Genomic DNA, 144,179 nt, shown 5'->3' with positions numbered 1-144,179 from the left:
GAAAGATTAACCCATTTGCTAACTCATCACTTACTTCTCTCTAACATTTTATTGTTCACAAGCACCCTTATTCTTTGCAAATACGTTCCATACATCCACATACTTTTCAGGCACCACACAGTCAATCAAGATCCACATATCTGTATGTGTGGCTTGTTGAGTACTTTCCATCCACATCATTTTCCCATACCATTTCTTAGGACATTTTTCCATATTGGGCAGTTTTGCCACAATTGCTCTTATCACTAGGCTTCCATGGGACATAAACTTGAGCCATATTAGCTACATATTGATCTCCCACTACCCCTCCTGGCAGGGCTACTTCCCTTAGGGGCATCTGCTCTAGTGGCTTTTCTTTTAATAGAGACCTAAGCAACTCTCTTGATTCTCTTTTTCTTTCTGGAGTATGCAGTACCCCCAGAGTTTTCTGTTTTGCTGCCTTTTGCCTTGTAGTTACTGGGCTATACTTTTGACTTATCTGTCTTAGGGGGCTATGTGATTGATCTACCTTTGTGAATTTTGCTAAAGCATTTGGCCTTGATGGAGTGTACTGCCAAATTTGTCCATCTTTATCAAATATTACCCCCTCACTTCTATCTAATGAAGATCCCAAACTACTCCTCCGCTGAGAAGTCCATTGGGCTCCCTCTAGCCTTCGATTCCTTTCCTCCTGTGAGAAGCTGGAAACTGCTTGCTGCTGCTGGGGGTAACCTGAAAAGGCGGGTGGGGAGCACTTTGTTCTCCCGTGTCTTCTTCCCTTTCCTCTACAGGATCAACTTCACCTATAGGGGCAGACGCTGCTCTAGATGCTACTTCTAAATCCCTTCTTGCAAACTCATACGGGGATGCCCAAGCATTGGGAAGCTCCTCTTCATCTTCCAGATGCAGAGCAGTTTTTTCAGTACACATCTTATAAGGGTCGGGACTCTTCTTCCCAAGCAGCCAAACATTCAATCCCCCCACAATCAGACATTTTGAAGAGTAAATTAAATAACACATCAATTGTTGGGGTATCAAGAGAACCCTCAGGAGGCCACCATTTCGACGGGTCCTTTTTGTATTCCCTTTTTGTAATTTTACACCACTTTACATGATGCTTTAAAGCATCCGGCTCTCCACTTACTATCATCTTGATGATAGGAGCGCTTGGATGCAACTTTGATACACTTAACCCTGTTTTCTTTGCTATTTTTAATAATTTCTTTGCCCTTTCTTTTGTTAACCCAAAAGTATTCATTACCGGTAAAATATTTTTTTCAAGCAAATTTCCCATTTTCTTTATGTCTTTCCTCTTACTCCTTTCAGAAATGACAATAGTTTAGAGCTCCAGGACTGAGAGCTCTACTTTTTACTTCTTACGGCTGTGTACCAGCAGCCCAGTACATATATTGAGATATCTCACTTCGTTCTACTCTCAGAAGGACGTCTCCTTTCTGAGTGGTAATAGGCTAGTCTCTCTCAACTCCCTATTCCAGAGAACATACAGCAGGTCATTCACCCATTTGTGGCTATCCGCTGAAGGCAAACCTATCCGCCTTAGGACCACAAACGTTTCTCAAAAAATCACACAAAAAATTCAACATTCACCACCTTCTATTCACTCATAGAAATTGTGGCACCTGCATTTTACACACCCCTTAACACAACTATATACATTGTCATTTCTGAGAGTAAAAAGGAGGACAAGTACTTTTGCATGCTTCAGCTATAATTGGTACCATTATTTTTCTCAGTAATCATACACAGACAGAATGCATTGAAATCAAAAAGGAACGTGTTACCTTCTGTATTCCACAAGCCCCACCCGGCTCCTCAAAACCGCACAGAAAGACAGTACTTTATAATAATGAGAAATACAATTTTTCTCACCTGAGGCCTCTTTGTTGTCCCTCCTGTTGCGGGTTGAGAGCCGGTGGTGGGGATGCAGATAAGAAGAACGTCAGGGTCACCAAATGTTATGTACAGCCTTGAAATAAAGGACATCTACGAAGTAGCATTCGTCTCAATGTATATTTACTCAGAAAATCTCCGTACAGAGGACCACACCTTCCAAGGGGTTGTTGTGGTTGTGGTGGAGAATACAACTTGTAACAGCGTTTTTATAAGAAAATGATAACATTACAGTTTATGTGTGGGAAAGAGTCAAAATAGAAAAATACATAATACATTCCAGGATAATCTATTTCATATTTCACATGGTCATTTTGGCCATAACACAATAACAACTTTAAAGGTCATTCTGACTTTATCTTATAAACAGGGACTTTCCATAAAAACATTTGAACATCATTTCTGGGAATAATATGCTTTATCATTTTACTGGAACATTTCATGTGAAGCAAAATAACAAGTCACAAAAGTGAATAACAAGATATGTGTTGCAATATTAAGAAATACCCAAGAAGAATTAAAAAACATTATATAAAGAAATACATTCTTATATTGAAGGGGAACTCTGGGTTATATACAGATATGTGTTACATATGTCTTCATATCTTGACAACACCAATCTGTACCTGGGGGAGTGGGAACAACTTTTCTTGTGTGACACAGATGTACAACCCCTGACAAAGCCAATTTTGAGCTGGAATCGTTACATTGACGATATTCTAATCGTGTGGGCTGATGTAATTATTTTTTGCCCCTTCCTTGACGGTTTAACTTCAGGTGGATGGGAAGAATGAGGTTCTCTACTATTCTGTTCTATTTTTCATTTTCCATGATATACTCCACTGGTAATTACAAAACAAATGAATAATGATATAGCGCTCTATTCAAAACAAACATAATATATAAAAAAGTTAATAAACAAAAATATAGTGAATGGCTTCAAAATACGATATCCTCAGATATGGTGATCACATCCAAAGGCAATGAGATATACAGGCATCAAATGACAATCGGCTACAGATGGAAAGAACGAATGAAGACCACTCCTGTGCTCCTTCTGATGTCACCAGGTCCCAAAAAACGCCCGATGTTTCGCCACCAACGTGCGTCCTCCTAGTGGCGAAACGTCGGGCGTCTTTTGGGACCTGGTGACATCAGAAGGAGCACAGGAGTGGTCTTCATTCGTTCTTTCCATCTGTAGTCGATTGTCATTTGATGCCTGTATATCTCATCTTAAATGTGAGTTCAACTACGGTTTTAGAGAATAAAAAGATTATTGGTTTATCAGTATACCTGCGCAATGAGGCCACTTTGTTTTATGTTTTCTATGGTTTTTGGGAGGATTGTTGGTCTGGAGATTTAAGCAGTTCCTGGGAAGTGAAGTGCCTACTAAACAGAAATAGGAATCCTCTTTTCCCATTGGACGACTCCCATTGAGATGATTGCGCTTCTGTAGACGAAGGGAAATCAGCATAGAAAACTGCCTCCCCCTTGGTGATTTACTACATGCGTTTTTATCTGTACATCTATGGTAAGAGTCAGTGTTTTTGGGTGTTGGTGACGGTTCCCCTCCTCCTCTGCGTATGAAATGGATTACGACTATTCCTTCTTCTGCCTTTGGATGTGATCACCATATCTGAGGATATCGTATTTTGAAGCCATTCACTATATTTTTGTTTATTAACTTTTTTATATATTATGTTTGTTTTGAATAGAGCGCTATATCATTGTCCATATATCTTTATATATTGTTTCCAGCAATATTTGTGTTAGCAGCTATTTTTGTTTTATATAGATTGATTTTGCTTTTTAGCGCAACACATTTTTTCACTTTACAAAACAAATGAATGCTGTTGTTGTTTTTTTTGTTGTTGTTTTTACTACTGCGTTGCAGAATTGATTGTGCTTCTTTTCATTTTTGCTCTGTACTGGTTCTGGTGGGTCCTGCATGACACTATAATATAATATAGTATATTATAGTATATTATATAGATGTGTACGGTCTCTTATTTTCCTGATCATTGATGAATTCCACCCGGCGCACCCTGGGGCCGCATGCCCGTACACATGTGTGTTGTGGGCTTTGACAGCCCCTCTGCATGTTCATGGCATGTCCATTGTCAGTGCGCATTTAGTGCAGGATGTCGCTCCCTCTCCCTCTTGGTTTTTGGGGGTCTGCGCTTCTCTGCACGGGGGGGGGGGGGGCTTTTTTCTGCTCTGTCTTCACCTGACATTGTTAGCCATCTATATCTTTTATTTGTTTTGTTTTTTTGCGATTATTAGCAAACTGTGCTTTCACAGATTCTGTTATATGCCGTTGCTCTAATTTGCAGCGCAGTAGTTTTAGTGCGTATAAAAATATAAATGTGGCTGCGCTACCTACCCCCCTCAATCTGACCCACTGATGTTGTCACTATTTATGGACCATGTGAAAAATGAAAAATAAATTAAATAATTTCAATTAATTAAGTGATACTTAAAAATATCAAATTCATAAACCTCAATACATCTTAAATAAATTCATAAACAATCATAAATAAATACCTACAAGTGAATAAATAATTATTAAATATATAAAAATATAATAAATAAATACAGTGATTGATTATAAATATATAATAAATAAATACAGTGATTAATTAATTATGAATAAAGTAATACATCCCAGTGACGAATTAATTGAATAAGTGAAAAATAAAAAATAGAAGCAAAAAACAATGTACATAAATAAGTGAACCAATAAACCCAAACCCAACAAAAAAAGTCCAACAGAGTCCTTACAGTGAGAGGGATATCTCTTTAACCACCTCGATACAGTGCGCTTACACCCCCTTCCTGACCAGACCAATTTTCAGCTTTCAGCGCTCTCACAGTTTGAATGACAATTACTCAGTCATACAACACTGTACCCATATGGAACTTGCGTCCTTTTTTCCACACAAATAGAGCTTTCTTTTAGTGGTATTTAATCACTAGTGGGTTTTTTATTTTTTGTACTATAAATAAAATAAAACGTAAATTTTGTGAAAAAAATGCCTTTTTCTTTGTTTCTGTCATACATTTTTGCTAATTAGTAATTTTTCTTCAGACATTTTGGCCAAAATTTATACTGCTACATATCTTTGGTAAAAATAACCCACATTAGTATATATTATTTGGTCTTTGTGAAAGTTATAGAGTCTACAAACTATGGTGCCAATCGCTGAAAATTGATCACATCTGATCAGGCCTTCAGTACATCAGGTGTATCTAATTTCTTGAGACACTAACAAGTCAGGAAAGTACAAATACCCCCCAAATGACCCCTTTTTACAAAGTAGACATTCCAAGGTATTAAGTAAGTAGCATGGTGAGTTTTTTTAAGTTGTAATTTTTTTCCCACAATTCTTTGCAAAATGAAGATTTGTTTTATTATAATTTTTTTTACAAAATTGTCATATTATCAGGTTATTTTTCACACACATCATATGCATACAACAAATTACACCCCAAAATACATTCTGCTACTCTTCCCGAGTACGGCGATACCACATGTGTGAGACTTTTACACAGCCTGGCCACATACAGAGCACCAACATTGATGTAGTACCTTCAGACGTTCTACGAGCAAAAATGACGCATCTCATTTCTCAACCACCTATTACACCTTTGAAGGCCCTGGAGTACCAGGACAATGGAATTTCCCATAAAATAACCCCATTTTGGAAAGCAAACACCCCAGCGTATAATTTGTGAGGCATAATGAGTCTTTTGAACAGTTCATTTTTTTCCAGAAGTTTTTGGAATATGTGGAAAAAAATGAAAACGCATTTTTTTTTTACACAAAATTGTCAATTTATAAGATATTTCTAACACATAGCATGTATATAGCAAAAATTACAACCCAAACACATTCTGCTACTCCTCCCGAGTATGGTGATACCACATGTGTAGGACTTTTACACAGCCTGGCCACATAGAGAGGCCGAACATTGAAGTAGTACGTTCAGGCATTCTAGGAGCATAAAGGACACATCTCATTTCATTCCTACCTATCACACTTTTGAAGGTCCTGGACCACCAGGACAGTGAAATTACCTACAAAATGACCCCATTTTGGAAAGCAAACACCCTAACGTATATTCTATGAAACATGGGCTGCAAATAGGTACTCAGGTACTCTGATGGCCTGGAGATAGGTACTCGGGTACTCTGATGGCCTGGTGACAGGTACTCGGGTACTCTGATGGCCTGGTGACAGGTACTCGGGTACTCTGATGGCCTGGTGACAGGTACTCGGGTACTCTGATGGCCTGGTGACAGGTACTCGGGTACTCTGATGGCCTGGTGACAGGTACTCGGGTACTCTGATGGCCTGGTGACAGGTACTCTGATGGCTTGGTGACTGGTATTTGGGTACTCTGAAGGGCAGTGACAGGTACTCATATCGACTGTGACAGGTACTCGGGTACTAAGATGAACTGTGACAGGTACTCGGATGAACTGTGACAGGTACTCAGGCACTCAGATGAACTGTCACAGGTACTCAGGCACTCAGATGAACTGTGACAGGTACTCAGGTACTCAGATGAACTGTGACAGGTACTCGGGTACTCAGATGAACTGTGACAGGTACTCGGGTACTCAGATGGACTGGGACAGGTACTCGGGTACTCATATGGACTGGGACAGGTACTCGGGTACTCAGATGGGCTGTGACAGGTACTCGGGTACTCTGATGGGCTGTGACAGGTACCCGGGTACTCGGATGAACCGTGACAGGTACTCGAGTACTTTGATGGGCTGTGACAGCTACTTGGGTACTCGGATGAACCGTGACAGCTACTCGGGTACTTTGATGGCCTGGTGACAGGTACTCAGGTACTCTGATGGCCTGGTGACAGGTACTCTGATGGCTTGGTGACTGGTATTTGGGTACTCTGAAGGGCAGTGACAGGTACTCATATCGACTGTGACAGGTACTCGGGTACTAAGATGAACTGTGACAGGTACTCAGATGAACTGTGACAGGTACTCAGGTACTCAGATGAACTGTGACAGGTACTCAGGTACTCAGATGAACTGTGACAGGTACTCGGGTACTCAGATGGACTGGGACAGGTACTCGGGTACTCTGATGGGCTGTGACAGGTACCCGGGTACTCGGATGAACCGGGACAGGTACTCGAGTACTTTGATGGGCTGTGACAGCTACTCGGGTACTCGGATGAACCGTGACAGCTACTCGGGTACTTTGATGGGCTATGACAGGTACTCGGGTACTCTGATGGACCGTGACAGATACTCGGGTACTCTGATGGGCTGTGACAGGTACCCGGGTACTCGGATGAACCGTGACAGCTACTTGAGTACTTTGATGGGCTGTGACAGCTACTCGGGTACTCTGATGAACCATGACAGGTACTCGGGTACTTTGATGGGCTGTGACAGGTACTCAGGTACTCTGATGGACCGTGACAGATACTCGGGTATTGGGGGGGGGAGCAATCAGTGTGCTTGATGTGTACTGTAGGCGGTAACGAGATGTTACTACAATCTCCTCCTCACACACGATCCGTGTGTGAGGAGGAGCACCCGGTAACATCTTGTTACCGCGGTTTGTTTACATTTTAGTGATCGGCTGTGAAAGGATCATAGCCGATCACGTGGGTAAACAGCCGGCCAATGGCTGTTTACCAGCGTCGGTGACGAGCAGTGTTCCCGGGGAACACGCCGCCACCGACGTGCGCACAGGGTGTGACCATCTGTGATCGGCCGTGACTTCATCACGGCCGATAATGTGGTAAACAGCCATAACCAATGGCTGTTCACCCCCTTCGGTGGCGAGCGGTGTCTCCGTGACACGCCGCCACCAAAGAAAAAGGGATGCGCGCGCACGATCGCGCGCATTCCCTGTTTAAACGGGAGGCCGTCATATGACAGCCTCCTGCCACAATAGGTGCGCCGCCTGGCCGTCATTTGATGGCCGGCGGTCAGCAACCAGTTAAGAGGATGCCATCAATCGTGCGGTCCACCTTCACCAAGCCAAAAACTCTGAATCATCAATAAGAATGCATGCTTACCAGATTGGGGCATGTAAATGCTCACTAAATATATAAGATCACCCGAACCGCGCCAATTCTGACCCAAGCTTATTGCAGAGCTTATTCCAGAGGGATCACAGAGGTTTTCATATAGGCAGGTAATAGTTTAGATGGTGACTCGAAAAACACAAATAAAAAAGCCTCCCATATCATAAAACAGGTGGACAATTTTCATTTATATAAACGAAATATACTCACAAACATATATCAGTAAAACAGCATGTATGCCGGCCGGCATGTGAGTGCCCGTTCGCTCAGAGGGTCAATGTAATTGCGTCAGCACGTCTAGACCACCCGACGCGCATTTCGTCATACGGTGACGTCGTCTGGGGCGGTTGTTTTAGTGTTGCTATGGCAGCGTTATGTTAATACAAGTCTCTGAGCGTTAGGGAGTAAATGCGCTCACTTCTTTATGTTGTGATGATGTCATTACATTTTGGCACACAGTGCGCATGCGTGTGTGCCACTATTTCTTATTTAAGCCGTTCAGCTGTCAATTTTTGTTTGTGATAGAACATTTATTGGCTTTACAAAATGGTCATTGTGGATCGAGCATGTGACCCCTGTTTGGGTTTCATTGATGTTCGGGGCCTGGGGAGACTTTGTACTAACATCATAATCATCTGTGGTCGTGTGGGGCCTCATACAGAACCATTTTTACTGTTAATGTAAGTTCTTTTGTCTTTGCATCCTTGGTTTATATTCCTTTCCATGAAATACGGTGATAATATTTGGAAAATGTATACAATAATTAATCAAACACTAATGGAATATGTGTTTTTTTAAATTAGAGATTGGGCTTGTTATATGTCTATAAATCCCTGAAGAAGGACAGAAAGCCTGAAATGATCGTTGAGTTGGACCTATAACCCATCTTTTTTATATGTAAGTCCTTGTACACACGGTCGGACATTCCGACAACAAAATCTATTGGATTTTTTCTGATGGATTTTGTCCGAAACTGGTGTTGCATACACACGGTCGGACAAAGTTGTCGGAAAATCCGATTGTACGGAAAGTGATGAAGTTCATTTGTTGCGACGGGACTACGTTGCGGCTAGTAGCCAATAGCTTTGGTCTCGTAATTTGATCTTAGCATGCGTAGCACTTTGTCCGATCGGAATTCTCTACAAACGATCGGACAAAGTCCGATCGGACCATCCTGTCGGAAAATTTAATATCCAGCTCTCAAACTTTGTTGGTTGGACATTCCGACGGAAAAAGTCTGATGGAGCCCACACACGATCGGATTATCCAACAACACGGTCCGATCGGACATTTTCCGTCGGAATTTCAATGTACAAGGGCTTACACTAGATCTGTTTTGTATGCTGTGTGATATATTTATATCATTTTTGTAATATTCAATAAAATGTATATAATTTTTTGAAAAAATTTGTGCTCTCAGTCACTTTTAAAGTCCCGCTCCTTAGGGGGATTGTCCTTTTCTTCTTTTGTATAATATAATTGGGATGTGGCGCCTGATAACACTTTCGCCTTCTGTGAATAGTGGGGTTCTTTTTTCTCAAGCATTGGTGAGGGTAGGTAAGGTGTTAGGTAGGACATGTTTCCAGAACTAATATGATGATGAGATGGCCATATATATTGAAGTTTTGTGGAAGAAACGCTAAAATGTAGAGGCTGTCTTGATCTGATGAGTTTTGAATAAAGAAAGAAAAAAAAAGGTACATTTGGGTGTCCTTATCGAGTTTGTAACATTTATTTTCTCTTTGTATTGTGTTTATGTCTTTGCAAAACATATTTTTTGAGCAAGTTTTTTTTTAACTTTGGTTTATTTATTTTTTTTGGTGGGAGACATTTTCCCCTGAAATATTTTTCTTGACGCCAACATGGCAGCATACTAGTAATACAGCATACTAGAGCTCCGCTTCTTGACTACTCCCTCAGGACCAGTGAATAGCATAAATGAAGACCTGGTTAGCCACCACCCTATCTTCCTTTTTTCCTCATACCTCCAAACACCAGTGATGAAATAAGGAATTTTATGTCCCCCACCCTGCCACATAGCAGTAACCGACTGGGTTCAAGCCTCTCCCAGTGTGTAGTCTCAGTGCTTGGGCTGCTAACATCACGCTAATAAACCTGAGAGACCCTCGACTATTTGGTCTTGATGGGTCCCTGCAGCGTTTCCTCTTTAGGAACGAAATCTGCCTATCTTTCACAGCGCATTGGGTGACTCTTCTGGCAGCTGGGAAGGATGCAGGACAAGATGCAGTAGTGTTGGAGGTTGTTCCGCCATCATGCCTCCAAAATGCTACTACTGGTTGTGACGCACGTCTCTTCTCCACCCCTCCCCTTCTTCTTCCTCTATGGCCTCTTCCTGTGGTTTGTCCTTGGAACCAGCGGTGCTCCGTAGGCGCTCAAGGGGCTACGCAAATACGCAGGCAAAAAGATGCCATGCGGTGCTTGGGGGAAGGCAGCCACACTGGGGCAGAGATGCTGTCAGCTCTGCAGGGGCAGACTGAGCGGCGGTTGACGACATGCCAGCTTAAGCCAGGAATGGTGGTTTGCGACAATGGCACCAACCTCCTCTCCGCCCTCCGACAGGGACAACTGACCCATGTGCCCTGTGTGGCTCACATCCTTAACTTAGTGGTGCACCGGTTGTTGGGCAGTTACCCCGGCTTACAGGATGTCCTGAGGCAGGCCAGGAAAGTCTGTGTGCATTTCCGCTGGTCATATAATGCCAGTGCTCGGGTGGCTGAGCTCCAAAAGAAATTGAACCTGCCCAAGAACTGCCTAATCTGTGACATGCCCACCAGGTGGAACTCAATGTTGGCCATGCTGCAGTGGGTGCACACGCAGCAGAGGGCCATCAATGAGTACCTGTGTGACTACAGCACCAGGACAGGCTCAGGGGAGCTTGTTTTTTTCCCCACGCCAGTGGGCCATGATCAGGGATGCATGCACTGTCCTGTCACCATTTGAGGAGGCCACAAGAATGGTGAGCAGTGACATTGCATGCATCAGTGACACTGTACCCCTTGTCCACCTGTTGGAGCACATGCTGCGTGGAATAATGGACAGGGCACTTGAGGCATAACAGAGGCAGGAAGAGGAGGACTTCCTTACCTATCAAGGCCCCCTTTATCCAGACAGTGTTCCTGCTGGCCCGCCGATCACACAGGAAGAGGACGAGGAGGAGGAGGATTGTGTCAGCATGGAGGTGGAGCCTGGCACACAGCATCAGCAGCAGTCTTTAAGGTATTATTTTCAGTCCCAAGAAACCCATGGACGTGTACGTGGCTGGGAGGAGGTGGCTGCGGATCATGTCACCCTTAGTGACCAAGAGGACTCCGGACCGAATGCCTCAGCTAACATACGCTGCATGGCCTCCCTGATCCTGCAAAGCCTGCGGAAGGATCCTCGTATTCGTCGGATCAAGGAGAGGGATTATTACTGGCTGGCAACTCTCCTTCCACGTTACAAGGGTAAGGTTGAAACATCTTCGGGAGGCCTTGCAGAAATTTCTGTGAATCGTGTTCCCAGAACCTGGGAGGTTACAAACTCCTGGTCCTGGACAACGTGTTGCTGAGGCTTCGGTCAGTCACAGAAGGAGCGGTGGAGAAGGTGGCCGTCTGACCAATGCGTTCAAACAATTTTTTAGTCTGCAGCCCCAAGGTATGATCGGTTCCAGCAACCATCGCCAGTGTCTGATTTACATGGTGCAAGAATACCTAGGGGCAAGGTCAGACTTAGACACCTTTCCCACCGAAAATCATCTGGGTAAATGGGTCTTGAGGATGGCTCACTGGCCAGAGCTTGCACAGTATGCAATTGAGCTACTGGCCTGTTCTGCATCCAGCGTTCTTTCGGGAACGCACATTCAGTGCTGCTGGAGGCTTTGTAACTGATCAAAGGGTGCGCCTGTCCACCGACTCGGTTGATCGACTGACCTACATAATCAGTCTTGGATAACCACCAGCTACCAAGCACTCGATGCTGATGTAACCAAATATTTTTTTTTTAAATGTCAGATCCCTTCAAGACTGCTTATGCTGATGCTGAGTGCCTATCCTGTTATGCTGAGTGACTATCATCTTCCTCCTTGATGATCATGCTGCTAGCTTGTAAGAACATTTTTGTTTCTGGGCACTGCCACCAGTGGCTAAGGCCCAATTTTTCAGCCCCTGTTTAACAGGGGTGTGTATTTACAATTTTTGATGCAATATTTTGCAGGAGGGTTCATTGCTGCGCTCAACTACAATATCTGTGAGGGGTTGCAGTGTTGTGGCACCAGCACCAGTGCCCAAGGCCCAATTTTTCTGCCCCTGTTTAACAGGTGTGCGTAATTACAATTTTTAAATCTAATATTTCACAGCAGGGCTCATTCCTGCGCTCAACATAATCTGTGAGGGGTTATAGTGTTGTGGCACCAGTGCCTAAAGCCCAATTTTTCTGCTCCTGTTTAACAGGGGCATGTAATACAATTTTTGCTGTAATATTTTGCAGCAGGGCTTGTTCCTGCACTCAACTAGAGTATCTGTGAGGGATTGCAGTGTTGTGGCACCAGCACCAGTGCCTAAAGCCCACATTTTTCTGACCCTGTTCAACAGTGGCATGTAATTACAATTATTGATATATTATACAGCAGGGCCCGTTCCAGCGCCCACCAAGAGTAACTGTGAGGGCCTACAGTGTTATGACAACACCACCACATCACCACCAAAGGCCAATTTTTCTGACCCTGTTTAAAAGAGGCTTGTACTTACAATTCTTGATATAATATTTCACAGCAGGGCCCGTTCCAGTGCCCACCAAGAGTAACTGTGAGGACATACAGTGTTGTGGCAATAGCACCACCACCATCAAAGGCCCAATTTTTCTACCACCGTTCAACAATGGCATGTAATTACAATTTTTGATATAATAGTTCACAGCAGGGCGTTCCAGCACCCACCAAGAGTAATTGATGGCTTACAGTATTGTGGCAACACCAACACCTTAGGTCCAAATTTCTGCAGAGTAAATAGGGCAGGCCCCTACTTTCAAACATCCAACTTACAAACGACTCCTACTTGCAAACGGAAGGAGAAAACAGGAAGTGAGATGAAATCTACCCCTAGGAAGGGAAATTCTCTCCTGTAAGAGTTGATATGGGAAAAACATGTCTCCTCTCCACTGATGCTTTATCACCAATCCTGGTTTCACAAAAAAAAAAACGAATTTTCAAAAAACATTTGTCATTGGGACAGAAAGTGAGGTGAAATCTTCTGAAGTCACGTGACAGTGACGTAACATGTAGGACAAGCATACGGACACCGGAAGTGATGTTCCTGCACGAGCACGCAGGTTGTCTTGTATACTGTGCGTTTTTATGTATGAAATGTGAGTAGTTTGATTTTTATTTTATAAATAAATAATTTACACCATAGTAGGCTCTATTCCTCTTCTATGAATGTTAAAAGTAGCCCCCGTGACTTACTACGAGAAGGAAAGGAAACGTTCTGGATACAAAGCCTTCTGAATAGGAGTCAGTTCACCTTAGGGGTCCTCATTCCGTCACTCCCTACATGCTGTTTGCCTTACAGCAGTAAGGTAATTACTCTGTAAGTCTGTGGGTGCTGTGAACACCGAATGATCACCAGTGTTTTGAATCACACTGCCACCTGATTGCTGTGATCACCATTTGCACCTTGCACCTTGCACTTTGAACTGTGATTAACCAACTGTTCACCTGTGTTTGCATGGACTTTATTTTTATATTCAATATTTTTTCCTGAATTGTTTTGGGACGAGTAGTGTTTATATCAGTTTACATTGCTGAGGACTGGTACACAATCACGTGTTTACATGTGAGTTCATACTGGTCCACATATGTTTTGCATGGGGTATTTGCGTATACACTAATATATTTGAAATATTTATTAGCACATTGGCACTTTATATTTGATTAGCACATTGAAGCATATACTGGTTATTTATGTCATAAATTGAATACACTATAATTTATTTGATTTATTATTATCACTCTACTCTAGTGCAGCACCAAACTTTTTTCACTTTTACCTTTTTTGAGCTATGTTTGACTCAAACGTTGTGTGCAGCACCTATTGATTATAAAATTTCTCCAGAATAGCGCAGGAGCTCTTTTCATATAATTCTTAAATCTTCTGAAGAGGTGCACAGACAGCAAAACAAATGTTACAGTTGTGATAACCCTTCCCTATGTTTTCCAAAAAGCTTAAAAATAGATTTTTTGACTAGAGCTACACTTTAAAAATGTACCAGTTCAAAATTACAAACAGATTCTACATAACAACAAACCTACAGTCCCTTGTCTTTGTCTGCTGTTCAGAGTATATAGGGCCTGGGGGCCTCGCACCTTTCCTTTTTTTAATTTGAGTGCAGGGTTCCCCTTAATATCCATACAAGACTCAAAGGGCCTGGTAATGGGGGGGGGGGGGTACCCATGCTGTTTTTCTCACTGATTTTCATCCATATTGCCGGGACCAGACATTACATTAAAGCCGCAAGCAGTTTTAAATGACTTTTATTCCTTTAAAGATGTTTTGCGCAAGGACGGGAAACACACGCCACTTTGCAGGCATACTATAGACAGTATTAGACATCCCCCAGGTACAATATTTAAAGGAATATTTCACTTTTATTTTTTCACTTTAAGCATCATTAAAATCACTGCTCCCGAAAAAACTTCAGTTTTTAAAACTTTTTTGATTTGATCTTGCGTTGATACATGTCGCCTGGGACAGGACCTGGGTCCCCAAACCCTTTTTAGGACAATAACTTGCATATTACTAAAACAGAAAAAACTGCGCTAAACCAAAAGAAATATATCAGAAAAAAAGCAGCACACACTCAAACAAAGTTCAAAAATTCAGGAGCAAAAAGAAAGTGTAGCGCTAATTACTGCAAACAATATATCAAATAAAAAACAAAAATTGCAGCGGTAAATAATGTGAGATACTAGTGACAATACACACCAGACAAATATCAAAAAAAAAAAAAATTGTCATAAAATATCTGTGAGAGTAAACTCACTGAAAACAGTGAGCCACAACAATAGTAGTGAAACTAATAAATATTAATAAAAAGCAAATGAATATCAAATCCAAAATGCATAACATTAAATTATAAAAAATAATCTGTGCAGTTCATAGAAAATCACAGAGAATGGGAAAATGCTATGCACATAAAAAAATCCTCATGAGAGGTCAAGACACTTCAACATCAATGAATCCGTCCTTCATGTAACCCCATCCAATTCTTATACGGGGGACTTCAAATATATGCGGTAGTATGGAAATGTGATACTTGACGTCCAAATTCCACCAATAGCAAACTTCTAAGAAGATAGCGGGTGCACTTATCATAGAACAATAATGGGTACTCTTACCCTAAGTTGTGGACCCATACACTATAATGGTGGGTCAATCGTGCATCAGGCTGGGTTCACACCGCTGCGGGGGGAGAACCGGATGTGATTCGCACAGCAAATCACATCCGATCTCCGTAGCGCTGCGAGTTCAGCCATACAGATAGTATGGCTGAACTCGCAGCGCTCCCGCAGCAAACTCGCACGGGACCCTTTTTTGGGTCCGCAACGGAATCGGATCGCATGGGGGTTCACACCATGCGATCCGATTCCTGTGCGAGTCGGCAGATCGCACTGCGATATGCCGACGGATCTGGGGGTGTCATTAACATAACATTGACACCCCCAGCCGTCCGCATAGGGCAGTGTGAACTGCCGGCGGGAGGTATGCGATGCGGGAAAACGCCGCGGATTCGCGGCGTTCCCGCATCGCAGCAATGTGAACCTAGCCTTAAAGTGAATCCACCGCAAATGGTCCTCCAAGATGAACAATCAAACTCCCGGCTCTCGATCGAGATATCCAGTGCAGGTTGTCTGTGTTGGGTACATAGCCTGTCGGGCAGATATACCACGCTTTTTATCGATTATTCTGCCTATGCATAATTTCTCTTGATGGCTTGTACCTTCATGAAATATGTTTTTTATAATTTAACATTTTTAAACATTTTTTTTTTTTACTGGAGGGATCTACTCTATGTGGAGGAATTTTTTTCAATTTTTTCTCATTATACCTACCTTCATGATTGCACTTTCGGAGAGTTTGAGACAGACAACTTGCATTGGATATCTCGATCGAGATCCGGGAGTTCGATTGTTCATCTTGGAGGACCATTACGATGTGTGGGTGCACAACTTAGGGTAAGTGTATCCATTATTGTTCTATGATAAGTGCACCTGCTATCTTCTTAGAAGTTTGCTATTGGTGGAATTTGGACATCAACCACTTAACAACCGGCCCGATTAACGGCTACAGGGTGGTTGTTTAACTCTGAGAGTCTGTTAATTAACGGCCTCCCAGAATTCCGCTCTTGCACGCCCCCGGGGCACGCATTCGAGAGCATCCGTGACCACCGGGTCCACAGGACCCGGCGCATCACGGATCACGGTAAACGGCCGCTCATCGCGGCTGTGTACCACTTGATCGCTCTGTCAAATGACTTGTAAACAGACCGGCGTCATGTTATGACGCGGGTTCCTCCCTCCCTCCCCTCTCTGTACCGATCGGTACAGCGGAGGGGGAAGAGATTGTGTCAGCAGCGCTGTGTGCAGCGCATCTGCAGTGCCCACATCGCTGCTCACTGAAATGTAACCCCTCAATTCCCTGCCAATACGCTGCAATACCCTGCCAATTCTCTGCAATACCCAATACCCTGCCAATACTCTGCAATACCCAATACCCTGCCAATACTCTGCCATACCCTGCCAATACTCTGCAATACCCAATACCCTGCCAATACTCTGCCATACCCTGCCAATACTCTGCAATACCCAATACCCTGCCAATACTTTGCAATACCCAATACCCTGCCAATACTCTGCAATACACTACCAATACCCTGCCAATACCCTGCCAATACCCTGCCAATACTCTGCAATACCAGCCAATACTCTGCAATACCAGCCAATACTCTGCAATACCAGCCAATACTCTGCAATACGCAATACCCTGCCAATACTCTGCAATACCCTGCCAATACTCTGCAATACTCTGCCATACCCTGCCAATACTCTGCAATACCCTGCCAATAATCTGTCATACCCTGCCAATACCCTGCAATACCCAATACCCTGCCATTTTTTTATTTTTATTTTTATTTCAGGCTTCCCAGCCTAGAGGTGGGATGTGGGGTCTTATTGACCCCATATCTCACTGTAAAGAGGACCTGTCATGCCTATTCCTATTACAAGGGATGTTTACATTCCTTGTAATAGCAATAAAAGTGATCAAAAAAATGTATTTTTGGGGAAAAAAATGTCAAACTAAAATAAATAAAGTAAAATGAACAATAAAAAAGATTTTTTATTTTTTTTTAAGTGCCCCTGTCCCCATGTGCTCGCATGCAGAAGCGAACACATACGTAAGTCCTGCCCACATATGAAAACGTTATTCAAACCACACATGTGTGGTATCACTGCGAACGTTAGAGTGAGAGCATTGCCTATGGGGATTTTTAAGTAGTGACGTTTGGCGCCATTCCACAAACGTGTGCAATTTTGAAGAGTGAAATGTTAGGTATCTATTTACTCAGCGTAACTTCATCTTTCACATTATGCAAAAACATTGGGCTAACTTTACTGTTTTTTTTTTTAAGCACAAAACTGTTTTTTTTTTTTAAACGCGTTTGAAAAATTGCTGCGCAAATACCGTGCATGATAAAAATGACCACCATTGTATTCTCTAGGGTCTTTGCTAAAAATACATATATATATAATGTTTTGGGGTTCTATGTAATTTTTTAGCAAATAAATGATGATTTTTACATGTAGGGGAGAAATGTCAGAATTGGCCTGGGTGCTCCAAAAAGCCTGATGGTGCTCCCTGCATGTTGGGCCTCTGTATGTGGCCACGCTGTGTAAAAGTCTCACACATGTGGTATCGCCATACTCGGGAGTAATAGCAGAATGTGTTTTGGGGTGTAATTTGTGGTATGCATATGCTGTGTGTGAGAAATAACCTGATAATATGAAAATTTTGTGAAAAAAAAAGGAAAAAAAAACTTGATTTTGCAAAGAATTGTAGGAAAAAATGAAAAACCTCACCATGCCTCTTACTAAATACCTTGGAATGTCTTCTTTGCAAAAAGGGGTCATTTGGGGGGTATTTGTACTTTTCTGGCATGTTATCGTCTCAAGAAATGGCCGTCAGTCCTTCGGGTGTGATCAATTTTCAGATATTGGCACCATAGCTTGCGGACTCTATAACTTTCACAAAAACCAAATAATATCCACCAATTTGTATTTATTTTTACCAAAGATATGTAGTAGTATAAATTTTGGCCAACATTTATGATGAAAAATTACTAATCTGCTAAATTTTATAACAGAAACGAAGAAAAATTCATTTTTTTACAGAATTTTCGGTCATTTTTCTTTTATAGCACAAAAAATAAAAAACCCAGCGGTGATTAAATACCACCAAAAGAAAGCTCTATTTGTGTGAAAAAAAGGACAAAAATGTCATATGGGTACAGTGTTGCATGACTGAGTAATTGTCATTCAAAATGTGAGAACACTGAAAGCTGAAAATCGGTCTGGTTATTAAGAGTGTTTAAGTGCCCAGTGGTCAAGTGGTTACCGTATATACTCGAGTATAGGCCGACCCGAATATAAGCCGAGGCCCCCAATTTACCCCCAAAAAAACTGGCAAACTTATTGACTCGTGTATAAGCCGAGGGTGAGACATGCCTGTCCATCCCTGTGTGTGTGTCCGTCCCTGTGTGTCCATCCATCCCTGTGTGTCCGTCCATCCCTGTGTGTGTGTGTGTCCATCCATCCATCCATCCCTGTGTGTGTGTGTGTCCATCCATCCATCCATCCCTGTGTGTGTGTCCATCCATCCATCCATCCCTGTGTGTGTGTGTCTCCATCCATCCATCCATCCCTGTGTGTGTGTGTCTCCATCCATCCATCCATCCCTGTGTGTGTGTGTCTCCATCCATCCATCCATCCCTGTGTGTGTGTGTCTCCATCCATCCATCCCTGTGTGTGTGTGTCCATGTGTGTGTGTGTGTGTGTGTGTGTGTGTGTGTGTGTGTGTCCAGCCTACCTGTGTCCCGAGCCTGTGTCCCGAGCCTCCGTCCCGTGCCTTGCCTCCTTGCCTCCGTCCCGTGCCGTGCCTTGCCTCCTTGCCTCCGTCCCGTGTCGTGCCTTGCCTCCGTCCCGTCCCGTGCCGTGCCTTGCCTTGCCTCCATCCCGTGCCTTGCCAGGATCGCCGCTCTTCGTCGGCGCCTCGGCGGCCATTCTAAAATTCAAAAGCCGCGCCTCCGCCTTCGCCTGTGATAGGCGGAACACTGAATTTCCCAGCAGCCTGTGTTCCGCCTATCACGGACATCGTCTCATCCTCGTACTACGGACGAGGATGAGACGATGTCCGTGATAGGCGGAACACAGGCTGCTGGGAAATTCAGTGTTCCGCCTATCACAGGCGGAGGCGGAGGCGGAGGCGCGGCTTTCGAATTGTAGTATGTCCGCCGTCTGTCTGCTCGATACGCTGATCGAGCAGTCAGACGGCGATGACTCGAGTATAAGCCGAGGGGGGCACTTTCAGCCTCAAAAAAGAGGCTGAAAATCTCGGCTTATACTCGAGTATATACGGTAATATATCAAAGTACTCAAACAGTGATGATATGATAAAATGGTGAATACTGCAAAGAAAATAATAATGAATTGTCAATGTGCTCAGACAGTGACAGTGTGTAAATAACAGCAGTATATGCAATGCTTATCCCTAATCAGAAATCAGTGTATATAAACAAATATACATGCTTAACTTCCTCCCACCCGCCCTATAGCCGAATGACGGCCTTAGAGCGGGCGGGTTCCTTCGCCTGGCCGTCCCTGGATGGCCTGGTGTTTACTTCCGCAATGCGCGCCGCCGGGGGCGCGCATAGCGGAAGTATTGCATTCGCCGTGTCTCCCGAGACGTGAACGGCCAATCAAAACATATGAGATCATCTCCCATTGCAGTGTCTCTCCCTCCTCACACAGAGACAGCGTGTGAGGAGGGAGAGCGATCTGTGTGTCAGCCCCAGTGCCAGTGTCAGCCCCAGTGCCAGTGTCAGCCCCAGTGCCAGTCCCAGTGCCAGTCCCAGTGCCAGTGTCAGCCCCAGTGCCAGTGTCAGCCCCAGTGCCAGTGCCATCTGTCAGCCCAGTGCCATCTGTCAACCCCAGTGCCAGTGCCATCTGTCAGCCCAGTGCCAGTGCCATCTGTCAGCCCAGTGCCATCTGTCAGCCCAGTGCCATCTGCCAGTAGTGCCAGTGCCGCCAGTGCCACCTGCCAGCGGCAGTGCCTGCCGTCAGCCCCAGTGCCGTCAGCCCCAGTGCCGCCAGTGCCACCTGCCAGCGCCACCTGCCAGCGCTAGCGCCGCCCGTCAGCCCCAGTGCCGTCCGTCAGCCCCAGTGCCGTCCGTCAGCCCCAGTGCCGTCAGTGCCGTCAGCCCCAGTGCCGCCAGTGCCGTCAGCCCCAGTGCCACCTGCCAGTGCCACCTGCCAGTGCCACCTGCCAGCGCCAGTGCCACCTGCCAGCGCCAGTGCCATCTGTCAGCCCCAGTGCCGTCAGCCCCAGTGCCGCCAGTGTCACCTGCCAGTGCCACCTGCCAGCGCCAGTGCCATCCATCAGCCCCAGTGCCAGTGCCGCCAGTGCCACCTGCCACCACCAGTGCCGCCAGTGCCAGTGCCGCTAGTGCCACCTGCCAGTGCCACCTGCCAGTGCCATCCGTCAGCCCCAGTGCCGCCAGCCCCAGTGCCGCCAGTGCCACCTGCCAGTGCCACCTGCCAGTGCCACCTGCCAGCGCCAGTGCCACCTGCCAGCGCCAGTGCCATCCATCAGCCCCAGTGCCGTCAGCCCCAGTGCCGCCAGCCCCAGTGCCACCTGCCAGTGCCACCTGCCAGCGCCAGTGCCATCTGCCAGCCGCAGTGCCATCTGCCAGCCGCAGTGCCATCTGCCAGCCCCATTTGCCAGAGCAATTAGCCAGAGCAAATAGCCAGCACCATCTGCCAGTGCCAGCCCCAGTGCCAGCCCCATCTGCCAGCGACATCTGCCAGCCCCATCTGCCAGCCCCATCTGCCAGCCCCATCTGTCAGCCCCATCTGCCAGCCCCATCTGCCAGCCCCATCTGTCAGCCCCATCTGCCTCCAGTGCCATCTGCCTCCAGTGCCATCTGCCTCCAGTGCCATCTGTCAGTGCCACGTGTCGTCAGTGCCACGTGGGGTCACTTTGTGGGCATTTCCATTGTCCTGGTGCTCCAGGGCCTTCAAAACTGTAATAGGTGGTTGAGAAATAAGATGTGTAATTTATGCTCCTAGAACGCCTGATGGTGCTATTTCAATATTGGGCCTCTGTATGTAGCCAGGCTGTGTAAAAGTCTCACACATTTGGTATCGTTATACTCAGGAGGAGTAGTAGAACGTATTTTGGGGTGTCATTTTTGCTATGTACATGCTATGTGTTGGAAATATCTTATAAATGGACAACTTTGCGTAAAAAAAATGCGTTTTCATTTTTTTTCCACATTTTCCCAAAACTTCTGGAAAAAAAATGAACCATTCAAACGACTCATTATGCCTCATAGATTATACGTTGGGGTGTTAGCTTTCCAAAATGGGGTCACTTTGTGGGCATTTCCATTGTTCTGGTGCTCCAGGGCCTTCAAAACTGTAATAGGTGGTTGAGAAATGAAATGTGTAATTTATGCTCCTAGAACGCCTGATGGTGCTATTTCAATATTGGGCCTCTGTATGTGGCCAGGCTGTGTAAAAGTCTCACACATTTGGTATCGTAATACTCAGAAGGAGTAACAGAACGTATTTTGGGGTGTCATTTGTGGTATACACATGCCATGTGAGAGAAATAACCTATTACATTGAAAATTTTGTGAGAAATAAAAAAAATAAAAAAAAATCTTCATTTTGCAAAGAATTGTGGGAAAAAGATGACAACATCAAAAACCTCACCATGCATCTTAGTAAATACCTTGGAATGTCTACTTTTAAAAAAGGGGTCATTTGGGGGGTATTTGTACTTTCCTGACTTGTTTGGGTCGCAAGAAATGAGATAGGCCACCAGTACATCAGGTGTGATCAATTTTGTGCGATTCGCACCACAGCTTGTAGACTCTCTAACTTTCACAAAGACCAAATAATATCCACTAATTTGGGTTATTTTTACCAAAGATATGTAGCAGTATAAATTGTGGCCAAAATTTATGAAAAAAAAAATTATAATTTGCAAAATTTTATAACAGAAACAAAGAAATATGCGTTTTTTTTCAAAATTTTCGGTCTTTTTTCATTTATAGCGCAAAAAATAAAAACCCCACAGGTGATCAAATACCACCAAAAGAAAGCTATATTTGTGGGGAAAAAAAGGACACAAAATTCATTTGGGTACAGTGTTGCATGACTGAGTACTTGTCATTCAAAGTGTGAGAGCACCAAAAGCTGAAAATTGGTCTGGTCAGGAAGGGTGTTTAAGTGCCCAGTAAGCAAGTGGTTAAACTGTATAGGGAATAGCCCACGATGATATTAAAATAAAAATTCCCACACAGTAAATAGTCCAATCAAAAGATCTGTGATTCAATTGCCCAAAGTTGTGGTGATAAAATAGAAAATCCCCAGTCGATGACCTATTGTGTCGAAACGTGTTGGGCTACACTTATCTTACACTTCCCACATTGCTTTTAATCTTTTTATGTGATCACATTTTATGTCACATCTGTTTTACTTTAAGATGTGAATAAAGCTTTAGATAATTTTGACCTGCACTATTGGCATTCTTTGACTTTTTGTTATTTACACCATGAGATTGTTCTGAGCCATTCTGGAACCTTTGCTGAGACATTTCCATCACAAGATGTTTGGTGTGGATAGGTGCTACTCTCCATGATGGCCGCCTTGTAGCCTGGATTGTCTGGCTCCATCCTCCCTGGGTGCTAGTGGTTCTAACACTTCAAGCCTGTATGATACATTGCCTTATGGTACTTGTATCCAACTTATCTGGTAAGAGTGTTTTATCTCTCTATCTGATTTCCAACTGTGAAGCTACAGAGATTGATTCAAGACTCACTCTGACTACAATTTTGGGCGATTGAGTTACTGATCACTTGATTGGACTATTCATTGTGTGGGACTTTTTATTTTAATATCGTCGTGGGCTATTCCCTATACAGTTTATGCATGTATATTTGTTTATATACACTGATTTCTGATCTGGGATAAGCATTGCATGTCCCTTCCAACCTGGCCTGTGCATCAGAGATTGCTTCAAAAATGATCATACATTCATTCAATATTAGTTCCCCTTATTATTAACAGACTGCCATTTCCCCATTTGCTTGCTACCATGTTAATGCCTGCCAATTTAAACCATGTTTCTGACTTCCACGTGCATGGCCTGTTAATCGAGCATGTTTTTGCCTTCCACTTGGACTGATCTTTTGGCCATCTACACAGGGGTATCACATATGTTAAGGGCTTCAGAATAGCGTTCTGTGTAGAGAAAAACAGTTTTTTTGTTTTCTGTGCTCCTAGAACAGGGTCTGGTTGCCGGAGTCTTAAAAGCAATTTGGGTGGGAGAAGCCTCTACCCCTGTCCCCCTGGCCCTAAGCTTGACGGTCCTTCCTGCTGCCTGGACCAATACTCTGTCTGTGCTGACCATATTGCTGCCTGTAATGACCCATGACATTTTGGACCATGTTTCTTCCTGCTGCTTGGACCACTACTTTGGCTGTGTTGACCATATATTTGCCTGCTGCCTTTACTGACTTATCTCTGCCTGTACGAACTATGGACAGTATTCCTTCCTGCTGCCTGGATAATTGCTTTTGCTGTCACTGACCTCATTCCTGCCTGCTGCCTGGACCGCTGCTCTCCTCTGGACCACTGCACTTCTAAATCCACAGGTAATCTTTTGTTTTTATATATATAAAATAACAATACTCAATAAACTGAGCATAGCACAGTGTTCACAGCTATTTGCATGGTAACATTATTTCCAACAAAAACAATTGGCCCTTTCGTGGTAGGGATAGACTTCTGTAAACTGAGGAAAATATACCATACAAATCATGCCATGGTGCTGCAAAGATTGGTGGACATGGTCACGGGAGAGTGTTATAAATGAAACATAGTACATCGTGACACACCTTGACATATTTGAGCATCACCTTCCTTTGTAGCGCTCAAGATAGAGACAGAGCCGCAAGATAGGTTTTAGTCCATGATGGGGATTTAAAATATACTCTATTTTACATGCTTCATTTTATTTAGTCTGTTTCTTGTATTGTCTTTTAAATCTGAATGCCAGATTGGCAGTAGTAGACATGCAATATGTGCCTGGATGAAATACGGTACAGGTAGGCTGTATAGAGTTACATGTGTAGGTTGTTTTCAATGGCTGGTTCAACAATCCTATTGTAATGCAGAAACTCAAAGACTTGTGGATTGTATTGCTATCACATTTCTCAGAGTTGTACCAGTACAGATCATAAGAACCACAGAGCCATATACAGTGTCTTGAAAAAGTATTCATACCCCCTGACATTTTCCACATTTTGTCATGTTACACCCAGACGTAAATGTATTTTATTGGGATTTTATGTGATAGGCTAGCACAAAGTGGCACATAATTGGGGAGTGGAAGGAAAATGATAAATGGTTTTCAATTTTTTTTACAAGTAAATATGTGAAAAGTGTAAAGTGCTTTTGTATTCAGCCCTCTTTATTCTGATACCCCTAACTAAAATCTAGTGGAATCAATTGCATAGCAACACATGGCTGTCCACCTAAACTGACAGGCCGGCAATTAGATAGAGTAGCAGCCAAGAGGTCTATGGTAACTCTGGAGGAGCTGTGGAGATCCACAGCTCAGGAGGGAGAATCTGCCCACAGAACATTTATGGAGGAGTAGCAAGAAGAAAACCATTGTTCAAAGAAAGCCATAAGAAGACCCATTTACAGTTTGCAAGAAGTCATGTGGGGGACACAGCAAACATGGAAGAAGGTGCTCTGGTCAGAGGAGACCAAAATTTTACTTTTTGGTCTAAAAGAAAAACGCTATGTGTTGCGGAAAGCTAAGGCCGCGTACACACGGGCGGATTGTCTGTCCAACTTAGTCCGCTGAAACGTGTTTCAGCGGACAATCCGCTCGTGTGTGGGCTTCAGCTGACTTTTTCAGCGGACTGTCTGACGAACAAAGTCTTACGGAATTTCCGTAATTTTGTCCGTCCAAACTTGGTTTTGTCCATCCAAACTTGGTTTCAGCGGACAGTCCGCTCGTGTGTAGGCAAGTTGGACGGACTAAGTATGGCACATGCTCAGAAAGGATTTACACGGCCGAAGGTTGCATTGCAGTGTATTGGACGTCGTTTTTCTAGTCCCGTCGTACGTGCTGTACAGGTCATTGCGCACGCTTTCAGCGGACTGTCTGTTCATCGTGTGTGGTCAAGTCCGTTCATTCAAAATTTGAACGGACTGTCTGTCGGATTGTCTGACGAACTTAGTTGGGCAGACAATCCGCCCGTGTGTACGCGGCCTAACACTGCACATCACCCTTTAGCGGGTAAATGGGTTTAGTTATCAAACATTTAGTGGTGGAAACATGTTGTAGGGTTGATTTTCTTCAGCAGGGACAGGGAAGCTGGTCAGAGTTGATGGGAAGATGGATGGAGCCAAATACAGCGCAATCTTATAAGAAATCCTGTTAGAGTCTGCAAAAAACTTTAGACTGGGGAGGAGGGTCACCTTCCAGCAGGACAATTATACTAAACGTACAGCCCAAGCTACAATGGAATGGTTTAAATCTGGGGTCTCCAAACTACAGGCCTCCAGCTGTTGCGGAACTACACATCCCATGAGGCATTGTAAAACTCTGACATTCACAGACATGACTAAGCATGATGGGAATTGTAGTTCCTGAACAACTGGAGGGCCATAGTTTGGAGACTCCTGGTTTAAATCAAAGCATATCCATATGTTAAAATGGCCCAGTCAAAGTCCAGACCTAAATCCAATTGAGAATGTGTGGCAAGACAAATTGCTGTTCACGGAAGCTCTCCATCTAATCTGACAGAGCTTGAGATATTTTGCAAAGAACAATGGGCAAAAATTTCACTCTCTAGATGTGCAATAGACATGTGACAATATGTAGAGACATACCCAAAAAGACTTGCAGCTATAATTGCAGCAAAATGTGGTTCTGCAAAGTATTGACTCAGGAGAGCTGAATACAAATGTACTCCACACTTTTCACATATTTCTGTGTCTGTGAGACTAGGGGTCTGTGAGGTCAGTGTACGGTGAGATTAACCACTCTGCTGTCCCAAAGGTGTCTCTGTTGCTCCTTCATCCAGAGTGGGCGCATTCTAATACAGGAAGCGTTTTACTGGTCAGATCACCAGGTGAAAACAGAGAGGGAAAAGCCAAAAAAGGAAAAACAAATGTCGCCGCCACATCTAAAGATTGGGGTACGCTTGTAGTGACAAACAAGGGAGCTGCTACAGAAGCCGTTTTAGGTCCTGGGGATACCTGAAAACTTCCCTGTGCTTGGTAAGAACACTGTACTGTGGTCATCTGGAGTCGGTAAGGGGTATTATTACTCACTTGTGGTGTGTCACTACCCTAGATACAGTCACTACTTTGGATAGAGGATCTGGTTTTCATTCACCTTCAATTGGATTGTGTTTTTTGCACTTCATGTGGACTCTTGCTTCATTCATTTTTTTCTTTTTGTGCACTTTAATATTCTTAGACTTTATTTATTATTAATTGACATAATTCTTACTTTCTAGGTGTTGTTTATGGTATTCTGGGTTTTTATTACGTATGTAATTGTTAATATAAATTTTTTATGGTGTCTGTCTTAGTTTTACATAGTAAGAATTTTGTTCACCATTACTTTCATAATTTGATTATAAATATTTTTTATTTTTTATATAATTCAATATCACTGGTTTATTCACTCACAGGAATTGCGCTGAGATAACTGCCTTAGTTTTCTCTTTGAGAATCTCTTGGTATCATTTATTAGCGCCGCACTTTTTTTGCACTTTAGTATTTCTGAGTTTTTGTATTAGACTCAAGTGCTAGCTGCTTCTATTCTTCTATTCTATCGTTAATATTCATTATATTGTTTTATCGCAGCGTTAACCTTTTTGAGTTTTTTTAACCATATATTTATTTATTTGTAAAAAAAAAATGAAAACCATTTATCATTTTCCTTCCACTTCCTAATGCACTGTAACTGTTTAATCCATCAATTTTCAAACATGAACAGCACACCAGATTAAGGACACAAAGTAACTGCTTGTTAACAAGTTTCACACAACATTTTGTCTGTGAATCTATGTCATTTTTGCTGATTTTCATTGATGTTTTTGGCTGTCAAGAGTAAGTCTGCAGAGCTAATTGCCACTTGTTTACTGATAGGTGTGAGGTTAAGTATTTAAGAGGTATTCTCTAAAATAATGGTCTTCACAAAAAATAAATGGTCACTTTAGGAGTGTTCAGGCGCTGGACACACAGCAGTCTATGAGAAGCTTTCCCAGGTTGCAATCAGCTGATTGCAACTGGGAAGCTGATTTGCCCATGTTTAGGGAATGTTCAAGGCACAAGCAATGCTCCCCCAACACTCCCCACTCTACAATCATTTTTCCCTGCCTCATGTGCTTTTATTTTATTGGTGGGGACCGGAGGACGGTGGGCGGTGCTTTTTGCGGCACAACTGAGTCACTTTCGGTTTCCCAGCTCACTGTGTTGTAGAGTTGTGGAGTGGACTGAGAGTGCGACTTAAGGCCCGTACACACGATCAGATTTTTTGACAACAAATATGCAAATTAGCTGTTTTGGGGCAACATCCGACCGCGTGTACGCTCCATCAGACAAATTTTTTCGGTTTTCATCAGACTTTTGTTGGCTGTGCGAATGGACAAACTTTCTGGCAACAAAAGTCAGATGGAGCAAAGTCTGATCCTGTGTACAGAAAACAGTAGAACTTTTGCACAAAGTACAAACACGCATGCTCAGAACCAATGCAAAAGATCAGACAACAATACAGAAGTTGACCAAAGGTGGAGGTAAAGAGCAGAAAAAACACGTGATTTGGTGAAAGTTGGCTGAAAAAGTCCTGCCGTGTATATGCAATACAAGTTCACGGCCGATGCCCTTTGTACAAAAATCCACAGGAAAGTTTGTACAAAGTCCGATCGTGTGTATGAGGCTTTAATCATTACATCTGAAAACATACACTGCTGGGTGGAGAGTATCCTTATAATCTCCCCCCCCCCCCCCAGTGATCTCCTCCACACTCGCTCTGTGCCCTCCAGCCAACCGATCCCCCACCCCAATCTCCAATGCCCTACTGAGAGAAACCAGAGCCGAAGAACAACCTATGCTGATACTGTAGATAGAGAGATGAGCTGAGCTGTGGTCTGAGGAAAGTTTGTGCTGATAAGCCTTCCATGTCAGGTGAATTTGTTTGCAGGACATGAGATACTGACAAGCAGGGTCAGAAGAGCATGACCAGTGTAGTTCAGAGGTACCCAACTTGCCTCTTACTGCTATACCACTTGTACTCCACCATCCCCATTTCTTACCCTTCTAAAATGATGAGACCACACCTTAATTTTGGAGTATAAATGGCCATAGCAGCCTATTTATTATTCACACCATATAAATAACTCCAATATCAAATATATACCAAAATATCACCTCCGTAACAACTTGTTCAACTCCAGTCTGTTGGTCTTTGACGGCACCCCGGAACTCCAACACATATTCCAACAATACACTGCGGGACCTTTTTCCACACGATAGGCCTCCAGCGGATAATCAGCTCGGAGACAACCCCCTTCCCGCAGTGCAACCATTACAGTATTCCAGCTAACCTTTCGCTGGAATACACCGGAGGGGCACATACTACCGATGAGCCCCCCACCCCTTTCCATCACATACGTTTACTGCCACCGTCAAAGACCAACAAAACACCGCCAATCCACAGCTGCCATGATGACCATCTGCCATGCTCCTGAAAGAAAGAAAACACATAAACCAACAAACACAGAGGCGGCTCTAGGCTTTGTGAGGCCTTAGGCAAAATTTAGACACGAGGCCCCACTCACGCCCATAATGGATAAAAAAAAATTCAAGCAAGTAAAAATGGCTGCAGAAAGATGCGTGGATCTAGCTCACAGGCGATCAGCACCACCTCCAGAGCACCCTCCTCAGATATATGCAGCCAATACAACATCTGGGACAGGTGACAAGCCCTCTAGGATTTCCCCCTTTGCCTTGGGAGAATGGGAAGAGGTGTCATTGAATCATTCCACATCACCAGAGGAAGGAGAGTGGGGGGATCCCAGCGCAGTGAGGGAGGGTGACAGGGAGGGAAAGAGAGTGAGGGAGCGGGGGAGAGAGAGAGGGGGGAGGGGAAGAGAGGGAGTGAGAGAGTGAGAGGGAGGAAGAGAGAGGGAGAGGGGAGGGGGAGAGAGAGGGGGGAGAGAGGAAGGAAGAGAGAGAGGGGGAGGAAGAGAGGGGGAGGAAGAGGGAGGGAGGGGGAGGGAGAGGAAAGGGGGAGGGAGGGAGGAAGAGAGAGAGAGGGGGAGAGGAAGAGAGAGAGAGGGGGAGGGGAAGAGAGAGAGAGGGGGAGGGGAAGAGAGAGAGAGGGGGAGGGGAAGAGAGGGAGGAGAAGAGAGGGAGGAGAGAGAGAAGGGGGAAGGGAGAGAGAGAAGGGGGAAGGGTGAGAGGGGGGGAAGGGGAAAGGGTGAGAGGGGGGAAGGGAGAGAGAGGGGGGAAGGGTGAGAGAGAGAGGGGGGAAGGGAGAGAGAGAGGGGGGAAGGGAGAGAGAGAGAGAGAGGGGGGAAGGGAGAGAGAGAGGGGAGGGGGGAAGGCGGGAGAGAGGGGGGAGGAAGAAAGAGAGGGGGAGCGAGAGAGAGAGAGAGGGGGAGCGGGGGAGAGAGAGGGGAGAGAGGGGAAGAGAGGGGAGGGGGGAGGGGGAGAGGGAGGAAGGTGGAGAGAGAGATCTCTAGCCCCGTTCCTGTCTGTAGCCCCTCCTGTGTACCATGTCCCAGTCTGCAGTGCCTGTCTATGGGAAGCTGTGTGTGATGCTCGGTACGTTACCTTCCATGCCAGCAGGGTGTTCATGACGGCCAGCAGCAGGCAGGGTCCATTCTCAGTCTGGGTGGGGACAGTGTCCTGCTCCTTCCAGAGGATCTGGTACCTTCCATCTGTCCTCGTTTTCCGGCCCCAGTCAGCCTGTACTCCAGTCCTGGGAAGTCTTTAGAGCTCGTCTCCAGGACTATCGATCCTTGCAAGTCTCGCTGCTCAACTTGCCCACCAGGCCCGGACTGGGACAAAAAATAGACTGAGCAGCCCATAATAGCGGTCTCTTCCACACTCCCCAGCCTGAGAGACCCCTGCAGCAGCCTAAGTGAAAAGAGGGGAAACCTAGCAGAGCTGCCCGGGGGTGAACCCAGAAAGAGAACCAGAAAGAGAACAGGGGTGGCAGAGAGCATTGGAGTGAGGCTGAGAGCAGCAGGGGGGGCAAGAGTGTGGGGGGCATGAGCACTAGGGGGAAGAGAGCACTGGGGGAGCTAGGGCACTGGGGGGGTGCACTGGCGGGAGTGGGGAGCCTGGCAGGGGCAGAGAGCATGGGGGGTGATGGAGAGCATAGGGGCCAGAGAGACCTGGGGAAGGGGCAGAAGAGCATAGGGAGGGTGGGGGGTGGAGAGCACCGGGGGAGCTGGATAGCACAGTGTGGTAGAGAGCATGGGGGAAGCCAGGGAGCACGGGGGAGGTGGGGGGAGTTGGAAAGTACTGGGGGGAGCTGGATAGCATAGTGGAGTGGAGAGCATGGGGGGAGCCAGGGAGAATAGTGGGGGCTGGGAAGCACAAAGGGGAGCTGGAGAGCACTGTGGGGGGAGCTGGAGAGCACAGGGGTAAGTTGAAAGCACAGCGGGAGCATGGGGGGCAGAGAGCACTGGGGGGGGGACTGGACAGCACAGGGGGCAGAGAGCACTGGGGGTGCAGTTAGAACTGGGAGAGGTTAGGGAGCACGGGGAGCAGAGAGCTCTGGGGAGCTGGAGAGCACTGTTGGGGGGAGCCAGGGAGCACGGGTTGGTCGGAGAGCACTGGGGGGAGTGTATGGGGGAGACAGGGAGGACCAGAGAGCACTGGGGGGGGAATCAGTGGGGGGGGAGCCAGGGAGCACAGAGCACTGGGGGAGAGGTGGAGAGAAGTGGGGGGGCGACTGAACATGACAGTGGGGGGAGAGCATGGGAGGAGCCAGGGAGCACAGAGCACTGTGGGGACCAGAGAGCACTGTGGGGGAGCACTGTGAGGGAGCACAGGAATGGGGGACTGGACAGCACAGTGGGGGGAGAGCATGGGGGGAGAAGTGGGGGGGCTGGACAGCACAGTGGGAGAGCACGGAGGACCAGAGAGCACTGGGGGGAGCCAGGAAGCAGAGAGGGTATGCAGGGAGAACTGTGAGGAACCAGGAAGCATCGGGGCAGTAAAAGAGTTAGATAGGAGGAGCTCCGGTGATCCCATCCCAGCGCTTGCTGCAGCCTGGCCGACCCCCGCCAGAGATCGTGAGTGCCCGGCCGTGCCGCCCTCCTGTGTGCCTGGATAGGAGGAGCGGCGGGGACAGCTGCATATGGAGGAATTGAGCTTTCCATATTCTTTCTGCAGCCGGCGAATGCCCGCAGAAGAAGCGGTCATTCAGCGGCTGCAGGAGGAATATGGAAAGCTCAATTCCTCCATATGCAGCTGTCCCCGCCGCTCCCCCTATCCAGGCACACAGGAGGGCGGCACGGCCGGGCACTCACGATCTCTGGGGGTAGTCGGCCAGAATGCAGCAGGCGCTGGGATGGGATCACCGGAGCTCCTCCTTCCCCTTCACAGTCATAGGGCAGGGATATTTTCCGCAGCCTGGCCGGACTCCTGACCCCAATAGGCAGCCGACCAGACGCAGAGAGGCCAGGTGGGTGAGCGGCGCGGGCTGCAGGAGCAGCTCAGTTGCTTTAGGGCCCCACATGGACTTGCGGCCCGCCCGGTGTGCCCTATGGCTGCCCGCACGGCTTTTACAGATGGCACCTGGAGCCTGTTGTTCAGTCCAGCGATCGAGCAGATGTAAATTAGGCGACCACGAGGCCCCTGTGAGGGCGAGGCCTTAGGCGGCCGCCTAATTTGCCTAATTAGAGAGCCGCCTCTGAACAAACACAGACAACATATAGGGAGGGTGGGTGGGAAAAACTGCCTCCTCATTTCTTTCTCCACAACTTTCTGTTTCCCAGCCCAGCCCCGCCTCCTCCTTATATATCACCACTCCCCCTTGGACTTTTCTCACTGTCCCCTCCCCTCTAATCTCTTCATATTAACCCATGCATTGTCTCCCCTAAACACATGGTCATGCCCGGCCCTGCACTACTTTTTCTTTTCTGTCTTTTCCGTTCCGGGCCTCACTTGACCAGTGTAGTTCAGAGGTACCCAACTTGCCTCTTACTGCTATACCACTTGTACTCCACCATCCCCATTTCTTACCCTTCTAAAATGATGAGACCACACCTTAATTTTGGAGTATAAATGGCCATAGCAGCCTATTTATTATTCACACCATATAAATAACTCCAATATCAAATATATACCAAACTATCACCTCCGTAACAACTTGTTCAACTCCAGTCTGTTGGTCTTTGACGGCACCCCGGAACTCCAACACATATTCCACCAATACACTGCAGGACCTTTTTCCACACGATAGGCCTCCAGCGGATAATCAGCTCGGAGACAACCCCCTTCCCGCAGTGCAACCATTACAGTAGTCCAGCTAACCTTTCGCTGGAATACACCGGAGGGGCACATACTACCGATGAGCCCCCCACCCCTTTCCATCACATATGTTTACTGCCACCGTCAAAGACCAACAAAACACCGCCACAGCCCGCAAGGATACCCTTAAGGGCTCCCCCACACCCCCGGGGCCCGCTGGATCCCATCTTTGAGTCCCAGAGCCCAGAAAACTATCCCCACTACCTAGAGGTGTATTCTAACACCCTCAGTTACAGGCCCACATTAGTTTCCACCTCTACTTTCCTGATCACCAGGCCCCCCATTCTGAGCCACAACCTCCCCACCACCTGAGTGTTAGACAACTGTACGAAGTCGTAAAATATCTGACTTAACGTCCGAGATCAGCTCCCTGATCATTCGAACCCAAAAGCATTACCCCGTGCATGCATAACCCAAATGGCCGGTGGTTTATCCCGCCGCGCCTAACGTTCCACTTCCCATATCACCTTGCTGCACCTCAACCCTCATACACCTAGCCAGCGAACACATGCCTTCCTCCTCTAACTACCCAACTGTCTGCCAACCGATCTTGCATCTGCTCTCCTGGCCCCCCCAACAAACATACAGATAACAAAGAAAATCCAGACAAGGCGTATAAGTGCTCCATCTGGACAAAAAAAAAAAAAAAAAACGGCAAACAAAGGCAGCACCAACTTTAAAGTAAACCAATGTAACCCCATACCACAAACAACACAGCTCGTATGTACAGACTACTCCCCCACTCGGGTGTTTTTTTTGTTTTTTGTTTTTTGTTTTTTTATTATTATTTATTCCACCATCACATGAAGGCATAGGTAAGTGCGTAATCGCTTTGCTTCCCACCTACCATTCCTCCTTACCGCCGCCTCATCCAACCCATATCTGGCAGCTTCTAAAGCTGCCCCGATGTGGAAGGAGTGTGAAGCGTATTCTGCACCATCCAACCTTGCGTCCCAGTGGCATTTTCAGAACACCCACCCAAACTGGAACCTCGAACAATACTTCCCAGCCTTGTGCCACATGAACTGCCCCCCATGCCATCTGTTCCAAACCCTAGAAACTCCCTAACCGTTTTATCCCTTTTTTTAAATTTTTTTATTATTTTATGATTTATTTATTTTATTTTTATTTATTTTTTATTACTCTGAATCCTGGTAACACAAACAGCAGCACCTCCACCCCTCTAACCCTTTGATCATTTTTTTTTTTTTTTTTATTTATTGTCCAACCCAAACTCCTTTTTTCAATCCACCCTGCACAGCAGGTTAAACAAAAGCCAAAAACCCACCAGTTTCCGCTCGATGGCAGATACCAACCCCGTTTACCAAGTTCCTGGAACCACAGTACCACCAACAACCTTACCCCCCACACAGCCATGTTCGACCTCAGGCTCCTGCACCGAACAACCCACCCTTCTTTCCATACCTTTACATAAGCCGCCCATGTGGACTCACTGGCTGACTGCCCTGTTACCTCCCGTGGTGACTCCAATGCCATCTCCCCTATCCAGCCCGAGTAGGGAACTCCTCCCCCTCTGTGTCCGGCTAACTCTCTGAACCTATCCCACCGAAAATAGATGCACGAGTAAGCCCCCGTGTTTCCGAAGCCTGCAAGATGAATAGCATATAGAAAATGTTTAACTGCACCTAACGCAACACAAAATGGCATAGCCACCGTATGACCAGTTGTGACAATGCGGACATGTGGTTGACCATGTAACCACACCCACATAATCACAATTCAACTCCGTGTCAGGTTCCTGCATGACCCTTACCCCAGCTCCATAGCCGGAACCACTGGAAAAATTCCAATAGCACAAGTTTACGAATGAACACTTCCACTTCCACCCAACAAACTCGGGCCAAATTTCCTCACTCTATTGCCCCTCAAAGAGAAATGTCCCCCAAACCTGTTTACCACGCTGTGTTCGTGACCTCTTTTCCCATCGACCTGGCATCCACCCATCGTCCGTTATATGTGGCCAAGAACTCATACCAAACCTTCTAACCCTCCCTATGTTCCGCATTTAACTGTTTAAATTATCCAGGGCCTGAAACCCCCACTGTAGCAGACAGCAGCCGTCAGCCAAAACCCGCTCATTGGAATAAAACCGGCAGGTGAAATTGAACTTACCCAGCAATGAATGCAAAGTCCTCAACTGTACCTCACGCCGTCCCTGGGCCTCACACACCCCCTTCTATAGTACCTCCAACTTGGTCACTGACAGATGACCTTCCGTAACCCCTGAAACAATCACAATGCCAGAACAAAATAGTACAATATCCCTCATCGGCCCCCTGTGTTTTGCAGCCAATGGCACTAATGAACCTACCTGCAATGTGCTGCAATGTATAAAGTATAATCGCACACACATCGGAGGAAGGCGGCCCAACACACAAAGTCCAAGCCATGTATGATTGAATCAGGGACTGATAAGTACAGCCTTGTAATAAAAGACATTCGAAGGTTGCATTCGGTCTGAATATATGTTTACTCAGAAAATCTCCATACAGAGGATCACGAAAAAAAAGTGATGATGATTACACGCATTACACAGCTTTTTATGGGGAACAATAGCATTGCAGTCTATGACTGGCAAACAACCAGAATAGAGACTACGTAATACATTCCAGGATAATCTATTTCATATATCAAATGGTCATTTTGGCGCTAACACAATAACACAATAACAAATTTAAAGGTCATTCTGACAATTTGGCAGTTTAGATATTAATTACTGGATAACATCTGGAAACAAACATTTCGGGGAAATAGTGTGTTATCATGTCACTTGGCAGAACATTGTAAAAAGACATAAGTGAATAACAGGATATGTGTTGCAATATCAGAAGTACCCAAGAATTGAGAAACATTATATAAAGAAATACTTTTGTATATTGAAGGGGAACTCTAGACTATATACAGATATGTGTTGCATATGTCTTCATATCTTGACAGGACCGACACGTCTCTACCCCCCCCCCCCCCCCCTCCGGTAAAGAACTAAACATCTAACCATAGCCCACTAAATTGAGAAACCCATGGGCAGGCATCGTTCCAAGTAAAAAACTCCCCTTGCCAGCATCTATCCAGCAGCCAAAGCTCTCTGAATAAACTGGAAGCAAGTGGAACACGGATTCCTAGTTTGCCATAGGCGCCCCTTTTCCTTTACCTTATAGCTGTGTACGTGAAGTATCGGACACAGTGCACCGCATCGGATTATGACAGAACTCTTTTTTTTTTTTTTTTAAAGATAAGTGGGGAAACGAGGCAAAACTTGTCTGGTTCCTTCTCAGGCACCACCCCCACTGTAGACCCCATTAAAAACCCCGGAGGCAAGCAGCCTCGCTATTTCCGTATCTACTTATGAAAGGCTGCAACCTTTTCACCCCCTTCCAAAAGTCATCCCTTGTGTGACTAGGCTCGCCTATACATTGTCCTCACATGAAGCCACAATACAATGGATGGGTCCCCCCACCCTTTTAACACTCGTGTTTAACTGAACTGACAGGAGCTCACATTGTACTGCCAACCCACCCCTTTCTTTTCAGCCGAGGGGGGTATAGTTGCCTCTACTACTACAGAAACCGCATCCAGAAGCCGCTATCCTTTAATCCCCATTAAGAAATGGCCATACCGACCTGCGCGGTCTAAACTGCTCATCATCCCGTAGCCAATCAGATCCCCCTTTTTAACATGTGCACCTACCAATGGCCTACATATAACAGAACAACGCCGAACCATGTTCGGGTTCTTCCCCCCCATGACAATCGCATAATGGCAACTGCCTTCGGTAAAAGCGATCGGTACCTCCTCTTACCTTCATCCTTTTTCCATTGATCTTCCTGCTTGACCCTATACACTTAAAATGTAAATTCCCCCTTTCTTTCTTTTTTTTTTTTTTTCTTTTTTTAAAGGTGGCCATAACGAGAAGATCTCCACACACTTGCCTTTTCAAATCGTATCCCGGGCCCCCTATTTAATTGTGTTCCCAGGGGACCCTCAAAGCACCCGTACATCTCACATTTTTATTTATTTATTGTTATTTATTTTATTTTTTATTTATTTATTTATTTTGCATCTGCAACCCTTACCATCTCCATCCTACCATTACCTGACAACCCCACCACTGCACCACTGTCCCCAAACTGGCAGGTGCACCGCCCGCCACTTGTGGGCCAGCATCCACCAACTCTGTTCAAGGAGGAGCAACTACTGCCGACATTGCACATCCCCTTTCCAACCAGGGGCGGATCCAGAGCCTAGTCTCGGGAGGGGCACTGCCAGAAAATAAGGTGTTGCTTATAGAACACGTTTGTATTAAAATATATGTATTTAACATATCATACAGTCATAACCTTGTTTAAAACAGTGACACTGTTTTAAAGTGTTAGATGCATCCCCATGCTGGCATCCCATTTATTTGTATTCTAACACATGGCTGCATGGACACAGCCACTATGTCCCAATATGACATGCTGGTGTGGGTACCTGAAGGCACCTGGCAAGCATTCTGGGACCCACGCAGGACATATTGGGACACAAAAGCTGTGTGTGCCATTAGAAATAAATGGGATGCCAGCACAGGGATATGTACAAAACTTTATGGGACATTCCTTTTAGTATATCCCACACTTTATCCATCCCCAAGTCAGTTAAAGACAGCCCGCATGTCTGCAGCATGCCCCCTGTGTGAATGAGGCCTAAAGATGAATTTTAATGTCATTCTATATCATCATTATCATCATGATAATCACACAATACAGTTGCTGTGGCTCATGATGATGATGATGATTGGTAATTGTAATACACAGTATGGAGGGGGGTAATGTACCGACTGATGCATTTGTGACCAATGGCAATTCATTAATCCCTTTGTGCTGCATTAGTAGCAGTGTTTTTTTTCAACCCCATCATGCTGCAGCATAAAAGGGGTTAATTAATAATGATGGTGCCACTGCCACTAATGCAGCACAAAGGGGTTAATTAATTGCCATTGGTCATGAATGCATCAGTGAGTACATTACCCCCCTCCATGCTGTGTATTACAATTACCATTCTAACTGCATTAACACCCCTCCCCCCTCCCCTTCCCTCCAAGTGTTAACCACTTCAGCAGTTCACACAGCTAACACACTGTTAATGAGTTAAGGCATTTAAGTGATCACTCACTTGCAGACAGTGCAGATGGGCTCACAGGTCGGACAGCATCTTGTCTTGAATCTCGCGCTCCCGGCCTCTGAAATATGACGTCACGCCAGCCGGGACTAGGGAGCTCCTGTCGGGTGGAGATCACTCCGCCTGACAGGGAAGTAACACTGGGCACGTCCGCACCGCTCTGCAAATAATACTACACAGCGTGTAGCGGCGACCCCAGTTTTACCATGGTCTTTACCCCCATAAGGACGCCACCGCCTGGGCCCCTCTAAATGAACGGATGGGGCACACTGAATATGTCATCTTGGAGTGGGGGAAGCAGAAATAAAGTCCCTGCAACTGCATTTAGATGATTCCTCGCCAAATGTAAATAGGTGGCGGAGGGAGAAAGCCTTGAAGTGAAATATTTTCGGGGGGGGCAATTGACCCGTTGCCCCCCCCCTGGATCCGCCCCTGTTTCCAACCCCCCCCAACAAATCCTGCAATGCAACTTAAACGAAAAACATTTAGACATTATTTGACTTACCAGGCTGACTGGAACCCCAACAGCCGCCTCGCTTGCCTCCATCGCTGGCTTGCATTCCTGCGGCTCCTCCTCCTCGCACACTGTCAGCTCGCCTTCCGACCTATGGTCCCAGACCAGGACCGGTGGTGTCATCAGCCCCCCAGGCAAAGAGGTCCTGGGGGCCGTGGAGTCCCTCCGTTGTACTGCCTGTCTCACCCCTGAAGCTCCGCCTCCTGCCACAGTTCCACACATGCCCTCACATACTATGACCTGGAAGGTCAACCTCGTCCTTCCACCGCCATCCTGTGCCATCTCGAGCCGCCGGTATAGGCCACGCCCACCCGCGGAGCCCCGCCCCCTTTAAAAACTTTTTTTTGTCTTTTTTTCTTTTTTTTTGTATAAGCAGCCTGATGGCCATACTAATAAGTCTCCTCGCCAAGCCTTCCTCCCCGCGCAGCGATGCAGGCAGAGGAGGTAGTAGTCCTGCGATTCATGGGTGGGGAAGCGGCACCATAACGGCCCGTGGCCCCGCCCACCGAGCTGGGCTGGTGGCGTGGAGTCCACCCAGACCCTGCTCAGGCAGACGGCTGGCTATTCTTTGCTGGGGGACTGGATTGTTCCCCCCAGAGGGCTCCTTGCCTGGCGCATGGTCCCAGATGAGGGCCCTGGTGAAAACAGAGTGCCAGAGGCTGCAAACTCTGCATGCACAGCAACCCTCACCTCCCAGCCACGATCAGCTTACCTGGTCATCCATAAAGGCCCTCATCCAAGTGACATCTCAGCCATGTTGGAGGAGCAGAGCAAAAAACTGCCTCCTCATTTCTTTCTCCATAACTTTCTGTTTCCCAGCCCAGCCCCGCCTCCTCCTTATATATTACCACTCCCCCTTGGACTTTTCTCACTGTCCCCTCCCCTCTAATCTCTTCATATTAACCCATGCATTGTCTCCCCTAAACACATGGTCATGCCCGGCCCTGCACTACTTTTTCTTTTCTGTCTTTTCCGTTCCGGGCCTCACTGTGGAGTGTGTGTGTGGTGGGCGAAGAGGGGAGCCGACTACTAACTCTGCAGTCTCCCCATAGCTGATATACATCTCTCAAGCTGGCATACATCACTGTATAACCCCTTGCTACCCAGGCCAATTCTGACATTTCTCTCCTACATGTAAAAATCATGATTTTTTTGCTAGAAAATTACACAGAATGCCCAAACATATGTTTTTTTTTAGCATAGACTCTAGAGCAGGGATATGCAATTAGTGGACCTCCAGCTGTTTCATAGTTTCATAGTTTCATAGTTTGTTAGGTTGAATAAAGACACCAGTCCATCCAGTTCAACCTGAGTGAGTGTCTACAATTGTCCCCATCCCTGTACATTGCACACTCATGTTGGTCCCTACCCTCAAGGAGCCCACAATCCAAGGTCCCCATTCATATCCTAGGGCCAATTTTTTTGAAGAGAAACCAATTTACCTACCTGCATGTCTTTGGATTGTGGGAGGAAACCGGAGTACCCGGAGGAAACCCACGCAGGCACAGGGAGAACATGCAAACTCCAGGCAGGTAGTTTCATGGTTGGGATACGAACCAGTGACCCTTCTTACTGCTAGGTGAGAGTGCTAACCACTACACCACTGTGCCGCCAGAACTACAAGTCCCATGAGGCATAGCAAGACTCTGACAGGCACAAACATGACACTCAGAGGCAGAGGCATGATGGGACTTGTAGTTTTGCAACAGCTGGAGGTCCGCTAATTGCATATCCGCTAATTGCATATCTCTGCTCTAGAGAATAAAATGGCGGTAGTTGTAACTTTTTATCTCGCATGGTATTTGCGCAGCAATTTTTCAAACGCCTTTTTTTTGGAAAAACAACTGTTTCATGCAGTGAAAATAAAAAATAAAACTGTAAAGATAAACATATATATATATATATATATATATATATATATATATATATATATATATATATGTGTGTGTGTGTGTATGTATGTATGTAGCACCCTGCTCCTGATGGGCAGACGCTATCATTTTTTATTTCAAATTTTGTTGTCTAAAGCTGTAGTTGGCTCAGACTAATTTTCTCTAAAGTTCTGGTTTCTGTACCAGTCTGGCTGGGTTGCGCTGGTTCCCACTTGACCGTAGGTGCTGCTGTCACCGCCGGTAAGTGTGGAAAGGCAGCAGGCTGGATGCATTGAATACTATACTAATACTAATACTCTTGCTCAGAAATGGCTCAGTGGGAGTGTCTTCCCTGCTGTGCATTCTGGAAGAGGTTATTTAAGGTACCAACGCCATTTTTGGTGGTTCTTCTGCGGGGTCCGCTATCCCGACCTCATGGCCCTCCAGGGGGTCTATGCCGAGTGGTTATGCGCCTCAGGGCCGGCTGGCCTGAGGCTGTGCAACTGAGAGGGTAGGCCCACAACAGTCATGGGGCCTACTGATCCAGGGGTGGTCCTGTGCTGTCTCGCCTAGCCAAGAAAACTGGAGGATACAGGGGAGGACTTTTCTGGTAGAGGACCGAGCAATGAGGCTGGTGTCTCTGGAGGAGCCTGGAAGCTCAGTTGGAGGACGCAACTCGGATCAACACCCATACAGTATTGCAGGGTCAGCTGAAAGAATCTGGGGCCTATCTGGTGATTGCTGGATCCAGTCTGTGGGGCTGTTTGGGACCCCTGTGATGGGGAGGCGAGCAGGTAAGCCCAAATAAAACCAGCAGCTCCTTCGGGGGTTAGTGCTACATATATATATATATATATATATAGATAGATAGATAGCTATATATATATATATATATATATATATATATATATATATATATATATATATATATTGTGGCAGCACGCAGGTAAAATCACCTGGTTGTATTCAGGATGGGAAATATGTGTGTCCTAGATTCAGGCTTTATGCAGACTTTTACAATTAGAGGGGAAGAGTTAATGAGCCCAGCTGAAGTAAGTGGGCTCATTAAGACCTCTACAAAAAACCCCAGCATGCATAGGGAGATGCTCCATCCTGGAACCAGTTTTGTGTGTATAGACTGGGGAGTCTGAGATCTGTTCTGTGCGGTGAGTTAACGCCTGTGTGGCAAACCCCTACAATAGAGACAGGGACTGGGGCAGCACAAGGCTGCACCCAGTTGTTAGACAGGGAGTCTACGTGTGTAGTTAGAGGTCAAGCTGACCAGGATTTATTTTCTTGTTTTATTTTGTTTGGCTGTTATATGTATCTGTCACGTACCTGGTTGGAGAGCCCAAGCGTGCAGGGAGCGGCGCCTCGTAAGCCCCGGCTCGAGAGCCCCTGGAGATGGGAACAGGGATTCAGGAGTCCGGAGGGCACAAGTGCCAGACTGGTCAGCTGGTAGAAGAGACCGGAGCAGATGGTGGACCGGAGCGGAAGGTGCAACCAGCGCAGGATGCTGGACAGGAACTGCTGGACGGCTGGCACAGGCGAACAGGCAGGAGCTGCGGAAGTAGTAGTCAGTGCAGGTCCGTAGGCAGACTGGCAGAAGTAGTCAGGGACGAGCTGGGTCGGCAACAATCGGGCAGCAGAGGTACAAGGCAGAAGGCAGAAGCGTGGTCAATCAGGCAAAGGGTCGGAGGCAGGCGGCAAACAGGCAAAGTCCAGGAACAGGCCGGGTACAGAATCAGGAACACACACACAGGAACAGATAGCAGGAGTCACAGGAACGCTGCAGACGGGACAGCACAGAGGAGCAGGAGCAGGTCCCTTAAGTAGGCAACTGGGCGCCAAGAACGGTCGCACGGTACGTCTACGTACCCCCGCGTGTGACCGTGCTCCCGTTCGTGACCCCGCGTACGCCCGTTCGGCTCGTCGCGCACCCGCGTGCGCCCGCTCGTGTCAACGCGCACCCGCGTGCGCCTGTTGGGGACTATGTGCACTCGCGTGCGTTCGTTAGCGCCAACCCGCGTCCGAAGGCACCGACGATCCCCTCGTACAGGGAACCTGCGGGTAAGTCTTACTTGGGTGACCGGGGTGGTGGAACGACCGTGACATTGCCCCCCCCCAAGGGGCAACCTCCGGATGCCCAACTGTGCCATCTTATCCGGGTGAGTTCTTTTGAAGGCATGGATTAGTCTTCCAGCATGCAGGTTGGACTCCGGTTCCCATGAATTCTCCTCAGGGCCATATCCCCTCCATTTAACCAGAAACTGGGTCTGGTTACGTCTCCTCCTGCAATCCAAGATAGCTTCAACCTCAAACTCCAATTCCCCATCAATCATCACGGGTTCTGGGGGGTCGGCAAAGGGGTCCGGAACCGCAGGCTTGAGCAATGAAACATGAAAAACCGGGTGGATCCGGAATGACCCCGGGAGTTTCAGCTCAAAGGCTACTTCATTTAGTTTCCTCAGAATGGGGAATGGACCCACGAACTTCGGACCCAGCTTCCTGGAAGGGCAAGCCAACTTCAAGTTTAACGTAGACAGCCAGACCTGGTCCCCGACCTGGAGGTTAAGTTCGCCCCTTCTCTTCCTATCGAAGACTTCCTTATAGTGTTCCTGGGTTTTAGCCAGCGTTTCTTGAAGGATCCTGTTGTTATTCCTGAAGAAGTTAAGGTCCTCCTGGACCGCCGGTACTGAACACTCAGGAAGATTACCGGGCAGAAAAAGTGGGTGGAAACCGAAGTTTGCAAAGAAGGGGGACTGCTTGGTGGCCGAATGGACGGAATTATTATATGCAAATTCTGCTAAAGGTAGAAGCGATACCCAATCGTCCTGGGAGAAGGAAGAGAAGCAACGCAGATACTGCTCCAGCGTTTGGTTGGTTCTCTCGGTCTGGCCGTTAGTTTGAGGGTGATAGGCCGAAGATAGGCGAAGCTCAATTTTCAGGGCCCCACAGAGAGCCTTCCAAAACCTGGACGTGAATTGAACTCCCCTGTCAGAGGTGATGTCAGCAGGAATGCCGTGGAGCCTTACTACTTCTTTAATAAAAGTCCTGGCCATCTCTGTGGCCGATGGAGTCCCCTTCATGGGTAAGAAGTGAGCCATTTTAGTAAATCTGTCCACCACCACCAGAATCGAGGAAAAGTCTTCAGAGGGGGGCAGTTCCACGATAAAATCCATGGATATCATCTTCCACGGCCTATCCGGGATGGGTAATGGCCTCAGCAAGCCCCAAACCTTCGACTTACTCCCCTTATTCCTAATGCAGGTGGTACACGCTTCTACATATTCCCTGCAGTGTTTCTTCATCTGGGGCCACCAAAACGTGCGTTGAAGTAAGTCTGAGGTTTTGAATGCCCCAAAGTGACCGGCCAATGGGTGGTCGTGGCAGGAGCTGAGGACCGCAGTACGTAACTCCTGGGGGACAAAGATTCTATCCTGGTGCCAGAGAAGACCGTCCTTGGAGGTTAAAGAGGTGTCAGAAGATAGAGCCGGATCACTGGAGGCCTGTTTAATTCGGGACAAGAGATCTTCTTGGAGCAGGAGAAAGTTTCCTGGGGGAAGAATGGTGTCTGGCGTAGGAGATAACACTGGCTCATTGTACATCCGGGAAAGAGCATCGGGCTTCACGTTCTTCGACCCGGGCCTGTACGTGATATGGAACACGAACCTGGAAAAGAAAAGTGCCCACCGGGCCTGTCTTGGCTTCAGTCGCTTGGCAGATTTAAGATACTCCAGGTTCTTGTGGTCCGTATAAACCAGGATCGGGTGGGAAGCACCTTCAAGGAGGTAGCGCCATTCCTCCAACGCCGCCTTGATTGCCAGTAATTCCCGGTCTCCGACGTCGTAGTTCCGCTCAGCTTCTGAGAGTTTACGGGAGAAAAAGGCCACCGGGTACAAAAGTGACTTAGGCCCCTGTCTCTGGGATAATACCGCCCCAACGGCTACTTCCGAAGCATCTACCTCCAGGATATAGGGCAGCGTGGCGTCGGGGTGTCTCAGGATCGAAGCTGAAACAAATAGATTCTTCAGGGTTTCAAAGGCTTCTTGCGCCTTGGGAGTCCACAGGAATCTTTGACCCTGTTTGGTCAGCTCCGTGATGGGGGAGATAATGGATGAAAATCCTCTGATAAACTTTCTATAGAAATTGGCAAATCCCACGAACCGTTGGACCCCTTTCCGGTCCGAGGGAGCGGGCCAGTCTAGGATGGCTGAGACTTTCTGGGGATGAATGAAATGAATGAATGAATGAAATACTTATATAGCGCACAATGCGAACTGAATCGCCTCTATTCCATTTACCGAAATGATCAAGCCCAAGAATTGAATGCTCTGTTGCTCGAAGACGCACTTCTCCGGTTTGGCGTACAGGCCATGGAGACGGAGACGAGCCAGGACAATCTTCACATGCTCCCGGTGTTCGACTAAGGAGGAAGAAAAGATTAGTATATCGTCAAGGTATATAACAACAAACAGGTCTAAGTACTCTCTGAAGACATCATTGACGAAATGCTGGAATGTAGCAGGGGCATTACAGAGTCCAAAGGGCATGACGAGATACTCATAATGCCCGAAGCGGGTACGAAAGGCGGTCTTCCACTCATCGCCTTTGCGGATACGGACCAGGTTGTAGGCGCCCCGCAGATCCAGCTTGGAGAACACCTTAGCCGACCCCAGTCTCTGGAACAATTCAGGCACCAACGGTAGAGGGTAGCGGTTTTTCACAGTAACCTTATTGAGTGCCCGGTAGTCTACACATGGTCGTAGGGAGTGGTCCTTCTTTTGGACGAAGAAAATCCCTGCACCTGCCGGGGAAGTGGAAGGTTGGATAAAGCCCTTCTTTAAATTATCATCCAGGTAGGTCTTTAGAGCTCCCAGCTCAGTCTCAGATAGAGGAAAGATTCTCCCGAAGGGAATCTCCGCTCCCGGAAGCAAGTCTATCGGGCAATCATATAGTCTGTGGGGGGGTAGAGTCTCTGCGCCCTTCTTACTAAAAACATCCAAAAATTGGTGATAGACTTCGGGCACTGCCAGTCGGATCTCGGTGTCTGTCTCCAAGCAGAGCAGGGAAGGAGGGTCCGTCTTGATGGCTGGAAGGCAATACTGATGACAATAGGCAGATGGAAACTCGATCTTTCCAGTGAACCAATTTATCAGGGGATTGTGGGTCTTCAACCAGGGTATGCCAAGAATTATAGGAAAGAGAGGAGACTCGATAATGTCCAGACACAGGTGCTCCTGGTGGTCCCCCGTGATGGTGACAAGAAGGGGAGATGTTTCCTGGGTTACAGGTCCGGATCTCAGAGAGGAACCGTCGGCCAAATAGATTGGAAGTTCCTTGGCCCTGGGCCGAAGGGGAATGTTGTTTCTCAGGGCGAAGGATAGGTCCATAAAACCGCTACAGACCCCAGAGTCAATGATCGCGTTGACGCTGATAGTCTTGCCGGAGAACTGTAAAAGAAGAGGCACAGCCAGGTGAGAGATGGTACTGGTACTAGGCGGAGTAGGAGGAGAGGCGGGAGGTATAAGCAGGCACTTACGCGACTTGGCGGGGCAAGTGCGAACATAATGTCCAGATCCTCCGCAGTAGAGGCACAGGTTACCAGATCTTCGGCGTTGGCGCTCTTCGGGGGTCAGAGGTGAACGTAGTAATCCCAGCTGCATGGGTTCCGATAAATCCGGAGAAGAAGGACCAGGAAGAACCGGTGGATTGGCACTTGGAACCCGTGGCATCATCCAGACTGGGCGAGAGGTGGAAGAAGAGCGCTCCAGACGACGCTCTCTTAACCGCCTATCGATCTGGACAGAGAGGTCGATGAGCGCTTCCAGGGTCTCAGGAGTTCCTACACGGGCCAGTTCGTCCTTCAAAGCCTCCGAGAGTCCCATGCGGAACTGGTAACGGAGAGCTGAGCTGTTCCACTCTGTGTCGGCCCTCCAGCGCCTGAACTCAGACACATAGTCCACTACTGGCCTGCGACCTTGCTGGAGTGCATGCAAAGCCGCTTCTGCGGTGGCTGCAAGCTGGGGGTCCTCATATAGACGAGACATGGCTTGGAAGAAGACATCTAAGGAGTCCAGAGAGGGGTCTTTTCGTTCAAGGAGGCGATGTGCCCAGGCCTGGGGTTCGTCGGTAAGCAAGGAGATAACGAACCCTACTTTCGTAGCCTCAAGAGAAAAGGTCCGGGGCTGAAGGGCGAAGAAGAGCTCGCAGGAATTCCGGAAGGCCCTAAACTTATTCCGGTTACCGGAAAAACGGTCTGGTGTAGGGACCCTTGGCTCTGGCGGCAACATGACCACTGAAGGAGGACCTGGAGATCCGGAGGCAACTGGAGCTGCGGCAGATAGGGCTTGAACCCGTTCCTCCAAACGACCGTAACCCTCTTGCAGGTTCTTCACGGCCTGGGTGAGGCCGGCTAGATGGTGGCACAGTTCATCCATCGGAGACGCTCCCTGCGAGGGCTCGGACATGGCTGTCCCGTACTGTCACGTACCTGGTTGGAGAGCCCAAGCGTGCAGGGAGCGGCGCCTCGTAAGCCCCGGCTCGAGAGCCCCTGGAGATGGGAACAGGGATTCAGGAGTCCGGAGGGCACAAGTGCCAGACTGGTCAGCTGGTAGAAGAGACCGGAGCAGATGGTGGACCGGAGCGGAAGGTGCAACCAGCGCAGGATGCTGGACAGGAACTGCTGGACGGCTGGCACAGGCGAACAGGCAGGAGCTGCGGAAGTAGTAGTCAGTGCAGGTCCGTAGGCAGACTGGCAGAAGTAGTCAGGGACGAGCTGGGTCGGCAACAATCGGGCAGCAGAGGTACAAGGCAGAAGGCAGAAGCGTGGTCAATCAGGCAAAGGGTCGGAGGCAGGCGGCAAACAGGCAAAGTCCAGGAACAGGCCGGGTACAGAATCAGGAACACACACACAGGAACAGATAGCAGGAGTCACAGGAACGCTGCAGACGGGACAGCACAGAGGAGCAGGAGCAGGTCCCTTAAGTAGGCAACTGGGCGCCAAGAACGGTCGCACGGTACGTCTACGTACCCCCGCGGGTGACCGTGCTCCCGTTCGTGACCCCGCGTACCCGCGTACGCCCGTTCGGCTCGTCGCGCACCCGCGTGCGCCCGCTCGTGTCAACGCGCACCCGCGTGCGCCTGTTGGGGACTATGTGCACTCGCGTGTGTTCGTTAGCGCCAACCCGCGTCCGAAGGCACCGACGATCCCCTCGTACAGGGAACCTGCGGGTAAGTCTTACTTGGGTGACCGGGGTGGTGGAACGACCGTGACAGTATCACTGCATGTAGCCTAAATAAACCGGACCTTTTGTTTTTTGCACCTACACCGCTGTCTGCTGTGCCTGACTTTGTGTTGTGAACCCATCCAGGGGGTCACACACACCCTCTACCGAGCGAACCCCCTCACAGTTGGTGGAGAATTTTGGCAGTTTTTTTTTTTTTTTTTTTTTTTTGTTAAGGCCAGCATGGAGGAGATACTGAGACAGCTGGCTCTAGCAAATGCAAACAAGCAGCAAGCAAATACAAATCAGCAGCAAACAAATGCAGCTTTACAAAAGAGCCTTGCAGCTCAACAACAAGCCCAGCAGCAGGCAAATGCAAATCAGCAGCAGACAAATGCAACTTTGCAGCAGAGTTTGGAAGCTCAGCAACAAGCCCAGCAGCGATCTGAAACCCGCTTCATAGACCTGTTGCAGAAGCAAGAGCAGAATTTTCAACAGCAAATAGAGACATTGATACAGCAACGTCCGCAGACCAATGAAGCAAGTGGGTACAATAATACCGCAACCTTTGGTGTGAGCTGTTTACTGCCAAAAATGACTGGAGAGGATGATCCGGAGGTGTTTTTGACCACATTTGAAAGGACTGCTGAAAGGGAAAAGTGGCCTAAGGAGCAATGGGCTGGACTGGTGGCCCCTCTGTTAACTGGGGAATCGCAGAAAGCTTATTATGACCTAGAGCCTGACCAAGCAAAAGACTATGTGGTGCTAAAAGCAGAAATATTGGCACGGCTGGGTGTCACCCTGGCAGTCCGGGCTCAGCGTGTGCATAACTGGACTTTTCAGGTTGGAAAACCTCCCAGGTCTCAAATGTATGATCTCATTCACCTGAGCAGGAAGTGGCTGCAGCCAGAGATTTTGACCGCACCAAACATTGTGGAACGTGTGGTTATGGATCGTTTCCTGAGAGCTCTTCCTACTGCCATCCAAAAATGGGTAAGCCATGGAGACCCAGAAAATGCAGATAAACTTGTGGATCTGGTTGAGAGGTACTTGGCTACAGAGAACTTGACCACCTCTTCCAGGGACTCACGGACTTTCCCCCCTAAGACCAGATCATCCCCAGTGGCGGGTAAGATGACTCCAAGGGGTGAGGGTGGAGAGAGTGAGAGGGTGGGAGTTCTACCTAAGGTCTGGCGGGAGCAGCCCAGGAAGCCCATGATGCAAGAGGCAGCGAAAAAAATTATTTGCTACCGCTGCCGGCAAGAGGGACATATTGCAGCCAATTGCCCAGTTGTGGATGAGCCTATGCAATGTGACTTTATAAGGGAGAGACGTCAGTCGCTGTTTGCGACAGTTGCATGCACTGCCATTCGGGGACCTGAGAAACATTTATGTAAAATGTGTATTAATGGTAGAAATGTTGATGTGTTGCTAGATTCAGGTAGCCTGGTAACATTGATAAAAGCTGAATTAGTTACTACAGAGGTCTCTGGGAAGAACAGGGTGGCTGTTATTTGTGTGCATGGGGACACCCGAGAGTATCCTGTAACTTCAGTGTTTTTTGAGACCCCCAAAGGTAACCTCTCTCATCAGGTGGGGTTAGTGTCTCAGTTACCACATGATGCTATTGTGGGAAGGGATTTTCCAAAATTCTGGGAACTCTGGGATTGTCCTGAGGCCCCCATTGGTGCCCCTATAAACCAGGAAGATGACCAGAATTCCTCTGGGAGTGGTGAGGACTCTCCTGAATTTCCCTTGTCGGTATTGGCGGGGGAAACTCGAGAAACTGGGGAGGAGCCAACATCCTCAGATGAAAACATGCCGTCTGTGGAGTTTTCGGATCTTGAGGTTCACAGGGAAAATTTTGCCACAGAACAGTTAAAAGACCCCACCCTAATAAAGGCACGGGAAAATGTGGTGAAAATAGATGGCGAGTTAGTGAACCCAGATAAGACTTGCCCTTATCCTTACTTCACTATGGAAAGGGACCTGCTATATCGAGTGGCTCAAAGGGCAGAAGAAACCATTGAGCAACTTGTAGTGCCCAAACCTTACAGGAAGTTGGTGTTAGAATTGGCTCATGGACACATTCTGGGAGGTCATCTGGGGACAGAGAAAACCAGAGAGAGGGTATTGCAGAGATTCTATTGGCCTGGGGTCATGAAGGAAATAGAAAATTATTGTTCCTCCTGCCCTGTGTGTCAGAAGTCGGCACCTATGCCACATTTCCGTAACCCACTGGTACCTCTTCCTATCATTGAGGTCCCCTTTGAGAGGATCGCAATGGATTTGGTAGGTCCGATAATGAAGTCTGCTAGGGGGCATCAGTACATTTTGGTTATATTGGACTATGCCACACGTTATCCGGAAGCAATTCCTCTCCGAAATACCTCGGCCAAAACCATAGCCAAAGAGCTATCCCTTGTTTTTAGCCGCGTGGGTATTTGTAAGGAACTACTTACGGACCAAGGTACACCCTTTATGTCCCGGGTTATGAAAGAATTATGCAAGTTGTACAAAGTGAAGCAATTGCGTACATCTGTGTATCACCCCCAAACAGATGGGTTGGTTGAAAGATTCAACAAAACCCTAAAACAAATGTTAAAGAAGGTGGTGGATAGAGATGGAAAGAATTGGGATTGTCTAATACCCTATCTGATGTTTGCCATTAGGGAGGTACCCCAATCCTCTACGGGTTTCTCACCCTTCGAGTTGCTCTATGGGAGACACCCAAGAGGGCTGCTGGATATCGCCAAGGAAACTTGGGAAAATGAGAGTTCTCCTCACAGGAGTGTGATTGAGCATGTCGCCCTGATGCAAGATAGAATTGCACAGGTAATGCCAATTGTAAAGGAACATTTAACCCAAGCGCAGTTAGCACAGCAGAGAGTGTACAACCATGGGGCCAAGACACGTACTTTTTCCCCGGGGGATAGGGTCTTGGTGCTAGTCCCTACGGTTGAAAGCAAATTTCTGGCCAAATGGCAAGGTCCATATGAAGTAATTGAAAAAATTAGTGAGGTGAACTACAGGGTTAGACAGCCAGGAAGGCGAAAGCCGGAGCAGATCTATCACGTCAATCTGCTGAAAGCCTGGAGGGATAGGGAATCCCTAGTCGCAGAGACTTTGTCACAAGTACAGCCTGATTGCTCAGTTCCTGAGGTTGGAATAGCAGACACCTTATCGAAACCCCAACAACAGGAGGTTAAAGAGTTTGTACTTCGTAACAAAGAGATTTTCTCTGAGCTTCCGGGACAAACATCTGGCGTAGAGCATGACATTATCACCCCGCCAGGAGAAAGGGTAAAACTAAAACCTTATAGAATACCAGAGGCCCGACGGGAGGCAATACGTGGGGAGGTTCAAAGGATGTTGGAATTGGGTGTGATAGAGGAGTCCCAGAGTGACTGGTCCAGTCCTATTGTACTAGTGCCCAAACCTGATGGGAGCTGGCGGTTTTGTAACGATTTTAGACAATTAAATAAAGTTACAAAATTTGACACCTACCCCATGCCACGTATAGATGAGTTGGTTGACCGGCTGGGAACAGCCCGATATATGACAACTCTTGATCTCACCAAAGGGTATTGGCAAATTCCCCTGGCCGAGTCGGCCAAGGAGAAAACTGCGCTTGTAACCCCAGATGGGGCATTCCAATATAAGAGAATGCCGTTTGGGTTACACAATGCACCGGCAACATTCCAGCGGAAAATGGATAAGATTCTGAGGCCCCATCATAAATATGCTGCAGCTTACCTGGATGATGTGATTATCCATAGCACAGACTGGGTCTCACATTTGCCAAAAGTACAAGCAGTCCTAGACTCTATCCGGTAAGCTGGGTTTACGGCCAATCCAAAGAAGTGTACCATTGGACAGGAGGAGGCCAAATATCTTGGGTACACTATTGGTAGGGGGGTGATAAAACCCCAAGTCAATAAAGTCGAGGCCATACAGAGTTGGCCACGTCCCAACAGCAAGAAACAGGTACGAGCCTTTCTGGGAATCGCTGGCTATTATCGACGATTCATTCCCCATTTTGCTTCTCAGGCTGTGCCCCTCACCAACCTGACAAAAGGGAAAGAGTCGGTTATGGTTAAATGGTCCCCAGAGGCTGAGGAAGCATTTCAGTCCTTAAAAACAGCCTTATGTAGCCAGCCAGTGTTGTACTCACCAGACTTCTCTAAGGACTTTGTTGTACAAACTGATGCATCAGACGTTGGGTTAGGAGCAGTGTTATCCCAGGTCTGGAACGGGGAAGAGCACCCAGTCATTTACCTCAGCAGGAAGTTGAAGTCCCATGAGGTAAATTACTCCACGATTGAGAAGGAATGTTTAGCAGTGAAGTGGGCTCTAGATTCCCTTCGGTACTATCTGCTAGGTAGGCACTTTGACCTGGTGACTGATCACGCTCCTTTAAAGTGGATGGCTCAGAACAAGGAGACCAATAGAAGGGTAAATAGGTGGTTCCTGGCCCTACAGGAATTTAACTTTACAGTTAAGCATCGCCCTGGTGTTAAAATGGGGAATGTGGATGCTTTGTCTCGGATACATGCGTGTCTGGCTGCTTGTGTTACAACCCCAAGGTTGAAACAAGAGGGGGGGTATGTGGCAGCACGCAGGTAAAATCACCTGGTTGTATTCAGGATGGGAAATATGTGTGTCCTAGATTCAGGCTTTATGCAGACTTTTACAATTAGAGGGGAAGAGTTAATGAGCCCAGCTGAAGTAAGTGGGCTCATTAAGACCTCTACAAAAAACCCCAGCATGCATAGGGAGATGCTCCATCCTGGAACCAGTTTTGTGTGTATAGACTGGGGAGTCTGAGATCTGTTCTGTGCGGTGAGTTAACGCCTGTGTGGCAAACCCCTACAATAGAGACAGGGACTGGGGCAGCACAAGACTGCACCCAGTTGTTAGACAGGGAGTCTACGTGTGTAGTTAGAGGTCAAGCTGACCAGGATTTATTTTCTTGTTTTATTTTGTTTGGCTGTTATATGTATCACTGCATGTAGCCTAAATAAACCGGACCTTTTGTTTTTTGCACCTACACCGCTGTCTGCTGTGCCTGACTTTGTGTTGTGAACCCATCCAGGGGGTCACACACACCCTCTACCGAGCGAACCCCCTCACAATATATATATATATATATATATATATCGATATATATCGATATATATATATATATATTCTAACAATCCTCAATGAACAGAGCATAGCACAGTGTTCACACCTACTTGCATGGTAACACTATTGTATGAACACTGATTATTTAGCAAATAATTTCTGTTTATGGAGGATTGTTATTTTGTGTTTACTCATACCGGTAGCTAGGCTCAGTTCACGCATACAGGTATGACCAAGCATGGGTGTATTTTTAATGCGTCATAGGGTGGCCTGTTCATTTTAATGGGCTGCCCTATGTGCAAGTGAAACAGAAAAGAAGTTCTTGAATTGTTTTCAAAAGTGTGCTGCAGCACCATGAGGTTTGGCATGCATATTTGCAGATACGTGGGGTGCCATCAACAATTAACCAGTTCCCTACTGCATTGTGGAGAGTGCGCCGCATCACTGGGGACCCAATGCGCATGCCCAGTGGCCGTGATATCCGACCGCACCCACAATTGCCTGGTAACATAGCCGGGACATGGATCTGTGTAAACACATAGATCCACGTCGTGTCAGGGGAGATGAGAACTGATCATACGTTCCTTGTACAGAAGAACACCGATCGGTCTCCTCCAGTCCTCCACTCATCAGTCCCATCCCCCACATTTAGAATCGCTCCCTAGGACACACATTTAACCCCTTCAGTGCCCCCTAGTGTTAACCCCTTCCCTGCCATTTACATTTATACAGTTTTTTATAGCACCGATCGCTTTATAAATGTGAATGGTCCCAAAATAGTGTCAAAAGTGTCCAATCTATCCACCGCAATGTCACAGTCATGATAAAAATCACAGATCGCCGCCGTTAGCAGTAAAAAAATAAATAAATAAATAATAAAAATGCCAAATCTATCCCCTATTCTGTAGACACTATAACTTTTGCGCAAACCAATTTATTGGGATTTTTCTTTTACCAAAAATATGTAGAAGAATAACCTGAGGATTTTTTTTTTTTAAATGGGATATTTATTATAGCAAAAAGTAATAAATATTGTGGGTTTTTTTTCAAAATTGTTGCTCTTTTTTTGTTCATAGAGCAAAAAAGAAAATGCAGATGTGATCAAATACCAGCAAAAGAAAGCTCTATTTGTGGGGGAAAAAAACGATCAATTTAATTTGGGTACAATGTCGAATGACAGCGCAATTGTCATTCAAAATGTGACAGCTCTGAAACCTGAAAATTGGCCTGGGCAGGAAGGGGGTGAAAATGCAGGGCATTTCTGTGCAAGTTGCAAAAGTATGCAATTTTTGCATGCATTCACCACATGCATACATGTGAACATAACCTTCATACTTTATTTATGAGGTATGTTTACACTTTTGACTTGACAGAGTTTACATATACAGAGTGCTTGGGGATTGCATATATATATATATATATATATATATATATATATATATATATATATATATAATGTATTTCTTCTTTTTTTTCACAGTCATACCCTCCACACTCCTCTCCTGTACATACCGCCCAGTGTTATATCCTCCACACTCCTCTCCTGTACATACCGCTCACTGTCATACCCTCCACACTTTTCTCCTGTACATACCGGCCAATGTCAATGGGGCAGCTTCATTGCTTTCTTCTTCATTGATCTCTCCCTGCAGACCAGATGCTGGTTTCAGTGCCACACCAGTCACAGCTCAGCACTAATGACTTGGAATACACTTTTCATTTTCATATATTAAGCTGTAAAAGTGTTAAAATAAAAGTGGATGCACTGAAGGACTCAATGGGATGGCCAGTGAGAAGGCCCTGGGGAATGTTGGTTGTCAAGCCAGGGGGTCCCAGGCTTAAAGCTGTGTAACGGGCCCCAGCATTTTTGATGGCTGCCCTGCACCCACCTACAATTCCATTGACTGGCAATGCACATTGTGATCTGGGATGTTTAGCTATACACCCTGATCTGTAATGCTGACCTATATACCCTGATTTGTAAAGCTGAGCTATGTACCCTGATCTGTAATCCTGAGCTATATACCCTGACCTGTGAGGCTGAGCTATATACTCTGTCCTGTGATGTTGAGCTATATACCCTGATCTGTGATGCTGCGCTATATACCCTGATTTGTAATGCTGAGCTATGTACCCTGTTCTGTACTGCTGAGCTATGTAGCCTGTTCTGTAATGCTGAGCTATGTACCCTGATCTGTAATCCTGAGTTATATACCCTGACCTGTGAGACTGAGCTATACACTCTGATCTGTGATGTTGAGCTATGTACCCTGATCTGTAATGCTGTGCTATGTACCCTGATCTGTGAGGCTGAGCTACTGTATATACCATGATCTGTGGGGAGGAACTATATACTCTGTCCTGTAATGCTGGAGCTGTATGCTCCTGTCCTGTGATTCTGGGGCTGTATACTCTGTCTTGTGATGCTGAGCTGTATACTCCTGACACTGTGGGTGGAAGCAAATAGAATATAGGGGACAGACTGGGTAGATTATATAAGGGGTGGGGCTTATGGGAAGTGGGGAGGGATCAAAAAGAAAGGACATGGTCTGGTGCCCCCCATCCTAAAACTTCACCAGCCACCACTGCTATGATTCTAGTTCCCTTTCAGAGTATTTGCTTTTGGATACCAAGAGGGTTAAGCATTAAAAAAAATTCCCTACTTTTAAATTATTTAATGAAATGTTGAAAAAACTGTGAACTGACTTTATCCACATGCTCCTTTGCTCTGATGAATATCATCAGTTTATGTAAGAATAAAAATATTGAGAAACCACAAAGTGAGATTTTGGAGTTACAACAGGAAATTAAACCTCTGCAAGGTGTGGCGGATCTTGATAACCAGCTAAATGAGAGAGTAGATTGTCCAGAAAAGGAAATCATTGCAGGCAAAGAAGAAAAAAATGATGTGAGATAAGCTAGAATACAACACTAACAGTGTTCACATTTGGAAGCAGAGACATTTTTGGAATGGTCCGTCTTATTCTGCTAATGGTAATAAAAAGCATGTTAGCTTTTCAGATACAGAAGTGGAGCTTATGGATGACACTTTGGGCACCTCTAACTCAAATCACTCACCAGTGCAGTCTATGTTTAGGTTCCAGGAGGGAGCTAGCATACCTGTCCCCCCCAAAAAAGGTGACTCAAACGCATAGAATCCACAAGAGAAGCTGGAACACACAAAACCTGTGGAGGTCAAAACAGAGTACCAGGGGCCAGAACGCAAGATGTGACAAGTCAAACTAATGTGCTAAATTTGTCCAACAGGACTTTAACTATTAGTGCAGATTCCCTATTATCCAAGGGACTGAACTTTCATCCACAAAAGCACTACAACTTATTTGAGACCATTTTGGACATTAACAACTTTGTAAGGAATGTAACAATTAAAAGCATTATTTTTCTGAAAAAGATAAAAGTGATCTTGAACCTGGATTTTGATGTGGCTGATCCAACTTTTGATTTAAAAAAAATACACATTTAGTGATTTTTGTGCTATTCGGGATCTAGAAGAACTGGCACAAGAGGGTGGATCTGCTAGTAATTAGTTAGGTTAAGTTATTAGTTAGGAGTTAGACCATTTACATCTTATGCCGTGTACACACGACTGGACTTTTTGACAGCAAAGGTCCGATGGAACGAATCTGTCAGACAATTTGATTGTGTGTGGGCCCCATCGGACCTTTGTTGTCCAAAAATCTGACGGATTTTAGAAATACATGTTTCAGATTTTTCCGCTGGAACTCCGTCGGACCCAGTTCCTATGGAGAAATCCGCTCGTCTGTATGCTAGTCCGATGGACAGAAACCGATGCTAGGGCAGCTATTGGCTACTGGCTGTGAACTTCCTTATTCTAGTCCGGTCGTACATCATCACATTGAATCTGTTGGACTTTGGTGTGCTTGTGTGTGGCCAAGTCAGCTCATTCGGAAAGTCCATCGGAACTCCGCCGAAAGTCCGTCGAGATGACCGTCGAACCTAGTCTGTCGAAAAGTCAGCTCGTGTGTACCTCACATCTCTAATGGAGAAAACCCCTTTAGGTCACATATTAAAATTAATTTCATATTTATTGATGACCTTATATTTGTGATGAAATATGGTGTGGATCATTTAGACTCATTTCTTTTTATTGACAATAATAGGAACTTTACAGGTCATGCACACAGTAAGAAGATTTGCTTTCTGGATGTCCGACTGGCAGGTGTTAGGTCTGATGTTACTATTACATTATACAGGAAGCCTCTTTCGGGCCATTCATTGCTCTAAGCCAAGTCAGGTCACCTGAGACATGCCATTAAGGGAATCTCGGTAGGTCAGTTCTTACGGGTCAGGAGTAAATATGTACAATAGTAGTGACCAGCAGTTTGATTATGAAGCATCTATACTTTGCAAACAGTTTCTAAATAGGGGTTACATTAAATGGATGTTGGAAAGAGCTTTTACCGTTCCCAAAAACAAGAATAGTGTTGATTTATTAAAGGGGAACAAGAATCAAAGAAATTTGGAGATATGTTATGGTTGGCCTCTTCCTGGTTCCTGTACTGCACTTCACAAATAAAGAAGGGAAGGCATATACCGTATATACTCGAGTATAAGCCGAGATTTTCAGCCTCTTTTTTGAGGCTGAAAGTGCCCCCCTCGGCTTATACTCGAGTCATCGCCGTCTGACTGCTCGATCAGCGTATCGAGCAGACAGACGGCGGACATACTACAATTTGAAAGCCGCGCCTCCGCCTCCGCCTCCGCCTGTGATAGGCGGAACACTGAATTTCCCAGCAGCCTGTGTTCCGCCTATCACGGACATCGTCTCATCCTCGTCCGTAGTACGAGGATGAGACGATGTCCGTGATAGGCGGAACACAGGCTGCTGGGAAATTCAGTGTTCCGCCTATCACAGGCGGAGGCAGAGGCGGAGGCGCGGCTTTCGAATTGTAGTATGGCCGCCGAGGCGCCGACGAAGAGCGGCGATCCTGGCAAGGCACGGGACGGGACGGAGGCAAGGCACGGCACGGGACGGGACGGAGGCAAGGCACGACACGGGACGGAGGCAAGGAGGCAAGGCACGGCACGGGACGGAGGCAAGGAGGCAAGGCACGGGACGGAGGCTCGGGACACAGGTAGGCTGGACACACACACACACACACACACACACACACACACACACACACACACACACACACACACACACACACACGGATGGATGGATGGAGACACACACACACAGGGATGGATGGATGGATGGAGACACACACACACAGGGATGGATGGATGGAGACACACACACACAGGGATGGATGGATGGATGGAGACACACACACACAGGGATGGATGGATGGATGGAGACACACACACACAGGGATGGATGGATGGATGGAGACACACACACACAGGGATGGATGGATGGATGGACACACACACAGGGATGGATGGATGGATGGACACACACACACACAGGGATGGATGGATGGATGGACACACACACACACAGGGATGGATGGATGGATGGACACACACACACACAGGGATGGACGGACACACAGGGATGGACGGACACACAGGGACGGACACACACACAGGGATGGACGGACACACAGGGACGGACACACACACAGGGATGGACAGGCATGTCTCACCCTCGGCTTATACACGAGTCAATAAGTTTGCCAGTTTTTTTGGGGGTAAATTGGGGGCCTCGGCTTATATTCGGGTCGGCCTATACTCGAGTATATACGGTACCTTGTTTACCTTCGTTATCTTCAGTGGCAGTGTACCCTTCTCATTGCAGTACCCACAAACATTTGAAAAGGATAACATACCTCCCAACCATCACGGATTCGCTGCGGACATCCCAGAATTTCAAGCAAATCCCGGTGTCCTGCAAATCTGGGCTGAGCAGCAGAGCGCAGTACTGGAACTTGTTGCACTCCACTAATCCCTCTGTCCGATACATGGCAAGCGGTCATGTGGTGCTACAGCAGTCAGGCCCCTTCACCCTATCTGCCCCGCACACACTGCAATCCATAGTGTGTTGAGGGTGCATGTGTTGGCTTCTCTCAGCAGATTGGAGTCTCACATAGGCGGCTGATGCATGGCTTCTGGTTGGCCAGAGCTGCTACTAATCATCACCTGCACTCCCATAAATGCCCCCCGAGTCCTGCCCTCCTATTACTGTACATTTTCTGCAACATCCTTCTGCTGCCAGCTCCTGAGCTACAGGGACCTATTGGACAGATACATTGGGTTCTACTGATCTATGGGGACTGTGATATAAGGGGGTCCTCAGATGGGGACCCTGATGTAAGGAGGGACTTTGATGGGGACATCTGCTGTGGGGTGGATTTTGATGCGGACTGTGATATAAGGGGGTCCTCAGATGGGGATCCTGATGTAAGGAGGGACTCTGATGAGGAAATCTGCTGTGGGGGGGATTTTGATGGGTACACCCACTGGGGGGGACTCTGATGAGGACTATGATATAAGGGGGTCCTCTGATGGGGACCCTGAAGTAAGGAGTGATTCTGATGGGGACACCCCTGCTGTGTCGAGGGGGGATGGACTCTGATATAAGAGGATCCTATGATGGGGACCCTGATGTAAGGAGGGATTCTGATGGGGACATCTGATGTGAGAGGGTGGGGACCCTGATGTAAGGAGGGATTCTGATGGTGACATCTGATGTGAGAGGGTGGGGACTGTGATATAAGGGGTCCTCTGATGGGGATCCTGATGTAAGGAGGGGCTCTGTTGGGGACACTTGATGTGAGGGGGGACTCTGATTGGGACTGTCATATAATGGGTCCTCTGATGGGGACACCTGATGTCCTTGACTTTCTCATATCACATTGATCTGCAAAGTCCTGACAGACTCACAGGTAAGTCAACCAGGCAAGTACACAGTAGAAAGAAACCTATAATAAAGGGTTCACTGACCAAAGGATTTATACAATAAACCCTTTCCCCCCTCGTTTTCCACTATTTGGTGTTGCTCTATATCACTGCAGACCAAACATATGTCGACCTCCCATGCAGTCTGTTGGCAACAGTACTTAAAAGACCCACACCAAAGAACAAGGCGGACCTCTCCTTGCTCCTCATCAGCTGGGATTTCCAACCCCACTATACCTTCAGTCCTCTCAGAAACCTGCACTGAGAGGAATGAAGGAGTAGAATTAGGTGTGTCAAGTACTTGCGGGCAATCTGCTATCGCTACACCAACATCCGACTGTAAAAAGATCCAGAAAGTCGACAAAACAAACAAAGATTTCACCGCTCCAAGTCAAAACCACTGACAGGCTGCTAGGTCTCCAAATGGGGTTCCAGGTGCAGGCTGATTGCATAAGCCAAATGTGTAGAAACAGGACGAAACTCTGGATAGCCGCACTCCGGATTGTGTAAAAATTAGATGCCTTTATTTCTTCAAAATGCAAGTGCAAAACTTCATTGAACAAAACGTCACAGCAAAAAGGGAACAAAAAAGGATTTTTGAATAAAATAGTTAACGCGTTTCACGCTACAAACAGCGCTTACTCATAGCTAGCTTATGTTCTGAATAACAAACAAATATATACTGTTCATGTATAAGCACACCACAGTGAAATCAGAGGTAAAACCATGACAGCTGATAAAGCTATCATCATAGATTCTCCACACATGCATTCCACACCCAGTTGTTGGTTGGTGAAAATAACTGGGAAAGAAAAAAAAAAGGGAAAAGGGTGAACATGTCTGTGTGTTGAAACGTGATTTGATGAAAAGTATAAATATGTAAAAAATATATATATATATATACATATAGAGGTGAAAATAACAAAGTGTGAAAATAAAAATAAAAATGTATATATGTATATAGGCGTGTATAAATGTGTGTATATAAATATATTGGTGGAGGGAATTTTTTTTTTTTTTCTGTCTCCTTCTTTCCCGGCCTTAGAAAGGCTAATTACCCACCCTGTTGGTTGGGCTCACCCTACAGGGGTTATATAAGAAGTCTCTTACCAGTCGGGGACAGCTCTCTATTTTCCGCTGTCCCCTCCTTACTATTTTCTACTATTCCCTTACCCATCCTTCCATCCCCCCTCTTTTCCTACTCCCTTTCCCCTCTTGTTTTTTCTTTTTCTGTTTCCCCCTCTTTCTTCTCTTCAACTCTTTTCCTTCTCTTTCACCCCGTACTTTTCCCTCTCCCCCCCTCCTCTACCTTTGCTCTGTCTTTCTTTACTCTACTATTAAAATTTTTTGAAGATTACATAGTCAAGGAGTAAATTAGCCTAAGTGCGGATTGTTACCTTACACTGTTGTCTACTAACCTAGTACTTTATACTGTTGTAGATTGGTTTTCACTGACTACTTACTGAGTGTTACCGACTCACATTGTTTAAGGAATGGCTTATGCTAAACTGGGACGCGCACCTTTGGTGATTTCGCACAACGTGAAGGGACTGAACATCCCGGAAAAGAGATCAACTTTACTCAGAGAACTACAGAAAGGTAGGCCACAATGTGTCTTCCTCCAGGAGACGCATTTTATTTCTCACCAGACGCACAGACTGACTAACCAGAGCTTTTCATGCAACAAATAATCTGTCCAGGACGAAGGGAGTCTCAATACTCCTGGGCAAGGACACTCCTTTTGAGGTGACTGAAACGTTGTCAGACCCAGAGGGTCGATACGTTTTTTTTGTAGGGTTCCTACAGGGGCAGACTTCTCACCTTAGCTAACGTTTATTTCCCCAACACGAGTCATCTCCAATTTTGCAGACACATGGTGAGGGAACTACAAGGCTTTGCAACGGGTTGTATCATTTTAGGAGGGGATTTTAACATCCCACTAGACCCTCTGGTTGACACCTCCTCCGGTAGGGCATGTGTCACATTTCAAATCCTGAAGAAGATCAAAAACTCCTACAGGCCCTACATTTGGTAGATTCGTGGCGCCTATTGAATCCAGAGGGAAGGGATTATACATATTATTCGAGCCCACATAATAAATATTCCCGCATTGATTATTTGTTTGTGACTCAACGTGACCTGGCGGAGATTGTCGAAGTTCACATAGGCACACAGGCTATTTCTGATCATGCCCCAATTGCCTTATCTATGGATTTCAGCAGACAGAGTCGGGGAAGCAATACATGGAAACTGAACCCTTCCCTTCTGACGGACCCGACGACCTTACCCGGCCATCAAGGAGTATTTCACGCTTAATGACCTCCCAGGGACAGATCCGTTAGTGCTTTGGGAAGCGCACAAATGTACTATTAGGGGGGTATTGATCAAGCTTGGGGCTAGACGTAAACGCGCACAAGAAAAGGAGATGACAGGTTTGCTTGAGAAAATAGCAGGACTTGAAACGCTACACAAACGCACATTATGTGAACGTACGGCCACGGACTTACTGAACACTAGGAAACAACTGCAGGACTTCTTACAGACGAAAACTAAACGTCTACTTTAAAAAAAAATAATAATCTACTATGAGGGGGGAAATAAAGCAGGCAGACTGCTAGCCAGAGCTCTGAGAGAAAACAATTCCGGACAGGTCATCGGCGGCATTCGTAACGTGGGGGGTACCTTAGATGTGAAAAATGAGGATATCAAGGCCCACTTTCACAAATACTACACAAAGTTATACAACCTACCCCCACAACATAGACCCAAGAACCTAGTTGGGAATAGAGCCCAAATTATTAGTGATTTTTTAAGAGAAAGCGGGCTCCCCGCCCTCGAGGAACAGGACTCCCTAGCTCTTGATGTACAGATCTCAGACGAAGAAATTAAACGAGCTATTACTGACTTAAAGACAGGGAAAAGCCCAGGGCCTGATGGTTACTCGGCCATCTACTATAAAACTTTTGTGGATATTCTCTCTAAACCCCTTAAATCAGCCTTGAACTCCCTGTCCTCGCCCAGAGCGGTTACTCCTGAGTTTTTGTCGGCCCACATAGCGGTGATACCCAAACCCAATAAAGACCCATCTTCGTGCACAAATTACAGACCAATTTCCCTTTTAAATCTAGATCTTAAAATCCTGACCAAGATCTTGGCTAATAGATTGAGCCCACTTTTGTCTGAAATAATTGGCCCAGAACAGGTGGGCTTTATGCCAGGAAGGGAGGCCAAAGATAACATTATAAAAACATTATTATTGTCGCAGAAAGCGCGGTTGGATAAGATCGGAGGCCTTCTCCTGTCCACGGATGCGGAGAAGGCCTTCGATCGGGTGGCATGGGATTATATGATGGCCACGTGTGAAAAGGTGGGATTGAAGGATCGGATGATGTCATGGATTTCAGCAATTTATCAAAACCCCACGGCCAGGGTGAGAACCAACGGCTCCTTGTCGAAACCCGTGATCATTGCAAACGGAACCAGACAAGGTTGCCCTTTGTCACCCCTCCTGTTTATTTTGTCCCTTGAGCCGTTTATCAGAGCGATCAATAACGATAACTCGATCAGAGGATTTAAGATACGAGACAGGGAGTTCAAGGTTGCAGCTTACGCCGACGACCTAATGTTCTTTTTGACAGACCCACATACGACAATTCCCAATTTAATGGAAGCATTTGCTAAATTTGACTATATTTCAGCCTTAAATGTGGATCTGACCCAAGAGGAACTTAATAGAACTAAACTTAATTGTCCCTTCCAATGGGAGGATGTGGCTCTTAACTATTTGGGAGTTCGGGTCTCCCCGGATACCAAAAAAATGTTTGCACTCAATTTTACCCCGCTCCTGAAAACCATTGAAGAAGACTTGAGATCCTGGGATGTGGGGTGGTTCTCCTGGTTTGGCCGGGCAGCAATCCTGAAAATGTCTGTTTTACCAAGGCTGATTTACCTGTTTAGAGCTCTACCAGTCCACATTCCTAGAAGCTTCTTCCTTAAACTAAACTCCCTGGCCATGCGATTCCTTTGGCATAAAGGGAGAGCAAGGATCAAATTTGCTTTACTCACGAAACCTAAAGAGCAGGGTGGGATGGGGCTGCCGGACTTTAAGAAATACCAGCTGGCAGCCCACATCACTAGAATAATTGACTGGCATTGTCATGAGGCAGACAAAGACTGGGTGATATTGGAGGGAATGCTACTAGAAAATAGACTGCGCTTTTCGCCTTGGACTACCATGAGCGGACTCAGGGAAAAGCTCAGTCTAAACCCCCTGACAGAAACGACGCTGACTATACTGCATGCTAACTCGAAACGATTTGCTGTGACCTCCCCTCTCAGTCCTTTGACACCGCTTAGGGACAATCCTGAATTTACCCCGGGTATGGGAAATGTTCTCTTTCATAAGAAAAATGAGACTACCTCAAGAGTGGTGAAAGACTGTTTAGACCGGGGCAAAATGAAAGATTGAGACTCTTAGGAGGGAATGGGAGGAACCTTCATTTCCCATGTGGGTATACTTCCAAACTAGAAGCTTTGTTACCTCCACAAAACATAAACAACACTTTAGTAGACCGATGACTGACTTGGAGATGATCTGTGCGTCTGGTGAGAAACTACAGAGGGCAACCTCAGTGGCCTATAGTTGGCTGCAAAAGCTAACAAGACATGTTGCTGACAGATCCAGAGTGAAGTGGTCTCTTGGACTGCGGAGGGACATTACAGATTCACAATGGAGGACCGCTTGCACACTGGCCGATAAGTGCTCTATAAGTACAAAAACACAAGAGACATGCTACAAGCTATTGACCAATTGGTATCACACTCCTGACAAAATACATAGATGGTTTCCGCAGGTCCCAGAGGTGTGCTGGAGATGCCAAGGAGATGTGGGTACTCTGACGCATATCTGGTGGAGTTGTGCGAAACTGCCCTTTTGGGATGAGGTGAGAAATTTAATTGTACACATCACAGATACCCCAACCACATTAGATGCGGCTTGTTGTCTCTTGCACATAAATTATATTCCCCTGAAAAGGTACAAACATTCACTGCTCAAGCATCTCATTAATGCAGCCAAAGCGTTGGTGCCGGTGTACTGGCGGTCCTCCAGAATCCCCACGTTAGCTGACTGGTTGAACAGAGTGGCAGACACGCACTCAATGGAAGAAACGGTGGCCCAGGCCAACGAATCTGTGGAAAAATTTCATGCTACGTGGTCTCCATGGATAGCGTTCCGGTACTCCCAAAAATATGCTGACATTCAGAGAGACATATGCAACATTATTCTGCCTTGTCAGAGGACCTAATTCTACCTAACACCTGTTACTTAGGTTCTTCTTTCTCTTTTACTCCTGTTTTATAATCCTTTTTCTGTTTATTTTCAAATTCCAATTGAGAATAATATTGTCACATCAGCTCGGTATATATGGGTGATGACCACCTTTAGCTTTTCTTACCATCGAATTAGAGCCTTTTAACTAGATGAATGCATACCAGATAGTGATTCTGGTTTGAAGAGGGTTTACCAACATCTCTTTAGCAAAGTTGAGGGGTTTTATGTGGCCTTGCGTAGGCACACCTGATGATGACACCTTCCCAAATACTCCAAACCTTATTGAGCTTAAATACCCTATATGATATATAATGCTCTATATTGTCATATGAATATACAGTAGTGATGTGGTATAATGTTTGTATAAATATATTGGTGTAAAGGTGATAATAATACTTGTAATTGTGCACTAGTGCAGAATAACCTTTAAATGCATAGATAAAGAATATGAATAAATGTCATAAAATTCAAAGTGAAACAGAATTGAATGTTTATATGTATGTAAATAAACTCAAATATTTAGAGAATGAACTGTGATATAAAAGTGACAGGGATGAACATGCACTAAACAAAATCACATCAGATCGATGGCCATATTTATGTGAACTGTCGGTGAAAAAAGAAAAAGATAATAATGAAAGAACCAATATGAAACCATACAATTGATGGACTTATTTCGATGACAAGTAGTATGCATGCATGGAAAATCCAAGATTCAGAAACAGATCACAATTGCCAAATATTTCTAAAGTTGTACATACACCAACCAATCTCGTGTTTTTATCGATGTGTAAATGAATGTAAATACACCAATCAATGCATAAAATAAAGTATGTACCTGCAACTACCACTATAAAAACACACAAATATACAAATATAACATGTAAAATAGTTAAATAAAAACAGAAACAAAAAAGAAAAACAAAAAACCTTTTAGAACCCTCACGGACACTAGAATAAGCCTAGACGCCTCAATCCAGTGCCTAAAACAGTAAATGCACCCAAATGAGGCGTATGCTTTGGACAATCAACCATCTACTTGAATATTCCATAAATATTACGATTAATGGGCGAGAAAAGGAACAAACATTTTAACCCCTTCCCTCCTAAACTATAATTAACTCATGTTGTTCACACGGGTCGCCCATATAAAAAACCAATACAGCGACGTGCAGAAATGTCTGTAATACAATAAATGCAACTAGTGTACAGACACCAACTGTTCTACATAGAATAGTGATATATAGTGTGTGATCGCAGTGTATATAAAGTCACTTAGACATTTTTTATAGGTTGTGTAGTATGAAAAGGAAATATCTCACTATAATACTGTGAAACATCTCCTTTTCTTTGAAGACCAATGACCTGAGTGAATAGTAGGAGAGAGTCTATGATGGAATAGAAGCAAGGATGCAATGGCTATAACGGGTGATTGAACATGATCAATTCCGCATAAGATAAAATGGTAATAAATAAAACCACAATATATATAAACTCATGTGAACACGGTTTGTGGACTATATATATATATGCAGAAGGGATCACGCTACAATGCTGTGAGATATCTCTTAATTTCTATTTCTTATTTTTATTATTATTTATTTATTAACCTAATGTAAATGACACCTCTCTAGATTATGTAAAGTGAAAAAATATATAAAGGTTTACTTGTTAAAAGACTATAGTCACGGAAAAAAAATATTTCCAGATCTGTACAATGGTTAAATGTGAAATGTGCTGTGTATAAACCGCATCAATAAATTGCATAAACCGCAAAGTGTGTAATGCGGTATATACAAACTCCCCAATATCTGGGTTATATCAGTAAACCACATACATGTAAAATAGTGAGTGTGTCCCATATCTATGAGACTATACCCATATAATATATACTGTATCTGAAAATATCTATATATGGGTAACATTCACAAACTAGACAAAAACTAGACAAAAACCCCCCTCTATCGTCTTAGTAAATATGGGGAAGAAATATCAATTACCACCCACTTGGTGTGTCTGACTAGAGCACACATGTATAATTTTAGACATTCACATGGATGTTATCATTTTGATCCTAAGTGACAAGCTTATAGAGGGTGTTATTGTGAATGAACCTATGACTATTATAACGTTAAATTTTGGGATGGATGAAAAAGCTGATGGAAAATAAGAAACAGAACTGGAACACTAGTACATCATAAAAGGTAACATTAAATTGGGGTAATCTTAATCCTGAAGGGGAATTACAGTGTTTCAAAAGATTTCTCAATCATAATAATATGAAACATCCCAATCAAAATTTAACCCTGTCGGAATTCTGGTTTCTAAAAAGAATATCCAGAAAACCTCACGTTTACAAAGTATGAGAAATCTGTCACCTCCTCGCTTGGGGGTCACCACCTTCTCAATCCCCTGTATAAATAGATTTGAAACATCCTTCTGATGTACAGTGTTCCAGTGTCTAGCCACATTAGTGGATTTGTTCTTTTCAATGTCATATAAATGATCATATAAGCGATCTTTAAGTCTGCGTGTAGTGCGTCCTACATATTGTATATGGCAAAGATTGCATGTGATGACATAAATTAAATACTTAGTGTTGCAATTTATGAAAGATTTAATGTCAGCAATTTTATTATTAACACAAGAAGTAATCTGTGTACCTCTCATGATATGGCAACAGTAAGCACAACCTGTTCCACCACATTTGAAGTTGCCTGTAAATCTTAACCAATGTTGGTCGGATTTACTACTTGTGAATAAACTAGGGGATAAGGTATGTCCTAAAGTAGGTGCTCTACGAGTAACCGTTTTTATACCTCTGGAAAGGATTTGATTGTATGCAAAATCGCTAAATAAAATAGGGAGATATTTAGTCACTATTTTCCTCACGTCATTAAATTCTGAACTATAAGATGTGGAGAACACAGGGATGTTTGTCTCTAAAGAAGAAAATTTACTTGTATTGCTATTTCTACTGGAGGAACGTTTATTTTGTAACAAAGTATCTCTTGGGATGGTACTAGCTGAAACCAGGGCTTTTTGTATATTGGCGGGTGTGTATCCTCTTTCCTTGAATCTATTGGCCATCTCATTGGCTTCCAGCTGAAAAATTTCTGGGGTGCTGCATAAGCGCCTCGACCTCAAAAATTGTCCATATGGTATCCCTCTGATGGTATGACCAGGATGGGCTGAGTCTGCTCTTAAAAGTGTGTTACCTGCGATTGATTTTCTATGTAGACCAGAGACTATGTTTTCTTCTGAACCAGTCAGATTGACATCTAAAAATTCTATGGTGCTTATTTTCATGACTCCAGTAAATTGTAAATTTAAATTGTTGTCATTGAAATAAGTCTTTTTATTTTCACACTTTGCTATTTTCACCTCTATATGTATATATATATATTTTTTACATATTTATACTTTTCATCAAATCACGTTTCAACACACAGACATGTTCACCCTTTTCCCTTTTTTTTTTTCCTTTCCCAGTTATTTTCACCAACCAACAACTGGGTGTGGAATGCATGTGTGGAGAATCTATGATGATAGCTTTATCAGCTGTCATGGTTTTACCTCTGATTTCACTGTGGTGTGCTTATACATGAACAGTATATATTTGTTTGTTATTCAGAACATAAGCTAGCTATGAGTAAGCGCTGTTTGTAGCGTGAAACGCGTTAGCTATTTTATTCAAAAATCCTTTTTTGTTCCCTTTTTGCTGTGACGTTTTGTTCAATGAAGTTTTGCACTTGCATTTTGAAGAAATAAAGGCATCTAATTTTTACACAATCCGGAGTGCGGCTATCCAGAGTTTCGTCCTGTTTCTACACATTTGGCTTATGCAATCAGCCTGCACCTGGAACCCCATTTGGAGAGCTAGCAGCCTGTCAGTGGTTTTGACTTGGAGCGGTGAAATCTTTGTTTAATTTGTCGACTTTCTGGATCTTTTTGCATCTTCTAAATATCACCAGCTCAGAACATCCACTTCTGTTTACCTATACACAGGTATTTACAGCTTCGTTTATCTCTCCGATCTATTTTACCAGTGGGGTTGAGAAATTCTGCCTGAACAATCCTGAACATGGATCCGACCATCATCCCAACAACCACAGCAGAGGGAACATTCAGTAGAACCCTCATGGCGCCGTCCAATAATCCATTACGACGAACATCACAGACACACACGGTACAATCTTTGGACGATGATAGTGTGCCTTTAATACGTTAATTCAGGAAACTTGAGCATCTGATGGCCAAAGAGATCAGAGTTTATTGGGATATTAGTTTTCTGACAGAATATATTTCTATAGCACACATTCCATGTGGACTGCGTATTAAAAAGTTTCCATCCTCAGAACTATTCAATGATGACATGAAGAAGGAATGGACTGAAGCACTTGATATCTGCTCCTTCACCTTAATGAAGACTTTAGTGTCATCTAAACAAAAAGAAATAGAAGTGCTACAAACAGAGATAACCTCCGTTCAAACAGACCTAGCAAGGATGTAAACTTACCCTGACTATTTGAATTTAGACAGCCGACTTAACAGCAAATTGGATAAAATGGAAAAATCGGTGATCGACAGTAAAAGAGGGGAAAATGGCTCGTGATAAAACAGACTATGAAAATAATAAAAAAGTCTATGTTTGGAAGAAGCCACGATTTTTTCCTGGACGTTCTCGGAGGAATCCAATTAAACAAGTCAGTTTCTCAGATCATGATAGTGACCTGGGAGATGATACCTTTGCGTATACCATGTCAGATTCTTCTCCAGAACACCTCACAAGTTCTATAGAACCGTCAGGTTCAATCAAATCTACTACAGATCGGTCACCGGGAAACCCTCAAAGATCCAGTCAAACCAAAAAGAAAAAAATCATCCATAAAAAAGTCAGGAGAGGGGGCAAGAAACACAGAAGTCACGAAGGACACTCAGCACATGTCATGGACGAGAACCAGAAGATAGCCCTAAACGTTATCAATGTTTCAGAGAGAATTTTATTGAAAGAGGAATGCCATTTATTATCAAGAGGACTTGGTTTTTGCCCCAATAGACACTTTGATTTGTTTGGAACTATTTTAGATGTTAATAGGTTTTCACGAGCTTTAACACTCAAACATTTCTTGGACATTTCTCCCACAGACATTGAAGCTGAGGTTTCCTTTGACACCTGAGAGCGGGGTGAGTCTTCTGATCTTCCTTCACCTGTCAAGTTTTGTGATACTTGTGCATTATTAGATTTACAGGATCTTGCTATGGAATCGGATTCCTTTCCCCTTGACCCTATCGATGTTTCCCTAAAAATGTCATTTAAGACTAGATCCAATTTTTACCCTATCGAGTCAAGGGGCAAGGATCTGGATTTATTCCAAAAAATGGTGGAGAGAGACTTGACCCGCCTTGCTCGCACTTGTCATAAAAAAAACGTTTCTTGACAATTTAACAAATGCTGAAAGAAATGCTTTCAAATCATTGTCAACAGATAAAAACATAGTTATCAAGAATGCGGATAAGGGAGGCAGTGTGGTGGTCCTGAATTCATGTGACTATAAAGCAGAAGCACTGCGTCAACTTTCAGATACCAACACTTATCAATTACTGCGATCTAACCCCACTGCCTCCTTTAAACTTGAACTTTCTAATTTGTTGAATAGAGCTGTCAGGGCTGGTCTTCTGTCTGAAAATGACAAAATCTCTTTTATTCCTGAGAATCCAGTCATGCCTATTTTTCACTATCTTCCTAAGGTCCACAAGGGGTTAAATTCCCTTGTGGGTCGACCGATAGTGGCAGGAATAGGCTCTCTCAACGAACGATTAGGAGAGTGGGTGAATAATTTACTCCAGCCTTTAGTCCTAAGTTTACCTGGATATCTCAGATACTGGTGATTTGCTGAGTAAATTACAGAATCTAAAGTGGCACTCTACATACAGATGGATCAGCTGTGATGTTACCAGTCTGTATTCCAGCATTCCACACCGACTGGGTTTAAGAGCAGTAGCTTACTTGTTACAAACATCTGGGAGGTTTTCTCTAGCACTTCAAGAATTTATATTGTCATTTTAGAATATTTACTTAAGCCTCATACACACAATAGGACTTTGTACAAACTTTCTCTTGGATTTTTGTACAAAGGGCGTCGGCCCTGAACTTGTATTGCATACACACGGCAGGACTTTTTCAGCCAACTTTCACCAAATCATGTGTTTTTTCTGCTCTTTACCGCCACCTTTGGTCAACTTCTGTATTGTTGTCTGATCTTTTGCATTGGTTCTGAGCATGCCTGTTTGTACTTTGTACAAAAGTCCTATGGTTTTCTGTACACACGATCAGACTTTGCTCCATCGGACTTTTGTTGCCAGAAAGTTTGTCCGTTCGCACAGCCAACAAAAGTCTGATGAAAACCAAAAAAGTTGCTCCAAAACAGCTAATTTGCATGTTTGTTGTCAAAAAGTCTGATCGTGTGTATGGGCCTTTACACATAATTTCTTTATGTTTGACAGGGCCTATTACCTCCAGAGATGCGGGGCCTCCATGGGAGCGAAATTTTCGCCTTCATTCGCCATCCTGTACATGGGTTGGTGGGAGAGGTCCCGCATCTTTGGACATGATAGCCCCCGCTGCAAAGATACCATATTTTTTGGGCGCTTCATAGACGATCTGTTATTCATTTCATCTGATGAGTGTGCCAGTTTGGAAAATTGGCTTACTTATTTCAATGACAACAATTTAAATTTACAATTTACTGGAGTCATGAAAATAAGCACCATAGAATTTTTAGATGTCAATCTGACTGGTTCAGAAGAAAACATAGTCTCTGGTCTACATAGAAAATCAATCGCAGGTAACACACTTTTAAGAGCAGACTCAGCCCATCCTGGTCATACCATCAGAGGGATACCATATGGACAATTTTTGAGGTCGAGGCGCTTATGCAGCACCCCAGAAATTTTTCAGCTGGAAGCCAATGAGATGGCCAATAGATTCAAGGAAAGAGGATACACACCCGCCAATATACAAAAAGCCCTGGTTTCAGCTAGTACCATCCCAAGAGATACTTTGTTACAAAATAAACGTTCCTCCAGTAGAAATAGCAATACAAGTAAATTTTCTTCTTTAGAGACAAACATCCCTGTGTTCTCCACATCTTATAGTTCAGAATTTAATGACATGAGGAAAATAGTGACTAAATATCTCCCTATTTTATTTAGCGATTTTGCATACAATCAAATCCTTTCCAGAGGTATAAAAACGGTTACTCGTAGAGCACCTACTTTAGGACATACCTTATCCCCTAGTTTATTCACAAGTAGTAAATCCGACCAACATTGGTTAAGATTTACAGGCAACTTCAAATGTGGTGGAACAGGTTGTGCTTACTGTTGCCATATCATGAGAGGTACACAGATTACTTCTTGTGTTAATAATAAAATTGCTGACATTAAATCTTTCATAAATTGCAACACTAAGTATTTAATTTATGTCATCACATGCAATCTTTGCCATATACAATATGTAGGACGCACTACACGCAGACTTAAAGATCGCTTATATGATCATTTATATGACATTGAAAAGAACAAATCCACTAATGTGGCTAGACACTGGAACACTGTACATCAGAAGGATGTTTCAAATCTATTTATACAGGGGATTGAGAAGGTGGTGACCCCCAAGCGAGGAGGTGACAGATTTTTCATACTCTGTAAACGTGAGGTTTTCTGGATATTCTTTTTAGAAACCAGAATTCCGACAGGGTTAAATTTTGATTGGGATGTTTCATATTATTATGATTGAGAAATCTTTTGAAACACTGTAATTCCCCTTCAGGATTAAGATTACCCCAATTTAATGTTACCTTTTATGATGTACTAGTGTTCCAGTTCTGTTTCTTATTTTCCATCAGCTTTTTCATCCATCCCAAAATTTAACGTTATAATAGTCATAGGTTCATTCACAATAACACCCTCTATAAGCTTGTCACATGGGATCAAAATGATAACATCCATGTGAATGTCTAAAATTATACATGTGTGCTCTAGTCAGACACACCAAGTGGGTGGTAATTGATATTTCTTCCCCATATTTACTAAGACGACAGAGGGGGGGTTTTGTCTAGTTTTTGTCTAGTTTGTGAATGTTACCCATATATAGATATTTTCAGATACAGTATATATTATATGGGTATAGTCTCATAGATATGGGACACACTCACTATTTTACATGTATGTGGTTTACTGATATAACCCAGATATTGGGGAGTTTGTATATACCGCATTACACACTTTGCGGTTTATGCAATTTATTGATGCGGTTTATACACAGCACATTTCACATTTAACCATTGTACAGATCTGGAAATATTCTTTTTCCGTGACTATAGTCTTTTAACAAGTAAACCTTTATATATTTTTTCACTTTACATAATCTAGAGAGGTGTCATTTACATTAGGTTAATAAATAAATAATAATAAAAATAAGAAATAGAAATTAAGAGATATCTCACAGCATTGTAGCGTGATCCCTTCTGCATATATATAGTCCACAAACCGTGTTCACATGAGTTTATATATATTGTGGTTTTATTTATCACCATTTTATCTTATGCGGAATTGATCATGTTCAATCACCCGTTATAGCCATTGCATCCTTGCTTCTATTCCATCATAGACTCTCTCCTACTATTCACTCAGGTCATTGGTCTTCAAAGAAAAGGAGATGTTTCACAGTATTATAGTGAGATATTTCCTTTTCATACTACACAACCTATAAAAAATGTCTAAGTGACTTTATATACACTGCGATCACACACTATATATCACTATTCTATGTAGAACAGTTGGTGTCTGTACACTAGTTGCATTTATTGTATTACAGACATTTCTGCACGTCGCTGTATTGGTTTTTTATATGGGCGACCCGTGTGAACAACATGAGTTAATTATAGTTTAGGAGGGAAGGGGTTAAAATGTTTGTTCCTTTTCTCGCCCATTAATCGTAATATTTATGGAATATTCAAGTAGATGGTTGATTGTCCAAAGCATACGCCTCATTTGGGTGCATTTACTGTTTTAGGCACTGGATTGAGGCGTCTAGGCTTATTCTAGTGTCCGTGAGGGTTCTAAAAGGTTTTTTGTTTTTCTTTTTTGTTTCTGTTTTTATTTAACTATTTTACATGTTATATTTGTATATTTGTGTGTTTTTATAGTGGTAGTTGCAGGTACATACTTTATTTTATGCATTGATTGGTGTATTTACATTCATTTACACATCAATAAAAACACGAGATTGGTTGGTGTATGTACAACTTTAGAAATATTTGGCAATTGTGATCCGTTTCTGAATCTTGGATTTTCCATGCATGCATACTACTTGTCATCGAAATAAGTCCATCAATTGTATGGTTTCATATTGGTTCTTTCATTATTATCTTTTTCTTTTTTCACCGACAGTTCACATAAATATGGCCATCGATCTGATGTGATTTTGTTTAGTGCATGTTCATCCCTGTCACTTTTATATCACAGTTCATTCTCTAAATATTTGAGTTTATTTACATACATATAAACATTCAATACTGTTTCACTTTGAATTTTATGACATTTATTCATATTCTTTATCTATGCATTAACCACTTCAGGACCGCCGTATTGCCAATGTACGTCAACACAATGGCACAGGCAGGCACAATCACGTAGATGTACGTGCCTGCCTTCCAGCGGGTGGGGGGTCCGATCAGACCCCCTCCCGCTGGTTACGGCGGTCTGGTTCGCTCCAGGAGCGCTCCGTGATGAGGGGATGGCCGTTGGTTTTCGGCCACCCCCTCTGGATCGCTCCTGGCCAATGAGAAGCTTCCTCCCACTGTGTATTGTTTACACAGGAAGGAGGAAGTGATGTCATTCTCCTCGGGGCGGTCTTTTTGACCGGACTACGAGGAGAAGACTAATAGTAAGTGTGCACCAACACTACACTGACATGTAGGTACACACAGGCACACAAACCCCCCCCCCCCCCGATCGCCCCCCGATCCCCCCCAGTCACAGTGTCACTGATTGCATTGATCATTTCTTTACTGATCAATGCATTCAGTGTCAGTTGTGACAGTAAAAACTGTCAGGACAGTTAGTGTTAGGTCCAGGGTAGCCCCCTATCACCCCCCAATAAAGATTTAACCCCCTGATTGCCCCTAGAGTTAACCCTTTCACCCCCTTTTGCCAGTGTCACTAAGCGATCATTTTTCTGATCGCTGCATGTGTCGCTAGGTAGCTAGTTATTTTTTTAGGTTCACCGCCAGGTTTTTATATCGCTAGGTACCCCGATATACTACCCAATAATGGTTTTAACCCCCTGATTGCCGCTAGTTAACCCATTCACCCCCTTTTGCCAGTGTCACTAAGCGATCGTTTTTCTGATCGCTGCATTAGTGTCACTACAGTCGCTAGGTAGCTAGTTATTTTTTTAGGTTCACCGCCAGGTTTTTATAGCGCTAGGTACCCCGATATACTACCCAATAATGGTTTTAACCCCCTGATTGCTGCTAGTTAACCCTTTCACCCCCTTTCACCAGCGATCACAGTATAAGTGTCACTGGTGACGCTGGTTAGCCAGTTAGTTATTTAGGTTCCCCGTCAGGTTTTTATATAGTGCCAGGGACCCCCATATACTACCTAATAAAAATTGTAACCCCCTGATTGCCCCTAGTTAACCCTTTCACCACTGATCACCGTATAAGTGTTACGGGTGACTCTGGTTAGTTTGTTTTTTATAGCATCAGGGCACCCACCATTTATTACCCAATAAAGGTTTAACCCCCTGATCACCCGGCGGGTGATATCAATTAGGTTTTAGGGTCAGGGTCTGCGTCGCCCCAGGCAGCGCTAGGTTAGTGCCAGTACCGCTAACACCCACACGCAAAGCATACACCTCCCGTAGTGGTATAGAATCTGAACAGATCAATATCTGATCTGATCAGATCTATACTAGCGTCCCCAGCAGTTTAGGGTTCCAAAAAAACGCATTGTTAGCGGGATCAGCCCAAATACCTGCTAGCACCTGCGTTTTGCCCCTCTGCCCAGCCCACCCAAGTGCAGTATCGATCGATCACTGTCACTTACAAAACACTAAACACATAACTGCAGCGATCGCAGAGTCAGGCCTGATCCCTGCCATCGCTAACAGGTTTTTTGGTAGCATTTTATATTCAAATCCGGAAGGCAGTGCTTGGTTTTCGGGGTCCCGTACATGGCTAGGCTCCCAAAAAGTCCCCCACATGTGGTATCCCCGTACTCGGGAGAAGCAGCAGAATTTATTTTGGGGTGTAATTTGACTTCTGCCCATAGCATGTGTGAGCAATATATCATTTAGTGACAACTTTGTGCAAAAAAAAAAAAAGTTTGTAATATTCCCGCAACTTTTGGCAAAATATAAAATATTCCATGGACTCAACATGCCTCTCAGTAAATAGCTTGGGGTGTCTACTTTCCAAAATGGGGTCATTTTGGGGGGTTTTGTGCTATTTTGGCATTTTATGGCCTTCGAAACTGTGATAGGAAGTGAGGAGTTAAATCAAAAATTTGCACCCTTAGAAATCCTGAAGGTGGTGATTGGTTTTCGGGGTGCCGTGCGCGACTAGACTCCCAAAAAGTCCCACACATGTGGTATCCCCATACTCGGGAGAAGTAGCGGAATATATTTTGGGGTGCAATTCCACATATAACCATGGCATGTGTGAGCAATATATCATTTAGTGACAACTTTTTGTAAAAATTTTTATTTTTTTTGTCATTATTCAATCCCTTAGGACAAAAAAAATAAATATTCAATGGGCTCAACATACCCATCAGCAATTTCCTTGGGGTGTCTACTTTCCAAAATGGGGTCATTTGGGGGGGATTTGTACTGCCCTGCCATTTTAGCACCTCAAGAAATGAGATCGGCAGTCATAAATTAAAAGCTGTGTAAATTCCAGAAAATGTACTCTAGTTTGTAGACGCTATAACTTTTGCGCAAACCAAAAAATATACGCTTATTGACATTTTTTTTACTAAAGACATGTGGCTGAATAAATTTTGCCCTCAATGTATGACTAAAATTTAGTTTATTCGATTTTTCTTATAACAAAAAGAAGAAAATATCTTTTTTTTTCAAAATTTTCGCTCTTTTTCCATTTATATCGCAAAAAAAAAAAAATCGCAGAGGCAATCAAATACCATCAAAAGAAAGCTCTATTTGTGGGAAGAAAAGGACGCAAATTTCGTTTGGGTGCAATATTGCATGACCGCGCAATTACCAGTTAAAGCAGCGCAGTGCGAAATTGCAAAAAGACCTCTGGTCCTTAAGGTGTTTATTGGTCCGGAGCTGAAGTGGTTAAAAGGTTATTCTGCACTAGTGCACAATTACAAGTATTATTATCACCTTTACACCAATATATTGATATACACACATTTATACACGCCTATATACATATATACATTTTTCTTTTTATTTTCACACTTTGCTATTTTCACCACTCTATATATATATATATATATATATATATATATATATATATATATATTTTTTTTTTTACATATTTATACTTTTCATCAAATCACGTTTCAACACACATACATGTTCACCCTTTTCCCTTTTTTTTTTTTTTTTTTTCTTTCCCAGTTATTTTCACCAACCAACAACTGGGTGTGGAATGCATGTGTGGAGAATCTATGATGATAGCTTTATCAGCTGTCATGGTTTTACCTCTGATTTCACTGTGGTGTGCTTATACATGAACAGTATATATTTGTTTGTTATTCAGAACATAAGCTAGCTATGAGTAAGCGCCGTTTGTAGCGTGAAACGCGTTAGCTATTTTATTCAGAAATCCTTTTTTGTTCCCTTTTTGCTGTGACGTTTTGTTCAATGAAGTTTTGCACTTGCATTTTGAAGAAATAAAGGCATCTAATTTTTACACAATCCGGAGTGCGGCTATCCAGAGTTCCGTCCTGTTTCTACACATTTGGCTTATGCAATCAGCCTGCACCTGGAACCCCATTTGGAGAGCTAGCAGCCTGTCAGTGGTTTTGACTTGGAGCGGTGAAATCTTTGTTTGTTTTGTCGACTTTCTTGATCTTTTTGCATCTTCTAAATATCACCAGCTCAGAACATCCACTTCTGTTTACCTATACACAGGTATTTACAGCTTCGTTTATCTCTCCGATCTATTTTACCAGTGGGGTTGAGAAATTCTGCCTGAACAATCCTGAACATGGATCCGACCATCATCCCAACAACCACAGCAGAGGGAACATTCAGTAGAACCCTCACGGCGCCGTCCAATAATCCATTACGACGAACATCACAGACACACACGGTACAATCTTTGGACGATGATAGTGTGCCTTTAATACGTTAATTCAGGAAACTTGAGCATCTGATGGCCAAAGAGATCAGAGTTTATTGGGACATTAGTTTTCTGACAGAATATATTTCTATAGCACACATTCCATGTGGACTGCGTATTAAAAAGTTTCCATCCTCAGAACTATTCAATGATGACATGAAGAAGGAATGGACTGAAGCACTTGATATCTGCTCCTTCACCTTAATGAAGACTTTAGTGTCATCTAAACAAAAAGAAATAGAAGTGCTACAAACAGAGATAACCTCCGTTCAAACAGACCTAGCAAGGATGTAAACTTACCCTGACTTTTTGAATTTAGACAGCCGACTTAACAGCAAATTGGATAAAATGGAAAAATCGGTGATCGACAGTAAAAGAGGGAAAATGGCTCGTGATAAAACGGACTATGAAAATAATAAAAAAGTCTATGTTTGGAAGAAGCCACGATTTTTTCCTGGACGTTCTCAGAGGAATCCAATTAAACAAGTCAGTTTCTCAGATCATGATAGTGACCTGGGAGATGATACCTTTGCGTATACCATGTCAGATTCTTCTCCAGAACACCTCACAAGTTCTATAGAACCATCAGGTTCAATCAAATCTACTACAGATCGGTCACCGGGAAACCCTCAAAGATCCAGTCAAACCAAAAAGAAAAAAATCATCCATAAAAAAGTCAGGAGAGGGGGCAAGAAACACAGAAGTCGCGAAGGACACTCAGCACATGTCACGGACGAGAACCAGAAGATAGCCCTAAACGTTATCAATGTTTCAGAGAGAATTTTATTGAAAGAGGAATGCCATTTATTATCAAGAGGACTTGGTTTTTGCCCCAATAGACACTTTGATTTGTTTGGAACTATTTTAGATGTTAATAGGTTTTCACGAGCTTTAACACTCAAACATTTCTTGGACATTTCTCCCACAGACATTGAAGCTGAGGTTTCCTTTGACACCTGAGAGCGGGGTGAGTCTTCTGATCTTCCTTCACCTGTCAAGTTTTGTGATACTTGTGCATTATTAGATTTACAGGATCTTGCTATGGAATCGGATTCCTTTCCCCTTGACCCTATCGATGTTTCCCTAAAAATGTCATTTAAGACTAGATCCAATTTTTACCCTATTGAGTCAAGGGGCAAGGATCTGGATTTATTCCAAAAAATGGTGGAGAGAGACTTGACCCGCCTTGCTCGCACTTGTCATAAAAAAACATTTCTTGACAATTTAACAAATGCTGAAAGAAATGCTTTCAAATCATTGTCAACAGATAAAAACATAGTTATCAAGAATGCGGATAAGGGAGGCAGTGTGGTGGTCCTGAATTCATGTGACTATAAAGCAGAAGCACTGCGTCAACTTTCAGATACCAACACTTATCAATTACTGCGATCTAACCCCACTGCCTCCTTTAAACTTGAACATTCTAATTTGTTGAATAGAGCTGTAAGGGCTGGTCTTCTGTCTGAAAATGACAAAATCTCTTTAATTCCTGAGAATCCAGTCATGCCTATTTTTCACTATCTTCCTAAGGTCCAAAAGGGGTTAAATTCCCTTGTGGGTCGACCGATAGTGGCAGGAATAGGCTCTCTCAACGAACGATTAGGAGAGTGGGTGGATAATTTACTCCAGCCTTTAGTCCTAAGTTTACCTGGATATCTCAGAGATACTGGTGATTTGCTGAGTAAATTACAGAATCTAAAGTGGCACTCTACATACAGATGGATCAGCTGTGATGTTACCAGTCTGTATTCCAGCATTCCACACCGACTGGGTTTAAGAGCAGTAGCTTACTTTTTACAAACATCTGGGAGGTTTTCTCTAGCACTTCAAGAATTTATATTGTCATCTTTAGAATATTTACTTACACATAATTTCTTTATGTTTGACGGGGCCTATTACCTCCAGAGATGCGGGGCCTCCATGGGAGCGAAATTTTCGCCCTCATTAGTCAACCTGTACATGGGTTGGTGGGAGAGGTCCCGCATCTTTGGACATGATAGCCCCCGCCGCAAAGATACCATATTTTTTGGGCGCTTCATAGACGATCTGTTATTCATTTCATCTGATGAGTGTGCCAGTTTGGAAAATTGGCTTACTTATTTCAATGACAACAATTTAAATTTACAATTTACTGGAGTCATGAAAATAAGCACCATAGAATTTTTAGATGTCAATCTGACTGGTTCAGAAGAAAACATAGTCTCTGGTCTACATAGAAAATCAATCGCAGGTAACACACTTTTAAGAGCAGACTCAGCCCATCCTGGTCATACCATCAGAGGGATACCATATGGACAATTTTTGAGGTCGAGGCGCTTATGCAGCACCCCAGAAATTTTTCAGCTGGAAGCCAATGAGATGGCCAATAGATTCAAGGAAAGAGGATACACACCCGCCAATATACAAAAAGCCCTGGTTTCAGCTAGTACCATCCCAAGAGATACTTTGTTACAAAATAAACGTTCCTCCAGTAGAAATAGCAATACAAGTAAATTTTCTTCTTTAGAGACAAACATCCCTGTGTTCTCCACATCTTATAGTTCAGAATTTAATGACGTGAGGAAAATAGTGACTAAATATCTCCCTATTTTATTTAGCGATTTTTGCATACAATCAAATCCTTTCCAGAGGTATAAAAACGGTTACTCGTAGAGCACCTACTTTAGGACATACCTTATTCCCTAGTTTATTCACAAGTAGTAAATCCAACCAACATTGGTTAAGATTTACAGGCAACTTCAAATGTGGTGGAACAGGTTGTGCTTACTGTTGCCATATCATGAGAGGTACACAGATTACTTCTTGTGTTAATAATAAAATTGCTGACATTAAATCTTTCATAAATTGCAACACTAAGTATTTAATTTATGTCATCACATGCAATCTTTGCCATATACAATATGTAGGACGCACTACACGCAGACTTAAAGATCGCTTATATGATCATTTATATGACATTGAAAAGAACAAATCCACTAATGTGGCTAGACACTGGAACACTGTACATCAGAAGGATGTTTCAAATCTATTTATACAGGGGATTGAGAAGGTGGTGACCCCCAAGCGAGGAGGTGACAGATTTCTCATACTTTGTAAACGTGAGGTTTTCTGGATATTCTTTTTAGAAACCAGAATTCCGACAGGGTTAAATTTTGATTGGGATGTTTCATATTATTATGATTGAGAAATCTTTTGAAACACTGTAATTCCCCTTCAGGATTAAGATTACCCCAATTTAATGTTACCTTTTATGATGTACTAGTGTTCCAGTTCTGTTTCTTATTTTCCATCAGCTTTTTCATCCATCCCAAAATTTAACGTTATAATAGTCATAGGTTCATTCACAATAACACCCTCTATAAGCTTGTCACATGGGATCAAAATGATAACATCCATGTGAATGTCTAAAATTATACATGTGTGCGCTAGTCAGACACACCAAGTGGGTGGTAATTGATATTTCTTCCCCATATTTACTAAGACGACAGAGGGGGGTTTTTGTCTAGTTTTTGTCTAGTTTGTGAATGTTACCCATATATAGATATTTTCAGATACAGTATATATTATATGGGTATAGTCTCATAGATATGGGACACACTCACTATTTTACATGTATGTGGTTTACTGATATAACCCAGATATTGGGGAGTTTGTATATACCGCATTACACACTTTGCGGTTTATGCAATTTATTGATGCGGTTTATACACAGCACATTTCACATTTAACCATTGTACAGATCTGGAAATATTATTTTTCCGTGACTATAGTCTTTTAACAAGTAAACCTTTATATATTTTTTCACTTTACATAATCTAGAGAGGTGTCATTTACATTAGGTTAATAAATAAATAATAATAAAAATAAGAAAAAGAAATTAAGAGATATCTCACAGCATTGTAGCGTGATCCCTTCTGCATATATATAGTCCACAAACCGTGTTCACATGAGTTTATATATATTGTGGTTTTATTTATCACCATTTTATCTTATGCGGAATTGATCATGTTCAATCACCCGTTATAGCCATTGCATCCTTGCTTCTATTCCATCATAGACTCTCTCCTACTATTCACTCAGGTCATTGGTCTTCAAAGAAAAGGAGATGTTTCACAGTATTATAGTGAGATATTTCCTTTTCATACTACACAACCTATAAAAAATGTCTAAGTGACTTTATATACACTGCGATCACACACTATATATCACTATTCTATGTAGAACAGTTGGTGTCTGTACACTAGTTGCATTTATTGTATTACAGACATTTCTGCATGTCGCTGTATTGGTTTTTTATATGGGTGACCCGTGTGAACAACATGAGTTAATTATAGTTTAGGAGGGAAGGGGTTAAAATGTTTGTTCCTTTTCTCGCCCATTAATCGTAATATTTATGGAATATTCAAGTAGATGGTTGATTGCCCAAAGCATACGCCTCATTTGGGTGCATTTACTGTTTTAGGCACTGGATTGAGGCGTCTAGGCTTATTCTAGTGTCCGTGAGGGTTCTAAAAGGTTTATTTGTTTTTCTTTTTTGTTTCTGTTTTTATTTAACTATTTTACATGTTATATTTGTATATTTGTGTGTTTTTATAGTGGTAGTTGCAGGTACATACTTTATTTTATGCATTGATTGGTGTATTTACATGCATTTACACATCGATAAAAACACGAGATTGGTTGGTGTATGTACAACTTTAGAAATATTTGGCAATTGTGATCTGTTTCTGAATCTTGGATTTTCCATGCATGCATACTACTTGTCATCGAAATAAGTCCATCAATTGTATGGTTTCATATTGGTTCTTTCATTATTATCTTTTTCTTTTTTCACCGACAGTTCACATAAATATGGCCATCGATCTGATGTGATTTTGTTTAGTGCATGTTCATCCCTGTCACTTTTATATCACAGTTCATTCTCTAAATATTTGAGTTTATTTACATACATATAAACATTCAATACTGTTTCACTTTGAATTTTATGACATTTATTCATATTCTTTATCTATGCATTAAAAGGTTATTCTGTACTAGTGCACAATTACAAGTATTATTATCACCTTTACACCAATATATTTATATACACACATTTATACACGCCTATATACATATATACATTTTTATTTTTATTTTCACACTTTGCTATTTTCACCTCTATATGTATATATATATATTTTTTACATATTTATACTTTTCATCAAATCACGTTTCAACACACAGACATGTTCACCCTTTTCCCTTTTTTTTTTTTTTTTCCCTTTCCCAGTTATTTTCACCAACCAACAACTGGGTGTGGAATGCATGTGTGGAGAATCTATGATGATAGCTTTATCAGCTGTCATGGTTTTACCTCTGATTTCACTGTGGTGTGCTTATACATGAACAGTATATATTTGTTTGTTATTCAGAACATAAGCTAGCTATGAGTAAGCGCTGTTTGTAGCGTGAAACGCGTTAGCTATTTTATTCAAAAATCCTTTTTTGTTCCCTTTTTGCTGTGACGTTTTGTTCAATGAAGTTTTGCACTTGCATTTTGAAGAAATAAAGGCATCTAATTTTTACACAATCCGGAGTGCGGCTATCCAGAGTTTCGTCCTGTTTCTACACATTCAACATCCGACTGTAGCAGGCAAATTTTCCTACCCCAGTTGCTAAACCGTTGAAAGAAATTTGGTCCCAGCCATCCACATGCTCAGCGGCTGAATGCTAGCTTGGCTAAATTGCTAGCACTCCAACTGCTGCCTTTTCAGCTGGTAGACTCTGCCCCCTTTTGTGAATTTGTGGAATGTGCTGTACCTCAGTGGCATGTTCCCAAATGCCATTTCTTTTCACAGAAGGCCATTCCGGCTCTCTATCGGCATGTGGAAGGCAATGTCTTGGCCTCGTTGGATGGGGCGGTCAGCAGTAAGGTGCATATTACCGCTGACTCATGGTACAGCAAGCATGGAACGGGACATTGCCTTTCTTTCACGGCGCATTGAGTAACTCTGCTGGCAGCTGGGAAGGATGCAGGACAGGGTGTAGTGTTGTTGGAGCTTGTTCCGTCACCACGCCTCCAAAATGCTAGTAGTGGTGATTCTGCCACAGCTCTCTCCTCCACCCCCTCCTCTTCTTCTTCCTCTATGGCCTCTTCCTCTGCAGATCTTTCCTCAGAACGAGCAGTGCTCCGTAGGCGTTCAAGGGGCTACGCAAGCAATCAAGTAAAAAGATGCCATGCGGTGCTTGAGTTGGTCTGCTTAGGGGACAGGAGCCACACTGGGGCAGAGATTCTGTCAGCCCTGCAGGGGCAGACTCAGAGGTGGTTGACGCCATGCCAGCTTCAGCCAGGAATGGTGGTTTGTGACAATGGCACCAATCTCCTCTCCGCCCTCTGACAGGGACACTTGATCCATGTTCCCTGTTTGGCTCACGTCCTTAATTTGGGGGTGCCACCGTTCTTGTGCAGGTACTCGGGCTTACAGGATCTCCAGAGGCAGCCCAGTAAAGTCTGTGGGCATTTCTGCCCGTCATATAATGCCAGTGCTAGGCTGTCTGTCCTTCAAAAGGAATGCAACCTGCCCAAGAACTGCCTCAATTGTGACATGCCCACCAGGTGGAACTCAGCGTTGGCAATGCTGCAGTGGCTGCACACACAGCAGAGGGCCATCAATGAGCACTTGTGTGAGTATGGCACCAGGACAGGGTCAGGGGAGCTTGGCTTTTTTTCGCCACGCCAGTGGCTACTGATCAAGAATGCATGCACTGTCCTGTCACCATTTGAGGGGGCCATGAGGATGGTGAGCAGAAACAGTGCACGCATCAGTGATACTGTCCCTCTTGTCTTCCTGTTGGATCACACGCTTCATGAAATAATGGACAGGGAACTTGAGGCAGAATAGAAGCAGGAAGAGGAGGACTTTCTTACCTCTAAAGGCCCCCTTTATCCAGGCAGTATTCCTACAGGCCCGCCGATCACACAGGAAGAGGAAAAGGAGGAGGACTGTGTCAGCATGAAGGCGGAGCCTAGCAGCAGCAGCAGCAATCTTCAAGGGATTGTTTTCAGTCCCGAGAAACCCATGGACTTGTACGTGGCTGGGAGGAGGTGGCTGTGGATCATATCATCCTTAGTGGCCCAGAGGACTCCGGATCAAATACCTCAGCAAACCTTCACTGCATGACCTCCCTGATCCTGCAAAGCCTGCGAAAAGACCCTTGGATTTGCGGTATCATTACTGGCTGGCAACTCTTCTTGATCCACGTTACAAGGGTAAAGTTGCGGAACTTATCCAGCCTTCGCAGAGGGAGCAGAGGATGAAACTTCTTCAGGAGGCCTTGCAGAAAGGTTTGTGCAATAGGTTTCCAGAGCCTGGGAGGCTACAATTTCCTGGTCCCCCTGGACAACGTGTTGCCGGGGCTTTGGTCAGTCACAGAAGGAGCGGTGGAGACGGTGGCCGTCTGACCAATGTGTTCACGCAATTCATAGTACACAGCCCCAAGGTCTGATCGGTTCCAGCAACCATCGCCAGTGCCTGATTTACATGGTGCAGGAATACCTAGGGGCAAGATCAGACTTGGAGACATTTCCAACCGAAAATCCACTGGGTTACTGTGTCTTGAGGATGGCTCACAATATGCAATTGAGCTGCTGGCCTGTCCTGCATCCACCGTTCTTTCAGAACGCACATTCAGTGCTGCTGGAGGCTTTGTAACTGATCACATAGTGCGCCTGTTCACAGACTCAGTCGATCAGCTCACCTTCATAAAAATGAATCGGTCTTGGATCACCAGCTACCAAGCACCTGATATCGATGTAACCGATAAATTTTTCTATGAGTGTGCGATCCCTTGAAGACTGCGTATGCTGAATGACTATCCTGTTATGCTGAGTGACTAGCCTATTCCTCCTCAATGTTCATGTTGATAGCTTCTAAGAACATTTTTGTTTCAGGGCACCACCACCAGTGCCTAAGACCCAATTTTTCTGCCCCTGTTTAACGGGGGGCAGTGTAATTACAATTTTTGCTGTAATATTTCACAGCGGGGCTCATTCTTGCGCTCAACTAGAGTATCTGTAATGGGTTGCAGTGTTGTGGCACCACCACCAGTGCCTAAGGCCCAATTTTTCTGCCCCTGTTTAACAGGGGCATGTAATTACAATATTTGCTCTAATATTTCACAGCAGGGCCTGTTCCTACACTCAACAACAGAGTCGGTGAGGGTTTACAGTGTTGTGGCACTGCTACCATTGCCTAAGAGCCAATTTTTCTGCCCCTGTTTAACAGGGGCGTGTAATTATAATTTTTGATTTAATATTTCACAATAGAACCATCCTGCACCCACCAAGAGTAACTGTGAGGGCTTATAGTGTTTTGGCACCACCACCACACCACCACCAAAGGCCCAATTTTTCTGCCCCTGTTTAACAGGGGCATGTAATTACAATTCTTGATACAATATTTCACAGCAGAGCCCATTCCAGCGCCCACCAAGAGTAACTGTGGGGCTTACAGTGTTCTGGTACCACCAACACCTAAGGCCCAAATTTCTGCACAGTATATAGGGCAGGCCGTATAGTATATACAGGCAGTCCCAGGGCCATCTTTAATATTGATTGAACCCTGGGCAAACATTTTCTTAGGCCCCCCCCCCCCCCCCAATTCTGAGATATACATGAAATAGCAGCTAGACTCAAAATCTGTTTACTGCATCAGATCAGGCAGCAATTGTGATTAGTTGCCAGAGCTTGCAGCATATCATTGCCACTCACTGACTGGTTGCTAGAAGATAAAATACATTATTTCTGCTTGCTGATTGGTTTCTAGGGGTTACTGGAAATCCTTACCACTCACTGATTGGTTTCTAGAGGTTAATTTATATCATTACCGCTCACTGACTGCTATAGGTTACTGCACATAATTACTGCTTAGTGATTGGTTGCTAGAGGTTATTGCACATCATTGTTGCTCACTGACTGGTTTCTAGAGATTATAGCAGATTATTACTGTTCACTGATTGGTTGCTAGAAGTTACTGCACATCATTACCTTTGCATCAAATTGTGAGTGTGGCTAAACTGCACTAACAGTGAGGCATTGTTATAAACCAGGATTTCAGGAATGCACCATATGCAGTACATACTGCAGGGTTCTGGAGTGCACTACAGGGTTGAAGAGTGAGCTATGTACAGAGTGCATGGTTGAGGAGTGAGCTACATACAGAGTGCCGGGTTGAGCTACATACAGAGAGCACAGTTGAGGGGTAAACTTTTTTTTTTAACATAAAGTTTATTTAACCATAAAAAAAACACACAAGTAATACAATCCAGAATCATTACAGTTTAGCCAGACAATGTTGCACAATCAATAACCCTGTTAATCAAATACATACATAGACAAGCGGGGTATTGTTGTGGGGCAGAGCCCACTCTCAGCCCTTGCCGCCCCCGCCAGCATCTAGTGTACAGATATAGCACTTGATTAAAATGCACCCTCAGAGGAGGGGGGGGGAAGGGGAGGGGGGGAGAAAGGGGCACAGGCCCACTACGTCCCCCCCGCCCCCCACGACCACCACCCAGCAGCCCCAAGTCCACAGCAGGCCCCATCAATCCGGAGAAGAGCACCCGGCTATCCAATAGTCAGTTGTTTAGCCTCTACCCAGTCCGCCCATATTCTGTCAAACTTCCCTGGGCAATTCCTCCCCATATAAGTTAATTTATATAAAGGCAACGCATTATTAATAAGTTGCAGCCAGAGCTGCCTGGAGGGGGGTTGAGCCTGATTCCATTTCAAGAGAATAGCCTTTCTAGCATACATACAGGTGTAAAAGACAAATAGCTTTTTCCGCTGGGGAGCCTCAAGGAAGGAGCAGATACCCAGGAGGAGGGGGGCTGGACTGCAGGGTACATTCAGTTGCCCTACAGAATTGATGTCATCCAGGACCTCCAACCAGAACTCCCTGATCGGCCGACATGACCAAACCGTGTGGAAGAAGTCTGCCTCCCCCACTCCGCATCTGGGGCATGCCGTCGATCTGTCCGGATACATTTTGGCCAACTTCAGCGGGGGAAAAGTAGGCCCAATGAAGGAACTTGAGTTGGCCAAATCTGTCCCTCGAGGAAATAGCCAAGGTCAGGTACTGCCGAAGCCCTTCCTCCCACTCCTCCCCTGTCAGGTCCGCTATGTCCCGTCTCCAAGTCTCATACAACTGAGAGACCTTAGAGGTGTCTAATAGAGTCAGCATATTGTAGATGGTCGATAGTGTTTTACGTTGCTCTGGGGAACGAAGCTCTGATTCCAAAGCCGACATCTGTAGGGTGATCGGTTGGGGAAATTGGGATCTGTATGCGTGGCGCACCTGCAAGTACCTAAAAAACATCCGGTTCGGAAGGCCCCTAAGGGCCTTCAGAGCATCGAACGTAATGAGTTGCCCCTGGGACACTATATCCCCCAGAGTGGCAATCCCATGCCTTGTCCATACCACTGGGTACGGGATCGAGTGAAAGTGGGGGAGTCTCGGGTTACCCCATAACTGTGTCTCCGGGGACCACGTGTCAGGTTCCTCTAATTTCCTGGTCACCGTGTCCCATACCTGAACAGTCGTCCTCATAGGTGTCGTCACCCCCGGATTAGCTCTCAGCCCAGTAAATATTAGATTCCGAAGTGTCTCGCCCGACCCCAATAACGCTGCCTCCACCACCGACGCCGGATTCACCCTTTCCCGGGTTAACCACCACTTGACTGTCACTAGAACCGCCGCCCAATAATATTTAAGAAAACACGGGAGGGCAAGACCCCCCAACGTGACCGGTAGCTGTAACGTCGTTTTCGCTATCCTAGGTGCTCTCCCATTCCAAATAAAGGACACCATCACACTGTCCAGTCTCCTAAAGAAGGACATAGGTATGTTGACGGGGGTCTGTCTAAAGAGATAGAGGAGACGGGGTAGGATGGACATTTTAATTAAATTGACTCTACCCACCGGGGAAAGGGGAAGAGATCTCCACACCGCACATTGCTGAGCAACCCGAGTCACCACTGGGGCGAGGTTAAGTGCAACGAAGTTCCCAAGATCACCATCAATCTCCACTCCTAGATATTTAAACCGGGAGACCCGCTTGAGCTGTCCATCCAACTCTCCTGGGCCCACCGCTGAATGAAGAGGAAATAATACTGACTTGCCCCAGTTTATACAGACCCCCGAGTACCTCCCAAATCCGTCAATAACTTCAAGGGCCCGTTTCAGGGAGGAACCATCGTCTCTAAGATACAACAGGGTGTCGTCTGCATAGAGCGACACCTTCTCCTGCTGGGGACCTATGTCTATTCCCCTCACCCGGGTCTCAGATCTGAGGAGGATAGCCATAGGTTCTATCGCCAAGGCGAACAGCCCCGGCGACAGAGGGCAACCCTGTCTCGTCCCCCGCCGCAAGGGGAAGGGTGGAGAGAGGACCGTCCCCGTACGCACCCTAGCAGTCGGAGATCTGTACACAGCCTGAACCCAGGAGACGAAGACGGGACCAAAGCCAAACCTACGGAGGACCTCCCAGAGATAGATCCACTCCATGGAATCAAAGGCCTTTTCCGCATCAAGGGAGGCCACCTCCGCTTTGTCAACGTCCCCGACCCCCGAGGACAAGACCGCATACAGTCTCCGAAGATTGATGTCCGTCCCCTTTCCAGGCATAAAGCCCGACTGATCCTCATGGATTAGGGTAAGTATCACCTCATTGAGACGCCTGGCGAGGATTTTAGTCAAAACCTTTGCGTCGGAATTAAGAAGGGAGATAGGCCTATAGGAGGAGCAGAGCTGGGGGTCCTTCCCCGGCTTAGGTATGACCACAATAATAGCTTGATCCATAGAGTGGGGAAGCTCACCGTCAGTCAACGTCTTTGTAAACATGTCATAAAGTCTGGGCGCCAAATCATCTACGTATTGCTTAAAGAATTCAGGTGGAAGCCCATCCGTACCGGGGGTCTTGCCCGACTGAAGAGAGCCCAGCGCCCCCCGTACCTCCCCCATTGTAATGGGGCTATCTAGGGCCCGCTGCGCCTCAGGGGACAAGGTTGGAAACTGTACTCCATCTAAGAAATTGTGCAGCTGTTCAGTAGAGTAGCCAACCCTCGAGGAGTACAGCCTAGTGTAAAAGTCCTGAAAGCACTTATTAATGCCAACTGGGTCTGTAATAACGGTCCCATTATCAGACTGTATCCTAGGTATAGTGGAGAGGGGGGACTGTTCCCGGGCCAACCAGGCCAGCAGTCTCCCAGTCTTTTCCCCCTGCTCAAAAATTCTTTGTGTCTGAGCCAGTTGCCTCTTGTGCACCTTAGCAACCCTCAGGAGCATTACCTCCCTGTAAGCCACCTTCATGTCCTGTCCCGTAACCGGATTGGCCGTAGTGGCAAACCTGGATTCCAAGGACAGGGCTCTGGCCTCGGCCTCCTCAAGGGTAACCTGGTCATTCTTGCGTTCTCTCGCAATAGCCGAGAGGTAACACCCCCGTACGTATGCTTTGAAAGCGTCCCACACAGTACCCACCGAGGCTGTACCCACATTCAACCGCCAATACTGTTGTATCAGCGCAGCCATTTCAAAATCTATAGTGGGGTGCTTAACCCAAAACCTGGAGAGACGCCAGATTCTATCTGAGGGGGCGGTAGATGTTTGTATACTACAAAGCAGGGGGGAGTGGTCCGAGATACCCCTAGGGAGAGTGGTGACCTCCCCAATCCTAGGAAGGAGGGCAGTACTAGCATAGGCAAGATCAATGCGTGACAGTGAATTATGGGGGAGAGAGTGGCAAGTATAGGAGCGCTCCGAGGGGTGCTTCCATCGCCACACATCCTCCAGGCCAAACACACCCGCCCATTTAGATAAGTGAGACTCGCTGGAGGAACCCGGGGCAGCTCTATCCAAGGATGGATTCGGGGCAATGTTAAAGTCCCCCACCAATAGGATATTATCCGTGGTGTATTGAGCCAGGATGGGGACCATACTATAGAGCAGGGACAGGTCCGCCGGGGGGGGCAGGTACAAGCCCACCACCACCATCTCCACCGTGTCAATAAGAGCGTGCAGTATGACATAGCGACCCCCGGGGTCCAGCTTAACATCCAGCAATTCAAAATTAAGATGTTTATGTACTAAAATGCTGACCCCCCGGGAGTACGCCGTGTGGGTCGCATGGAAGTGTCTCCCCACCCACGGACGTTTGAGACTGAGAATTTTGCTGCCCACCAAGTGCGTTTCCTGTAAGATACAAATATGGGGGCTATACTTTTTAAGGAACTCAAATACAAGGGAGCGTTTAATTTTGCTATTAAGCCCCCTAACGTTCCACGAGAGAACCTTTAACTGGGCCATAACCTACATAAAATGAGAACTCACAGGGGATGGTAAATTAGGCAGGCCCCGGGGAGGCGACCCCCCCACCCAAGACAATACCAGTTCCCGCCCAGTTGCTACAGTAGGGGCGGAGCCAACTTTGTATAGAGTGCAGGGTTGATGGGTGCGCTACGTATGGCATGCAGGGTTAAGGGGTGTACTACGTATGTAATGCGGGGTTAAGGGGTACACTACATATGAACTGTGGGTTTGAGGGGTGCGCTATGTATGGAATGCGGAGTTGAGGGGTGTGCTACATATGGAATGCGGGTTTGAGGGGTGCGCTACGTATAAAATGCAGGGGTGAGGGATGCGCTACGTATGGAATGCGGGATTGAGGGGTGTGCTACATATAGAATGCGGGATTGAGAGGTGCGCTACATATGGAATGCAGGGTTGAGGGGTGCACTGCGTATGGAATGTGAGGTTAAGGGGTGCGCTACATATGGAATGCAGGGTTGAGGGTTGTGTTACATATGGAATGCAGGTTTGAGGGGTGTGCTACGTATTGAATGTAGGGTTGAGAGGTGCGCTACGTATGTAATGCGGGGTTTAGGTGTTCACTACATATGGAATGCGGGGTTGAGGGGTGTGCTACATATGGAATGCGGGGTTGAGGGATAAACATTGTATGGAGTGCAGGGCTGAGGGCTGTGTACATCCAAGTTCTCCATCCCCCCCAAGTACAAAGCTCTCCCCCCAGATTCCAGTTCAGATCTCACCCTCCTGTCCTCCCTGTTCCTCCCACTCCAGTGTAGAGATTTTCTCCCTCCCCTTGCATGACAAGTGCAGCGACAGAGGATCATCTAAACTTACATGACATCCGTCCACGCAGACTGCTTCACGAGTAGCTTCTGCCTGTGTACATTCCCCTCCCTCCTCAGTCTCACTCCTCTGCTCTCATATAGAAATGTGTAGAGCAGAGAGGGATAAGAGTGGCCGCCGACTGAGGAGCTCTGTCACATTTACAGCACTTCTCTGTATCTACAACTGACAGTAGTGACTAGTGAGCATCTAGCAAGCGGTGGAACTCTAGCGGGCAGCAGCATGGGCTCAAGTGGCAGCTGCTTTGGGCCCCCCAACAGTGATTGGGCCCTGGGCAGCTGCCCTATTTGCCCTATGCTAAAGACTGACCTGGGCGGTCCCCTACTTTCAAACATCTGACTTGCAAATGACAAACCTGCAGTCACTATCTTGTTTGGACTACCTGTATACTGCTGTTCAGAGTATATAATGCCTGGGGGCCGCACACCTTTTCTTTTTTTAATTTGGGTGTGGGGTTCCCCTTAATATCTATACAAGACCCTAAAGGGCCTGGTAATGGGTTGGGGGGTACCCATTCTGTTTTCCTCAATAATTTTCATCCATATTGCCAGGACCCGACATTACATTACAGTCACAAGCAGTTTTAAATGACTTTAATTCCTTTAGAAATTTCATTTTGTGCAGGGACTGTTCTAAACATGGGAAACACGTGCCACTCCCCAGGTACAATATTTAAAGGTATATTTCACTTTTATTTTTTCACTTTAAGCATTATTGAAATCACTGCTCCTGAAAAAACGGCCTTACATTGATACATGTCCCCTGGGGTAGGACCCGGGTCCCCAAACACTTTTTTTAGGACAATAAATTGCATATTAGCCTTTAAAATTCACACTTGATTTTTCACATTCGGGTAGCATAGACTTTAACAGAGTTCGAATGTTCGTGCAGAGTTCGAGTGTTTGGCTCATCTGTCCCACGGTCCAGCATTGCAGGCGAACAAAGCCCTGCTCCTCTCCTCAGCACCGGTATTCTGACTGAGCACCCAGCTGTGGCTTCACGGCCGGTCAGTCACTGCGCATGCGCAAGCCGTATGGAGGGAGAGGTGAACTTCCTTCTGGCACCGCAGAGCCCCAGGAGGAAGTGAGAGCTGGATGCCCCTAAAAAGAGGTTATCCGTCCACCCCCCCACCCCCAAAAACGATATGCCAAATGTCGCATGTCAGGGGGTCACCTTCACTTAAAGCAGAAAAAGTTAAATTTTTGGGTGGAACTCCGCTTTAAGTCCAACAATATTTTAAGTCCTTCAAAAAAGTGATGAAAATCATGCAATCCTCAAAGTGCCAGTGCATAAAACTTGCCCTTTCATAACGTGCAGAATCCACATTGCTGTGCTCCCCTCTTGTGTCCCCACTCATCCCTTAATATCAGGAAAAGAGTGTTTAGCGAACACCTCCCTGTGTTGTAACTGAATGTGCTGTTAATTCAATCTTTTTCCCTCACTCCTCCATGTCTCATGTTATTTCCAATTGATTAATCCATTCCATGAAATTATAGAAGAATCCCCATAGTGTAAAACAGCTTAATCAATTTAAAATATCTGCCAAAATACATTTAAGCCTCATACACACAATCCGATTTTCTGCAGAAAATCCGACCATTAGTACACTCCATCAGACAACTGTTGGCCAACTTTCCGCCAACAAATGTTGGATGGCAGGCTAGCAAATTTTTGGTGGACAATGGTCTGTTTTCAGATTTTACCATCGTGTGTACACAAGTCAGTCACACAATAGTCCAAAGTACAAACATGCATGCTCGGAATCAATGCTCACCAAACGCGACATTAGCAGACGGTGCCCAAAGGGTGGCACTCAAGAGCTGAAATTCCTCGTAGTACCTCACAATGTTTGTTGGCAGACAATTGTGTGCCGTTAGTATGCAAGACAAAATCCAGGCACACGCCCTTCGGACAAAACTCGGAGGCTTTGTTGGCCAACAATCCGATCGTGTTTACGAGGCTTTAGGCCCCATACACACTATTGATTTTCTGCAGATTTTTGTCTTCAGATTTACCAAAATCTGAAGATAAAAATCTGCAGACAATCCAATAGTGTGTATGGGGCTTTACAATTCAGTTGTTAAAACAGAACATGTAGACAGATAATGGCATTGGCCATTACCTGTCTACAAGCTCTGTTTTAGAAAGGTAATGAATGTGTGGTTGGGGGGGATCAGGCTTGTTTTTTTTTTAGTTCAACCTACAGGTTGAAATAAGTACAAAGGGCAGCAAAGCTAATAAAGGGTCTGGAGGATATTACTTATGAGGAAAGTTTGCAAGCACTGAACTTATTCTCTAGGGAGAAGAAACGCTTGATAGGGGATATAATTTCAATATACAAATACCACACTGGTTACCCCACAATAGGGATAAAACTTTTTCATGGAAGGGAGTTTAAGACTCGTAGCCACTCATTAAAATTAAAAGAAAAGAGGTTTAACCTTAAACTACGTAGAGGGTTCTTTACTGTAAGAGTGGCAAGGATGTGGAATTCCCTTCCACAGGTGGTGGTCTCAGCGGGGAGCATCAATAGTTTCAAGAAACTATTATGCTGCGTATTCATGAACGGACTTTTCGATGGACTAGGTCCGACGGTCTTCCCGACAGACTTTCGGAGGAGGTCCGACGGACTTTCCGAACGAACGGACTTGGCCACACACGAGCTGACAAGTCCGTTCAAAAGTCCGTTAGTTTTGAACGTGATGACATAAATGGGACTAAACATGGAAGTTCAATAGCCAATAGCTAATAGCTGCCCTTGCATTGTATTTGGTCCATCGGACTAGCACACAGACGAACGGTTTTCCAGATTTTTAGTCCGTCAAATAGATTTGAAACATGTTCTATTTGTAGGTCTGTCTGATTTTCTTTTCTAAAACGCGATCAGACTAGCCCACACACGATCGGATTGTCCGACAGACTGATCCCGTCAGAAAGTCCGGTCGTGTGTATGCGGAATTAGATAAGCACCTGAACAACTACAACATACAGGGATATACAATGTAATACTGACATATAATCACACACACACATAGGTTGGACTTGATGGACTTGTGTCTTTTTTTCAACCTCACCTACTATGTAATTGTGCAATCTATGACCAGCTTTTCAGGTGCTTCACTGTTTTGATAGTTTTTTTTTTTTAGTTTGCTATATAAGACCCCTTTCACACTGGGTCATTTTGCAGGGGCTATTGCGCTAAAAATAGCGCCTGCAAACCGACTTGAAACAGCCGCTGCTGTGTTTCCAGTGTGAAAGCCCCAAGGTGGTAAAAAAAGTCCTGCTAGCACCATCTTTGGAGCGGTGTATACACTGCTCCTTTACAGTTCCTGCCCATTGAAATCAGCAGCAGCGCTTTGGGGTGGTTTTAAGCCTCTCTCGGTAAAAACGCCCCACTATCAGCAGAATACTGCTGCTAAAACGATGGTAAAACTGCGCTATTTTTAAAATAGCGCCTTTTTTACCGCCAATGCCTCTCCCGCCCCAGTGTGAAACGGGCCTAAATGATAATGCCTGCTTAATCTCTCCCTAAACACAGCTGATGCTTTTTGAGATGAATTAGATACAGCTGTATGTAGTTATATCCTGGGAGTTGCAGAAAGCACTTGCACGTTCACAAACTTATGCTCAGAATTCAGATAGTGTGTATTCGAAACATACGTCCATACGCCCATGTGCATGCAAATGCTTTATACAACTACATCTCGATGGGTTGCTGTATGGGGCGGCTGCAGGTCCCAGAAGAGTGATTATGCAGGCTTTGCAAGCTGTACAGTCATGTGCATGAAGCCTAATATAACAATTACATGTGTTACATCAGTTTTTAACCAATGTGCATGGTAACTATTTTCATTACTACCTACTTATTGCACCTATTTTATGCAAAGCTGCTACCGAGAAAGGAATTAATGCCAGAAGGTACCCAGGTGCACTGTGTCAGTAGCATAACCTTCTGTAATGTTTAATACATCCTCAAGAGAGAACGTGTTATGTGCGAAAGATGTAGTGATCCGTTTCTAGTTTGGTGCAAGTTCTACTTTCTAGAGAATTAAAAGGCCAGGAAATGCATGATGCTGTAAGACTAGGTTTGTATTTCACAATAATCCAAGCCATATGCATAGTATGATTACAACAGCTTTGGCTGTAGCAGGTCATCCTTGATTTTTGCTAATTACATACACAGGTAGTAAGGTTGAATAAAGAAACCAGTCCAACCTGAGTGAGTGTAGGTGCATGTCTACAATTATCCCTATTTTTTTATTTAAGGTAGCCATATAGCACCATCAATTTACTAGACATGGGCGCCGTCAATAAATTCGTTTAGCTCTGTTCTGTTATGGTTCGTATTAAAATTAATTCGTACTTCGTATTTTGTGTCAGAAATTCAGTTTCAATTCATACGAAATATGAATTGTTGTTAGGTTCGTTAACTTGTACAAATGTTCGTTACGATGGATTTAACGCCAAAAATATACCTCAATATGACAGATGCTGATGGAAGTTTGGTTTTTATCCGAAATACAAAATTCCGTTGAAGAATTTCCTATCCGAAATACGAATTTTCGTTAGATGAGGGACTTCCACCATCCGTGCTGTGCTGACTTCCTCCTTCGGATTCGTAAACAAAAGTTCGTATTTCGTACAGAATTTGGAAGCATGGCAATTCGTATTTCGGATCCTCCCGAACGTATGAATTTAGGGAAATTCGTACGAATATGAGATTCGTAGGAAACGAACCACACATGTCTACAATTTACACAGCACTCACACATACATCACACACTCACATCAGTCTCTACCCTCAGGGAGCCCCCAATCCAAGGTCCCCAACTCACATTCATATACTAGGGCCAATTTTGGACAGAAGTCAATTGACCTAGAAGAGGAAACCAGAATACCCAGAGGAAACCCAAAGAGGCACATTGAGAACATGCAAACTCCAGGCAGATAGTGTTGTAGTTTGGATTTCGGGATTTGAACCAGTGACCCTTTTTACTACTAGACAAGATTGCAACCTACTACACCACTGTAATGCCCTAATTACAGCAAATAGCTGTGAATTCAAGACACTCCCCAGGGTCATGTGAAAATTTCCATCAGTGGCATCACGTTAGGTCTAGCAGATGATGGTTCATGGGAAATAATTTTTCCTGGTGCCTCCATGGCAGCATACCAGTGATAACACCGCCCCGGAGTCCTCCCCTCAGGATAGTTACTAGCTTATAAAAAGGAAACCCATATCCCCCCTAGCATTCTCCTTTTTTTTCCTCCATACCTGATGGATAGTTTTGTATGTGTTCTTACCTCTGCCTGGCGCAGCTTCCGTCTGGGTTCTGGCCTCTTCCAGACGCAGTCCCCTGTCTTGGGTTGCTAACAGCACTGAAAAGAGGGGAACCCCTTCTGAGGATCTTTTGGGGCAGCAGCAACAGCTTCCTAAATTGGGGCTTCAGTTCTGCAGACAGGCTATGCTGGTCTTTGAAGGCAGGTAGGGGCTCTTTATGAGTCTATTTTCCTTTGCTTCCCTTTTCCCCTCCCCCCTCTCCATTTAAATCTCAAACAAGCTAAAGGTGGCAGGCTCTCATAAAATTATCCTGCCTGGGAGTGCTCCTGCAACTCTACCATTTCAACTTAGTAAGTAGTCTATTCCTTACCTTTGTCAGGGATGTAAGTGGGTAGGTGTGTATATGTGTGTGTATGTATATATGTATGTATGTATGTGTATGTATGTGTGTATGTGTGTGTATATATATATATATATATATATATATATATATATATATATATATATATATATAATTCTAGGGAATATGGGGTCTTTGGGGAATATTTCCTTTTTTCGCTTGCAGTTAGTTAAAATAAATACACACACACACACACACACACACACACACACACACACACACACACATATATATATATATATCATCTGTAATAAAGAAAAATAATATATAAAAATAAAATATTCGTAGAATTAGATAATGACATTTTTTTTTTTTTTTTTAGGAGACTTTTTTATTTCTATCCTGTCCATTCTTTTAGCTTCTATTTCAGTTGCCTTTTCCGCCCTTACTTGCCTTCACAATTATGAGCCAGCCACCGTTTGACCAAGACCCTCGCTTTTCTTAGGCAAGGGCACATACATACTTTATAAAAAAAATAAAAGAAGAAAGGAATTAGACTAAAAGAGTGCCTTGGGCTGTTACTCTCACTTCAGCCCTATACACCAGAACACGTCTAACCTGACTTCTGGCCACCAAAGTGGACACTCCCGTCCAAGCTCAAGACACAACCGTTCGTCTAGCTCTCATCATCAGGCTAAAAGGTCATCCTCCAAAAGGCAGCGGTCAAGCAGCCCATCCAGACGAGAGATCAAAGAGTGTAGCGCATGCGGAGTGACACCTTTACCAGATAAACATATCTGACAAAATTGCTTGCAGGGTTATGCAATTCAGGGGAGCGAAGTTGAGCAGGTCACAGACCTTATTAAAAGAGTAGTCAAAGACTCCTTAACTGAATTAATGCAGGTGAACCCCCCTCCACAGGGTTCCTCTGGCAGCCAGGTTCAGTCTCCTGAGTTATCCGTTCCTGGCCCGTCTTTTGCAGCCCCTGCAGGTGCTACATCAAGCCCACCTACCCGAGCTGGAGACAAAAGTGACTCGGAGGACTCCATAGATGAATCGGATCCGTGCGGATTCCATTTTTTTGCTAGCGCAACCATTTGTATTGGCGGTTAAACAAGCCATCGGTTGGGAAGAAGCAGTAGAGCCTCTTTCCTTTCCTAAATAAACAAAATAGTTTCCCCTTCCTGGAGAAATTGAAAGATCTAGTGGAGGGTGAATGGAAAAAGCGGACAAACATTTTTCCTTGAATAGGCTACAGAAGTTATATCCTCTGGCGGATTCTGCTTTCCTGGACACTCCTCCGGTAGTTGACGTGGCGGTAGTGCGGCTAGCAAAGAATATTACCCTTCCTATGGAAGATTCGGCTTCCTGAAGGGACCTGAAGAAGGCCTACCAGTTGGCCGGCGGAGCCTGCAGAGCAGCGGTGGCCCTGGCTTCAGTCTCCAATGCGGTCAAAGTGTGGACGGAGAATATCGAGGAGGCTATTTGAGAAGATGTCCCCAAAGATGATATTATTAAAGCTTTGGATGAGCTTAAAATATCGGCAGATTTTATTGGAGAGGCTGCAATAGACACCATGAGATATTCAGCCAGGGCAATGTTCCATGCTGACATGGCCAAAAGAGCATTGTGGCTAAAGCCGTGGGCAGTGGATGCGGCATCCAAACAAAATTGGTGGAAAATCCCGTTTGATGGGAAGGCCCTCTTCAGAGAGAGGCTGGGAAAGGCAATCTCGAGAGTGGCTGGGGGAAAATCAGGGTTGCTCCCCCAGGATAGAAGGGTTAGGCGTTCTCGAGTGGTGTCATCTAAATATCAGTGGTCTAGAAATAGAAATTCCAGCAACTTCCGGCAAAGTAGGGACTCCAAAAGAACTTGGAGAAGCACTCAGGCTACTTTCTTGAAAACAAATAAGCAAATAAGTCTCCCCAGCACCCAGGAGGGTGCAAAGTCCTTTTGACAAGAGGTCATCCCCACCAGTAGGGGCCAGTTTGAAGGAGTTTGCAGAATCCTGGCTGCACAGATGCAGGGACCCGTGGGTGGTATCTACGGTCAGGTTTGGACAGCCCCCACAAGACTCATTCATTCAAACAAAGATCCCAACTTAACCTCAAAAGGCAGAAGCTCTGCAAAGTTACCTTCAACTCCTGCTGGTGCAAGAAGCGGTGATACCTGTCCCTCTCTCCGAAAGATTCACAGGGTTCTACTCTCCTCTCTTTCTGACCCCCAAAAGGGGTAGAGAGTGGAGGCCGGTAGTGGATCTGAAAAGGTTAAATCGATTTTATTCAGTTGGAATCCTTCAAGATGGAATTATTACAGACGATCATACAGACAGTTCAACCAGGAGACTGGATGATCTCGGTGGATTTGCAAGATGCGTATTTCCATGTGCCCATGCTGCCTGCTTTCCAAAGGTTTTTGAGGGTGGCAGTAAGATCAACTCATGGCCAATTTCAGTGCCTACCTTTTGGTCTGTGCACATCGCCAAGAATATTCTTGAAGGTGTTGATTGCAGTTCTAGCACCCCTCAGAGAGAAGGGACTTTGAGTTTTCCATTGTCTTGATGACATCCTATTGCTAGCATACAGTTCAGACTAATTGGTAGAGCACAGGCAAATTCTTCTGTTCACTCTGAAAGAGCTCGGGTGGCTAATAAACACAGGGAAGAGGGTCCTGATCCCGACACAAGCAATGATTTATCTAGGTGTTCTCTTCGACACCAAGGCAGGCACAGTGCGCCTCCCCCTCCAGAAAGTGACAGCGATCGCTCAGAAAATGGGCCACGTAAGAATGCTATCTCTCACCTGTCAGTGTCAAATTTCCTAAGTCTGATAGGGACCATGTCAGCCTGGTGCCCTGGTCCCATTGGCATCTGAGGACTTTTCAATGGGGCTTTTTGACCCAATGGAAGAGGAACTCACTGTATCAAAGGATAGCGATTGACATCCATGAAGAGGGGTCTGCTATGGTGGACAAAAGAAGACAACCTCTCGAGGCCTCGCCTCCTACAGGGCCCTCTTGGACCATTCTTACCACCGATGTGTGTGCGAAGGGGTGGCGGGCACACTGTGGTCACCTGGAGGTACACGGGAGATGGGATATCCCCACGGAGGGAATAGTATCCAATATCCTGGAGCTGCGAGTGGTATATTTGGCACTGATAAATTTGGAGGAACATGTACGTCAGAAACAGGTGCTAGTCCTTCTGGACAACAAAGCAGCAGTAGCATATATACAACGTCAAGGGGGAACTCACAGCCTCATGCTGTTGAGAGAGATAGAGCCTATTATGTTGTGGACAGGGAGAAATCTGGTGGATTTGAAGGCAATCTATCTCCCGGGCCGTTTGAATCAACAGTCGGATCTCCTATCTCGCTGTTTCCCAGACAGCAATGAATGGTCGCTCCATCCGGTGGTGTTCAGGTGGATTGCGAAGTTACAGAAACCTCCGGAAACAGACCTATTTGCCTCCCCAACGAACGCAAAGTTGCCAAGGTTCCTGTCCTGCCTACCTCACCCTGGAGCAGAGGCGGTAGATGCCTTATCGTGCCCGTGGCACTGCAAGACGGCATATGCATTTCCTCCCAGACCATTGATTGCAAAATTTCTGCTCAGATTATCGAGGGAGCCGGTCAGGGTTGTGACAGTTCTTCCCTATTGGCCGAAGAGGCCATGGTTCTCATGGACAATGAGCCTCAGTGTACGTCCTCCGGGCAAGATCCCAGTATTCCTGCAACTGCTCTCACAGGGAAAGTTTTTTTCATCCAGCCCCACACAAGCTGAACTTACATGCCTGTATCTTGAACGGAAAAGATTCCAATCCCTAGGATGTTCGGCGGTAGTAATTTCAACCCTATTAAAGGCAAGGAAGCCCTCTACTAATTACTTTTACTCAAAGATATGGGATAAGTTCAAACAGTTTGCGGAAGACAGACAGTTGAACCCAGCTGTGCCGTCCACCTCAGTAATCTTAGAATTCTTACAATCAGGCTTGGACTTGGGACTCAGCCTAAGCTCCCTAAAGGTCCAAGTGGCAGCTATTTCAGCGAGTACCCAGAAAAAATGGGCAGAAGATGCACTCATCGTACAGTTCCTTAAGGCAGTCAAGAAGATTCGCCCACCGATAAAACGTTCCTTTCCAGCCGGGGATCTACCTCTGGTTCTAGAAAGTCTCAACCGTTCATCCCATTGGATTCTGCTTCACTTTGGAACCTAACCCTGAAAATGGTTTTCTTGGCTATTACTTCAGGAAGAAGAGCTTCAGAGTTGCAAGCGTTGGGGGCAGAAAAATAGCACATAACCTTTTTTCCAGACAGGGTAGAACTACGGACAGTGCATGCTTTTGTCCCGAAAGTTTCTTCCCGTGCCACACTCTCTGAAGCCTGGGCACTACCAACCTTTACAGACCCACACTCTGGGGCGGTACAAGAACTGGATATTTCAAAAGTTTTAACACGCTACTTACAGGTCACGAGTCCCTTTAGGTCTTCGAATAGGCATGGGGTATGAATAAAGGGAATAAAGGGAAAGAAGCCACATCTAGGACTATCGCCTCTTGGATCTGAAAATTAATTCAAAAGGTGTATAGGGCAAGAGGGTTGGATCCGCTGGTGGCCAGAGCTCATTCCACTAGAACTGTTTTGTCCTCATGGGCGGCAAGGGCATGCGTATCTTTAGAGACTATCTGCAAGGCATCCACATGGACGTCTCCAAATACGTTCATGCGTCACTACAGAATTGACCCAGGGGCACCCACTTCGGTGAAATTTGGTAGAAGGACTATTGAGTCAGCCCTGGCATTGCCTTAAATAAAGTTTTCCTTTGAAGCATTACCCACCCTGGTTTTAGCTATTCATTGTATCACTGGTTTGCTGCCATGGAGGCACCAGGAAAATGGAAAATTGTTTCATACTTACTGTAATTTTCCTTTCCTGGTGCCTATCCATGGCAGCATACCCTGTTTCCCCTAAAATAAGACCTAGCGTGATTGTCGACGATGGCTGCAATATAAGCCCTACCCCCCAAATAAGCCCTAGTTAAAGTCCTTCTATGTCTTATTCTCAGGGTAGGGCTTATTTTTGGGGAAAGAGGGTGGGGTTTATTTGGGGGGTAGGGCTTATATTGCAGCCATCACCGACACTCATGCTAGGTCTTATTTTAGGGGAAACAGGGTACATACCCTCCCTGGTATTCTATATAATTGGAGAATGCTGGGGGGGATATGGGTTTCCTTTTTATAAGCTAGTAACTATCCTGAGGGGAGGACTCCGGGGCGGAGTTATCACCGGTATGCTGCCATGGATAGGCACCAGGAAAGGAAAATTACGGTAAGTATGAAACAATTTTCAGTTTTCATGACCATTCTGGATTACAAGTTAGAAGAATTTATCTGAAATTCTGAAAAATCTGAAAAGAAAAACTCCCATACATTTAGATTGTGTGTTGACTGTCAAATTTAGCTAACAGTATTGTAATGTTTCACTCTTTTGTACTTTATTTTTATGATTATATTTCATCGGCTTAAACAATTCAGTTGTGAATGATATAGCACTTACAGTATGAATTCTGCAGTAGAGAATGATCCTTTGTAGTGATGGCCGAACGGTTCGCCCGGCGGTCGTTTCGCGGCGAATTTCCGACTTTCGCCGTCCGCGGGTTCGAACGCCTTTTTCCGTCGTTCGCCCCGGCGGACTTACGTGTTTAATGTATACAAGAACTTTAACCTTTCGTGACACGTTTATCATGTGTTACAGGACAACCAATTGAGACATGACAGCTCATGGACACTTGGACATTCCCCCTAACCTATAAATACACCCGATCCGGTGGCCATTTTACATTCTTTCTTCTGTCACTGTAGGGAAAGGATCCTGTGTGGAGTAGGGACAGAGAAAACGCTAGCTATTTGGTACACAAAAGTTCTTTTCAGGACTGGTATAGGTGTTAGGTCAGCAGCCTGAGTTTCTTTTGTCAGTTTAGATAAAGGGACAGAGCGCTGTATGCTGCTATTTTAGGGACAGCTCAGCCAGATTAGTCTTTCTTCATCATCATCATCATCATCATCATTAGCTGTTACTATCAGGTCCACAAAAGAGCTGTTCCAGCTAATCGTTCCAGCCTACTCTTTTTTGCCAATTTGTATAGGGACAGGCAGGAAGCAGTGTGTCAGGCAGTGAGGATAATTTTAAAGACTTGCTGTTACTATTAGTTCCACAAAGGTTCTTTTCAGGACTGGTATCAGTGGTACGGTAATAGGCTTGTACACGTATAATATTCTTTCTTCCAAATATAGAAAGAATATTATACTTGACTGCTGCCCTTCTGCTGCAGTCTGCTAATCATTCACAACTCACTTGTTCCACAAAGCTCTTTATCAGGACTGGTAACTTGGTCTGTCTAGGGTGCTACGGTACATAGGCTTGGGTGCGGTACAGTCTGCTGTTCTGTAAGGACCGCTATCGGTCCACAATACATAGGGTTGCCGTGCACTACTGCTGACCGCTGCCCTATACTGCAGCAGTCCTTCATTGGTATAGGGACTGACGTACAGTCTGCTAATCACTAACACACAACCTGCTTGGTCCACAAAAGTTCTTATAAGGACTGGTAACTTGGTATAGGGTGCTACGGTACATAGGCCTGAGTGCGTTACAGTCTGCTGTTCTGTAAGGACCGCTATCGGTCCACAATACATAGGGTTGCCGTGCACTACTGCTGACCGCTGCCCTATACTGCAGCAGTCCTTCAGCGGTATAGGGACTGACGCACAGTCTGCTAAACACTAACACACAACCTGCTTGGTCCACAAAAGTTTTTATAAGGACTGGTAACTTGGTATAGGGTGCTACGGTACATAGGCCTGAGTGCAGTACAGTCTGCTGTTCTGTAAGGACCGCTATCGGTCCACAATACATAGGGTTGCCGTGCACTACTGCTGACCGCTGCCCTATACTGCAGCAGTCCTTCATTGGTATAGGGACTGACGTACAGTCTGCTAATCACTAACACACAACCTGCTTGGTCCACAAAAGTTCTTATAAGGACTGGTAACTTGGTATAGGGTGCTACGGTACATAGGCCTGAGTGCGTTACAGTCTGCTGTTCTGTAAGGACCGCTATCGGTCCACAATACATAGGGTTGCCGTGCACTACTGCTGACCGCTGCCCTATACTGCAGCAGTCCTTCATTGGTATAGGGACTGACGTACAGTCTGCTAATCACTAACACACAACCTGCTTGTTCCACAAAAGTTCTTATAAGGACTGGTAACTTGGTATAGGGTGCTACGGTACATAGGCTTGAGTGCGGTACAGTCTGCTGTTCTGTAAGGACCGCTATCGGTCCACAATAGATAGGGTTGACGTGCACCACTGCTGACCGCTGCCCTATACTGCAGCAGTCCTTCAGCGGTATAGGGACTGACGTACAGTCTGCTAAACACTAATACACAACCTGCTTGGTCCACAAAAGTTCTTATAAGGACTGGTAACTTGGTATAGGGTGCTACGGTACATAGGCTTGAGTGCGGTACAGTCTGCTGTTCTGTAAGGACCGCTATCGGTCCACAATAGATAGGGTTGACGTGCACCACTGCTGACCGCTGCCCTATACTGCAGCAGTCCTTCAGCGGTATAGGGACTGACGCACAGTCTGCTAAACACTAACACACAACCTGCTTGGTCCACAAAAGTTTTTATAAGGACTGGTAACTTGGTATAGGGTGCTACGGTACATAGGCTTGAGTGCGGTACAGTCTGCTGTTCTGTAAGGACCGCTATCGGTCCACAATAGATAGGGTTGACGTGCACCACTGCTGACCGCTGCCCTATACTGCAGCAGTCCTTCAGCGGTATAGGGACTGACGCACAGTCTGCTAAACACTAACACACAACCTGCTTGGTCCACAAAAGTTTTTATAAGGACTGGTAACTTGGTATAGGGTGCTACGGTACATAGGCCTGAGTGCGTTACAGTCTGCTGTTCTGTAAGGACCGCTATCGGTCCACAATACATAGGGTTGCCGTGCACTACTGCTGACCGCTGCCCTATACTGCAGCAGTCCTTCATTGGTATAGGGACTGACGTACAGTCTGCTAATCACTAACACACAACCTGCTTGGTCCACAAAAGTTCTTATAAGGACTGGTAACTTGGTATAGGGTGCTACGGTACATAGGCCTGAGTGCGTTACAGTCTGCTGTTCTGTAAGGACCGCTATCGGTCCACAATACATAGGGTTGCCGTGCACTACTGCTGACCGCTGCCCTATACTGCAGCAGTCCTTCAGCGGTATAGGGACTGACGCACAGTCTGCTAAACACTAACACACAACCTGCTTGGTCCACAAAAGTTCTTATAAGGACTGGTAACTTGGTATAGGGTGCTACGGTACATAGGCCTGAGTGCAGTACAGTCTGCTGTTCTGTAAGGACCGCTATCGGTCCACAATACATAGGGTTGCCGTGCACTACTGCTGACCGCTGCCCTATACTGCAGCAGTCCTTCATTGGTATAGGGACTGACGTACAGTCTGCTAATCACTAACACACAACCTGCTTGTTCCACAAAAGTTCTTATAAGGACTGGTAACTTGGTATAGGGTGCTACGGTACATAGGCTTGAGTGCGGTACAGTCTGCTGTTCTGTAAGGACCGCTATCGGTCCACAATAGATAGGGTTGACGTGCACCACTGCTGACCGCTGCCCTATACTGCAGCAGTCCTTCAGCGGTATAGGGACTGACGTACAGTCTGCTAAACACTAATACACAACCTGCTTGGTCCACAAAAGTTCTTATAAGGACTGGTAACTTGGTATAGGGTGCTACGGTACATAGGCTTGAGTGCGGTACAGTCTGCTGTTCTGTAAGGACCGCTATCGGTCCACAATAGATAGGGTTGACGTGCACCACTGCTGACCGCTGCCCTATACTGCAGCAGTCCTTCAGCGGTATAGGGACTGACGCACAGTCTGCTAAACACTAACACACAACCTGCTTGGTCCACAAAAGTTTTTATAAGGACTGGTAACTTGGTATAGGGTGCTACGGTACATAGGCCTGAGTGCGTTACAGTCTGCTGTTCTGTAAGGACCGCTATCGGTCCACAATACATAGGGTTGCCGTGCACTACTGCTGACCGCTGCCCTATACTGCAGCAGTCCTTCATTGGTATAGGGACTGACGTACAGTCTGCTAATCACTAACACACAACCTGCTTGGTCCACAAAAGTTCTTATAAGGACTGGTAACTTGGTATAGGGTGCTACGGTACATAGGCCTGAGTGCGTTACAGTCTGCTGTTCTGTAAGGACCGCTATCGGTCCACAATACATAGGGTTGCCGTGCACTACTGCTGACCGCTGCCCTATACTGCAGCAGTCCTTCAGCGGTATAGGGACTGACGCACAGTCTGCTAAACACTAACACACAACCTGCTTGGTCCACAAAAGTTCTTATAAGGACTGGTAACTTGGTATAGGGTGCTACGGTACATAGGCTTGAGTGCGGTACAGTCTGCTGTTCTGTAAGGACCGCTATCGGTCCACAATAGATAGGGTTGACGTGCACCACTGCTGACCGCTGCCCTATACTGCAGCAGTCCTTCAGCGGTATAGGGACTGACGTACAGTCTGCTAAACACTAATACACAACCTGCTTGGTCCACAAAAGTTCTTATAAGGACTGGTAACTTGGTATAGGGTGCTACGGTACATAGGCTTGAGTGCGGTACAGTCTGCTGTTCTGTAAGGACCGCTATAGGTCCACAATAGATAGGGTTGACGTGCACCACTGCTGACCGCTCACCTATACTGCAGCAGTCCTTCAGCGGTATAGGGACTAAGAGTTTTGTCACAGGGTCATTTAAAAAATGACATGCAGAGGAAGAGGCAGGCCCTTCCGCAGGGGTGGTAGGGGTAGGGCAGGAGCAACAGGCTTGAGCCAAAGTGGGAAGTTGCAGAAGGTGCGTTCAATTACTTTAAAGGATGCACCAGACTTGGTTGAGTGGCTCGCTCAGCCTTACTCTTCTGCACCCTCCTCATCCTCTCGATCTGCACCCTCTTCTTCACTCTCTGCTATGTGCACCCCCAAAGACACTACCACCAACAACACGACCACCACCACCACCACCACATACCTTCCGCTTGAGTCACTGGAATTATTTTCCGATCCATATCAAGAGGACATTTCTGATGCGCAGCCACTCTTGGTATTGGATCAGGAAGAGGAGGTAGCAACAAGCGCTACTCAGCAGTCTGACGCCAGTACCCAGATCAGCCCAAGGAGGAGGTTGGTCCCCGGTGTTGCTGCCTACTCTACTTATAGCGGTGGGGAAGGTGACGTTGATGATGACGTGTCTAGTGATGTCACGTGGGTGCCCACAAGAGAGGAAGAGGAGGGGAGTTCAGAGGGAGATATGGACCAGCAGATAGGGAGGAGAAGCAGCAATGACTTACATTGCACAGCAGGGACAAAGCAGACTGCAAATGTATCAGGAGCGAGTCATCGACCATGTACGGTCACATCTGGCGCTCCCAGGACACCGGCACATGGCTCCGCAGTGTGGGCTTTTTTTAACGTGTCCGCTGCTGACAATAGCGTTGCCATCTGCAATCTTTGCAGTCAACGCGTTAGTCGCGGTAAGCCCAATACTCACCTAGGGACGACCGCCTTAAGAAGGCACATGAGCAGCCATCACCGAGCCCAGTGGGAGCAACGGAACACACAAAGCCACACTGCAGGCTCTCACCGTCCAGCCTCGTCTTCTACTTCTCCTTCTCCTCTCTCCTCACAATTGTCCTCCACTCCACCTTCCATCACGCCAAGCTCACATTTTTCTGCAAAAAGGCAGGCTTCCGTGGGCCTAATGTTTGAGCGTAAAAAAATGATGACGCCGGATAACCCTCTTGCCCAACGGTTGGCGGCTGGCTTGTCAGAACTCATAGCCCGCCAACTACTGCCATATAAACTGGTGGACTCGGAGGCCTTTCGCAAATTTGTGGCCATTGGAACACCACAATGGAAGGTCCCAGGAAGGAAGTATTTCTCAGAGAAGGGCATCCCAGAGCTATATGGCCATGTTCAGCGGCAAGTGAATGTATCTCTGGCACACAGTGTCGGTGCCAAGATACATCTGACCACAGACACGTGGTCTAGCAAACACGGGCAGGGAAGGTATATCAGTTTTACTGCCCACTGGGTGAACCTTCTGACGGCCGTCAAGCATGTAACCCGTGGCACCCGTGTAGATTTGGTTTTACCGCCACGGATTGCATGCAGGCCTGACTCTTCTTCTCCTCCTCCTACTCCATCCTCCTCCCTCTCCTCCTCAGCTGCCTCCTCCTTTTCCGCTGCTAGCGTCTCTTCCACTGCACCGCCCAAGCTCCCCAGAACCTATTCCACATGCCAGGTGAGACGTTGCCATGCCGTGCTGCGTCTGTTGTGCCTGGAAGCAAAGAGCCACACTGGCCCGGCACTCCTTTCAGCTTTGCGTTCACAGGCAGATGAGTGGCTAACACCGCTCAATTTGACAGTTGGTAAAGTGGTGTGTGACAACGGTGCCAATCTGCTTAGCGCATTGAAACAGGGCAAAATCACGCACGTGCCGTGCATGGCACACGTCTTAAACTTGGTCGTGCAGCGATTCCTTGTCAAATACCCTGGGGTCCAGGACATCTTGCGGCAGGCAAGGAAAATCTCGGCCCATTTCAGAAGATCTTACACGGCCATGGCTCGCCTTGCTGACATTCAGCGGCGACACCATCTGCCGGTCAGACGTCTTATTTGCGATTGCCCGACGCGATGGAACTCAACCTTCTATATGCTTGATAGGCTGCTCCAGCAGAAACGTGCAGTTAACGTCTACCTGTATGAACTCTGCGAAAGAAACGGTTCTGGGGAGCTGGGTTTTTTTTCACCGCGCCAGTGGCTGCTCATGCGCGACACATGCAGACTTCTGCGGCCATTTGAGGAGATCACCAAACTGGTCAGTCGCAGCCATGGCGCCATCAGTGACATGGTACCTTATGCCTTCTTTCTGGAGCGTGCATTGCGTCGTGTCATTGATCAGGCTGTGGAGGAGCAGGAGCGGGAAGATGAGGAAGTCGCAATGCTGGATGAATTCCCAGGGGGGGCTACTCTATCTGAGACAAGTCAACAACAGGAGTCTGATGAGGAGTCAGAGGAGGATGGTGCCGGGGCGGATGAGCAGGAGCAAGAAGAGCATGCTTTAAACCTTTCTGGGATCCCTGTTGTGCGAGGATGGGGAGAGGAGAATGAAGAGGACGACATTATCCTGGATGATGAGCAGGAGCCAGGCCACCACACCGCTTCCACTTTAGTGCAAATGGGGGCCTTCATGCTCCAGTGTTTTAATAGGGACCCCCGTATAAAAAGCATGAGGGTCAAGGACCAGTACTGGGTGGCAACGTACTTAGACCCCCGGTACAAACACAAAATGGCGGAAATGTTACCGCCGTCGCAGAGGGCTGTCAGAATGCAGCACTTCCAGGCCTTGCTTCGAGAAATGCTGCATTCTGCTTTTGCGTGCGCTGGCAGAGGAGCAATTCCCACTCCCAGAGAAGGATTTGCGGGTACCAATCCAACAGCGCCTGCAAGAAGAGGCCGGTTTGAAGATGTGTTGGTGACTTCGGATATGAGGTCATTCTTTCAGCCGACCCATCGACAGGTGTCATCCGGATCCAGCATCAGGGAACGCCTAGACCGTCAGGTGTCCGACTACATTGGGTTAACGGCCGATGTGGACGCTCTGAGGAGTGATGAACCCCTAGACTACTGGGTGGGCAGGCTTGACCTCTGGCCAGAGCTTGCCCAATTTGCAATCGAACTGTTGGCTTGCCCCTCATCCAGTGTCCTGTCCGAAAGGACGTTCAGCGCAGCAGGGGGGATTGTGACCGATAAGCGTACTCGCCTAGCTCACCACAGTGTTAACTACCTCACATTTCTAAAAATGAATGAGGCATGGATCTCGGAGGAATTCAACACATGTGATCAGTAGACCATGTATATGTCTATAAACAATTTTTGGAATCAAGCACACAGACCTTCTTAATTCATTTGGCTCACTTCCCTGACCCAAAAAAGCACACCGTACTATATGCCCCTACCCTCCTCTTTGAAGAGGTTGAGCGGTGTCATATTTCTACTGGGGCTGCTTATTATGAGGGGTTCCCACCATCCCTGTGCTGTGCTGACTTCCTCCTGGGTGTTCTTATTATGAGGGGCTCCCACCATCCCTGTGCTGTGCTGACTTCCTCCTGGGGGTTCTTATTATGAGGGGATCACACCATCCCTGTGCTGTGCTGACTTCCTCCTGGGGCTGCTTACGGTGCTGCTGTCAGCGCTGTATGTCACGGAGCTGCTGTCAGCGCTGTATGTCACGGAGCTGCTGTCAGCGCTGTATGTCACGGAGCTGCTGTCAGCGCTGTATGTCACGGAGCTGCTGTCAGCGCTGTATGTCACGGAGCTGCTGTCAGCGCTGTATGTCACGGAGCTGCTGTCAGCGCTGTATGTCACGGAGCTGCTGTCAGCGCTGTATGTCACGGAGCTGCTGTCAGCGCTGTATGTCACGGAGCTGCTGTCAGCGCTGTATGTCACGGAGCTGCTGTCAGCGCTGTATGTCACGGTGCTGCTGTCAGCGCTGTATGTCACGGAGCTGCTGTCAGCGCTGTATGTCACGGAGCTGCTGTCAGTGCTGTATGTCACGGAGCTGCTGTCAGCGCTGTATGTCACGGAGCTGCTGTCAGCGCTGTATGTCACGGAGCTGCTGTCAGCGCTGTATGTCACGGTGCTGCTGTCAGCGCTGTATGTCACGGAGCTGCTGTCAGCGCTGTATGTCACGGAGCTGCTGTCAGCGCTGTATGTCACGGAGCTGCTGTCAGCGCTGTATGTCACGGAGCTGCTGTCAGCGCTGTATGTCACGGAGCTGCTGTCAGCGCTGTATGTCACGGTGCTGATGTCAGTGCTCTGTATTACGGTGCTGCTGTCAGTGCTCTGTATCTCCTGCACCCTCTTGTTTGCCTACCCTGGTCCCTGACCTTCCCTCTCCTCCATTGCCTTCATTAGCTCCATAGTCCTGAATTGTCAGAACAATTTCCCAAATAAAAAAAAAATGCTTGTAGTTATCGATCCCAAATTCACCTCATACATGTATTATGCTATTGTCCAGGTGGTGGGACTACGTGCTACCCCCTAATAATTACCCCGTGGCCGCAAATTCGACCTAAAGGTTTGCGAAATTCGCCTCCCATTGAAGTCAATGGAGCCCGCGGCGAACGGTCGTTTTCGCGAACGTTTGTGTCCGTTCGCGTTTCGCGTTCGCGAAACGTCCCGTCGGAAGTTCGTCCATCACTAATCCTTTGCAAATTGAATTTTCGCATAGCTTAGTGAATCAGGCAAAGCTATGTTGACTTTATTTGGGTATTCCTTGTAATGTAACTTTTCACTTATACTCACCTCATTTACTAAGCTAAGTGAATAGTCACTTTGCCTGTGAACATGCCGTACCTCATAGCCCCCGTACACACGGTCCGACAACAAAATCCGTCAGATTTTTTCCGACAGATTTTGTCCGAAAAAATGGTGTTGCATACACACGGTCGGACAAAGTTGTCAGAAAATCAGATCGTTCAAAACATGATGACGTTATTTCGTTACGATGGGACTATGTTGAGGCTAGTAACCAATAGCTTTGGTCTCGTAATTTCATCTGAGCATGCGTGGCACTTTATCCAATCGGAATTCTCTACAAACAATCAGACAAAGTCCGACAACACGGTCCAAACTGACATTTTGCGTCGGAATGTCCAACCGTGTGTACAAGGGCTTAAGTACATCTAAAACCAAACTTTTTTTATTCTTCTTTAACAGAGCAGGGGATAGTTAAAATCCCTGTCAATTTTTCTATTGACATCTGTTTCAGACCCCTTTCACACTGGGGCGTTTTTCAGGCACTTTGGCGTTAAAAAAAGCGCATGTAAAGCGCTTGAAAGAAGCCTCATCTGCAGTCCCAATGTGAAAGCCCAGATGCTTTAAGAGCCCTTTCACAATGTCAGCGCCCGAAAAACGCTCGTAAAGCGCCGCTTAAACTAGCAGCGCTTTACCAGCGTTTTTCGAGCGTTATTGGGGCGCTTTTAACCACTGCTAGGGGCCAAATAAAGGGTTAAAAGCGACCACAAAACGCTGCTGCCAATAGCGTTTTTCAGGAGTTTTACAGGCGCTTCCCATTGATTTCAATGGGAAGGGGCGCTTTAGGAGCGTTGTATTCACCGCTCCAAAAGCGCTGCAAAGAAGCTGCTTGCAGGACTTTTTTTTGACGCCCTGCCAGCGAAGCGCCTCAGTGTGAAAGCACTCGGGCTTTTACATTGGGATTGCAGTTGCAGCTTCTTTCAGGCGCTTTTTTTAGCGCTAAAGCGCCTGAAAAACGCTCCAGTGTGAAAGGGATCTCGGTGTGAAAGCACTCTGGCTTTTACATTGGGATTGCAGTTGTAGCTTCTTTCAAGCGCTTTACAGGCGCTTTTTTTAACGCTAAAGCACCTGAAAAACGCCAGAAAAACGCCCCAGTGTGAAAGGGGTCTCAAGGAGATTTTTCTTAATTTCCTGTTCTGTAGACACGACAAATAAAAATTGTGTAGAATAATACTTGGCTATGTATTTTACGTCAAATGACAGTTTGGGAGTAGGCAGTTACATTTTAAAAAATACAATGTAAAATCAACAAGAGACACTAACCTAATTGTATCTTTGATCATAAAAAAACTACAGAATAATGGTGTTGTGGTAACTTGCACCCAAAAAAAATAACAAGCATAATAATATTATTCTTGATATCACTAGAAAAAAAAAGCCTTTGAAAATTAGTTTGCCATAACTCCATCAGTATCACCAGCAAAGCAGCTTCATTATTATCCCATTAAAGAAGAAGAGAATTGTGCGCTGCATTTCGAGATTTCATAATTCATAATTCGCCACGTCGCAAATGTTAAGTCTCCATTACGAATGCTTCTTTACAAGACTGACCGCTTCTGGCTTGTCCTTGCTTCCAGCATGCATGTTTGTACTTTAAACTTTTGTCCGACGGACTTGTGTACACACGCTCAGAAAATCCAACAAGACATTTAAAATTTTAAAGCCTGTCATCCAACATTTGTCCATGGAAAATCCGACAACAATTGTCTGATGGAGCGTACAAACGGTCGGATTCTCCGCCAACAGCCTGTCATCACACAATTCTCGCCAGAAAATCCGCTTGTGTGTACGAGGCTTTAGGCAGTTATCTTTGGAAGAAACGTCCACAATGGAAGATTTCCCCTTTATTCCTGTTCTGACGACAACTCAGAATGTTGGATTTCTTAACACATTAAGCCAGACAATGGTCACTTGGATAAAACAGAAAATGTAAATACAGCCAGCATAGACCTAGACAGCAAAAAGAAAAAGCTGACCCCTACCACTGCATTCAAAACTATAAAAAAAAGACCTAATATGCACTTTAAGTAAATCCACCCCCTTGTGTAGGCACTGAAAAATGTTGCCCCTATGCTACAGAATGCTGTGAAATAGCAAAGTAGTGGTGGATGATTCTCAAGTGTATTTTGTATCCTTTCAAAAGGTTGACTTTACTTATAATATAAAAAAAAGTAGGCAGAAATGGTCACATGGAAAGCTTAACCTAAATATGCTTTACTGTCCAATAAAAAAAATCAACATGCACAACACGAACACCAAAGAAAATAAAGTAAAGCAAAACAATAGAAAACAGTGATATGTTAATATTCTTTTATAGCTCAGAAAGAAATATTTTAACAAATTTTGCTGGCTTTTTTTAAGGTGACAATATTCCTTTAAGGCACGTTATAAATGAGATCACTGTTGGATAATAAACAATACAGGTCTGGCTTTCTAAAGGATACAATTCACATAAAGGAGATCAGGTGATAGCTAACTTTTCAGGGAGTCCAAAGCTGATTCTCCAGCTTACACTCCCTATCTGTTGATTGTCAGAAGCCAAGGTTTGTTTCTCCTCCATAATTAAAGCGGGATTCCACCCTAAAGTGGAACCTCTGCTGATCGGATCCCTCCCCCCCTCCGGTGTCACAATTGACACCTTTCAGGGGGGAGGGGGGTGGAGATACCTGTCAAAGACAGGTATTTACACCCACTTCCGGGCATAGACTCCCGTGGGAGTCTACGCCATTTCCTGCCCTGCCGCGCTGTCTGCTGGGACACACACGGGTCCCAGTGACAGCGCAGAGATTTCCTATTGCGTGGCGCGACTCGCGCATGCGCAGTAGGGAACCGGGAAGTGAAGCCGATTCGCTTCACTTCCTGATTCCCTCACCTAGAATGGTGGCGGCAGCAGCCGAGACCTGAGCGATCGATCGCCTCGGCTGCCGGCATCGCTGGAACCCGGGACAGGTGAGTGTCCATTTATTAAAAGTCAGCAGCTGTAGTATTTATAGCTGCTGGCTTTTAATATTTTTTTTTTTGGTGGAATCCCTCTTTTAACTACCATGATTATAGTATAATTAAGGGAGGCAAACAGTGGTGGTGCGTCCATAAGGGCGCACGGGCGCCGCCTCCTCTCCAGCCACCCCCTCTATCACCAATAGATAGATAGATTTATACATTGCATGAATCTATCCATGGCCATGGCTGCCACCCCCTATTCAGGGCCAGACATCTGAATTACAGCGGCGGGGGGTGTTTTTGAATCACCTTGTTAGAGCCATAGGCTCTAATGGGCATCAAAAAAGGTAAACAGCGAGCGCCATGCTTGGCGCTCGCAGTTCACCCAGGTGTGTTAGGAAAGTGAAAATTCATTCACTTTTCTAACACTGAACCGCCTCTCCACCAATCAGGTGCTCAGGTCTGTTAATTGTCATTTGATTAGCTGAAAAGACGAGGAGAGGACGGGAGAAGACATCAAGAACATGGAGGAAACCACTGTGCCCTCCCGCCGCCATCACCTGCTGGCCCATGAGACAGGGTAAGTGCTGGGTAGATGGCGGGCGGGCACAGTGGCAGCATTCGATGGGCACAGTGGCTGCATTCAACGGGCACAGTGACGGCATTTGATGGCACAGTGGGAGCATTTGATGGCAGAGGGGGAGCATTCGATGGGCACAGTGGCAGCATTTGATGGGCACAGTGGGAGCATTTTATGGCACAGTGGGATCATTTGATAGCACAAATTGGGGAGATTTGTCTTGATTTCCTGTCCTGTAGATATGGGACCCAACGGGCATAGAATTTATATAGATTGTTCCTTAACCATTTTCTATGGACTTTTATATTTAGTTCACATGCTGCCATCTAGTGATCTTTTGTGGTAATGCACTTGTTTCTTATGTTCTTTTTCCCTGATGTTATGACACACTTCCTTTGTATGTAATGTTCCACCCTTCTTCCTGAGTTTGTACCTGTGTCATGGATGCAGCTACAAGCCACATGTTCCAGGGCACATACAACTGGCCCTGCTGTACCGGGCCTGACCAGCAGGGGGGGCCCGAGCAACCTGAACTGCAAAATTAATATAGAAAAAAAAAGATTCTCCTCCACCGATCATCGTCCGCACAACCCCACCCCCGTTCGGTAAGTTTTTTTTTTTTTATTAGATGCGATTAGTCTGTTCTGTATGAGGCTGCAGGGGAGGGACTATTTGTTGTATTTCGGGCGCGGAAGAATATGCCTTCTGCGCCCGCTCCTCCTGCTCCGCACACCGCACAAGTCCCGGCCAGCATACCCTATGGTGTTGCGGAGTGATATTCCTCTCTCTCTCTCTCTCCGCGTGAGAAGTAGCAGAGTGAGAGGAGCACAGAGTGCAGGGGCCGGGCGATCAAGCTATTGTGGACACTGAAGAAGAGGGTGGAAGTGATCTCTGCTGCCCTGCTAGAGCTAACAATTACACAGGTGAGGTGTAGGTTTGAAGTTAAACATCTACTACTACTCTGCAAATACTCTGCAATACCTACTCTGCAATACCTACTCTGCAATACATACTCTGCAATACATACTCTGCAATACATACTCTGCAATACCTACTCTGCAATACCTACTCTGCAATACCTACTCTGCAATACCTACTCTGCAATACATACTCTGCAATACCTACTCTGCAATACCTACTCTGCAATACCTACTCTGCAATACATACTCTGCAATACCTACTCTGCAATACATACTCTGCAAAACATACTCTGCAATACTCTGCAATACATACTCTGCAATACTCTGCAATACTCTGCAATACCTACTCTGCAATACCTACTCTGCAATACTCTGCAATACCTACTCTGCAAAACATACTCTGCAATACATACTCTGCAATACATACTCTGCAATACATACTCTGCAATACATACTCTGCAATACCTACTCTGCAATACCTACTCTGCAATACCTACTCTGCAATACCTACTCTGCAATACCTACTCTGCAATACCTACTCTGCAATACATACTCTGCAATACCTACTCTGCAATACCTACTCTGCAATACATACTCTGCAATACTCTGCAATACATACTCTGCAATACATACTCTGCAATACATACTCTGCAATACATACTCTGCAATACATACCCTGCCAATACATACCCTGCCAATACATACCCTGCCAATACATACCCTGCCAATACTCTGCAATACATACTCTGCCAATACTCTGCAATACTTTATACTTACCCTGCCAATACTCTGCAATACTTACCCTGCCAATACTCTGCCAATGCTCTGCAATACTTACTCTGCCAATACCCTGCCAATGCTCTGCAATACTTACCCTGACAATACTCTGCAATACTTACCCCGCAAATACTCTGCAATACTTACCCCGCCAATACCCTGGCAATACCCTGACAATACTCTGCAATACTTACCCTGCCAATACTCTGCAATACATACCCCGCCAATACTCTGCAATACATACCCCGCCAATACCCTGGCAATACTCTGCAATACTTACCCTGCCAATACTCTGCAATAAATACCCTGCCAATACTCTCCAAAATACCATTTTATTTATTCATTAATGGTTTGTATTACATATAGATATTAAAGAGGTATGTTCTCATCTGAAAACAGTATTTCTTTTGGATAATCAAACCTATAACTGACTGGAGAAAACAAATATCACTTGTAGACAAACCTACACTTTGTTTCAAGGTGGGGTCTGGGGAGGGGCAATGGGTGGGGCCAGGGGTGGGGCTAAAGGAGGGACCAGGGGCGGGGCCTGGGTGGAGCTGAAGGGGGCCCCGTCAGGTAGGCTGTACGGGGCCCCATAATTTCTATCAGCGGCCCTGGGCACATGTATTCTGCATTGTAAGCTACAGACAATATCATCTAAATACTACAACCTATTTATCTGTTTGCATCCTGTCATCTGCTCTAACCTGATGTTCAGAATAAAAGCATCTTGTGGATTGAATCAGTATCTGATGAGGATTGTTCTCAGTGATTATATCTTATACAGGCCAGGCATAGATGTCTTACAAGGGATAGTCGCTTCACAACAATCGGAGTCAGAATAGGCAGCATTTCATGGACACAGTGGCTGCATTCAATGGGTACAGTGGGAGCATTTGATGGGCACAGTGGGAGCATTTGATGACACAGTGGCAGCATTTGATGGGCACAGTAGGAGCATTTGATGGCACAGTGGGGGCATTTTATGGACCCAGTGGCTGCATTCAGTGGGTACAGTGGGAGCATTTGATGGCACAGTGGGTGCATGTGATGGGCACAGTGGGAGCATTTGATAGCAAAAGTTGGGGAGATTTTTCTTAATCTCCTGTCCTGTAGACATGAAAAGAAGCAAGAGGAAAGTTCTCTAAAGTAAGTAAAATCCCCTCCTAGGCTTGTGTGTACACTTGCAATTGAGGGCAGCAAAAATAGTCAGTTGAGCAATGGTTTTACTGTCCCCAACCACCCACCCTAAAATAATATGGCAGCCTGATAAAGTTGTACACAGTTGTACACACGCCATGGTGCTTTGCATGGTGCTAAAAGTGATTATGCAGGCTTTACACTCTGTGCAGCCCCTGTACAGTCATGTGCGTGAAGCCTAATATAACAATTACATGTGTTACATCAGTTTTTAACTAATGTGCATGGTAACTATTTTCATTACTATCTACTTATTGCTCCTACTTTATGCAAAGCCGATACTGAGAAAGGAATTCATGTCAGAAGGTACCCAGGTGCACTGTGTCAGTAGCATAACCTTCTGTAATGTTTAATACATCCTCAAGAGAGAACGTGTGTTATGTGCGAAAGATGTAGTGATCAGTTTCTAAATAGCTAGAGAATTACAAGGCCAGGAAATGCATGATGCTGCAAGACTAGGTTTGTATTTCACAATAATCCTAGCCATATGCATAGTATGATTACAACAGCTTTGGCTGTAGCAGGTCTAGGCAGGGCTGCTTAATTTTCGCTAATTACACCAAATAGCTGTGAATTCAAGACGCTCCCCATGGTCATCATGTGAAAATTTCCATCAGTGGCATCACATGTTAGGTCTAGCAGCTGATTATTCATGGGAAAGAATTTTTCATAACCATTCTGGACGAATAGTTGCAATGTATAAGAATTAATCTGAAATTTAGAAAAATCGGAAAAGAAAAACTCCCATACATTTATATTGTGTGTTGACTGTCAAATTTAGCTAATAATTCTTCAACAGAGCAGGGGATAGTGAAAATCCCTGTAAATTTTTCTATTGATATCTGTTTCAAGTTGGGGAGATTTTTCTTAATTTCCTGTCCTGTAGACATAACAAGAAGCAAGAGGAAAGTTCTCTAAAGTAAGGGAAATCCCCTCCTAGGCTTTTGTGTACACTTGCAATTGAGGGCAGCAAAAATAGGCAGTTGAGCAATGGTTTTACTGTCCCCAACCACCCACCCTAAGATAACATGGCGGCAGCCTGGGTTGTACACAGTTGTACACATGCCTTGGTGCTTTGCCATTTACATCCCTGTTGTTGAATGGGGCCTCGCCACAGCAGCAGGCCTAGTGCTAGGCTCATGGTTGCAGCGTGGTACTTGTATTAAAAAACAAAGGTTCAGCTGCTAAAAAAAATAAAAATGCAGACTTGGAGGAGGCAACAGTATCACCTGCTTAATCCTTGTTAGCCGCTCCTGTACCAGACTCTGAAAAGTGATCTGCAACGCAAGTGTAAATGAAGCCTTAAGCCTCGTATACACGATCAGATTTTCGGCAGACAAAACCACAAACTTTTTTTCCGAAGGGCGTTGACCCCAAACTTGTCTTGCATAAAACCGACACACAATTGTCGGCCAACAAACACAAACGTAGTGACGTCATACGTGGTTTTTCAGCTCTTTAGCGCCACCCTTTGGGCTCCTTCTCCTAATTTTGTGTTAGTAGAAGTTTGAGTGGCATGCTTTTTATTTTGTGCTTTTCATTTTGCGCTTTTCAGTTCGTTTGTCAACCAGCCGTGTTGCGGAATTGGAGGAGATAATTTGTTATTTATTATGGGCCTTGGAGTTATTGCTTTGACCCAAGTCCAGTCCAGGAACAGGAGGAGAAGGATTTCTTGGACCAAAAATTGGTTGCTTTATTAATCGTGACCAATTATGTCATATGTCTTTGCTGAGGGAGCTCCAGGAGATTAATCCAGATGATTTTCGTAATTATCTCCGGATGACGGACCACTGCTTTCACTAACTCTTAGCATTGTTGACCCTCTATATTAAGAACAGGACACATGCATGAGGTTTTTATTTTATTTTTTGGTTAAATAATGATTTGATTTGGTATTATTTCTATTTTTGAATGCATAGAATGCAATTTTTGGCTAAATTTCATTGGTGATGCACAATAAAATAATTAGGGAGAATAATACTTGGCTAAGTGTTTTACTTCAGATAACAGTTTGGGAATAGGCAGTTACATTTCAAAAAATACAATGTAAAATTAACAAGGGACACCAACATAGTTGTATCTTTGATCATAAAAAAACTATAGAATAATGGTGTTGTGGTAACTTGCACCAAAATACAAAAAAATACCAATCATAATAATAATATTCTTGATATCACTAGAAAAACAAAGCATTTGAAAATTAATTTGCCATAACTCCATCAGTATCACCAGCAAAGCAGCTTCATTATTATCCCATTAAAGAAGAAGAGAATATGCGCTGCATTTCGAGCTTTCATAATTTGCCACGTCACAAATGTTAATTCTCCATGATGAACGTTAGTTTAACCACTTGACCACTGGGCACTTAATAACCAGACCAATTTTAAGCTTTTGGTGCTCTCACATTTTGAATGACAATTACTCAGTCATGCAACACTGTACCCATATGAAATTTTTTTCCTTTTTTTCACACAAATAGAGCTTTCTTTTGGTGGTATTTAATCACCTCTCGGTTTTTTATTTTTTGTGCTATAAAAGAAAAAAGACCAAAAATTCTGTAAAAAAGTGAATTTTTCTTCGTTTCTGTTATAAAATTTAGCAGATTAGTAATTTTTCTTTATACATTTTGGCAAAAATTTATACCACTACATATCTTTGGTAAAAATAAGTACAAATTGGTGGATATTATTTGGTCTTTGTGAAAGTTATAGAGTCCACAAGCTGTGGTGCCAATATCTGAAAATTGATCACACCTGAAGTACTGACGGCCTATTTCAATTCTTGAGACCTTAACATGCCAGAAAAGTACAAATACCCCACAAATGACCCCCTTTTGGAAAGAAGACATTCCAAGGTATTTAGTAAGAGGCATGATGAGTTTTTTAAAGTTGTAATTTTTTCACACAATTCTTTGCAAAATCAAGATTTTTTTTTCCTTTTTTTTTTTTCCCACAAAATTGTCATTTTATCAGTTTATTTCTCACACACAGCATATACATACCACAAATTACACCCCAAAACACATTCTGCTATTGCTCCCAAGTACGGCGATACCACATGTGTGAGACTTTTACACAGTGTGGCCACATACAGAGGCCCAAAATGCAGGGAGCACCATCAGGCGTTCTGGAGCACCCAGGACAATTCTGACATTTCTCTCCTACATGTAAAAATCATCATTTATTTGCTAAAAAATTACAAAGAACCGCAAAACATTATATATATATATATATATATATATATATATATATATATATATATATATATATATATATATATATATAATTTTAGCAAAGACAATAGAGAATACAATGGTGGTCGTTGCAAATTTTTATCTCACAAGGTATTTGTGCAGCAATTTTTCAAATGCGTTTTTTGGGGGGAAAAAAAAGTTTTGTGCTTAAAAAAAAAAAAACTGTAAAGTTAGCACAATTTTTGCATAAAGTGAAAGATGAAGTTATGCTGAGTAAATAGATACCTAACATGTCACTCTTCAAAATTGTACATGCCCGTGGAATGGCGCCAAATGTCGCTACTTAGAAATCCCCATAGGCGACGCTTTCAATTTTTTTTACTTGTTACATGTTTTGAGTTACAGAGGAGGTCTAGGGCTAGAATTATTGCTCTCGCTCTAACGTTCACGGCGATACCTCACATGTGTGGTTTGAACACCGTTTTCATATGTGGGCGGGGCTTAGGTATGCGTTCGCTTCTGCATGCGAGCACATGGGGACAGGGGCGCTTTAATTTATTTTTATTTTTTTTATTGTTCATTTTACTTTATTTTAGTTTGACATTTTTTCCCCAAAAATAAATTTTTGATCACTTTTATTCCTATTACAAGGAATGTAAACATCCCTTGTAATAGGAATATGGGATGACAGGTCCTCTTTACAGTGAGATCTGGGGGTCAATAAGACCCCACATCTCACCTCTAGGCTGGAAAGCCTGAAGTAAAAATAAAAAAATAAATAAAAAGATTTTGGCTTTGATCGTATTGGCGAGTTGGTAGAAGCACCGGAGGGCGGCGAGGGGGGGGGGCGTCTATGGCTGGGTATTGCGGGGTATCACCGAGTATGGCTGGGTATCTTCATGTATGGCTGGGTATTGCAGGGTATCTCCAAGTATGGCTGGGTATGGCAATTTATGGCAGGGTATTGCAGAGTATTGGCGGGCTATTGCAGAGTATTGGCGGGTATTGCAGAGTATTGGCGGGTATTGGAGAGTATTGGGGGTATTGGAGAGTATTGGGGGGTATTGGAGAGTATTGGGGGTATTGGAGAGTATTGGGGGTATTGGAGAGTATTGGGGGTATTAGAGAGTAATGGGGGGGTATTGGAGAGTAATGGGGGGTATTGGAGAGTATTGGGGGGTATTGGAGAGTATTGGCGGGGTATTGCAGAGTATTGGCGGGTATTGGCGGGTACTGGGGAGTATTGGCGGGTACTGGAGAGTATTGGGGGGTATTGCAGAGTATTGGGGGTATTGGAGAGTATTGGGGGGTATTGGAGAGTATTGGGGGGTATTGGAGAGTATTGGCGGGTATTGGAGAGTATGGGGGGTATTGGAGAGTATTGGCGGGTATTGGAGAGTATTGGGGGTATTGCAGAGTATTGGGGGGTATTGCAGAGTATTGGGGGGTATTGCAGAGTATTGGGGGGTATTGCAGAGTATTGGGGGGTATTGGAGAGTATTGGGGGGTATTGTAGAGTATTAGCTGGCATTGCAGAGTATTAGCTGGTATTGCAGAGTATTGCCAGGGTATGGGGGGGTTAAATTCGGTGAGCAGCGATGTGGGCACTGCAGATGCAGCCCACAGCGCTGCTGACACCAATCTCTTTCCCCTCCGCTGTACCGATCGGTACAGAGAGGTGAGGGAGGAACCATGTTATGACGCCGGCTTGTTTACAAGTGATCACTCCGTCATTTGACGGAGCGATCACGTGGTAAACGGCCGCGATGAGCGGCCGTTTACCGTGATCCTTGATGCGCCGAGTCCACTGTACAAGGCTTTAGGCAGTTATCATTGGAAGAAATGTCCACAATGGAAGATTTCCCCTTTATTCCTGTTCTGACGACAACTCAGAATGTTGGATTTTTTAACGCATTGAGCCAGACAATGGTCATTTGGATAAAATAGAAAAAGTAAATACAACCACTGTAGACCGAGACAGCAAAAAAAATAAATAAATAAATAAAAAGCTGACAGGGGCTCTCACCCCTACCACTGTATTCAAAACTAAAAAAATGTTGACCTAATATACACTTTAACCACTTCAGCCCCAGACCAATTGTCAGCTAAGGACCAGAGGTCTTGTAACAATTTCGCACTGCACTGCTTTAACTGGTAATTGCGCGGTCATGCAATGTTGTACCCAAATGAAATTTGCGTCCTTTTCTTCCCACAAATAGAGCTTTCTTTTGATGGTATTTGATTGCCTCTGCGATATTTATTTTTTACGATATAAAAGGAAAAAGACAGAATTTTTTTTTTTTTTAAAGATATTTTCTACTTTTTGTTATAAGAAAAATCTAATGAACTAAATTTTAGTCATACATTTAGGCCAAAATGTATTCAGCCACATGTCTTTAGTAGAAAAAAAGTCAATAAGCGTATATTTATTGGTTTGCGCAAAAGTTATAGCTTCTACAAACTAGAGTACATTTTCTGGAATTTACACAGCTTTTAATTTATGACTGCCTATCTAATTTCTTGAGGTGCTAAAATGGCAGAGCAGTACAAACCCCCCCCCCCCCCAAATGATCCCATTTTGGAAAGTAGACACCCCAAGGAAATTGCTGAGGGGCATGTTAAGCCCATTGAATATTTTTTTTTGTCCCAAGTGATTGAATAATGACACACAAAAAAAAAAAAAAGTTTACAAAAAGTTGTCACTAAATGATATATTGCTCACACATGCCATAGTTATATGTGGAATTGCACCCCAAAATATATTCTGCTGCTTCTCCTGAGTACGGGAATACCACATATGTGGGACTTTTTGGGAGTCTAGCCGCGTACGGGACCCCGAAAACCAATCACTGCCTTCAGGATTTCTAAGGGTGCAAATTTTTGATTTCACTCCTCACTACCTATCACAGTTTTGAAGGCCATAAAATGCCAAAATAGCACAAACCCCCCCCCCCCCCCCCAAATGACCCCATTTTTGAAAGAAGACACCCAAAGCTATTTACTGAGAGGCATGTTGAGTCCATTAAATATTTTATATTTTGCCACAAGTTGCAGGAATATTAAAAATTTCTTTTTTTTTTTTGCACAAAGTTGTCACTAAATGATATATTGCTCACACATGCTATGGGCATAAGTGAAATGACACCCCAAAATAAATTCTGCTGCTTCTCCCGAGTACGGGGATACCACATGTGGGGGACTTTTTGGGAGCCTAGCCACGTACGGGACCCCGAAAACCAAGCACTGCCTTCAGGATTTAAATATAAAACGCTACCAAAAAAAACTGTTAGCGATCGCAGGGATCAGGCCTGACTCTGCGAACGCTGCAGTTATGCATTTAGTGTTTTGTAAGTGACAGTGATCGATCGATACTGCACTTGGGTGGGCTGGGCAGAGGGGCAAAACGCAGGTGCTAGCAGGTATCTGGGCTGATCCAGCTAACAATGCGTTTTTTTGGAACCCTAAACTGCTGGGGACGCTAGTATAGATCTGATCAGATCTTGATCTGTTCAGATACTATACCACTACGGGAGGTGTATGCTTTGCGCGTGGGTGTTAGCGGTACTGGCACTAACCTAGCGCTGCCTGGGGCGACGCAGACCCTGACCCTAAAACCTAATTGATATCACTCGCCGGGTGATCAGGGGGTTAAACCTTTATTGGGTAATAAATGGTGGGTGCCTTGATGCTATAAAAAGCAAACTAACTAACCAGAGTCACCCATAACACTTATACGGTGATCACTGGTGAAAGGGTTAACTAGAGGCAATCAGGGGGTTAAAATCTTTATTAGGTAGTATATGGGGGTCCCTGACGGTATATAAAACCCTGACGGGGAACCTAAATAACTAACTGGCTAACCAGCGTCACCAGTGGCACTTATACGGTGATCGCTGGTGAAAGGGTTAACTACGGGCAATCAGGGGGTTAAAACCATTATTGGGTAGTATATGGGGGTACCTAGCGCTATAAAAACCTGGCGGTGAACCTAAAAAAAATACCTAGCGGCACCAGTGACACTAATGCAGTGATCAGAAAAACTATTGCTTAGTGACACTGGCAAAAGGGGGTGAAAGGGTTAACTAGGGGCAATCAGGAGGTTAAAACCATTATTGGGTAGTATATGGGGGTACCTAGTGCTATAAAAACCTGGCGGTGAACCTAAAAAAATAACTAGCTACCTAGCGGCACCAGTGACACTAATGCAGCGATCAGAAAAATGATTGCTTAGTGATACTGGCAAAAGGGGGTGAAAGGGTTAACTAGGGGCAATCAGGGAGTTAAAACCATTATTGGGTAGTATATGGGGGTACCTAGCGCTATAAAAACCTGGCGATGAACCTAAAAAAATAACTAGCTACCTAGCGGCACTAGTGACACTAATGCAGCGATCAGAAAAACGATTGCTTAGTGACACTGGCAAAAGGGGGTGAAAGGGTTAACTAGGGGCAATCAGGGGGTTAAAACCATTACTGGGTAGTATATGGGGGTACCTAGCGCTATAAAAACCTGGCGGTGAATCTAAAAATTAACTAGCTACCTAGCGGCACCAGTGACACTAATGCAGCGATCAGAAAAACGATCGCTTAGTGACACTGGCAAAAGGGGGTGAAAGTGTTAGCTCTAGGGGCAATCAGGGGGTTAAACCTTTATTGGGGGGTAGGGGGCTACCCTGGACCTAACACTAACTGCCCTGACAGTTTTTACTGTCACAACTGACACTAAATGCAGTGATCAGTAAATAAATGATCACTGCAATCAGTGACACTGTGACTGGGAGGGGGCGGGGGGGGGGCGATCGGAGGGGTGATCGGGGGGGATTTGTGTGCCTATGTGTACCTACATGTCAGTGTAGTGTTTGGTGCACTTACTTTCTGTGTTCTCCTCGCAGTTCGGTCAAAAAGACCACCCCGAGGAGAATGACATCACTTCCTCCCTGCCTGTGTTTACAATAATAACCCAAAAAAGAACCGCGCTGTCCTAAGTGTGAGCTTAGGTCGTGTGTTTCCCCAATAGTGAAATCAAATTACAAAATATTGTTACGATATCACCAATTATGGAAAAAATATATATCAGTGAATACTACTAAGAAACAGTGAAAACAAACACCTATAACCAAAATGAATATATATATAGTAACATCTATGACCACAATTCAATAGGTGCAGATATAAGCTATATAAACTTAGCTACACAAACAGTGCTAAACAAAGTCTTAGCTCAAGTGAATAAAACGCATGGTATATTACTGTATTCAAACTAGCAAAAAAAACATATAATCACATAAAGATAAAATTAAAAATTGGTTAAATGAAAGTGTCCAATCATTTATAATCAGTCCATGAAAATAATAAAAACACCATGTGTCAGATGTAAAATTAATATTTTTTCAGGGTCTTGTTCAAAAATCCCCGCAACTCAGCGACTGTAAAAGTGCACCACCACCAGAAGTGAGGATTGGCTCCTTACCAGATGCTCTGTCTTAGGTTGTATGCTCTAAAAGTCAGACCGGGCCGTATACATTCATCAAGCGTCCATAGGCTCCACCCATAAGTTAGATCGTTTAAGCAGTCAGTTTCCAATATTTAGCAATAACCGGTCAGCCATAAAGAGGAGGGAAAAAAACGCTCCAATAGTGTAAAAACGTTTTATAAAAAAATAGTAAAAAACAGAAAATGCACTTACAAAAGTCAAGCACAATAGGGCATGTCACAGTAGGTAGCGCCGGCCGGACGCGAATCATCTACTTCAGTACCCTTTCTCCAGCTGGTTCGCTCGGAGGCAATAAATAGCGTGTCACACCGCCCGACACGTTTCGTGAAATGTTACGTCTTCTCGGGGCTCGAGAAGACGTGACATTTCACAAAACGCGTCGGGCGGTGTGACACGCTATTTATTGCCTCCGAACGAACCAGCTGGAGAAAGGGTACTGAAGTAGATGATTCGCGTCCGGCCGGCGCTACCTACTGTGACATGCCCTATTGTGCTTGACTTTTGTAAGTGCATTTTCTGTTTTTTACTATTTTTTAATAAAACGTTTTTACACTATTGGAGTGTTTTTTTCCCTCCTCTTTATGGCTGACCGGTTATTGCTAAATATTGGAAACTGACTGCTTAAACGATCTAACTTATGGGTGGAGCCTATGGACGCTTGATGAATGTATACGGCCCGGTCTGACTTTTAGAGCATACAACCTAAGAGCATCTGGTAAGGAGCCAATCCTCACTTCTGGTGGTGGTGCACTTTTACAGTCGCTGAGTTGCGGGGATTTTTGAACAAGACCCTGACAAAAATATAAATTTTACATCTGACACATGGTGTTTTTATTATTTTCATGGACTGATTATAAATGATTGGACACTTTCATTTAACCAATTTTTAATTTTATCTTTATGTGATTATATGTTTTTTTTGCTAGTTTGAATACAGTAATATACCATGCATTTTATTCACTTGAGCTAAGACTTTGTTTAGCACTGTTTGTGTAGCTAAGTTTATATAGCTTATATCTGCACCTATTGAATTGTGGTCATAGATGTTACTATATATATATTCATTTTGGTTATAGGTGTTTGTTTTCACTGTTTCTTAGTAGTATTCACTGATATATATTTTTTCCATAATTGGTGATATCGTAACAATATTTTGTAATTTGATTTCACTATTGGGGAAACACACGACCTAAGCTCACACTTAGGACAGCGCGGTTCTTTTTTGGGTTATTTGTGTTAGCATATATATTTTTCGGGTATATAGTAGAACAGCAGCAGTATTTGATGTGTGCACATAGAAACGTACGCAACGTCTTTTTCGTTTTTTTCTATAAATTGTAGGTGGTAGCGCGATTTTTTCCTTGTTTTTTCCTGTGTTTACAATACACAGCGGGAGAAGCTTCTCATTCGCCAGGGATCGAGAGGGGATGGCCAGAAACTAAAGGCCATCCCCTCATCCCGGATCGCTCCTGAAGCGAAACGGACCGCTGCATCCAGCGGGAGGGGGTCCGATTGGACCCCGCACCCGCTGGAAGGCAAGCACGTACATGTACGGTACGTGCTTGGGCCTGTACATGCCATTCTGCTGACATACATTACTATGTGGCGGTCCTTAAGTGGTTAAGTAAATCCACCCCCTTGTGTAGGCACTGAAAAATGTTGCCCCTATGCTACAGAATGCTGTGAAATAGCAAAGTAGTGGTGGAAGATTTTCAAGTGTATTTTGTATCCTTTCAAAAGGTTGACTTTACTTATAGTGTAAAAAAAAAAGTAGGCAGAAATAGTCACATGGAAAGCTTAATCTAAATATGCTTTACTGTCCAATAAAAAAATCAACATGCACAACACGAACACCAAAGAAAACAAAGTAAAGCAAAACAATAGAAAACAGTTGTATGTTAATATTCTTTTATAGCTCAGAAAGAAATATTTTTACAGGTGGCAATATTCCTTTAAGGCACGTTATAAATGAGATCACTGTTAGATATTAAACAATACAGGTCTGGCTTTCTAATCTAAATGATACAATTCACATAAAGGAAATCAGGTGATAGCTAACTTTTCAGGGAGTCCAAAGTTGATTCTCCAGCTTACATTCCCTATCTGTTGATTGTCAGAAGCCAAGGTTTGTTTCTCCTCCATAATTAAAGAGACACACAATCTTTTAACTACCATGATTATAGTATAATTAAGGGAGGCAAGCAGTGGCGGTGCGTCCATGAGGGCACACGGGCACCTCTCTCTCTCTCCAGCCACCCCCTCTATCAGCGATAGATAGATATATGCATTGCATGAATCTATCCATGGCCACTGCTGCCACCCCCTATTCAGGTGCTGGGCATTTGAATTAGAAGGGGGAGTTTTGAAGCACCTGATTAGAGCCATAGGCTCTAATATGCATCAAAAAAGGTAAACAGTGAGCGCCAAGCAGTTCACCCAGGTGTTACAAAAGTGAAAGATTATTCACTTTCCTAACACTGAACCGCATCTCCGCCAATTAGGTGCTCGAGTCTGTTATCATCACCTGATTGGCTGAAAAGATAGGCGCTGTGATTGGATGCCTATCAGGCGAGGAGAGGCTGCAATTGATGGTTTTTTTTCAGAATTTTTCAGTTTGTTTGCGCCCCCCCCAAAAATGTTACTCACCAGCTGCCACTGGTGGCAAGTCTAAGCCCCCATACACACGGTCAGAGATTCCGGCAACCAAATCCGTCGGATTAATTTCGACGGATTAATGGTATGCTAGGCAGAACTTATATTTAGCCAATTTTAATATATCAAACATTAGTAATAAATAAACAATAAACCAATATGTGTGGAGTTAAACGGCCGCAGCCTTTTTATTATAGGTTTAAATATAAATCAATATATATCTATTTTATTCAGCATAAAATTGTCAAAAAACACAAATTAATATTTTAACAACATTAACATAGCTTAGCTATTAAAGCTCAAGCCATTTAAGCACACAGAATAAACAGTCCCTTTTCAAAGAAAAGGACAAATAACCTCATAATACAGGCCGCGACATGGGAAGGGGGGGTGGGAACGTCTTCTTCTCTTCTTGTCCCGGTAACTGCCACTTGTAACGCACTTTTCTCTACCCTTATAGGCAGCAACTCGTGCCAGGACCGTTGCTGCCTGATACCACCAATCATAGGCAAGCATTTCAACTGTTCAACGACAATTGGTCTGCCAGCATCCCATACATGGTGGGTGGGGACAATTCTTGCCCCTCCCACCATTTTCATGGTATGCTAGGCAGAACTTATATTTAGCCAATTTTAATATATCAAACATTAGTAATAAATAAACAATAAACCAATATGTGTGGAGTTAAACGGCCGCAGCCTTTTTTATTATAGGTTTAAATATAAATCAATATATATCTATTTTATTCAGCATAAAATTGTCAAAAAACACAAATTAATATTTTAACAACATTAACATAGCTTAGCTATTAAAGCTCAAGCCATTTAAGCACACAGAATAAACAGTCCCATAAGCCGAGCTTATGAAACATAAGCAAGGCACCCCACCCGGCCCACGGCCAACTCCACACTAGAGTGGACATTCATATTAAGAATATCCAAAGCAATATCCGACAGGTGAATGCCGTCAGAGCGGTAAAAGCCCAGCACACCACCCTCCAGCTCAACGTGTCGGTAAGCAAAACCATTAATAACAGTCTTTAATTTAGCAAGAGATCGATTAATTTTCTTTCTCATTTTCTCAAAATGCCTACAAGGAGGCGAAAAACATTGTAAGCGAGGAATGACCTCGGAAAAAAACAAAAACGCAACCAGGCATAATATTATGAAAGCAAAGTAAATCAGCCTTCATATTAGCTAGTAAATCCAAAGTTCTAATACAACCGAGGTCATTCCCAGCCAAATGGAACACCACAATATGTGGAATAGGCCATCTGGAATGCAAGAAAGAAAATAACCCTTTCAAATGATGCCATCTCATACCCTTTTGTCCATACCAATGTAACAAAAATTTTGACGAAGAGAAATCCAAATTAACACCATAGCATCTGGAAGCCGCTCTTTCATGGGCCCAATAGACAAAGGAATGGCCGATGATCCACACGATGCATTGAGAATCTGAAATTTAAACAGAATTATTAAGACGAACATAATTACGAAAACATTGAGATCGCCATCTACCAATACATTTAATATCACCGGCAGAAAGACCTAATTTAGCCGCAGCAGTAGCTGCGCCAATACGAAAGGAATGGGAAGAAAAGGCCAGACGATCCAATTTCAGATAAACCAAACATCGTTTGAAAATAGCATTAAATTGAAAATTAGTCAATGGGGAACCATCGGAATGGATCAAAAACTGCTTGTTAAAAGAGGGCCTCAAGGTCAAATAAGAAAATGTTAGAGAAACTGCACAAATCTCTACATTCACATGACAGCGAATAGTGATCCAATGACCACGACCCAATTGATCAGATTTACTCTTGGTAAAAAATAAACGGAGAACCCCAGCATTAAGGTGAACCGAAGACATTGCCATGCCTAAACTAGAAGACTTATTCGGAGGAAGAAGCTCAGATATTCTCAAAGCTCCATAAAAACACAAACAAAAAGACACTTTAAACAATAAAGCTTTGAAAGAAGAAGAACACACTATGTCAGTGGCAGCGCAAAGCTTACCCAAAACATCAACAGATATAGGCAATCTTCCATCAGGAACCTTAAATCGTTTACGATACCCTTTAAGAGCCAATTGAACAGAAAAATATGAAGTGCATGAAGAACCACCATTTAATTTACAAAAAAAGGAGACACCAGCTAGAGTCTTAACAATATAAGAATATGAGTAATTTTTTAACATTAAAGAATTAACAAAAGCTAAAACTAAACCCTCTGAAATATAAGCACAATCAAGACCATAAAGGGACAAAAAAGAACACCAAAACCCCCACGCGGCTTTGTAACATGCCCACGTGGAAGGGGTCAAAGATTGTTTAATAGCAGATTGTACTTGCATCAGACCAACGTCCACAAAGGAGGAGGACAAGGTTCCCTAATCGCCTCTGCATCCGGAACCAACTCTCGAAATTTGCCGATCTGTAGGCGAGATAAAGCATCAGCCACAACATTGTGAACACCACGCACATATTTTGCTTTCAACCAAATATTTAATCGTAGACATTGCAAAACTAAACGACGTAAAAGAGAAATAACAGGTAAAGATTTAGATACTAAACAATTAATAGCAAAAACAACCCCTTTATTATCAGAATGCAAAAGTATGCGTTTGTCCCGAAAATGAGAGCCCCACAATTCCAAAGCAACGACAACAGGAAAAAGCTCAAGAAGAACGATATTCTAAAGAAAACCTTGCTCAGACCAAGAAGGGTGCCACTTTTCAGCCGACCACTTACCACACCAAAAGGCACCATTTCCAACACCACCCGATGCATCAGTATAAAGATTGAGTGCAGAAGCCTCACAAAATGACGATTGCCAAAGGGAATATCCAGTAAAAGAAACCAGGAACTCTTGCCAAACTAACAAATCCTCCCAAATATCATGAGTTATTCGAATATAATGATTTGGCGAGGAAACACCAGAAATAGCCCGATAAAGTCGTCTAGAGAAAACCCTCCTTACAGGAATAACCCTAGCAGAAAAGGCCAACAAACCCAATAAAGATTGAATAGTCTTTAACTGTACTTTCCGCTTAGACAAAATAAAATCTAACAAAAATCTAGTTTTAAGAATTTTGTCCAGAGGAAGTCGGAACTCCATACGTACCGTATCTATTTGAACACCCAAAAATTCCAAACACGTACAAGGCAGCACCGATTTTTCATCAGCCAACGGTACTCCAAAAAGGTCACAAATAAATCGGAATTGATTAAAAAGATTCAGGCAATCAGAACTATTCGCACTCCCTACAAACAAAAAATCATCAAGGTAATGCAAGCAATTACTAGAATGAGAGCTGAAACGAAGTACCCAGTCTAAAAAAGAAGAAAAAAGTTCAAAATAAAAACAAGAAATTGAACAGCCCATAGGTAAACATTTATCAAAAAAGAACAAATAATCAAACACAAAACTAAGAGAATTAAAGGCAGCAGGACGAATAGGCAGAAGCCTAAAAGCTGACTTTATATCAGCTTTCGCCAACAAACCTGATTGACCAACACACCTGATCAAGATCAAAGCATCATCAAAAGAAGAATAAGATACCGCACACAATTCAGGGTCAATATCATCATTTAATGACATACCCTCAGGGTAAGATAAATGATGAATAAGTCAAAAAGTACCTTTCTCTTTTTTAGCAATAATTCCCAACGGAGAAATTCTAAAATTAATAAATTGGAAAAAAAATTAATAAGTTGAAAATGGACCAGAAACCCTCCCGGCCGCAATTTCTTTATAAATCTTGTTCCGAACAATCTCCGCATAAGTAGAAACAGATGCTAAATTCCTATGAATAGTACAACCTTTCCCAGAAAAAAACAGGCAAAAGGAAGCCCAAACTAAAACCATCAAGCAAAATGTCCGCCTTCTTGCGATCTGGATACCGAAGCAGCCACGGGAGCATTCTTTCCAAAATCACCGGCATTACCGCTTTTAAGAAAGGATTCCTTCACATAGGAAGGTGCATTATGAACTTGTTTCTTGAAACAACGGACCGCGGGGTGTAAACCAGCACAATGAACACATTCATGCTTGTATGTACAATTTTGGAGCCATTTACAATGACCTTCATTAAAATTAAAACATAAACCTTTACGAAAAGGTCCAATTACAGGTAGCAAAGGTTTAGCCGCAGGTTTTTGGGGAAACAAAAGATTAAGCCAAAGACCCACATCCCTCATACCCCATTTCAAAGAGGTATGAATAGAAAGTTTTTGTCTAAATGCTTCGTCATAAAAAAAACAAGACAAACCCGGAAAATTTTTATAGGCCTCCAAAATAATGTCAACGTGCTGGAACATATGTCTCTCAACATCCAATTTGTCAAATTCTCTTTTATTGGAACGATGATCTTTAAAGGACGGCAAAAGCGTCATTAAATCAATATATTCACATCTCCATATTTTTTCTTTAAGAGCCATAGGTAAATGAAAACCCAACGGTGACAGCTCACAAGAAAGCACCTCTTTTAAATACGGTTCAGGAACCGAACATACAGGAACATTGGAAGGAGACACAGACAAATCAACAGATGACAAATTGACATTATGTAATACAGTAGCATCTTTAACCGCATGCACATTATCCTTCCACACTGAAGCCAAATGAGACTGATCGTCAGACGCAGAAGAAGCCGGGTCATTTAAAAATTTGTTAAATAAAGCTGACATATTAAAAACAAATTCACGTAGAACAGAGGCATCCAAAGACTCACCTCTCGATACAGTAGCAGGGGTATGATCTATAGCAGTGCCAGCAGCACGGACAACATCCAAAGGGACAGCCTGTTCAGCAGCTGTAGCAGAGTGATGTGGAATAGTAACCATAGCAACATCCTTAACAACATCAACTGCAGTAGCCATAATAGGATTATGTGCCATCACAGAGTTGCTAGTCCCTGAAACACCTTTGTCCAGCATATTGCTATTTAAATGTTTCATTTTTTTCTTCTTTTTCAAAGAAACATCATCTGTACCTGTTTCCGAACGAATCTGTATGTCAGAAGATTCAAATCTTCGCGGCAGTCTTCTTGTTCTCTTTTTTCTAATAGCCGGATCCACTGCGCATGCGCCGTCTTCCGAGATCTGAGATTACGCCGATTCAGCGTGGAAATCTCCGAATGACGAACCTTGCATCACGGGGTCAATAGGAGGAGCCCATCGGGAGGAAAAGGAAGTCACAGACGGCGGAACATCCGGAGGCACTACGGAAGGAGCTGCAGTGAACACTGGAGGACCTTCAGAAACGATGGTCAGGTTAGGAAGATGGCAGAAAACCGGGGAATCGCTTCTAGGTACAGCCAAACAAGACCGTAAACATTGCTCTCCATCCTCAGTGCCAGCCCGCTCAAGCACTTGCCGCAGCAACGACTCCATAACGCTGGCACCGGAGAGCAACGTCTTCTTTTCTTCTTGTCCCGGTAACTGCCACTTGTAACGCACTTTTCTCTACCCTTATAGGCAGCAACTCGTGCCAGGACCGTTGCTGCCTGATACCACCAATCATAGGCAAGCATTTCAACTGTTCAACGACAATTGGTCTGCCAGCATCCCATACATGGTGGGTGGGGACAATTCTTGCCCCTCCCACCATTTTCATTCCGGAAGAGGTCCGCAAGGGATGTTGCATACACACGGCCGGAGTCAGATGTCGGAATTTCCGGTTGCCAAGAACGCGGTGACGTAAGCCGCGTACGGCGGCAGTAGAAAAGAAGTTCAGCACCACGTCCGGCACCCTTTGGGCTCCTTCTGCTGATCTCGTGTCTATCGCGTGTTAGTAGAAGTTTGGTGAGAGGCGATTCGCGCTTTTCAGATTTGTGCTTCAGTTCGGTACTGCTCTTCAGTTTCTGCTTGTCTTTGCGTATATGATTATCAGTGCGTGTAGTCAGTAAGCATTTGTTTCTCATTGTGGACTATATCTTGGTATAGTACGCTTTGAGTTGCATTGCTTATTGTCTGCTTGCTTCTGCTTTTCAGGTCGTTCTTTCAGGCATTGCTGTTTATCGGTGCTTTCTGTTGTCCGTTCTGACCAGCCGACCGTTTTAAACCATGTTTAGTCTACGTACTCGTCGTAGAGTTTGTGCTGTGCAGGGGCTTTGTGTTGGGGTTCTTACTTTGACACAAGTCTGGTCCATGAACATGGAGAGGAGGCGTTTGTGGACTAAGAATTGGTTGCGCCAGCGTGACCAGTTCTCACACATGCCTTTGCTCCGTGAGATCCGGGAGAATAATCCTGATGATTTCAGGAATTATCTCCGGATGACGGACCCCCTTTTTCACCGTCTGCTGGCTTTGCTGTCCCCTTATATCACCAGGCAGGATACCTGCATGCGGCAAGCCATCACTCCGGAGCAGAGGCTCATCGCCACGTTGCGCTACTTGGCGACAGGGAGAAGCCTTCAGTACCTCAAGTTCTCCACAGGCATCTCCCCCCAGGCTCTGGGGATCATTATTCCAGAGACCTGTTCTGCCATCATTCAGGTCCTGCAGAAGGACTATATGAAGTTAAGTTTTATCCTTTAACATCACATTCTATGTATTTAATGATTGCTAATGTATTGCATTTCTTTCCTCCTTCCCTAATTACCATGATTGCAATATGCTCTAATTCATATGCTCTGCCCCTTTGTCCTCAGGCATATTTGCCTCACTAACTTCCCCACCATGCTCTTCTTGGCCCATAAACTATAGTCTAGTCACTTAGCAATGTATTTTGTCAGCTCCATAGTATTGCTTTCCCGTAAACACCCCCTAAAATGTCTACAAGTGTTATGTGTGTGCTTCAATTCATGCAGAGTGACTTTTTTTTGTGGTTATGCCAAACTCCTTAGTAACCCCCCTCCCCCCAACTGCTGGGTCAGCTGATAGCAATCCTCTATCCGCTGACTTTACCAAACCCAATACACACTCTACCTACCTTTTTGATGGTCACATTTATGGACGAGTTCACCAAAGCATGTAGTGCAAGGGCCTGCCTCAATACTTTCAAATGCTATAATTTGTTTGTTTTTTTCCCCTATTATTATGTTGATATGTAATATCAGAATGTCAAAATGTGCTTCCATTTTTTCAAATTTTTGGTATTATGACACTTCTTACCTGTCTGGTGGGCTGCCAATAGTGTAAGTAAGGAGGGCTTCCCAAAGTATCACACATTATTTAGACATTCAGCTCTCAATCAAGTGGAGAGGGTTACCTGTCCAAAACATCCCCCCCCTAATTTTTTGAAAGGGCCCATCAGATGGGGGGGGGGGGGGAGGGGGGTGATGACTCTGATAAGGGGACCTTATACTTTAGGCTTTAAATACTCATTTCCCAAAATGTTATACTGATCATGGCCAAAAATGTTGGTGTCTAATCTGCTTGCAATGTTGATGTGCAAAATTACAAATTTTTTGTCTTGTTTCACTCCACAGTTTCCTTCAATGCCACAGGAATGGCAGACTGTGGCCTCCCACTTTGCCAGTCATTGGGACTTTCCCAATTGTGGAGGTGCAATTGATGGGAAACACGTCCACATCGTCCCACCCCCCAATGCGGGGTCATACTATTATAATTACAAGGGGTTTAATAGTATCGTGCTGTTGGCGGTGGTGTCAGCGACCTATGACTTCTTGTATGTGGAAAATGGCCTGATGTCGGGTGGTGGAGTGTTCGCACGGATGGAATTCTACTGGCGTCTCCAGAGTGGCAGTCTGGGTTTGCCACCCCCAGAGGAGAATCAGGAAGTCTCCCGTTCGTCTTCGTCAGGCTTTTGCCCTGGCAAACCATCTGATGTGGCCTTTCCGATGAGGACCCTCACCCCAGACCAGAGGATCTTTAATTTCCGGCTGGCCAGAGCCAGAAGAGTGGTGGAGAACACTTTTGGAATACTGGCCAGCCGGTTCCGCCTTTTTTTAACGCCTATCCACATGGTGGAATATAAAATAAATCACATAGTGCTTGCCTGCTGTGTTCTGCACAATTTCTTGAAAAGACATTCAGCTAACTGTGTGGTCTCAGTTGGCCAAGATGCAGACTTGCTTGAAAATTAGAACCTCACGTCCCTTGAAGCTGCTCGTCCTGGCTTGCCCCTCCAAAGCGCCCGTGAGGTCCGGACCCAATACATGGAGTACTTTGTGAGTAGGGGGGCCATTGATATGCCAGACAATGTCTGAGAGGCCTTTTTTAATACATTTTTCTTTGAAACTACAATAATCTTTGTTTTCATTTACTGCTTGGCTTGGTTTTAGGTGTCTCCTAGGTAAATTTTTGATTTTTGTTGTTGTGCCTTTTTCTACAACAGTGCAAACCCAAGTTCTGAGCGAGATGAGGGAACAGTCTCTTCTTCAGATAATCTTACTATGTTGTGGGGCTGCTACACACACACCTTGTTTTTGTTAACTAATGTATGTAGTGCATTACTGACAAAAATCTTGCTCATTTTCAGCACCATGGCAGAAATATGTGGGGTCATGAAAATGGCATGATTGTGAAAATTAACACATCACTGTGGGTGTTATTTACTAAAGGCACATCCACTATGCACTACAAGTGCACTGCAAAAGTGCACCTGAAACTGCACTTGGAGTGCAAAGTGGAGTTGCCTTTAGTAAATAACACCCATTGTCACCCGTAACCAACAATTTTACTCCAAATACTGCTTTTGCGCATTGAAAAAGGAAGCCACACATTGTGATAATTTAACTTTTTAATCAAAGCACATTCACATGTGCGTTTAGAAAAGGGTTTTACAAGAAACCAACATATTGGATGTATCAAAAACATTATTTAAGGTAATTTTTTGGTAACTTGGTGTTTTTGTGTAAACAGGCATGTATCAAAGCGTAACATACAGAACACAGGAACTTACAAAGTTCAACTTTGAAAAGTGAAGACAATATTAGACATGAGTATGTACAAACTGGGCTGATATTGCCTTCATCAGATGGGGTGTCACCCCTGGAAAAGCCAAATTTGGAAGATGCACAGAGTGTGTCAACATGTGCTATCTCCCATCATGGGGGATCAATGTACATGTTTTGGGGGTGCAACCCCTTCATCTCAGCCACTTTCCACAAAACACGTACATTGATCCCCCATGATGGGAGATAGCGCATGTTGACACACTGTGTGCATCTTCCAAATTTGGCTTTTTGTAAAATACAAAAGTTGTTTTTTCAAAACACAAAAATAAAACCCTAGCTAGTTTGGGGTGTTTCACACTCTCCCCAAAACATCAATGATGTTCTTCATTTTATTTTGAACATCATTGATGTTTTTCTGTATATTTTCTAAATCCCGATTGCACCCCATTATCTCCCCAATCAGGATCTGGGCACTTTCACTGGTAAAATGTGATTCTTCTTCCACATCACCTACAAAAAAAAAAACATAAAAAAAACATGTATTATAAATATGCCGACATACATTGATGAGCTTACCTGAAGCTGTGGTCTCCGACACTCACCTGTTGTGGTGACAATTTGTCCATCTTCAATGATCTCTCCTTCCTCCTCCTCCTGCTCCTCTGCTTCTGGTGTTGGAATTTCGCCTTCTTTGGGAGGCGTGGGGTCCCTGGTGTCCTCAGACTTCCCGAGTGTTCTCTCCCCTAGGAGAATGTAAAAAAGGAATACTTAGCACACAGAGGGCAGAAATAGGAATATGAAACATTCCTTGGAAGTGTGGTACAATTGTGTTTTTTGGCCGAGTTCAAAGGTGAGAACATTATTGTGGACACTTTGTTAAGCTGGAATACTTACGTGCAGACGGTTGAACCCATGAACTTGAAAGTGACCATTTTAAACTGTACAACATGAAATCAAAGCTAGGGCTACAACTAACGATTATTTTCATAATCGATTAATCGGCCGATTATTTTTTCGATTAATCGGATAAAAAAACTGAAAAAGGGGAGAAATATATATACACACACACACACGTGTCATCCCAGTATAGATGACACATTCCTCCCCTCTCACATGGTGTCAATGCCCCACCTCCTCTCAGTGCTCCCCTCCCCCCCCCCTCCGGTGTCTCGGGTTTTCTCACCCCTTCATGGTGACAGCGACTCCTCTGTGTCGGGGTGGTGTGGGGCGGAGTCTCAGTCCGGACCCGCCACACGTGACTCGGCCGACTCCTCCAAATGAAGCGAAGGGCACCCCGAAGCCGGGAGATGGATGCACGCATGTGCAGAGCACAACCTCCAATGACGGCAGCGCTGGAAAGCGGCCCGGCGAGGGCTTAACGCTCCTGCGCTCTGAGGCGGGTCTATCGGAAGGCTGCTGGGTAGAGGGGGGAGGAGGAGCCGAAAGCAGCGCAGGTGCTTTGCTGGCGGGACATCAGCTGGGTGGAGAATGCAAGCAGGCGTAGCTGCGTGGTCATGGACATGGTGCATGCGTAGGACACGGGAGGATAAACAGGATTCTAACGGACCAGCAGGGGGGAAGGTGCAGACTAGGGGTGCAACGGATCAAAAAACTCACGGATCGGATCGTTCCTCGGATCAGAGTCACGAATCAGATCAATTTTCGGATCAGCAAAAAAAATAACACTATCCCCGCCTCCCACAGCCACATTGTTTATTTAAATAAAAGGTATAACATTATCTCCCCCCCCCAATAAAATGCAGCTTATTACAAGCATAAAAACATAGTCAGCATATCACTGATGATTTGCGCCAAGCTCACCACCGATCAAAGTTCCTCCAAACAGACCGCCGTGAGGAGTCCCTATTGGTGCAAATCGTCAGTGATATGCTATGTTTTTATGCTTGTAATAAGCTGCATTTTATTGGGGGGGAGAGATAGTGTTGTACCTTTTATTTAAATCAACTGTGGCTGTGCCAAGCAAGTGGAAAGGCTTAGATAGGATTAGATAATAACTAACTACTAATTAATTAACGTAGTGGTACCTGCATAAAAGAATTTTTGAATGTGGGCAGGCAAGGCATCCAGCGTGACCCCTCCAGAATTCCTTCACTTGGGCTGACACAGGCTGAACGCCGCTCTGGGGGTGATGCCAGCGCGCAGCTCGCCGCCGCCGGGTGTACCAAGATGGCCGCCAGCTCCGTAGCTATGCCGAAGCCGCTGCCTTTCCTAAGGCTGTGGCCCGCTCCGCGGATCGCATGGTGCGGACCAACTAATCGATAATGAAAATCGCTGACAACGATTTTCATTATCGATTATTATCGATTATATCGATTAATCATTTCAGCCCTAATCAAAGCACATGGAGCAGTATGCAAGCAAGAATAATCATATGAACACACCACAACTACTTACTTTTTTGAAGAACTAGCTTGATCCTTCTGTACTGATCGTGCTCCCTCAGTTTCAGGTCTGACCAGCGTTTTCTCAGTTGATCCTTGGATCGTCGTACTCCAAAATTCTTCTGAAGACTCTTCACAACTTTAGTCATGATCTTGGCCTTTCTGATATTTGGGTTTGGGTAAGGTCCATACTTCCCATCATAGTCGGTCCTGTTCAATATGTCCGCCATCTCCAACATCTCTCCAAAAGACATATTTGAGGCCTTAAATCTTCTCTTCCTGGATCGGGACGTTTCAGGCTCTGGGCTTTCCTCACCCTCCTCCTCGTTAGGGGAACTCTGATTGCGCACCTGCGTTCTCTCCGCCATGTGCTCTCCCCACTGCGCCGAAAGCGAAGGGGTGGGGAATAGTCTAAAAAGAACGTTAGGGGCGGGCGGAGTTTCACGCATGCGCACTGTATATAAAACCCAACACGCATGTGTCGTATGTACGATCTGTGAACAGAGGGAGAAGCTGACGCGACGATCGTGCAAACGAAGGTAAAATTTTGAACTTGGTACATCCCTAGCCTATTCTGCTTCTAGATTGAGGCCTAAATTAGTGGAGTTTAGCCTGACATTAGAATTTGTCTTGTATTGTGTCTTGCAGACATTATGGACGGTTTCAGCGATCAATACAGGGAGCTGCCCTGCCTGTGGCAATCAACGCACCCTCAATACAAAAACAAACTAAGAGGCAGGCAGTGATGGAGAAACTGGTTGAGTTTGTGAAGCCGGTGGTCCCCAGGGCAGACATCGACTATTTAAAAGTGAAAATCGGTGGCCTGAGGAGTACATATCTGAAGGAGAGGAAGAAGGTGCTGAAGTCCATGCAATCTGGAGCTGCAGCAGATGACGTTTATGTCCCCAGGCTGTGGTATTATGACAGGATGCAGTTTCTGTCAGACCAGGCTGAGGTCAGAGAATCACTCTCTACCCTTCCTTCCACGCGTCCTATGCTACAATACACACCCGCTGAGTCTTCCGACGCCCAACCTGGGCCTTCCACTCAGGAAGAACTGGGGGAGCCCAGCTTGAGCCAGGTATAGTATTGTTGTACATATTTTGGGAGTAAAAATGAAAGATGTTAACTTGATTTTTGATCACTAATTGCTGATTTTAGAAAGTGTTTCACATATCAATAGACAGTAGTGGCCAAAACCTTTGGGCCAAGAATGAGAAATGCTGGGCTCAGAATGATAGTCTTTTCTATTGGTTAACAATTTGCAACAGTCTTGATGTGAAAATTGTGTGTGTTTGATGAACCAAAAACTAAAACTATGTCCCTTTTTCATACACAGGAAGACATCAGTCAGGAGGAGGGTGTGGAATGCAGCAGCCAGGAGGTGGCTGTGGAAAGTGGCAGCCAGGAAGAGGCAGGGGTAAGCGGCAGCCAGGCGGTGGGCGGGCGGAGGAGCCTGACAGAATGCCAGGTCCCTCCCCTCCTCCTTCCACACAAAAGGGCCAGAAAGGGGAGGAATGTGGAGGAGTCGGCTCTGAGGCTCATCGGGGAGGCTTCCGCGGCCCTCCAAGCCACCCCCACCTATCAAGAGGCCTTTGCCGCCTTGGCTGCGTGCAAAATCGAGCAAATGGAAGAGGGGCAAAAGCTCTTGTGCGAGGAGCTAATTCTCCACATCCTCAACAAAGGTCTGTTGGGCCAAATCACACAAGCAACACACTTGTGTGATTTGGCCCATGCCCCTCCTCCTCCTCCTTCTGCCACACCTCCAGCACCACAGCCACAGTCTGGAAGGAAGCGTGGAAGGAAGACCAGAGTGTGATTACCTGGGTTCAGTCTGGTCTGACAGAAGATGCAGCCTCTTGTAGTATCACAGCCTGGGAACATAGATGTCATCTGCTGCTGTTCGGGGTTTCTTGGACTTCAGGACCAGACTTCTCTCCCTCAGACATGTACTCCTCAGGCCACCAATTTTTGCGTTTAAATAGTTGATGTGTGCCCTGGGGGCCAAAGGCTTCGCTAATATCCCCAGTTTCTCCAGCGCTGCCTCCCTCTTTATTTGTTATTAACACCTAAATAAAGTTTTTTTTTGTTTGAAGAAATACTTGCGTATGTGTTTTACTTCAAAAACAACAGTTTAATTGTGAGCAGGCAGGTACATTTCAAAAATACAAAGTGAAATGAATAACAAGGGGCACCAACACTAAACAACCTCCTGTAGATTAAAAAAGAAAAAGAAAATACAAAAAAGATAATAATGGTGTTGTGGTAAGTTGACACACAAAACACACCCCAAAAAATGCAAAGATGAGCAAACTGACAAAAAAGGAGATGTTGATGAAAAAACCAAACACAAAATTCCCAAAAAACAAACAAACAAACAAAAACAAAATGCGTAGATGTGACGATTTAAAATATTGTATTGAAATGAGTAAAAAAGACTCAAGAAATACGTTCGGGAGAAGTGTGTGTGACTATGAG

Source organism: Lithobates pipiens, unplaced genomic scaffold (assembly GCF_037356315.1).
Source record: "Lithobates pipiens isolate NorthernLeopardFrog02 unplaced genomic scaffold, aLitPip1_a1.2 Scaffold_25, whole genome shotgun sequence".
In the NCBI taxonomy this organism is placed as follows: Eukaryota; Metazoa; Chordata; class Amphibia; order Anura; family Ranidae; genus Lithobates; species Lithobates pipiens.
Note: the sequence above shows the minus strand (reverse complement) of the source record.